Raw genomic sequence first — 110,542 nt, 5'->3', positions numbered from 1 at the left:
AGGCCTACTGCAAGTTTAAAATAGCCTACTGCAGCATTTTAAGAAAACATTAGCCTGTAAGTCCATTCAATGTTATTACACTTTTTAAAAAATACTGTATTAATATGAACATCATCAGTTTAGCATAGTGAGTATCTATTATTTTTAACCTTCCCTATGAAATAGGCTTATTTGTGTTCATGTTTTGGTGGCTGGTGAGTGAAATGCATTTTTAATGTGTATAAATCTATTTGATTCAATTGCAACAATACACGATATCAAGTAAACATGTGTTTGTTGTAGTTCCTAATATTCACCACATGTCGGCAGGCATGTACTTCTCGGCCATAGTAAGACGTCATTCTTAAGTCTCAGATATTCGCTACCACTAATCAATGCAACTTGTATATTTTTTAAGGATACACTTAGGACAGAACAAGTTCTGGGAACATAGGATTGTCATTAGGCTATATTGGCTATTGTGTTATGGGTGCACGTTGAGGGCTGCATACTCAAAATGTGTCTTTTTTAGGACAACACAGGTTGTGATTGCACATTTCAAGTAATTGGCCTACATTACGTATGTGTTTTCAGCTTTTCATTTTCCATGGATATATTTATAAACTAACTAATATGTATCTAAATCTACGGTTAGGCGTCACAGTCCATAGGCTATATTATGAAACCCTCTGTCCTTATCATGTAGCCTAGTCTGAACTTTATAGTCTGCAGGTTCACACTACACAATTTGTTTCAATATCTGTCCAGATACTCTCGGGCAATGCGATTTCACCAGATTCACGGTGCTATAAAGCCAGATTAAGCCCATCAAAAGCTGTGCATTTTGGTGAACTGGTCTATTTCAGATTCGTTTCTTGCTGTGAGAAACCAAACAGCCAAAATATATGAGTTGGCAATGGAGTGACAGAGTCATTATTTACCACACTCTCCTTTTTTCACACACACACACACACACACACACACACACACACACACACACACACACACACACACACACACACACACGGGGCATTTTTGCACAAAAATTAAATGCCACATGATGTAATCTGTTTCAGATAATGTGCTGCATATAATAATAAATTAATTAGTTGGTGGCTATGTGGCCCGTATTCTGTGACTGTGTTAAAGGGCACGGAAAGAACTTTGATCGAGTGAGTGACGGCATGCTCTGTTGTCCAGGAGAGGACGGCGATGCACAGACAACTAGGCTACCTGCTGTAGGCCTAATAAAAATATAGTCATTGAGGCCATATTATATCCAGTTCTTCCTCAACATTTCGTTTTAAAGCAACGCAGCGAGCGAGCTCCTGTACCAGGTGTGTCATTGACAGAAGTTTGATTGATTATTTGTGCCGCTAATGGTCCCCTCTTGCCGTGTCAGTGATAGTGTGAGTCAGCGTGGACCATGGCGTGGACGCGTGTGCTGCGTGAGCGCGTGTGTTGAACAGGTCAGACAGATGCTTTGCCAGTAATTTCCTCTGTGTCCCGATGCGCTCATTGGTGCGTCCCTCCAACGTGTCACCAGTTTTGGGGGATTACCGCAGATATCTTAACCATCATGAGGACGAAACGCCACTCATTTCTCTCAAATCCTGTCTCCACGGTGTCCAGCTGCCAACTAGGACCTCTGACAACATTTGGGAAACTTGTGACTTTCATAGTACAACTCGGGGAAAGGGATTTGAAGATCTTTATTTGTTATTTTACGCACGAAGACCAAAGAAGAAAAACATGTATTTATCCTCTCCAGAATCGAGTAGGACGCTGTCTTTTGCATTCCGAGCGTCTTTGTTTTTAGCTCCCTTGTTGATGAAGAGTCTCTGTGTCAGCGGCTCTCCGGCCTGCGCGTCCTGTGGCTCGCCGGCGATGGACAAAGACGCACAAAACAAGCTGATGACAGAATTCGCCATGCAGCAACTTTTGGACAAATTGCACCTGAAAGAGAGACCAAACATCACTCAGACGGTGCCCAGGGCGACGCTTCTCACTGCGCTGCGCAAACTGCACTCGGGGCGCGTCAGACAAGATGGTACTCTTGAACTAGAAAACAGTTTACCCATCAAAGATCAAGGCTATGAAGTAGTGAGCTTTGCAGATATAGGTAAGTTTTTTAACCTTTACACTCTAAAGCAGTTTTCCATCTTGTGACATTAAAACACATGTGCGCATCTCTGGGTGCGCTTTACGCACGACAGTGCGTAAAATACACACGTTGACGCTGGGTTTCTGTGTTTGTTATACTGTTTATTAAATATTGTTTGAAGTAAGTTCAGGATTGTATTATCTTTCAACAGTTTTTAGATTTAATTATAATTATAATATGTCTGCAGGGCTCATTGCGAGCCTATATTCTGGGTCAACCAACATACTAAACAAGTTGACATAGATTGACTTTAGTTTCACATGAATCTGCAGCTTTACAAGCATGCTTTAAAATGACTTCCCCTGCATGTGTGTGTGTGGCAGTTTCTTAAATGACTAAAATAGTAACAGTCTGTGTTGTTCTTCAACTCTCATTGATCCATAGATGCTTCAGAGCGTAGTGACACGTCCAGCCTCAGTCTTACCTTCCAGTTTGTGCAGGAACGTGGCCAGAGCCTTCAGGTCCTCCAGTCTTCACTGTGGATCTACGCCCGCTCCACGGCAGACGCCTCCAGAGACGCCCGCATCCCTGCCCGGGTTTACCTCTCTGCAGATGGGGACGTGTCAGGGTCTAACGGCACCCTGGTGATAGAGAAAATGCTGGAGGTCCGAGAGGGAAACTGGCACACCTTCCCCATCAGCCGCACCCTGCAGAGCTTCCTGGATGGGGGCCGGCACCAGCTTCACCTGGAGGTCAGCTGTGATGAGGACGGCAAGAACCTTTGCTCGCTAGACGGCTCCTCTGACACCCCCTACCAGCCCTTCATGGTCAACCAGGTGCGTCTCCGCGAGGACCCCTCCAAACACTTGCTCAGGAAGCGCTCGTTGCGTTGTGGCGATGATGTGACAGTGTGCTGCAAGAGAGACTTCTACCTCAAGTTCAAGGATATCCAGTGGGACGACTGGATCATTGCACCCGAAGGCTACCACATGAACTACTGCATGGGCATGTGTCCCCAGCACCTGGCTGGCTCCCCGGGTATAGCGTCCTCGTTCCACGCCACCGTCTTCAGCCAGCTGAAAGTCAACGGCGTGAACACGGCCGCATCTTCGTGCTGCGTTCCCACCGAGCGCCGGCCACTCTCCATGGTCTACTTCGACCCTCAACACAACATTATCAAATCGGACGTCCCTGATATGATAGTGGAGTCCTGTGGGTGCACATGAAGGGCCCCGTATGAAAGACATGTTATATTTAAAATAGATCTGTTTTAAAAACAGAAAACTTCCTAGAATTATGTGGGTATTCTATATACTCTAAAGACTTTTATACTATTTACTTTTAATACTATTTCACAGAATTGTTCTATTTTCACTATTTTCTATGTTGCCATTTCAAAGCAAGGCTTTTAACCAATGAAAGAGATCCTTGAATAGGAGAGTGCCTTCTTCATTATCGTGATAAGAAAGTGCAACTTATACGTTTGGCATCAAGCCATATTGTTCTGAATACCAAAGAGAATCCATTGAGTAGATCACTAGTTTATTTTCAAATGACTTACTAATGCAGTCTTTTTTTTACATGTGCCTTTGACACAATATTAAAATGGATTTAAATTTGTATTCTGATGATAACACATCCACATATAGGTTTTTATCAGAGTGCAAGAAAAGACTGACCATTAAACAGTTTGAAAAGGCTAATTCTGTTTCAAATACAGCCGATGCTGAATGCAGGTTGCATTATGCTTCATCAGCATCATTCTCCACTGTATTATTTACACAAGTCGGGCTAATCAGTTGGGCAATATGGCTCTGGCAGCATATGAACCCAAGGTCATTTCTCAGCGTGAGCAAACATTTAGCTATTGCTTCAGTGTCAGTAGATGTGAAGGTCTGTGAGGCAGGTGGGTCAATGAGCATGTGCTAATGCACGTTGGCATTTGAATAGTCTCAAAATGTCTGGGGTGAATTAAAAATGCTTTCGAGCCTGGTAATTGAGTAATTATTGAAGGGGGAGGGGGGGTGTTTGAAAAAATCCCTTACCAATAGCATAATGTATCATTCTTACTTTGTTTTGAGTACTTACGGCACTATGTCGCTACTGGGAAAATTACCACGTTAAGTTTATTTGAAATGCATCCATACTGAAACTAATTGATGGGCACTATTGTCCCTCAATGCAACACAATACAGAGGTCGTACTCAATGCATAGCACTAAACTCATGGAAAAACTTTTCATGAGGTTTTCAAATTTCGAAATTGGCAGCATTGTTGCCAAGTTAAAGACTAGCATATGTCAGCACAGGCCTTGTTTCATTTCATTTAAAAAATAATTATATAGTGCAATAACTTCTTACAGTATATACAATAACTTCTTATAAGTGTACCAACTACAAAAACATTACCATGCCAGTGCCAAAGACATCCAATGGTACAGATTTGAGCCGGCCATGTCTACGTCTTGCCTTTGTTCACTCAAACAGTGTAAAAGTTAAAATGTTGTTTATAATTTCTGGATGATGTCTCACTACGTTGGTGAACCGTGTGGCTGTAAGGACCCGTTTCACATTTTCTGGTCTAAAGATTATAAGAACAATTATTTTATTTTAATAACATTTTGGACATTTTTGTCCAAATAGCTCATGAACTTGTTTCACCTCACTCTGCAACTTCCTCTGTTTTATCTTTCTGAGTTCAAATGTGTGTTAAACCATTGTAATGCTCAAGGTGATTGTTTATTATTTTATTTTATTTACGTAAGCACCTCTTGTCACAAGACTCAGTGTGACATTGAGGTGCCACCGTGCCATGCACTTTATCACCCTACTGTATTTATAACAAATTTTGCTTGAGGATGTACTACTTGTAACTGTGCATTAGCTAGAACATACAAATAGGCCCAATGAAAGCAAATGTCAATGAGCATATTTTCTTAAGCTCTAGTTGTGTTTAAATGTATGTTATTGAGTGTGTTTGCAGAGCACACAGATCATAAAATAATTTCTGCATACTGTAACTGGTGGAAACAGAGCCAGGATTTGAATTTTGTGTCAATTTAAAGTTACAATGATTGTTTTATCATAATGTATTTTATACATTATGAATCATTTGTAATGGAAAATGAATTTAAAGTGGTTTGTCTTAATGTGCTAAAAAGATATGATTGCAGATAAAGTATATTTTTTTGAATGATTGAATAAATATTTTAAATCAACTAAGGTGTTTCCACAAAAAAAATGTAATCATTGTAATTCTGCTTTTCAGTCACAGTGAAAACGCACTGCACCTTAGAACAGAAAGGATGATATATATTTTATAAAATATTTAAATGACATAAACAGACCATAGAAGAAGAAAGAAAGTAAACACCAACACAGCTGTAAACATAAATTGTTCTTCCTTTCCATTTTCTCTTAAGGCAAGACACTGCAGGTGAATAGGGTAAACATTATAGCATCATGAAGCTTTGCCAGTTCATTCCATATGCAAAAAAAATACAATTTAAACATTTGTTTTGAATAAATGTCTATATTTGGCGCCTTCTAACTAATTAAGCACACATTTAATTATTTTTAAAAACCTATAATCTAGATGTTGGATAATTCCAGAGTTGAAATGTATTTCATTTTTACAGCATACAAGGGTCAGATTTTGAATGCAGCCTTTTTTTATATATGTATATATATAAATAATGTGCAGGTCATAAAAATTGATTTTCTGCATTTGTTTAAGAACAAAATGTATTATAAATCAGTTAACAAGACATTAACAAGTTAATCTGTTATAACCTTCAGAATTGTGCTAAGAATGATTATGGAAAGTTAAGTTGATTGTAGTGTAAGTGCTTAAGAGGTTTAAAGTTAGTGAGTATTGAAAAACATGCTAATTAAAGATGGGAGAAATATACAGATGCAAAAAGACAAGGTTTAGTTAAATAAACAACTAAATGCACATTTTGGACTTTTTACTTATGCAAGTATGAGATGCAATGAGAGAGCAACATTACACTGTGGGCTGAGGATATGTACTCTGAATGTATGTGGAATAAGATCTAAAATAGAGACCCCTGACTTTATTGAAACCTGTAAAAAATATGATGTCCTCTGTTTCAGCGAGACAAAAACAGACGATATAGATTCACCTGACCTGCTTGAAAAATTTAAAGATATAGGTTTCCAAATGTTTATCAGCAACCGACATAGGTTGACAAACTGGCGGTCAGGAGGAGTGATACTTGCCGTGAGTAAGACAATTGCAAAAGCGTGTGTGCAAAAAACTATACAAAGTGATTTATGTGTATGCCTTAAAATAAATAGAAATTTGCTGGATTATGATAAAGACCTGTTTATCCTGTCAGTCTACATTCCTCCTTATAACACCAGATACTCCAATGTGGGAATGTTTGATGAATTAGCACAGATTATTCTTGACATCGGTATTGAAAATCACCACGTTCTAATCTGTGGTGATATGAATGCCCATACCCAAGAAAGAGATGATTTTGATGTATGCCCAATAGAGAGTGATGGCAAGAGTCCCGATGTAAATATTGGATGTGAATTAAGCACAGTGGAGCAATTAGAAATGTTTAATATACCACTAAAAAGAAAATCCCTTGATAAACATATAGATTTTGGCAATTATGGTAAAGCACTGCTAGAAATGTGTAAAAATCTTTCAATGTGTATATTAAATGGTAGATGTGGTGATGACAAACACATTGGTAATGCAACAACTGTTGACAATAGTGTAATTGATTACATGATAGGGGTGCCATTTGTTTTAAGCAAGGTAAAACAATTATGTGTACATTCTTTTGACCCCTTATTTTCTGATAAGCACTGCCTTGTCGAAGTTATCTTGGAGGTAAATCAGGGAGGGGAATATTGCAGGGCAAATACACCAGTAAGGGACCAGCCAAGGCTCACAGATACAATAGCTGAAAAAAGAATTGGTAAATGGGAGAAAGAAAAAGAAATTGAGTTTACAACAAACATAGACTTTGACAAGGTCAATAATCTGTTGTGTAATGTAGACAGCATGTCAGTAAATGAAATAACGAAGTGTGTTTGTGATATTATGACAAAAAGTGCGATGACTACATTCCCAAAAACACAAAAGCAGAAAAAAAACCTTAAACCTGGTAAAAAAGCAGCATGGTTTAACCGTGAGTGTAGAGAAAAAAGACAAGAATATAGGAAAGTTAAAAGAATGCTTGAGAAGCATAGAAGTGTGGCTAATGCTGAATGTTTAAGGGAAAAAAGTAAAGAGTATAGGAGAGTGTTGCACAAAGCTCAGAGGGCCCATAGGAAGAAACTCAGTGACGAGTTAATGAGCATGAAATCTGAGAATCCAAAGCTTTACTGGAAGAAGCTGAATGATTCTAGCAAAATCAAAAGCGTTTGTCCAATTTCAGCTGAGGAATTCCATGAGCACTTTAAAAACGTATCTGATGGGGATACACCTACAGATGAGCTCCAAGAACTTGAAAGTGACGGACATTTAATAGACAGTAGTGTTCTGAATGTGTCTTTCACAGAGCAAGAAATTAATGAGGCTATTCGAAAATTAAAACCAGGAAAAGCTGCAGGCATAGATACAGTGCTGAACGAATATATTAAAAGCACCTCAACTATTTTTATGCCTTTATATGTCCTCTTGTTTAATAAGATCTTGGACTCAGGTGTTATTCCCGAGGACTGGGTGCTTGGTCTAATCGTGCCCATATATAAAAAGAAAGGGGATATGGGCGTCTGTGATAATTATAGAGGAATCACACTTTTGAGTTGTCTAGGTAAATTATTTACAAATGTATTGAATGAAAGGCTATGTACATTTTGTGAAGAGAATTCTATCCTGAAGGAGAACCAGGCAGGATTCAGAAAGAACTACTCGACCGTTGATCATATATTTTTACTAAAACAAATTATTGATTTGTACTGCTTTAAAAAGAAAAGTTTATTTTGCTGTTTCATTGATTACAGTAAGGCATTTGACACAGTCTGGAGAGATGCACTCTGGCATAAGCTCTTACAAATAGGTATTCAGGGTAAATTCCTCAATGTACTTATCAATATGTATAAAAATATAAAATCATGTGTATATGTTAATGGTGCTAAATCTGAGTTTTTTGCAAGTTTAACAGGAGTTAGACAGGGTGAAAACTTATCACCACTGCTGTTTGCCCTCTTCATTAACGACTTAGAGGATTATCTATTACAAAAAGGTTGTGAGCCCATTACTTTTGATGATGCTGTGTTAGACAATTTTATACAACTAATGGCACTGATGTACGCTGACAATACTATTATCTTGTCTACAACTAAGAGAGGGTTACAGAAAGCTATAAATCATATGTGTGACTTCTGTGAGAAATGGAAACTAAAAGTTAATAGCGATAAAACTAAAGTTACAGTTTTTGGATTTAGGAGAGCGGATACTAGTAAACTACAGTTTGTGTGCAATGGTCAAAGTCTAGAGACTGTACATTGTTTTAGATATCTTGGTGTCATCATGAGTTACAATGGCTCATTTAAAACCGCTATTGAGGAACTGCATAAGCAAGCATTGCGCGCAATGTTTGCTTTACGCAACAAATGCAGAAAGCTTCAGCTTGCTGTAGATGTCACTCTGGACCTTTTTGACAAGTTGGTTACTCCAGTTATGTTGTATGCATGTGAAGTGTGGGGGTTTGAAAAACTACATCTGTTAGAAAAACTACATCTCAAATTTCTAAAGTACATCTTAAAAGTAAAAATGACAACCTGCAGTAATATGGTGTATGGGGAACTTGGACGGTACCCACTCTGTGTTACAGTTAAAAAAAGAATAATTGGTTATTGGGGGAGACTGTTAGAAAGTAAAGACAGTAAACTTAGTAAAATCATGTACAATCAGCTACACAGCCTGCATAGCAGCGGTGTGTATGCATCACCCTGGGTATCACAGGTGAAACAGATACTGGATGACTGCGGGTTGTCATACATCTGGATAACACAAAAGTACAACAACATTAACTGGCTGAAAAGAACTGTTGAGCGGAGGTTGAAAGATCAATTCATTCAGAAATGGCAGAGCGAGCTTACAAGCATGACTTCCTGTGACTTATACATAGAATTTAAACAAGAGTTAAAACTAGAAAAATATCTGTTGTATGAAAATCAAAAGTCCAGACAGGCTATCTGCAATTTTAGAACCAATAACACTCGCATACCTAAAGTCACAGGAAGATACAAAGGGCTGGAAAGAAATCAAAGAATATGCAACCTTTGTGATTCTAATTGTGTTGGAGATGAATACCATGTACTTTTTGAGTGTAAAAATGTGGATGTAATGTATTTTAGAAAAAAGTACCTGCCAAATTATTATGTTTATTTTCCATCCATGACCAAATTGATTTCGCTTTTGAGGGCAAGTAGGCCAGGGGTTATTGTTAAAACAGGTGCCTTTTTGAGAAATGTTTTGCCATTGTTTAAGTGCTGTTTTTGTTTTGTTTTGTTTTGTTTTTCCTTGCCGTGCACCATTGTTTTGTTTTGTAATGATTTCAGTTGAATTGTGTGCTCCATGCCATGTGCTATGGCCGTGAGCCGTAATAAATAAATGAATGAAATGAAAGAAGACATAATATGGGAGCGAAATTGGACAAACTTCTGTACATTTTCTAGTGTCAGCAGTGTCTCGCCTTATCAGCCGTTGCTGTATATATAAGGTATGACTGGTAATGGTTTGATTTTAAAAAAATCTTCCAAACCCGGCTTTTAACAAATGGATTGTGTATGAAGATCCATTGTACGGCCGGCTCTAAAAATCAGTTTTCCAATTGTACTTGTACGAGTTAACACCTTACAAGCTTTATTGAGGAACCTTATGTATCGTTTTATCTGTCGCTTGAATGACTCTAATAATGAAATCATAATGCTGCTGTCAAACCCAAGTTATAGCGCAGTACGCTACCAGTCATACCTTTGGAGGCATTGGTATAAGTGCCTTTTATAATTGGTCGGTATGTTTTTATTCTTATTTATGTGTGTGTTGTCTATTTCTTGTATTGTATGTTTTTAAATGGACCTTGAGACTAATAATAAAAGTTGATGATGTACAGAATGAGAATCAAGTTACCTGCAATGTAATGACATTGGCACTCCCAGTAAGGCAAAGGGCATGTTTGCTCATACAAATAGTGGAAGTGGCTTTATGGACTGTCTGTGTTTGAAGAGTAAACATTGTCACATTCTCTTGGCAGGTTGTCACTCATTTTCACATCATACATTTGCACCTCGCATTGATCGCAATCTACAGCTAAGACAATAATGTATAAGTAAATAATCGAATTGTCTAAGAATCAATAACATATGTTTCCTCTTGGTTTATTAACTGCAAAAAGGAACTAAATTTGAGAGGTGTGTTCTGTTGTTTCTTTATTTTTATTTCATTAAACTATATTAATACAGTATAGCACACAAGCACACACCATTAAATGGTGAACCATGATTGCACAATGACCCATAAAGGTTTCTATGCAGACAATATGAATACGATACACAAATTTGAGTTTACTTAAACCAAAGCTACACAATTTAAAACCATCTATCGGTGAATGTCCTCAATTGACAAAACCCCTGACTTGCACTTTCAAAAACTGCAGGTTATAACATAATGTCCCGTCCTGTCCTGCCAGAATTTGACAACTCCCCCTCCACAGCCAACAGCGGTGCTGATGTTACCCCCCACCCCCCCTCCCCCAAAATGGACTATGGTTATTCTGGCACAAAAAATGTTTTTTGAGGTTTTACAGGTTGTCTGTTTACAAATCCCTGGCCAATATTTCAAGGTTAGTGTTTGCTTAGATCGCTAAAACAGTAAAAAGACTCTAGGTTTATTCCATTGGTATGAATCACATAGGCTACAAGTCACCAATTTTCTTATCCATAAAATTACACCAAGTATGTGAAATAGTATTATTCAGGAGTCTTCAAAAGTGTGGAAATTGAAGTGGATCAATACCTTAACATCTTACATCTAGCAGAAACTCTTCTATAAGCAGAAGAATGGAGAAGCATGAATATATGAAGTGTAAACGTAGGTGTTAGGCGTATCATACTAGCGCCATGTGATTAGTTTGATATTAGGCTGTAATGAATTTTGCAGCCAAAAACTTCATCACAACTAATGGTTTAATATCGTAAGGGGACACTCTTACAAATGTACGCCATCTACATTAAAACATATTAACCTCTCTAGAGTATCCCTGCACTAAATCAAATGTCCCCAATGTCTACTCTCAGTTGCTCAAAGGATGAATTTGTTAAATAGTTAATGAAATTGAAAACCAGCACAATGAGCAGTACAATGCAACTTGCAGATTCATTGCAAAAAATATATATATCAATACAAATCATGCCCACCAAACAAAAGATCACACAGCTAGTTTTTACAATTTTGAACAGCAAATAATCCTCCACCGACCAGTATACATGAAGAAAAGAGGCCTTTTGTTCAAGGACACTGGTAAAGTAGTGAGTGCCTGCACTTGTAATGGTTTTAGACCATGGGAACAGTGTTCAGTGTTATCATGCAGGTGTGTACTCTTTGACACTAGTATGGTCCCATGCATGGAAAGCCGATAACTTACCTACTCTGTGAAAAAGAAAAGCATACTGACTCACTGATATACTGACACAGTGACCTGGAGACCCACTGTTTGCTGTGCGCCACCAAAACCCTAATCCTGCACTTCACTCACAATCGCATAAATCCCTTGGGGAGGTTTAAGGTGTCAGTCTGACTCGACCCCTGCGGTGTCATGACAGGAATGACAAGAGAACATTTCGTTGTCTACAATTCCATTGTACACTGTACAATGACAATAAAGGATTCTGATTCTGAACCTGGGGAGAAACTGTTCTCACACTCTCTTCTTTCCACCTCCCGTCCTTAGGTAACAAAAGTGTTAAGTCGGGTTGTTAAGATCGGTGCACACATGGAGACAGGACTATCTGCCAGATAGTATTCATTCTGTGACAATATTTTCAAAAATGTGTGTTATAAATGTGTACAGCAAATGGGGGGAATTTCTTGAAAGGTCAGCTTGGTTTTAATTGCAAAAGTAACTTCAGATTCAGTCTCAAATCCTTGGGCCAAGTGATTTATTCAATTTAGTTTGCTAAGATGTAGCCTTTGCACTCCAACTAAGTGAACTAGCACAACACTGTACAGGAAATAATGTGTCTAGATGACCGCTGGTATATTTTCAAGATATCTCTATGACGGTCTGAAATATGAGAGTTTTTGGTGTTATTTAACTTGAAATGATATGCTGTAATGTTTATCGAAAAAGGAAATGCTAAATGTATATATTCTAAAGTAACACAACTTATACTTGAGGCCATGTGTCCACCCTGTAAAAGGGTCACAGAAAACATAATACAAATAATGTGAAAATGGTATTAAGTAGTTTTAATTAAGAAATCCCACATTATGCCAATATTAATTTGGTTGACCTCACTCATACATTAAGTATCACAAAGAGCATTGTCTACATTCTTGTTCAGACGTGGCACTTTAAATAACTTTTAAATCCACATGATGATCCCATTACGACAGACTTACTTACCTACTATAACGCTGAATGTTACATCAAAGGTACCTTGTAAGTTAACAGAACAACAGCCAACATATTTAATGTGAACTCAACTAGAGTTCTACTTATGATTTGGTGTCCTCTTCTCAAGAGGTCATTTAATTTAAATAGTATTCTCTCAGTCAATTGAGTTAAAAAAAGAAGAACATTCAATTTTCTATGAATAATTATGATAATGGGAGTCAACTTGCATATATACTGTATACCTTACACTGTCCAATATCAGCTACATGTTTTTCAGTTCTTGCCCCATCCGTTCTAAGATGATCAGTAAAGAAAAACATGTAAATACAGTAGCGACTGCAGTAAGGATTATTTACAGTTTGGTCAGCAGAGGGCACTAGACTGACTGTTTGGATGTATACATCAGAGAAAAATGACAACAATAAAGCTGAAGATGACAGCTACAGTTGTGGACATGAAGGTCCACACAATATCAAACGGCTGTGTATGATTTGTATACGTTTTGTAATGCAGTGGTAGGATGGCCTAGAGGAAAGAGGGAACGACCAATAACCATGAGGTTGCTGGTTCGATGGGTTCGAGGGTTCATGGGAGTTAGTCGTAGAACTAGTGGTGGCTGGTATTACATCTACAGTGCCCATCATCTCTACATTGCTTCCTTGAGCAAGGCACTTAACCCCAGGGGGTAAGTTCTAACTCCAGGGGCTACATGGCTGACCCTAAGCGAGGACCCCCTCTGGAGTGTGGTGTCTTGAGACGGGTATGCGAAAAGACACATTTCTATGTAGCCTTACAAGTAAGCTATTATGGGAGGCTGAAGACCTGGGCTTAAGTCTAAAGATGCTGTGGCTCACTAAAAATCTTATTTTCCTTGGTCATAAAGGTCTCAACAATCCAGCTTCCAATGGGAGTGGTTGGATCAAGCAATTGCATTTCTAGAAGTGACAGATTTTGGAATACTAAAATCTCAACATCACAAATTCCGAATACCAAGAATCATTGGTGAATGCTGAAGTCAAGTCAAAGTGGGCACTGGAGTCTTTTGAATAAACATATCAAAACGTACACATAATTTAAAATACCTACCATTTATTCTATACAAATAGTCCCGGACTTTGAAATTGTTTGCTGGGATGTTAATCCTTCCTTTGGACCTTGCCGTTTTCAAAGCCAATTATCTTTAAATACAGGTGGGTTGTGAAAAAGTGTTTCAATAAGAACAGAGGCAGCTGGATTTAAGTAGTTCAGCAGGAACTTGCATCCACAATGCCCAGGGAATTAAAGTCACAGCCCCTGTTGTTCCATTAACCCTCACACAGGTCTTACCTCACACAATTTCCTGTGGGGAACCTAATTCTGTCAAGGAAGACTAAACAGAATCCATCCAGTCAGGTTAATGCACATCACTTTACAGATGTATTACGCTGCCACCTTTTAATGTGTATGATTGAATGACTTTATTGTTTACTGACTTAACTTTAATACAGTTATGGATATGTATTTAGCCTGCATGATCTAATTAGCACTATCATTATCATTATCAATAATACAATGCTGCATGTTTAAAGATTTTGATGTGGGTAAAAGTTCATCTTGTCAACTGAGAAACGTGTACAACAATGTATATAGCATAAAGGAAGGACCTCCTTATTCATTTTATTTTATTGATGAACTTGCATTATGTATGTGATGCAGCCACTCATACTCTGGGTTCGGGCCAAGATGGGAAGACCACAATATACTTTATTTATTTCAACAGTCGGTCAAAAGAAATATATAACTTATTAATATTTTGTTGAATATGTAACCAAACCAGGACACAAGGAGTTATGCAATACGCCTCTCCTTTGACATTTAACAGTGTTTGCTGAAAGGATGTGGAGTCTTTCCAACCGATGGACGTGGCAGGTCTGCAACGGCCGTCTGATTATGTAAGTAATATGTACAAATGAGCAAACAAAACATTTTGACATTTGGCTCAACAATTATTGATATCCAGTGGAATATGTATGCAGGATACTATACAGTATATTCATAAAAATATGAAGTATGTTTCAATGTGTATATTCTAAATACCATGATATATGTTGACCTGAGAAATAACATCAGTATCTGTATTAAAACAGCTTTCCTTCTCAACCTTCTCATGGTGTTTTTGGCTGTCCTGTTTTCAGTCTTGTATTATGCTGCCCTCTGGTGGTTGTGACTCCAAAAAACATGTATAAAGCATGAAGCAACATTTACATTATCAATTGCACTGCCAATCAGAACATAATGTTGTCAAGCATATCGATTGCATGTCATTATAATGCATTGTACATAACAATAGAGACAAAAAGATAAAATAAATAAATAAAATAAATAAGTGCTTAGACTTAAATATGTTGCTCTGCTTTAAATCGTTACAATTTTATTTATATTACATTTGAAAAAATAAAAATTCATGTTTAAATCATTTAGAAGAAAAAAATGGCATAGAGGAAAATACCCGTACCTTGTTTAAATCGTCTTAGTAACAGGCTAGAGTACATAATCCATTCAAAACAGTAACGTGGAATACAGTGACTAGTGAGCAGCCAGTGCGTAGTACTACTACATGATGCTTTAAAACATTGAACACTTTCACTTCACATTTCACACTCCACATTACCAGATATAGAAGAAGTGTTCACTGTCTAGACACCTGACAATGTACAGAGAACCTGAAGAATCTGCTCATTTTCAATTAGATCTAGGTTATTTCCAATAAAATAAACAGTAATATAACATGACTAACCTCTCTAATATACAATATGTATTCTCCAATTTCAGTTAATTTAAATAGAATGGCATGGCATGTAAATTAATTAAAAGTGCAAAATATAGGGTGCAAATATGTCTCTTTTTCTTGTATTACTTTGATGCAAAAGTAGGATACACATCACACCTACTCTACATAGTGCAACTATCACAGTGCCATACTAGGGAATACCTTTTAATTGGTGCATTGTATTCCTTAATAAACTACAATAAGGTCAGATAAGATCATGCAACTCTTACCTGTCCATGCTGCAGCATTCATAAAGACCTGCTCATAGTGTATTGCCTTCCCATGACGTCTCTGCTCTAAAGTTCCCTCTCTTCAGTGTGCACAGCCTGAGGTGAAACCCAGTGAATGCAGACAGCACCCTTATATGTAGAACCTGCAGCTCTGTGTAAGCCTACATGTGCCAAGGACCATCTGCAATGGAAAAACAAATCCTGTAAAAGATTTTGTGGATTTTGCAGCATGGGGGAATGGTGTCCAGCTGCCCTGAGTCTTAGTGACAGATGCTTTCTCTGTCCCTCCCACTTGGCTAGAATATAGTAACTCTGTATCCTCCAGTGGCCTTCAGTACTCTAAACCTGGATGCTCCTCAACCCACTTTCAAACACTTTCTTTAACTTTAAATAGAGAGTGAATTGTGCTTTTTTCTTGCTTTTTTGCAAGGCGATTAAGTAAAAGTTATGTTTGTAAGTGCAAGCGGTCACCCATATGGTTCCTACTGATTAAGGGAATTTGAAAAGTTTTAGGAAAACATGCTTAAAGAAACTCACTTGAGCTGAATGGCATGGCCAAAAGCTTTTGCTGATTTACTTACACCTTGTCTCTAAATCCGTCTATGACTGTAAGCCCTCTATGAGCTTTCTAAGTAGACATCTGGAACTTTTATTTCTGTCCCATTTACTTTTACTTTCTAGGCTTCATTGACACACGCATTCTGTCTTTTTTGTAATAAAAGCATAGCATAGAAAATACAGCAATCTAGAGCTATCTATCATTGCTAACGTTGCTGCTAGATTTTGCATTAGATTACGTTTGGCAAAATCTAAACGTAATAAGCGTAGTATGAAATGATTGCCTCATAATGACAAACAGCTGCAGTTATCTTCAGTCCTGCAGAGACACTCTATTTCTGATATTTTTTGGGGTTTCCAGGTGTTATGCCAACACCTGTTACCTTATAAGGAATGTCAGCTATAAACAAGGTAAATGTTTTTATCAAACATTTTCTTACAGCTTTTACCAAATGTGGTGCCTCAATAGAATGTAGGTAGCCATTTCAATTCATGAAAAAGACCAATGGGTCGGATATTAGTGACAGGTGTGTTGTTGGCACTCTCCACACAGACCTGGCCCAAACTGGTATCTGGCATGCAGCAGACAGCTGCTTTCTGCAAACTAAGCTGTAGTTAAATGACTGTACATCACCTGACAAGCAACTAAACAACAGAAGGACAAAGTCAGCAGCTTAAATGAGTGTGAGAATTGAATATACATGTATCAGGTGGACAGCTAATTGACTGAATGCTTCTGTTGCTCTGAGGCTGCTGGATGTGAAGAGGCAACAGGTAGCCAAATAAAAAAGTTGTGTTTTCAACTTGTTGCTGCCCCCAAGTGGCCAAAGTTATAAGTAAAGCAAAGTTATGAATGCACCTTTCAGACAAGAGCTTTACATGTTAATATAAAAGAAAAACGTGGCTATGTTGTTAAATAATGTCCTTTACTCTAAGGTACTTAAAATACTAATGGTCATTAAAAAGGAAATTCAAGTTTTTTCAACTTTTTTGATCATAATAATAATTGTGTATTGCTTGAATTGCTTAAATGTGATTGCAAAACATATCAGTCAAATGATGATTATTTGGAAATACAAAAAATACATGTCTTAATGATCCAGTTAGAACAGCTTTACTTGGACCTTTAATCCCATCTTGTTGATTATCTCGAGTGAAGCCTGTATTGGTTTCTCGCGGCAGTCGGATGAAGCATATGGCTCCAGCATCTGTCAGATTTACATCCAAGAATACGCTACTTGGCTGCTGCAGCAGCAGCTATATCAGGAATGAAGCCCAGGACCCTCATTGACAAAATACGGTTTATCCACTGGCCGTATGTTCTCAATGAAATCTTGCCTTGGTTTATGTCACCGGCTATTCACACCTTGAGTCATTCTTTATTGTTGCTTTAAAGAGAAACTTTCATATATTGTTTTGGTTTGTTATAGGCTACATTGTTTTCTTACCTGTCTTCGTGCCGACTTGGTTTGCTTATGCTACTTGCTTACCAGTTTATGCTACTACTGTATACCACTTTTATCAATACTTAATATTTTTAAATGTTTAACTTGCATTTTTCTCATGATCAGCACTGTTGTATCAACTTACAATTATTGCAGCAATATGTTTTTTTTCCAATGTATGACTAACAAAACATGTTTTTTCAACATGCAAAACTGCTGCTAAAGGAGGGTGCTGGTTTTTTTCAAACTTTATCGACATAGACATTGACATACAGTAGGAAAACTACATCCTCTGTTCAAGCCAAGGACTGCGCTTGTGTTGAAGAGTTAGAAGCGCAAGCTGTAAGTTACATTTTATCAGTGTCTTATACCTGTGTTTATTTTGGGTTCTGACTGAGTACAGTGTCAGTGTATAAATGGAGCTTAAAGGGACACTGTGTAACATTTCAAGTAATGTATTAGCTAAAATCAATATCCTCATTCATAAATATGTCCTCATTGGTGTAAAATCACCTCTGCCAATAATCTGAATTATCCTCCTGAGCGGAGAATTACAAATATTAATGTTACATTTTGTCCATTGAGCGGGGAAGTCGTATGGAGGCATCCATGTTTTTGGAATGTCATCAGGTGCATTGTTTAGAATTAAGATTTGTTCTTGTCCTTGAAGGCCACTGTAGCTTCTGTTATTATTCAAAAGGGGTGGGGTTACCCAGAGAGCGCTGCATTCTAGAACTTTCTAGAACTTTCTTGATGATGTCACATTACACAGTGTCCCTTTAAACCTGCAGTGTGTAGAATTTTGGGTTTTATTTCCTAGCAGACTTTGTAGAACATAATTATAATATCCATAAGTATGTTTAATTTAGTGCATAATAGCTGAAAAAAATGTTTAGAATAATTTTTTTCCTCCTTAGAAAGGGTCTCATATATGTCCATATTTCTCCATACCTTGGACCAAGGCATTGGCGCCGCCATGTTGGAAGCGTCATGGTTGGAATGTCATCAGGTGCATTGTTTAGAATTTAGAATTGTTCTTGTCCTTGAAGGCCACTGTAGCTTCTGTTATTATTCAAAAGGGGTGGGGTTACCCAGGGAGCGTTGCATTCTAGAACTTTCTAGAATTTTCTAGAACTTTCTTGATGATGTCATATTACACACTGCACCTTTAAGTTTCCAATCAAGCTGTGGCGTTAGGCAACCCTTTCATAAGTCTTCTGGATGGTGACCAATCACAACAGAGTGATGGAGGGACCTACACAGACCGTTTTGAGAGAAGGCTGAAAATGCTCTGTAGGAATCCAACATCAAAAACAAAGACCTGAAAATTAGCATTATGTCTAAGATTAGGAAAATCCTTTAGCAGGTCAGCTATAAAAACACATATTTTTATATTTATTAGGCTATCTATGGTAGGCTATGCGCTGCAGCTACTTTTACAGCATATGTCAAGATTTCGAGATATTCATCTGCTTGTGCTTCCGAACAAATTGTCCCTATTAAAACTGTTGTGGATTATTCAGTAAATACAATCATGCACCAAAAAGTGTGCTCCGAGGACCACAAATGTGATTCCAGATGTGTCAGGAGTAGATGTGTCAAACTTTCAACACATAAAAACCAAACTATATGCATAGCATCTATGTAATTATAGATTAGAAGACTGGCTCACTCTCTCTGTAGCAGGGCATCCGTTCAACATCAGTTCAGCACATAGTAAGGTCAGCTGGTGGCATCAAAAAGCTGCATTCGCCTGGTAACCACTCAAACACTTACACGCTCGAATGTGCAAAAGTTGCAGACGCTATAATAGTGGAACTTTTCAAACTGTGCGTTCACCACAACTTGTTATGACACATTCACATTTCGTCATGAGGAGTTTTGCCTGATTACATCCATATTATAGAGACCACAATATCAAAAGAACACAGCCTGCTAATGTCTTAAACCACATTCAACCCCAGTCTTTAAGCCTAAAACTCAGTATGAGCCATTGCTTTTTATAACATAATATTATGTAATTATAACACATAAGAAAAACACAAAATAAGCTTGAATGGGAGTTATCTTGTCAAACACATTTTATCAGTCAAGAGGAACCAAACATTTAAGAGGGCAATAATTCATTGACCTATTGACCCACTGTAGGAACAGCGGGGTCTGGCACACGTGATAATGTGGGACGGATCCTCTGCAAACAGACATAACGCCAAGCACCAAGGAGGAAAAAAAATTCACGAAGAGACGGGCTGTTATTGATCTCTACTGCTGGCAAAGGGATTGAAACCACATTGAGGGGTCACGGTGAAGTCACATTTTTAAAGCCAAAATCCAAACAGAAACACTTGTTGGAGGGGAGTGACTGTGAACACTTTGGTGCACTTCAGCGACTGTGTGTGGACAGACTAGAAGGGCTATTCTTATGAGCAGAAATCTTATTTGGGAAATATAAAATCATCAGCTCAGCCGAATTTTAAAACGAAAAACTGAGAAAATACAAACAAATTCCTGTTCACAAGTGTTAAGCTTTCCACATGTTATAAGAACTAAGACATGGATGGACTACGACAAGCATGGTGGAATTAACCTGTCAGTAGGGGTACAAACCTTACGGTGTTTCCACATATACTGTAGTTCTCTTTAAAATGTTATTATTTATCATTATATTATACGTTTTCCTTCTGAAGCCCAAAGTTTCATTTTAACTGAAAATTGGAGCTAAACCTTAGCGTTTCTGTGCGTTGTAAACAGTTGCCGTTTGATGTGTTTCGAATGATGTGCTGCAATGGCAAAATGCAAAACAAACCTGGAGCGTGTTCCGTGTTGTGTTCACAATGCACATCCGAACCGCAACGCATGACTTGAAGCGAACAGAACTCAGACCACCTTCCAAAGGGGTCTGAGTCCCTTTGGAGTGTTCACATGTGCAAAAAATAAAATGCTGACAATAGGTCTGAGTTCTTTTGGAGGGCTGAAATGGACCAAGTGTGAAAACACCCTTATTGGCCCTTCCATCTGCCACCTCCAGACAGTATATGTGCACTGTTGCTTCAACGTTCTCCTGAGGCACAGAGGACGCAGCAGGCCACACATGGAAGTGTCATTATATACACAGAGACTGGGAAACCAATTAATACTCCATGGCTGGATTAATATTAACCGGTCCCCATTCTCTATGTATGTGTCAAATAGTTTGTTTAAACACAAATGTACTTGGGAATATGGACCACACAGTGTGAGAACTAGAGGGCCACATTACAAGACGCCACACGATTGGGCGTTGCAAATGAAAGATCTGCTTCAGTTGATATTGATTTACAAAAAGCTCTCCCATGCCTAACTACTCCGAAAATCTGAAAAATAATAATACAATAAAATAAATAAATTAATAAATAATAATAATGTTATACATATCCCGATATAGAATGTTATTTACTGTATATGCATGAACATAAATCAAAACATTAAAGAAATTAGAAACGATAACAAATAGTTTGAAGATAATTAGAGCTGGATCTCTTAAAGGAAACAAAGGAAAGTTTCTGCATGTATTTGCATGAATGTACGTCCACAGATACAGTAAATCAAATGTTGCAAACCTCTTGGCACTGGTCCTGGAACTGCATGCTGAACTCCAGTCCAGGTTTTCTGGTGGATTTCACTGGTGGCGAGGCGCAGCAAAGCAATCTGCAGCATCCCCACACGTAGCAAGCCACACACGCTGCCGGAGAAGCTGCTATGGAGTTACACCATTAATGTAAACACAAACATTTATAGAAATATTATCCCAATTCCTATATATGCACGTACTCTATTGAGACGCAGCCATGGTCATACCAGTGCAGTGTTTAACAAAGATATGCGTGCTCTAAAATGTATTTATATAACTTAACCATATCGCTTTGAATGCATTTGTTTTTAAAAAACAAAGTAAAAGCGCAAGAAAAAGTAACAATTTCATCTTGTGTCGGACAATGTGCAGCGCATGTTAAAACTGAAGCAACGTGGTTCTTTTTTTTTCTTTTTTTTTAAGAAAAACAAAAAGTGAACTTCCTGTTTCGGGGTGGTCCACACAGACTCTGGAGAAAGGGAGGGAGGAAGAGAAGGGGGTGCGCATTCCCACATTGGCTGTGTGTGCAACAAACTCCTGGGCGCTTTGCGGGACTACTACAGCCGAACATGGGGTTCAATTTTGTCACCGTTCGCGTAAAGGGACTCTGAAGGTGGACTCTGGTGGGGGAGACTAAAAAGCGATGGAGAAGCACTAGTGAAACACGGGGATAAAAGTGTCGCTTTATTTCTGTGAACAATCCGGTCATCTCCATCCGAGTGCGTCTGCCAGAAAAGTGGGGAGAACGAGAGAGGAGGGAGGCTTTTTACTGGAAACGCAGACGTCCACACAGTCCTTCCCTTGGACGGCTCCGAGCTCCCTCCGCGGACTCTGGGAACCGAGTCAAAAAGTTTCATGCTGATTTCTCCTGCGTTAACCTGAGGTAAGTCAGTGGTGCTGATGAATCCGCCGTCGCTTTTTGAAAATCACAGACGAGCACTGATAACATACAACAACAACAAAAATACAAGTCTGTTTGAAACCTGTGTTTAATTGTTATGCTCTATAATAATTACTTGTATGCACTTTATGGATTGCCATGATTGTGGACTAAGTAATCTGTTGTTTTGATTTGTTTTCTCTTCGGTTGATTGTGCGTAACGTTTATGCATTGGAATCTATCAATGGCTTTAAGTAGTTTGGCTGTTTCAGTAATTGAGTTTGCATAGTATTTCCACTAAAACCGACCAAAACGTGTAATGCTTCAGTTTTTGTTATTCACTTTGTTCCTCCTCAAAGTATACAAAGTGCAAAGTTGTGTCGGTCCTGGTCCCTGTCTTTTCTATCCATGTGAAAAAATATGCTGGCACCAACTAAACTTTGTCAGTGTCGAAACATCATCAAAATGAAGTTTTCTTGCCTTGAGACGTTCACCTTTTTAATTCAGGAGGCGCTTGTTTTAGGGGCCCTGACTTGCAGGCGCAGTCATCTGGCACAGCAGAGGGTCGCAGGGCCACCCGGCAACAGCTGTTTCTTGTAACCTGGAATTCTTGAGGTGCCAATATCTTTTCCAAATGTGAGTTTGTGTCAGGACACCCACAAAAAATAACAGCAGCCCCATCCCTGAGCTTTCAGGAAGCAGTGGGGGGACACAAACTATATAACTTGCTGTTTGACGTAGCCATTGGTTCCCTGACATGTGCCACACTGTCTTTGTTTTTTGGCTAAAAGAACGTGCTCCATAATCTATCTCTAATCTGAGATAGATTATTGAATGTAATCTAATTATCTCTGTGTGAGAGAGAGGGGGACTGTAGCTGTTAATGTGGGAAGATTAGGCTGCTGGTCTTCATGTAGTGGCCCTGGACTGAAGAGCGTCAACACTGGACTCAATAGAAGAGCCAAACACTTATTTATTCCAAAGTGACAGTGAGAAGTGCTCGGCACACAAACTCACAACCTCCCTAAACGGTATTTGCTCAGACACTCTCACATAAACACACACACATAGAGAGAGTGTATTTGTAAGTCACAAGGGGCCTTTACTGGAATACATGAGAGGGAAAGACAATGATTTATTCAATGAATATTTGGATTATCAACAAAACAATAGATGGATTTTTTTTATTGTTTGGACACAAGGCATGATGTTTTGTTAAGTCCATTCTCTTAGTTTTTCGGTATTTAGAACGAGGTGAAAACAAGCGTGCTGTGAACGCTTCAGACATTTTGATTAAAGGAAAACAGATAATACAATCAAGTGAACCATCCAGTGCAGTGCGGATTCAGCTTTTTAAAAATGTAATCCATTAAATAAAAAGCACTGGCACAACATTCTTCTCAAGGTTGAGACTTGGTGGGGGGGGGGGGAGGGGGGGGTTCGAAGGGAGGAAAGTGCACTTGTCCTTTGGCCACGTGTGAAAAGCTCCGCAGGGGTGCTTCCTCGCCCTCCCTGGTCTTTATCAAGTGTGTTAAGGCCAAAAGGCTCCTTAATGGGAATGCTTCTTAAACAAATAGACCATACAGGAAGCGACTGTCCTCCTATCCAGCCAATGGAGAGAGAGAGAGGACTGATCTGGTTTATCACAGCCATATCAGAGAGGGGCGCTGATAAGCCTCTATCAGGCCGAATACAATTGAATTTAGTGGATTGAATTCCTTCTGTCATTAGGCCGCTGTAAACAAAGGTGAAGGATGTTTAAGGTGGGTTGTATGTTGAGTCTGTGTCCTTTATGTATCTACACTTAATATGAGCGATGACAGTTGGTCCATTGAGTTGGAATATCTCAACATGGACAACATGGTAGCTCTCTGGTAGCATTAATGGTGTGTTGACAACAGCGTGTTTAATTTCTGTGTTGGCACCACTAGCCGCCAGTTATATGACACACTCACACTTGCACACACACTCACACACACACACACATACACACACACACACACACACACACACACACACACACACACACACACACACACACACACACACACACACACACACACACGGACACGGACACATGGGTACCCAGAGGCAGGCAGCAACAAGTGGTGTGTTTTTGTCCAGATTCCATTTTGGTCCGCTCAGCAAGAAACATGCGTCACGTGACGCCTGCAATCCCCCCCTACAATCCTCCCCCTCCTCCTCTTCCTCCCCACCTTCCAGTGAGAGGGAGGTGAGGGGGAGAGAGAGAGACCACCCTCACTGGGATCACAGCCCCTCAATCAGGCCCTTTCACACCCTGTGAACCTGAAACAATCACGGTTTAATAGCAGCTGTCTGTCTGTGCCGGCCTTCGCTAAAAACCATGTAGGCTCACAGTGCCGAGCCGATTGGAGAGAGAGCAGACAGGCCTGGGGATGCTCCAAAGGACACATACGCAAAGACACACACACACACACACACACACACCCTTTCTGTCTTTATCCTCTTTTCTCTCCCCATCTTCTAGTTTTACTGCCGTACTTCAAGGCTTATGAAAAGACGGCCCGCTCCCTCAGATCACCCATGTCAGGGTCTGGTATTTGAAGGTTATTTTGGTTCATCGGATTGAGATTGTGGTGTTTTCAAACTGCTGCAAGGCTCAATTCCTCTTGTTTGTCGTCATTCATTGCTTATTTGAGACTACAGGGAGCTGATTTTTCATTGTGCTTGTTTTTTTAGTTATCTTTAAGCCAAATTATATTCCAATCAAAGCCATCTTAACATCAGATGAAGACACAAAAAACACATTCACTCACTGTCAATTTTTTTTAACTTGAGTTTGGATTGCATTAATGTCTTCACTGAGTTTCCTGTAGGGAGTCCCTCTTCCTAGGAATGTGACATTGAACACATCAAATGATGCTGAAATGAGCAATGGAAATGAATGGATGACACCGGAGGGTAAAGGCATTATGCGCTGAAGAAGGTTTGAAATGCATTAGCCAAAAGGGCAACACATAAAAGAGAGAGGAAGTGTTGCAGTCATGGGAAATGTTCTGAAAATCATTGTCCATGGTCACTTGGAGCTTACCCAGCCATTAGCGAGCCTATCAGACAAATTGAGGGAGCGGAGATAAATCTGCAGAGCCAATTAGTTCAAAGCAATAGGGAAGTGAGGGGTCGGCTATATTAGATGCAATTATATTAATGGATGAAGAATGGGAGGTTTAAACCAAAGACAGTACGTTTACATGATGTTAGAGAACATTGTTTTATTGTGTTAGTCCGACTGAAATTGGACTTTTAAAATACATGTCAACATGAAAGGGTCACTAAAATCGTACTGAATTGGAGTTATCATACTCGAGCAAACATTCAGATAATGCCATTGGAAGACGATGTATAGGGTAAATCGGACCGTAACATGTGTGGGTGCTCTGTGTGTAAATTTGAACTGTGTTATGCTGTTTCCCCCTAGGGGCTTTGACCCGTAAGCTGAATTGCATTCAATGCTAACAAGAACAACAAAAATGGTCCAATATTAATGAGCTGAAAGGGGGTGTATCGCCACCTATTGTAGCGAAGCGAAACATACTGTACATATGGTCAATAAATCGATTCCCCTCCCTGTGCTTGTACTGGGACGAGGACACATGTCTGATTAAATGACCTAGTCAAGCTTTAAGCGTAGCTCCACTTAATTGTGCATTTAAACATACTGACTGTTATTGACTAGACAATTGATGATCAGGAGATCCCATAAAACAACCCTATGGCCAAAGAAAGCATTGATGTGTTTATTGCAAATCAGCTGTAGCTAACATGTTCAACACTCTCACTTCTTACCTACATACATCCTGCATTGACACTGAACTTTTCCACACATTGAAAATCACGATCCGCAGATTCGTAAATTTTTCTGAGGTTACCGGGTTTCATATGAGTCTGTGAGCACAACAGACAATGAAACAATGGAGGGCCATCCCATCAAGGCCCTGCTAAACCTAATAAAATGAAAAATAAAAAATAAATCATCTAGGGCCGACCAGTCGTCCTGTCTATTAGGGCGGGCCTGGTCCCTAATGTGGGAATGCTCCGGTTCAGCTCACTACCCTAATACCTTAGACTATTCTAGACATGAAAGGTCAAGTCACATGTAGAGCAGCAGGCGGCATTAACAGGGGTCCTGGTTGTGTTTGACATCATATGCAGCATTTATACACATGAGCCCAACGTGCCTGAGGGAATGTGTCTACGTGTGTGATATATGTAAGCATGCTGCTGACTGTAAGAGGCGGAGTCCATCCCTTCACCATCGACCCTCCTCCTTCTTTGAATGAGGGTGGCGGTTTTTGATACGTTTGTGTGTGTGTGTGTGTGTGTGTGTGTGTGTGTGTGTGTGTGTGTGTGTGTTTGAGCGTGTGTGTGTGTGTGTGTTTGAGCGTGTGTGTGTGTGTGTTTGTGTGTGTGTGTGTTTGTGTGTGTTTGTGAGCGTGTGTGTGTGTGTGTGTGTGTGTGTGTGTGTGTGTGTGTAAAAGCAGTTAGGCACTCTGACTGCTCGCTATCGTCTCATGTGGTTGATATTAGAAATCAAACTGGTGCTAATAGGATCCAGGTGAGATTGTGAATGGCTTTCATATGCACAAACAACCCACGCTTACTCATTTACCACTGTTACATCATCTCGGTGTGTGTGACAATGGGCTTGTGGTTTTGTCCTTCTTTCTTTGAGCGGCTGTGTGGATGACACAAAGGCGAAACACTAGCAGCGAAAATTGAATCTTGGGATCTTTTGCGGGCAGAGATCCAACTGTTTGATCAGGTTGACATAAGTGAATGAAACTGTTGCAGGTTCAATCTTAGTGCGAGGGATAACTGAGTGAATTTGTTGTTTTGGGTCTGAGTTTGTGCATGCGGGTTTCATTCGTAGAGTCGTTATATTCTTGCAAGATGTTATATGTACGTGTGTGTGTGTGTGTGTGTGTACACGTGTGAGTGTGTGTGTGTGTGTGTGTGTGTGTGTGTGCGTGTGTGGTTCTGTCTTTGGCTGCGTGCGGCTTTCAATGTGTGTGTTCTTGGCCGCCGATGACTCATTGCGCGTCAGGCAGAAAGTGAAGAGGAGGCGGTGTTTGTTATTTCACCAGGTTGCCATGGCCACCGTGCATTCGGTTGCTGTCATCATCGGTGCAATTACAACGTAGTGTCTTGAAAATCGCCCCTCCACACTGCCTGCATCTCTCTGACGTCTATACCTAAAAGATTAAAAGAAAAACTTTTTCAGATAGCCGAGGAGGGTCATCCTGGTGATATGGGTTTTGAGTTCATCAACACAAAAGAACACAGAACATCTGGGAGACAATTAAAATGCTTTCTTGTTTTTCTTTTTTTTTTTTTGCAACAAAACTAAAAACCTCTGTTGTTAACTTTAAGTGGAGAGGTCGGATCACTCCTCATTAGCAGTTTGTCACTATGTTCGCAGCATTGTTTTATTTGGCTGTTACATTTTTTACTGAGGGAACAATTATTTCCGACTTCCACAAAGCAAGAGAGACAGAGAGGGAGACAGCATGAGAGATTCCAGAGGAAAATCCATGTTGCGTGTGTTTATGATGAGCCTTCTGGACAACAACTCTGTTATCTGAGATGAGATAACGACCCAAGATCCTCGGCGTTGGCAGATGTTCTCGGGCAACTCGCAGCTCCACATACCGCACATTCTCCTTAATGTATACAGCAAGTATCTAGATGTGAATCTATAAAGAAACACGGACATTTGTGCTTACCTACTCATGCATCCGCATGCAGCATGTTGCATGGTCAGATGCACAGATGCTACAAGATATAGCTAGACACCTCAATCATTATATCGGGGCCTATGAGATCCCTGAGTTTTTGCAAATACATACTTTTTTTAATAACTTTATTGTTTTAAGTCTTACACTTTTGTCTCTTTTAACAAATGATGTCAAATGATTGTATGTTGCCTAAACAGAATTTAATTCTATTTAGATCAGAAAAATATCTGGTAAAAGAAAAGTATGAGTACGAATTCTACATTGCAGTGGAGGGTCAATGGCTGCTCATTCATAAGGCAAATGAATAAGGCAATCCTAACCCTTCATTTTCAGTATAAAAAGTGCTTGAGATTATTTCTCAGTATAAAAAGAATGTCCACAAGATCTGTGTGAAAAGGCCTTAACATCCCCCACTTGTATACTGTATATCTTTACAAAAATGAATAACAAGTCAATATGTTCCAGGTTTATAGAGAGAAAAACCTACATTTTAAACAATGGATGACCCAAACCACATTGTCATTGTTGCTTCGGGCTGCATATTTATGAGAAAGGAACCGTGTGGTCAGCCTTCTAAGACCTCAAAAAAAATTGAATGTCTCTATTTGTAACTTCTCTTCCAAATGTTTCCCGCTCTGTATAAATCTCCCTCCTCTGCCTTGTCGTTTTTCTCAACATGCTCAGCCTCTTAAGTCTCATTCTATTCCCGTTTCCCTGCTCTGTAAGTAAAGTGACAGTTGTGGGAATCCACAGTGGCCTGTTTGATGCCACGTTTACCAGATCAGATGCCATAACAGGATGTCCGGCCACATGCATGGACGTATAGCGCAGTGACACCACGCACAGGACATACTACCGCTGCAAGCCAAATGCAGGCCGCAACCGTCACCGATACACTGTCATGAATCTCCTGTGGGTCAGAGGTAGACGCGCCCTCAGTCTAACTGCCTCATATTTACTACAACATATTTGACATGACACTCGGGGACTGAAGAGTGCGTCGATTTGATTTCGTATTGGCCTCTGTGTGGAAAGTCACAGGCAGCACCTTTCATTTTAATTTACAAGTAACATCTGTTGATTGTTTTTGCAGCAAAAAAAAACGATAAATCCTTCTTCAAAGAGAGGCAACAGAAAGGTTCTCATTCAGGCTGAAGAGCTGCCCAGCACGTGATTAACAAAAAAGCGATGTGGCGCGCTTGTTTTGTTGTTTTTTTGCGATAGCCTAAACTAAAGCGAACTGACTGGATGTTTTCCTCTGCTGCATCAAATATTGTTTACAGTTAGGTTCGCTGACGTCCAGTGCCATAAAACATACATGGAAACTAGCAGTCTACTTACTTTGTGGACCAGAGCTGCTATTGAGAAAATAATTCCCCCCTCAAGGAAACAACAAACTATCGGGAATAGGTTGTCTTTTGTGAGATGTAATTAACTTTGTTTCAACAAAGCCTTTGCCGTGGTCTACTTTACAGTATAGTGAAGCCATGGTAACACAGAAGACTACAGTTCCTGTGCATTTAGCTGCATATTTAGCAAACTTAATTAAGCGGTTAGAAAAATAATATTATTGGCACGCGCCGAGAAAAAAAGTTTTCCATTTTCATTAACAGTGGAATTTGTTGGAAAGGGAAGAAGGGCAAGAGAGAGTAAAAGGGGTGAAGGAGAGAAACATTTCATAGTGAGTGTGGAGGAGTGAGAGAGAGAGAGAGAGGGAGAGAGAGAGAGAGATGCAGATTGTTTTAAATCCGCAGCGAGTCAGGCTCTCAAATTTATGCCCATGGGCTGCTTCTTGGGTGGGCTGCAGGGAGGGCGGTGCGCTTGCTGGAGAAGGGGAAAGTTGCCGACTCCAGACTGCTCGCCTTGCTCTGAAGCTTGGCTTTTTCCTGCTGGAACACATTTACAACTCAACCGTCCTGACTGGCTGACTGACTGCCTGGCCCTGCCCCGCCTGACTTAACTACACGGACACGCTTTTTATTTTTTTTCTCTTCTTTATTGAGCAACCAAGGCTAACAGTGTTTACGATGGTGAATATCATTTTTAACGTTGGTTTTCTTGTCATTGACACTGCAACGTTACTGGAAGCCACAACATACAGTGACTGTTGTGAGCACATAGAAGTGGTCATGGGAGAATTATTATCATGTTTTTCTTTGTCTTTTTTTTAAACGTTTTTGTTATTTTTCTAAATTACACGTTAGGTTACATTTGAAGACATTTCAGGCCAAAACACAGATTTCCTCCAAGAAGTAGTCTGAACCAAAGAAACAACCGGGTCAATTCATGTCTTTCTACCCAAGCACTTGGATCAGATAAGGCCTAATTCTGGCTGCTCTGTATTTCATGCCAGCAATGGCTGTTTGTTTTGCTCAGCATGAGAAAGATCCGGGCCCTCATCTAGCCTTTTTTTTTTTTCGAATAGATTTCCCTGATATTTAGGAGGAAGGAGAGTATCTCACTCAACAACCAGCTATCAGGTTCTTTCTTTCAAAATGGAGATTCGTGGCTGAATATGAGCCCGATCATACTGGTGTCAGCTTAACATTACTTTCTATAAAAAAGTCAAGTGTAGAATTTTATACAAAATTCAAGGACCTCTTACTCAAAATATAACAGAGTTGACCTGCTAAAACACCCTATTGATAAATAAATAGGTCAGTTTGAGTCATTTCTCACATAGTGTTGTGCTTAAACACCGAAAGGCCTGTTCAGTGCTTAGTTTCTCAAACTTTTGAAACTGGGGAGGGTTTTCTTTCTGCCTCGGTAACAGCGAGGGGATGACATTAGCAGCATGTAAATCAGCTGGCAGCCCAAACAATAATCTAAACTTCACAATTTAGAGCCTGGCTGCGGTCGGTTCACCACGATAGCATGCTGACACACACACACACACACACACACACACACACACACACACACACACACACACACACACACACACACACACACACACACACACACACACACACACACACAGACACACTACAACAATAATAGGCCAGAAGGAAGTAGCGGTTGCTTTTAGAATGAACAGGGATCATTTATCTTCAAATTCAAGAGGCTTTTAATCAAAACATTTTAAAGAACACACCCACGTTATCATTTGAAGTTTAAAACATAAAAAAAACTCTGCTTCTGAGAAGCAAAGAAAACGCACGTGGGCGTATTTCTTCTTCCCAGCGTTCTGGGTTCTCTCTCTCTCTCCCTTCCTGTGTGCGTCTGGCTGCTTTGTGAGCTAATTCGCTCTGAAGGTATTACGGTTATTGGAAGGCTTGTAAACCATTAAGTCTTTATTTACAAGAGAAAGAAAAGAGGGGCCTGGATGACTGCGTGGGGGCGAGCTATAGGTCTCGGTACGGGCGCTGACCCCACTGTAAGTCAGAACGACTGAATCCACTCAACCTGCGGGACATCTGGTCCTATTTGGAGCGAGTTGCAGACCACTCCTCAATTACATAATTGTGCCCATTAATTACCATGAGGAGGGCCTTCATTTCCTGGTAGCCAATAACTTACAGAAAGAGAGCTAGTAAAGAAACACACATGATTATAGTGTGTTGGGCGAAACGTGAAACATGGCCTTCCATGTGTAAAGAGCAGCCCAAGGTTAAAAAGCCACATAGTAGGTTGTATTTCCAGCGTCCGTGAAGCTTGATTTCATTGGTTAGAATCGTGTTTCAGAGTAAAGCAGGAGTGGAGTGACGTGGCGACACAGCTGTTAATTTAACACAGTTCTTGATGTTTAAAATCTTCACAGACGTTGTTGTTTCTTTAGCATCAGTAGCTACTGTTTTCGGCCACACACAAAGCCTCTCGCTCTTCCTGAAGAAGACCCTTACAAATGGGTCACCTAAATACTGTGACTTAGTGGGTGCAGGTGTGATAGCCGTGGTGGCTTTTCACACCATTTGAGTGAAATGTATGGTTACCTCAAACATTCAGTGCAATTGGAGATAATGTAAATTCCGGTTTCAAAATCATCCGTGTCCCTGCAATACTGGGTCGAGGCCCTTTTTGGTTTCCAAATGCACTGTTTTTTTTGTTTGTTCCGCACTCACGTAAAGGGCATGTTCACTTTTTTCCAGTGTTAAAAAATGTCTGCACGGTGATCCTTTCACAATTTCCTCTAATGTACTGTCAGTGACAAAAGTGTTGGGCTGCAGCCATTGATTGTTTTCATCATTTGTATTTGTATTTTATTGGGATCTCCATTAGCTGAGGCCATAGCCAAAGCTATTCTTCCTGGAGTCCACACAACACCTTTGCATCTATACACTGCAGTGCATAATTACATTAAATAATGATCACCATGACAAAACAGTGACAACGGAAATGGTAACAAAAGTAATAAAAATAACTCTACAACAGTCAAAATTAAATTAAATAAAAATAATACAAAATTAACAAAACACAGGACCTAAATTATTCACAGAAACATAGAGATAAACTTATATAAACATGACAGGTGTAATTGATGGTCAGACCAGACAAAAACATATATAAACAGAAACAATTAATGATGATTATACTGATGGGAGTGGCATCATTGGTTAGATATTAGCCACTGCAGAGAGCTGCTCGACTAGTAGATGTTTTTTAAGTAATAGTTTGAATCGATTTTTGCAATTTTCTTGAATAATATGTCCAGGCATGGTGTTCCATTTACTCATGGCTCTATATAATGCTGTACTCTTCGCTCTGTTTGTTTTCACCTTAGGTAGTGTGAATCTTCCTTCCATCGCATGCCTGGTGTTATAATTGTGTTTATCAGAACTGAAACTTAAACATTTATACAATACCCTCGGCAATTTAGTCACTGAAATTTTCCTCGTAAAATTAAGCAAAGAGGCAGTAAATCTATTCTTAACACTTAACCAGGATAGAAAGTTGTGCATTATTTTCACATTACTCCTATAGGAACACCTTAATAAACAGCGTGCAGCCTTATTCTGAGCAATTTGCAATTTTTTTATATGTGACATGGCAGCTCCTGACCAAACCTCTGAGCAATAGTCCAGATGAGCTAAGACAATTGTTTTAATGACATTTCCCATTATATTCTTTGGTAAAAAATGTGAACATCTCCGTATAACTGAGAGACCTCTGCCCATTTTAACTACCACCTTACCAATGTGTTGAGCCCAGGATAAATTACTGTCTACAATTATGCCAAGAAGTTTGGTCTTTTGAACTTGTTCAACTGCCATACCCTTAATGTACAAATTCAACTTGGGATCATTTGATAACAGATGTTTTGTCCCAAATACAAGGCTTTTTGTTTTAGAAACATTAAGAACTAGTTTGTTATGTGTTACCCAGTCCAATACTAACTGCAATTCATTGTTCAAGACATTATTAAGCATTTCAATTGTGGACTCTGACACATATATTGTTGAATCATCAGCATACATCGCTATTTTTGCATTTGTTACAGTTAAAGGTAGTTCATTTGTAAATACAGAAAATAGCAGTGGTCCCAGGCAACTTCCTTGTGGAATTCCACAGTTTAATGATTTGAGCTCAGAGAAATGTCCGTTGAAGTACACTGTCTGTTTCCTATTAGCTAAGTAATTTCCTAGCCAGAGTATTGCAGTTGAATTGAAACCATATCCTTTAAGTTTTTGCAATAGCAGATTGTGATCAATTATATCAAAAGCTGCACTGAAATCTAACAGTACAGCACCTACTAAATTCTTGTTATTGATTTCTCTATGCCAATCATCAGTCATTTGAATAAGGGCTGTGCTAGTGGAATGCCCGCCTCTATAAGCATGTTGAAAGTCTGTATTTAAATCATTAGCTGAAAAATAGCATTGTATTTGTTCAAAGGCAATTTTTTCCATGATCTTACTCATAGCAGGCAGCAAACTAATTGGTCGACTATTAGGGCCACTGAATGGTACAGTGGCATTCTTTGGTAGTGGAACAATCTTTGCAATTTTCCATGCTTGTGGGAAAACACATTTTTCAAAACTTAGATTCAACATATGACAAACTGGAGTGGCAATCATTCCTAAATCAATTGAGTGTATTGTCTATTAAATTCCACAAAATAGGGTTAGGTTGGGTTGTAAGATGTCACCTTGGGCTTCCACAACCAATTGCCTAATCGTCGCAGCCCTAAACAATATTCAACCTGTCCTTTTGAGCCGACGATGCAAAACGGTGTCACTTCTGTGGTTCCCATGCCGTGAACTGACCTGCCGCTGCACTCCGCATGAAACAAATGTTGGAATGACAATGCGGCTGTGAGTCACAGCTGTTGTTTTTTCAGGTCCATAGCTGTTGTTCTCCTTCTTCTTCTTCTGTACTTCTTTCTCCTGATGCTCCTCATGATGTCATCGCTGTCTCTATGCCAGGGGGTGCAAAGCGTGATCAACCTCAGTGTTGCCAGGTCCGCTTTTTAGAAGTGACTTTAGGCTTGTTTTTTTTGTAAAGTAGCTTACAAATATTGGCTGTTGCAGGTTGTGGTTTTCGGGCTTGCTCTTAAGTGCAGTCGCTTATTTGGGCTTGCTGCTCATGCATTAAATAAAAGTTAAGTTTCTTTCTTGTTATTTTACTACGTAAGCCTACTTGTAAGTGATGAAAACATATTTAACAATCAAAACAAAGGAGGCTTAGTATTTTGGTATTTATGATGATGACGATTTTTGTTGATGAAGTGGTTGCAAAAAAAATCCCTCATTATTATTGGACATAATGAACTTCATTATACTGTAGGATGTGTATGACATGGATGTATATACTGTAGGTTATTTTCAATTGCTGAAGAAATGGTCGCTTCTTTTGGGCTCATTTGTATAGGCCGGCTTGCTTGTTTTTTGTTCACGAGATCTGGCAAAACTGATGAGCCTTTAGGATAGGGGCAGCACCTGCTAGAAAGACCTTTGAGGAGAGTGCGGGACAACGGAAAAGTGACTGGCGGGGGGAGACATAAACTGTCTTTCTATGAGTGTGGTAGAGAGACATAGAGAGAGAGGGCAGGACACAGTGAAAGGAAGAGGCTGTGAGAGTGAGAGTTTCTTGGTCTTTACATGGCGGGGAGGATGGAGGTACCACGCTGGGGCATTTATGCCGGGGCTTATGGGACCAGACTCGGCTGAATACACAGAGGGTCAACAGGGATCCACGCTCACTTTTCTTTTCACACAGTAGTACAGCCTTGTGTGTTTCCCACCGTGATAGACCGGCGACCTGTGTAGAGCGGCTTCCCCCTAGCTTTGGCCCAGTGCATGCTGGGAAAAGGCTTCAGCTCCCCCTCCCCTCTGCCCAAACCCTAAGAAACAGTAGGGAATGTAAAGATGAATGAATGAAAAACTGCAAAATATTTCCCTATAACAATCCCTGTATTTGAAACAAACTGTGGCATTACACTTTTATAATATAGTTATGTGATGTTTCCTGGGGTAGCACAGACGGAAACATACATTTTTGAACTAACTTTTTTTGTTTGGGATAATTAATCGGTTTTTTTTAACATAGAGGTTCTAAAGCCAAAACATTTGGAAACCACTGCACACATACAGTTTATGTTGTATTCTGCCAGTCTGCTGACAGTTTTAGGGTCTAGATCTGCAGTTGTTAAGGTTATGTGTAAGGTGTTGTTGGTATTTACCATGACCTGCCATACAATCTCCCTTCACTTTCTCCTCATGTGCTGACTCCGCAGCAGGTTGTGACTTTGTCGGACTTTTTGAACTGCTGTTGATTTCCCCAGCAGTCAAACCGACTTGTCCATCACTCTATTCCCATTCTTTCTATTCAGGACGGGAAAGACAGTTGCTCTGCTGTGGCACATTTATTGGCCCTTATTAGCTCGCACCTGTAGTCCATTAACAGCCCTGGTTTATCTGGCGGACTGACCGATGCATACTGTCTTTTGAGTCTGTCGGTGTGGTGAGAGGTACATTCAGGATTTGAACCCGAAATTTGTTATGCTGTCGAGAACAATCGCTGGATGTTCAAAGTTTCAAACGTTGAAACCCAACAGGATCCCATTCAAAGGGTTGGTTATTTATCGCCTCTTGTCTTTGCGCGCAGCTGTGGAGCAGAAATGTGGTGAGCACTTGTGCGTGTCAATGTGTCTGTGTGAATGTTGAGCGTTGTGTGCATGTGCATGGGCGTACAGTGGGCGAAGGGTCCCAGATGTGGAGTTTGTGCAAGGACGGAAGTTGACGGTGATTAGCCAAACTTTGGAAAGCAAACTTTTGTCGTATAATCGTAAAGAACAAAAAAAAAATTACCTTCAAAAGAGTCCTGAAAAAGCTATTAAACAAAACCATTATTATGTTTGCTGAACATCTGCTGGGCATGCAATGATTCTGATTACAGTTGATCTAAAATGTAGTGGAACAGTAACAGAAAAGTCACAAACTTTCTCGGAAATGTCAGCTACAAAGTAACAGCCTTCAAAGTGTTGCGCAAGATTGCTTTTTATTGCTTATTAAAGCTACTAGACTTTTCATTTGAGCATAAACAAGTTATTTCTCCTTTCAAAAGTTACATAGTCTCACTTTAAATGACTTGACTTAAGTCTAAATGCCAATTGTCTGTTAACCATTATGGAATTACACCAGCTTTATAACATTAGGTTACTCACTCCACTAATTCCACCAAAAATTTGTCAGAATTATGTACTGGGGGAGGTAAGACTGTACAATAACAGTGCTTTACACAATAATACTGCATTAACATTTTAAGTTTTTAACCATTTTTATTTATTTATTATTAATTTGTTATGTACTGGACTATTTCTTGATTTGCATAGCCAAGAAATAGTTCAGCAAATAAGCCCTTATATTACTATGACTTGGCGTTTTTACACTTTGGATTTAGTACACATTAAATAAATGGAATATGTGTTTATTGGTGAACTTTGGATATGCTAATGGTAGGTGGAAATTGTTGCCTTTTAGATAGAGCTAGGCTAGCTGTTTCCCCTTGTGTGCAGGCTGTGTTCAAGTGCTAAGCTATTTTAGCCGGCTGCTGGTGGGAGCTTCATATTAACAGTACAGACGTCATAGTGTTATCTATCGTATCCAACACTGCAAAAAAAGGGAAAAAAGCATGTTCCCCCAAAAAATGTTAACTGTTCCTTTAAGACTCACTACAGCATCAATTGACATCCAAAAGACAGTCTGCAAGTCCAAAACTGGAGTTTGGAGTGGAAAAACAAACCCAAATCAAATGTTTTTTAAATGATACACGGTGTTGATGTCTTTCGGGCATCGTTTTCATGCAATCATAATTACAGTCGTTTAAAGTAACATGAGTAGCACAAGCAAATCACTGTGTAATTACAAATAAACCGATCAGAGAGTGATCAGATCTCTTTTTCGCGTGTAGTTCCAGTTGGTGCTGAGTTGAGTCTTTGTGGCTGCTCTCCCCCCCTCCCTCCCTCCCTCCATCCCCCCCTCCCTTCTCCTCCCTCGTCTTGTGTGTCCCGAGTCCCGACTCACACTCCAGCTTCCTGTGGGATAGAAGTCGGGCCTCGGGGCAGGGGGATGTCTGTTTCCAACCAACCAGCTCTGTCACACATGCTCCGGCTTGTCAGACTGACTTTGCGTGAGGGTGAATGGGTGTCAGAGTCAGCGTATGCATGTGAGTGCCTATACTAGTGTGTCTGTGTGTGTGTGTCTCCTTGTGGCCATCTTCCATGTGTGTGAGTGTGTGTGTGTGTGTTGAGATTTTCTAGAGGATAAGGATGCTTTCTCTATGTGGGCGGAGGTGGACTGTCTAGGACATGATGAAAAAATTCAATTAGTCGGGGTTGACTGCGGCCCAGGTTCATCTCAGGTTTGCCTAAACACGACTTTGTCTCAGCGAAGTCTCCTGGGACAGCAGCAGCGGTAGATCTCTGAAATTTAAAGGCCCCCTGTAAAACATTTACCGTCTCTTGTTCCAATGGAAAATAAATAGGATGTACATTAGTGTTCAACTGTTAATTCTCTTGATGTAAACACATGAAAAGTTCACAGAGTTCACAAATCTGCCTTCTTCTGGGAACAGTAGATTAGAGATGTCATAAATAGTATTTAATTGCAGCTGAACAAATTGAGCACAAGTTGGCACTAAATTGCCTAATTTACTTTTATATAACAAGAGATTTTGCCAGTAAAAATGTGGACTTTATTTGCACAGTTTAAATTTAACAGTCTAAAGTTTTCCTTGAGATTATTTTAATAGGGCTGCAAAAAAAACAATTGTTGTCATTACCAATTAATCTGCAAGTGATTTTCTTAATTAACTGATTACTCATCTGTATATAAGATGTCATGAAATAGTGAAAAATGCCTGAAAACATACACGGACCCTCCAACAGCCCAAGTTGATTTCTTCATTGCTTATTTTCTTCATTCTGTAGAGTTACTCACGATTGCAGTCATGATTTTTATATAGTAACTTTTGGCTTCTTATTCAGACATGAGATGGACATGTTAAATTGTCATCACATTAACATAAAAGATATGTGCTGTCTGAATGGAGTTTAAGTTTACAACCTTATAATTTGATATGATTAAAAAAAATAGGGTTTTTGTGGGACATTTAAGAACCAGAATTTAATATATGCATCATGAGTAAACACATGCTATTCACACACACACACTGTTCCTGATACAACCTCTAATCCACCCACAGGTCAACAAGGGAGTTGTTTTAACCTCAGCCAAGTTAAGTGGGCTTTTGGGAGTTAAGTTGGACTGGAAATTTGATGTCTTCAAAACCCCCAAAATCATCGCAATATAAAATGTGCACAACTGAGATGCTGTGACCAGGGAAGGTTTAATATTTTAGCTTTTAAATATGACTTTAGAAATAATCAATTATAAAAAAAAGTTGTTTCAATTCTAATATGACACAATACTCCACAATACCATTTCCAGTATTTGTTTTTCATCCTTTGTATGCGAGTGAATTTAATGATGAATCTGTTGCATAATGCATTCTAAATTAAAACAAAAGTTGTCAATCACATTTTATGCACTCTGTCTTTTAAACTAATTCTTTAGGTTTTTTTTCTTGAAACCAAACTGTTCAGTCCTACAAATTCCCACAGTCAGTCAGGGTTCCAGCATGTTTATGTGGTTCCGTGTCATGCCTGATCTCTCACAGGCAGTATGTTAGGAGACAGTCTGCGGTGTACAAACATCAACTGGATCTGTGTGTATTTCTCTCTAAGCAAAGCTCTGTGTGTCTTTTAAGTTGGACCATTATACACACACACACACACACACACACGCACACACACGCACAGTCACACACACACACACACACACACACACACACACACACACACACACACACACACACGCACAGTGGCTTTCTCTTTACCTCAGCACTTCTTCCCCTGCTGGTTGGCCTTCAGAGCAGACTGGTGGTGTGCCTGAGGTGTGTGGCTAACCACCATGTCATTGCCTGGAGGGTTCTCGCTGACTGTTGTCACCTTTGCACACAAACACACACACAGATGTTGTGTTGTACTGTATGTCTGAAAGGAGTCTAAGTTTACAACCTAATCATTTGGCATATTCAGTATATATTGGCTATCTCTTGGGATGTGATTTGATTTTTTGGGATTTGTATGAACCAGAGCTGAGGAACTAAAAATATTCGCATCATGTGTGTAAACACAAACTATTCAAGCACTCACTGTTCCTGATACGACCTCTAATCCACCCACAGGTCAACAAGAGAGTTGTTTTAACCTCAGCCAAGTGGGCTTTGGGTAGTTTAAGGGGCCAGGATATTAGCAAGTATTCAGCCCAATATGGATATATTATTTACATAGCTTAGTTTCTTCATTCAACACCCCAAAACCTCTAAATCATCAAGGAATGGACTATGTACAATTGAGATGCCCTGGCCAGGGACTGCTTAGAATTGTTCCTGCAATACCCATAGATTCTGAGCATCGGACCCTTTCAACAGAGAGCCGGTTCCAGTACCACCAGAAAAGAGGAATAAACTCGGGGATCGGCAGACTTCTAATTAACCCACGGGTCAACAAGGGAGTTGTTTTATCCTCAGCCAATTAGCAAGTAGAAGATAATTCACCAGTCCATCCTCTCTCCTTTCCTCTCCTCTTGGTAAACACATTGAAGAGCAAACGATTTTAACTTGGAGTGCTAGCGCCAGAGCTCTTCTGCTAACTGACCCGGGGCTCTGAAGAGCTGCACATAACAGGCGCCCACATTGGCTTTTGTGTGCAGGAGGGTCTTTACATAACCCACGTAACCAAGCACATTGTCTAGCAACCAGGCAGCCACTGAAGGGCCTTGTAAATGGAGGAGGGGGTCTGCTTGAGTGGAGGCCAGTAGCCGGGTTGAGAGGCTAGTGGGAGCTAAGCTAGGTCATGACTAAAGGCTAGTTTGTTAGCCTAAATAATGCCCTGAGGGGTACCGAGGCAATGAACTTCCCTAAGCAACAAAAGGGTCTACTAAAGAAGCATCTCTTGTCGCAGAAATAGTTCTAGGACAAATTGTGCTTGTTTGTTCCCAAAGTTGTCATTTTTCTAAAGGTGTCTGTAAAGTCTTGCGTTAATTTTTTTTTAAATATATTTTTTTTAAAAGTCACATTTTTGCCAATGTAAATCATCTCCTAGTTGCCTAACGCCCCTCTCTGGGCTCCCTACCCCATCCCTCCACAAAGCCCGGCCTTCTTCACCCTGTTTCCAGTGTTTTGGGTCTGAGCCAGAATTCCCTCGGAGCTGCCCCAGGATGTTGAGGTATATTTTTCCTCCCTGCCCCCGACGATATAGTTTTTTCAAAATGTTTTCTTTTGGCAGAAGAAAAAACATTTGCATGTCTCTCTCTCTCTCTCTCTCTCTCTCTCTCTCTCTCTCTCTCTCTCTCTCTGCGCCGTCCCGATCACACCCAAAAAGACCGGAGAGATCTTGAGACGTAGAAAGCTGTCTGGAGTCAGTATTGAATATTTGCGTGTTGGGTCTTGTTAACTGGAAGGAAAGTAACTAACACGATGACTGTAATTACTAAGAGCTCGTGTCTGGTTACATGTTTAAACAGGCATCACTCGATAAAGCATGATGTAGTAACGTTATGTTGTCATAATTGTGGCTAATTAATTCCCATTATCCAGGTACTACAGTGTCCAAAAACCCTATTTATCCCTGAGGAAACTTTAACTAACACCAATTGTCCTCAAAACGCTTGCGACGGTCATTTGAATGGGCTGAACAACAGGGCGCTCGCTGGTGACTGTGATTTTGACGCAAGGACTCATTATGAGCCCCACACTTCACCTCAGATCAGATGATAATTACCCATTTATCACCGACACTTGATGTGCCTGTCATTCTTCACAGCTCCCTGCCAGCACAGAGGAAGCTTTTACTGATGTTCCGGAGATGTGGCCATTGTCTCCCAATACACAAAGACAAGGTGTCCTGATGGCCCCTGATGGCCCTTGCGTGAGTTTCTGGACGGCCCCTACAGTTGCAACCACAGAGGTTTTTTTTTTTTTTCTCGCTATTGTCAAGCCTGCGTGATTGCAGCCTGGGTGGGGGGAGGGAACTGGAGGTGGATGTGGCTTGTATGGGTGCTTTGAAAAGATGTGTGAAATAGGAGTATGGGTATTAAGGGTCTTGGCTCGGTTGGGGGTCTATTGTGCTGAAGGCTGAGCCCCCTACCAGCACCCATGATCTCTTCCATTGACACAGAGGCTTCTGCTGCGCTCCCTGTGTGTTTTTTCTCACTAGTCCATCTTGCTTTCTCTCACCCGCTTGCACCCGGTGTCTTTTTTTACCTCCCTTCTTCAATACAGAGTCACAGCCAAAGGATCTGGACAATCCTCTTCTCTCCTGTTTTGAGGTAGCAAATTCATACCAATGCATTTGGTCTAAACGGCGATATTGACAGGTAGTTATAGCGGTGTTTCACGGTGTCAACTGCTACTGTATAGGATATGATTTAGAAGCCATGTAAGACATTATACACAGTGTCTAGAAGTATATTAACCAGCAGCTTCCTAGCAGAATCCCACCATTGAACAACCATACGCTCTACCAAGTTTCTGAAAGTTTTTTTTTAACTTTTTAACTGTTCAGTTATTTTTCTATCAACCCAGATTAAGGTCTAATTGTTTTATAAAAGCCTTCTCTATGTGTATGTAATTATTGTGGAGAATATGACTGCAAATCCATTTTACTTATTTGAAGTCTTAGTATATGTGTCCGAAAATGTACAGCTTTAGGATATGTAGCCTACAAAACAATCTGAATAAGTCTTAAATAAATCCAACATCTGTAATATGTGTGTCTATTAGTTCCAGTTTAGGGGAACCTTAATTCTACAGGCTTATGATGAAACAGTTTGCAGGAAGCGTTTTCTTGTTTCAAACTGAAATAGACAAAGCATGGGACATATATAGAAAAGGTTTTCCGAGTTTATTGTGAGAAGAAATTCACTGGCCTGCCCTTCACAGAGCGCAGACCTCAACTCCACCCAACATCTTGAGGATGAACGGTAACTGTGAGCCAGTCAGGCCTGATCGCCTAATGTCATTTGAAAACCTCAATAATGCTATTGGAGCAAATCTCTCCTGCCAAAAATCTTATATTTATCCTTGCCAGGAGAGTGGAAGCTGTTATAGCAGCATAATGTGCCCATGTGTTGTTTGGGGGTTAATCTCTAATCTAACAGTCGGATGTCCAAACCTTGTGTGTGTGTGTGTATCATCAGATAGTCTTACGTTACGAATGTTCAACCTGACATACCTCCATACATTATTAATTTAACTTTTATAACCATTTGCATTGATATTAAGCATAGTCTTGTCTTTCAAAATGTTTCTTTTTCGGGCCCCCAGGTTGCGAGCGCGTTTCGGACAGATTTTGAATGTGTGTGTGTGTGTGTGTGTGTGTGTACATACACCTATTTGCACAGCGTTATCCAGCTTGTGTGAGGCCCACAGCAGCCGCGCGGTTGTCAATAGTAGAAGTCAATAAAAAGCCGTCATTGACAAAAAGAGAACAAACAGCCGCGGTTTGTTCAGGATTTCCTAACAAACACTCGACAAGAAGGGCCGTGGATAGTGGAGAGAGAGAGAGGGATTGTGAGAGAGAGGGAGAGAGAGAGAGAGAGAGAGAGAGAGGCAGTCGGTTCTAACTGTCTCGATGTAACACCAGATGAAACAGGGTGTTGTCTCACTCATCAGTTACGCTTCAGAAAGGAATTATTAAAGCGACTGGATGCTGATACAACCCTTCACATAAAAATGTAAACATGCATGGGTGACAGGAAATACCCAGATGCTTTACTCGAACACATTTAGCAAAGTTTACAGTAGTGTTGTACTTATTGAAACCTGGTTTTGCTGATGAATGCTGCCATTACTATGGGCACGCACTTAAACGTTTTTATTATTGCAGTATTTAGGCTTTGAGAATTGAGTGACACTTCAACTTACAAACCTCTCTGCAGATCATGCATGCTAGGATGTAAAAATATAAAAAATAAACTTTTATAAAAATACAACAAAAAACAAATCATTAAATAACTGAAGTAGATATAAATATTCTCAAATGTCATGCATACTGACAACTTACTTCATACGTAAGGCCAGACTTGACCCCTTAAAGTCAGTCCTACTGATGAACACACATTGTATAACCACAGAAATGTGGCATAGGAGTTTGTTGTTTTATGGAGCTTGTCACATAAGTAACTGCACTCGTGCTGAAATCATGATATCGCCATAAGAATCAAGAACTTGTCTGACCCCCTTGTAAATGTCTTCAGCTGGTGCGGACCAGTCAGATGGGGACAAATGTGCACAGGCCTGAACAACCGCCTGTGGCCTGATACTCTGTGGGACCTCGTAAAATGAAAAGCTACCGTTAAGTGTCCCCGTTTGGCTCGTCTGGAAGCCCCCGTGTGTTGGCTGTATTCTGGTCCCTTGCTCTTTGATTACTTCCTGTAACTTCTATACTTAACTACACCCACTCCTCTTATCATAATATGCTTTGACTCTCACTTTTTAAAGTTGCATTAACTGTAAAGCTTTGTAAAGCTATTCGTGTCAGGAGCACCTGCCAACAAATGTGAATGTGTAAAATGTTGAATGACAACGGTGTCCCTGGCTTGCACTGTCCCTCGGGGGTGAAGCCACCACAATGGGAGCACAACACTAGAGCCCTTACGCAAACAAAGTCTTCTCGAATGAAGGAGGCATTTAAAAATGATCGCTCTCTCCACAAACAAAATACGACCCTCCTCTCTCTGTCCTGCTCCCCCTCCCCCCCACACACACACAAACACACACTCCTCCTCCTCCCCTAAACTCCCTCTTTTTATCATTCTCACCTTCCCTCTCTCCCAAGTTCTCGTCTGTCCCCGCCGTGCCTGTTTAAAGACATTTGGCCCGTGCTAAACCTGGAGTGACAAATACTCCCTTCATAGTCACATAGCCATCAAAGGGGGCTATATCTGTGTCCTTGTTTTCAGGGAGCCTTTTGAGAGGGGGCCGATCGCTGGAGGAGTGGTAAGGAGAGAAGGTGCCGCAAGTGCTGGATATATGTTGGAGTACAGGGGGAATGAGTGGGCCCGCATGGGGAAAAGAGAGAGAGAGGGGGAGACAAATGAGGGGGTGACTGTGATCGGAGGTGGAGAGCGAGAGTGATTAAAATTCATCCCACGGTGCAAACAAAAGGAGGAATGAAAAAGGGGGAGAGTGCAGCAGCAGAGAAGAGAGAGAGAGAGAGAGAGTGAGTGTGTGTGTGTGGGGGGGGGGGGGGGTAAGTAAGATCCAGGGTGAAAGGAAGATTGTAAGCCTCAGCAGATCCCTGAACAGTCCCCCCCTCCCCTAACCCCTCTCTCTAAATGACTGCCTTTGACTCACAGCACAATTATCCTCTGAGACAACGGAAAACAAGGGGAAGGAAAGGTTGTGTGTGTGTGTGTGTGTGTGTGTGTGTGTGTGTGTGTGTGTGTGTGTGTGTGTGTGTGTGTGTGTGTGTGTGTGTGTGTGTGTGTGTGTGTGTGTGTGTGTGTGTGTGTGTGTGTGTGTGTGTGTGTGTGTGTGTGTGTGTGTGTGTGTGTGTGTGTTTGAGAGTTTGAGAGAGGGGTGGGGGGGTATGGGGGCAGTGAAGAGGAGGAGGAGATGGATAGATGAAGAGAAAGAGAGGAGAGAGGAAATTAATGATTCGGCAGGACCTTTCCTCCCCATGATTTGCAGAGGCAGGCTGAACAGAGGGGGTCAACAATTGACTCAATTACAAGACAAACTCTCCAAGGGCCCTACACCGCCACTCACCGCGGACCCCGCAGCTCTCGGGGGGAAGGCTGTTGATTTTTATTCCCCCCTCCCCCCCCCTCTTCCCCCATCTTTTCTTTGCCGGTAAATGTTTGGCCCTCTTCAGGTGCCCCTGGCAGACGCAGGAACTCCAACCCCTCGGCTAGACTTTAACCTTTTCAGCCCATCTGAGCGATTCATCCCCTTCTCTCTCTCTGTTCTCTCGGTGAAGAGCTGGAGGGAGTGAAGGAGGCAGAAGAAGGGCTAGAAAGCTTTCTCTTTATCGGCCTTTATTGCCGGTAATGAATAAGAAACGTCTGGTGTCCCAAGAGGAGAGGGTATAGTTTTTTTTCAGTACAGGTGGAATATTTTTCTTTCATTTTTGTAGGCCTTGAGTGACATGGACTCTTACAGGCACCAAAGGAATTCAAACTGATCCATCTTACATGTTACGTAATATTACATTAGCCCCAGCCACTGTTTATTGTCACTTGAGGTATTTTACAGTATAACATCCAGTTTGTTGGAGGTTCTACTAGTGGAACTATGTAAGTATCCTTTCGATGAGTACTTTTGTCCACAGACTAATTAGCCGAAATATTTATTATGATGAATAAAATCATCAAGCAAAAAATATACTTTTTTAGCGATTTAGTTAAACAAGACTTTTAGCTTTCTAGCATAAGTGCCAAAAACACTGGATCCTACATTTCCCATGATGCAACTCAATAGTTCCCTTCATCAGGCCTCCTAAATGTCCACGTCTTCTCAACCCTATTCATCTAATTTGTTACACACAATTAGTATGTGTACATGCACAGTTAAGTCAAGCTGCAGGTTAAACTTGACTAGGCCATGCAGGAGGTTAATCGATTTATTGACCCCAAAGTATTTTCCAAAACTACTGTGATAGGTGCCAATATGCCCCCTTTAAGCAACTTTCAGCCACTTTCAGCTCATTTGTGTTGGAATCTTTTTCCAGTTGACCCATAACGGCACAGACCAAGCCAGCGTCTTAACGGTTAGCTAGTGACATAATAGTACCATGTCGAGGGCTGATATGGAGGATTTTACAAAGCTAACCCCAATGAATTCACCACGGGTACTACAGTAAAACTTTTTGAAAGCTCACTCTAGAGCCAAACAAGATATCATACAATGGTTTCACAGGCTAAGCGGTGCTCATTATAACCCTATAATGATGCCTATTGAGAAGCAATGCATAATCCGCGAGTGTCATATCATTTTTCCTGGACTCCTCAAATGATTTACAGATCCGACACCTGTGTCTTCTGTTGGCCGCCCGGCACTGACACTGTGAACAAATGAGAACTTATGTGAGCGTCGGCCATTGTTCCTGGTGACCCTGCATTGATAAGGTCGGACAATACAGTGAGGAATGGGATTCCAACAATAGTGCTCCAGTCCCTCTCTCCTCAGTCAAAAGGACTGCTCAAGCATAGTGCCGCTTGACACTGCTTTCTCTCTCTCTCTCTCTCTCTTTTTTTTCTATTTCTCCTCTTCCATCAACTAGCTTTTTCTTCAGTTGCTTTGTCACTCATTTTATCCACCACCGTCTTTCTCTCTCTCTCTCTCTCTCTATCCCTTCTGATTCCCCCCATCCCTCCTTTTGTAACAGAGAAAGGAGAGCATGAATGCCACACACAGACTGCAAATCGTCCGGCGCTGCACATTACTGCCGCCAGATTTTTTCCATCTCAAGTGAATCACTCTACCTCCTTTTTTTTCTCTCTCTCTCTCTCTCTCTCTCTCTCTCTCTCTCTCTCTCTCTCTACAGGAAACAGTGGTAAATGTGTACTCTCCCTGCCTTCCTTTTATCTTTACATTTCCAAAAGCTCAATTTCTTTTTTAAATCATTTTAATGTAATGAGCCTTTTTATTTATTAAAATATGAATGGCATCGCATGATAGTATGGATACATGGGTTCTTAGGCAGGCTCCATGACAGTGGATTTATTCAAACTGTATTGTGTCTGTCTACTCATTAGCAGTGTAATAGACCCAGAACACGTTAATTACAATGATACTCAAATTCCACTCCAAATAATTAAAAAGGTGCCCTTAAAACCACATGAAGTCGTAAACACAGGACAGTTATGAAGAGTTATAGGATATAGGATACCACAGGATGACTGATTAATGGTTGGGAGATTGGTTGAGAACTAATTTGGACAAGAAAGTCCCACGGCACTTAAATAGATCCTACATGCCGCTGAGAAAAAAAGCTAAAGTTACGTAGACTCACTTTAAATCTTGCATAAATAACCTGTCTAATGGGATGTTCGTTTGTGTGTGTGTGTGTGTGTGTGTGTTTTTGTTTGTGCGTGTGTGTGTGTGTTTGTGCGTGCTGTCTTTAGTGAGCTATTCACAAGCTGCTGACGTACATTGTGCCCTTTCTTATTGTGTTCAACACCTCAGGTCTCTGGGTCATCCAGGCCAACCGCCACCCTCTCAATTCCGTGTGTGTGTGTGTGTGTGTTTGTCTGTTTGTTTATACGTATATGTGTACATCTGGGCCTGTGTTACGACATACATGTCTTCCCAGTGTCTGTGTGGCAGTTTTTTGTATACTTAAGTACGTTCTGTATACTGTTTGCCTTTATATGTTCGGGTCTGGGTTTGGGAGCGAGCGAGCGAGTGTTTACGTGTGTGTGTGTGTGTGTGTGTGTGTGTGTGTGTGTGTGTGTGTGTGTGTGTGTGTGTGTGTGTGTGTGTGTGTGTGTGTGTGTGTATGTATGTGTGTGTGTTGTGTGTGTGTGTGTGTTGTGTGTGTGTGTGTGTGTGTGTGTGTGTGTGTGTGTGTGTGTGTGTGTATGTATGTGTGTGTGTTGTGTGTGTGTGTGTGTTGTGTGTGTGTGTGTGTGTGTGTGTGTGTGTGTGTGTGTGTGTGTGTGTGTTGTGTGTGTGTGTGTGTGTTGTGTGTGTGTGTGTGTGTGTGTGCTCCCTGCGCATCACTGAGCACTGCATGGAGATACAGACTGGAATTTAGGGCTGAGACACAGTGAGAGGGAGCCCCTTCCTCATGCACGAGATAGGATCAGTGTTTACATGCACAAATAGCAGAAAGCTTCTGTGATTGCAAAACATCTCCTACACTTTTTTGGATCAAAACGGCAGCGTTCAGGCAAGCACTCAGAACTCATAATCTGGCCAGTTTTTAAATGTGAATGGAAACCAGTAACGCAGATTAATATTGGTTGTGTGTGGACATGCTTTGAGGCTTCCGAAACTGGTTATTTTTTGCTAGATAAAAAAAGGATATGCCAAGGGTCTGGTTCCACGGCTGAGAAGTGCAATTTTGCAGTGTCCTGCGAAAAGCTAGGAAAATACTATTCACCATTTTAAATTTAAAACAGAGTCCAGCTTAAAAGCCTTCTTTGTACCAGTAGATAAATCTGGCGTCTGATGCTCATTCTTAAACTTCACATTCAGTATTTCAAATCAAATGTACCCTTTTCCCATTGCAAACAAACCCAGTATATGTAAGGCCTATCAAACATGTCAAATGCAATAAATGAAACATTTGCTAATATATTTGGTAACGCTTTAAAACCAGTTGTTTATATTACGTGCGATAATTAATCACTTGTCAGTTGTGCACGATGCATAGGAATCAGATCAACACAAACACGCTTCAAACTAAAGCCCTGCAAAGACTGCTCGTCTCCAGTTCCCTGACTCAGCTCTTTTTTCACAGCCAGATTATGTTCTCCATCCTTTGAGTTTTTTTGTTAATGTGAAGAACAAGTGGTGGTTGACTTGTGTACACGGTAGCAACAAGTGGCTGCTCAGAGGAATCAAAAGAGAAAGGTTGAGTGACAGCTCTGTGGTCAGTCTGAAATCTTGTCACTGATTAAGGTGCGGTGCTCCCGTTTCTATAAGATATAATGCGTGAGAAAAAACTGCTGAGGACATTCTTTGTGTGTGTGTGTGGGGTCTTACCGCAACTACAAATTAGACCGTTCTTTAAAACATGTTCCCAACTTGAGGATTGATTTCACAATCAAGTGAAATGGACTGCGGTTTAGATTGTCGAAATTCCTCATATGTTTTTGATCTCTTAAGTTGGTGCCTCTGTTTATTTGAGAGCAAAACATTACATTTGGCTGAAATAAGAGTAATTTTATTTGTCTGAGAGACTGTGTGCAAGCAGCCATGATGTGCGTGTGTGTGTGTGTGTGTGTGTGTGTGTGTGTGTGTGTGTGTGTGTGTGTGTGTGTGTGTGTGTGTGTGTGTGTGTGTGTGTGTGTGTGTGTGTGTGTGTGTGTGTGTGTGTGTGTGTGTGTGTGTGTGTGTGTGTGTGTGTGTGTGTGTGCCTGTGTGTGTCCGTGTGTATGTTTGTGTGAGCTCCTTAGCCCGCTCCAATGCACAGCCACCTGATTAGCTGATTTGTTGCCTTTTAGTTATGTTAATGCCACTTAATTACAGCCCTGGTGGGAAACTCAAGGCTCTTTTTCTCTCTCGCTCACACAGTCACACTCTCACTCTCACTCACACACACACACACACACACATACACACACACACACACACACACACACACACACACACACACACACACACACACACCTCTTGCTTGTGTGGATGTGCTATCGTGACTAAGAGACATTGTTGCAGGAGCTTTCTGCCAGTCTAGTTCTCTAATCCTCACCCCCGCTAATTTGTGTCTGTCTGTATCTGTCTGTCTGTCTGTTCATACCTCTCTTGGGTAGTAGTATGCATATTTTTTCACACTAGAATAAGCTTGTCAGATATAATTGCTGCTACTTGGGATATCTATTCTTAAAGACATAACACTGTGTGTGTGTGTGTGTGTGTGTGTGTGTGTGTGTGTGTGTGTGTGTGTGTGTGTGTGTGTGTGTGTGTGTGTGTGTGTGTGTGTGTGTGTGTGTGTGTGTGTGTGTGTGTGTGTGTGTGTGTGTGTGTGTGTGTGTGTGTGTGTGTGTGTGTGTGTGTGCATGTGTGTGTGTGAGAGAGAGTTGTCTGTTTGTTTAGTTTTCTGGGCACTCTTCTGGACAGCCATGACTCGTCTCTTCCTTAGAGCATGTGAGCCTGCTGTGCTGTCAGACCCCAGCCTAGCCTTTCATTCGTTCAATGAAAGTGTGTGTGTGTGTATGTGTGTGTGCATGTGTCTGAGTGAGTCACATGCTAAGCCCCAAACATCAGCTTAGGGAACCCTGCCAATTAGAAGCCAATGCAGGCCCCGGATGCCTTGCCCTTACCAACATCTGGGTATTAAACTAAACGCCTGTGATGTATTAGTTATGAAGTCAGCAGCTCTGAGGAGGACCACACAAGAGAAGGGCACATCTTACTGTATATGTCAGAGTGAGAACCATACAAAATAGTTGCTCTGCCATTTGGCCACTGTGTAAATTGACAAGTTGTTGTTTTTTTCCAAGTTAATGGCATGCTGACTGAAAAAAAGAAGAGCGTCATTTTAATCCCTGTACTGTTTACATCAACAAACCTGTCTTCAGATGGCAGCCGTCATCAGTTCCCACATGAGATTTATAGTTCACTGCAGATTCCCAGTGGGCAAGCAATTGAGATGAGTTGTAGACTGAGACGAATCGGAGCACATTCTCCGTGGAGGAGAGCATGTGTTGTCTCCAATGTTAAAGTTATTGCAAATTTCACAAGAACACAGGGCAACAGGCGAGTGGAAAAACTGTGCAAAGGTTTAAGGAAGAGACGGTGGGAGTTGAAAAGATGGAGGTAAGAGGGATGGCAGGCAAGTGGAGGAAAAAAGCACAAGCGTGAAAGTGATGATACAATGGTGTATAATACAGTGACCCGGATCGCGGGGGTGTACAGGCGGACACACACACACACACACACACACTCAGGGGCGTGCACGTGAAGTCATACAACAGTGAGTTGATGAAGACATGTCTCCACATGTGTGTTCAGCTGCTGTGACAAGTTTAAACAAGGCCTACATGCTGGAGAGGGAAAGGGAGCTGAAAACAGAGAGAGATAGATATACTGGTTTCATATGTCAAACAATATAATTTACTTCTGATGTGAAGATAAAATAGATTCATAAGGGTTTTTGATTTAATATGATGTCTGCCATACACACATTTATACTGTCAGTCTGTGCAGTTAGACTTTAGTTTGTTGCAGCTCAGGTTTGTTTTGCACACGGTCAGCCCTAATTGGCAGCAAGAGGTCACTATTGAAACATGGACTTGCAAACTGCAACATCTGCCTATGCAAGATCAATCGGTTCAAAATGGAGTGATAAAGGTACAAGTTTCCAGGTTCACCTGATTTGAGAGCAGCTGCTTGCTCTTGTATTGTATTGTTTTTTGGCCATCGTGATGGACCCAGATTATGCCTTAGCCTCTGTTGCGCATTCTCTCGCAGAAGCTGTTCCCGTAATCTCGGGCAACTTCATGGCATCATCAAACTCTGTCTTTTCTTGTTGTATTGAACGTGAGCCCCCCTAGCTGTGGAACATGACACACCTTTGCGTTTAAAACATGGCCACTTTGAATTTGCATTATATGTAGGCCTAAACTTTGATTGGTCATACATATACATTGATCTTTCTGAGGTTGACCCTGCCTTTTACATCTACACATTACAACAATATCTTGCTTCCTATCTATTCCTATTACTGTTCTCTTTGTTCACATGCACAGCCACAAAGACTTTTCAGACCCTGATACAAAAGCCCAGTAATCAGAAATTAGCCGTCCAAAATATTCAAGTGGCCCCTTCCCTCCCATTTAATCCTGTGCCTGTTCCAATTCATGGTTATGTCGCCTGTGTCATATTTCTCCCTGTGTCTCCGCTGTGCGAGGTTCTCAGTGCTGTGGTTGCTGCGCTCGTCTGGTGGCCCTGAAGGCCTTGTCTGCTGCTGCTGCCGTCCTCTGTGGGGATTGCGCAGCGGTTTTCTCCCACACACACAGAACACAAACACACGCGCACACACACACACATAAACTTAACACAATTTTTTTTTTAAACAGCCTCATGTAGTGCACTCTTTGCCTATGTCTCTCTCTCTGCCATTCTTTGTCTGGTTTGCTCTCAGCGCCACACACACACACACACACACACATGCGTCAGGTATCCGCCCCCACACTCTCTCTCTCTCTCTCTCTCTCTCTCTCTCTCTCTCTCTCTCTCTCCCTACATACCCCAGAGCCCCTCAGTCTCTCTCTCTCTCCTCTGTCTCTTTTTCCTCACAAGTTTTTTCCACCTCCTCTGTCTCCTCCCTCACTTCCAGCTGTGTTATACAGCTAAGGAATATAAGTAGCAGCAGGCCCGCTATAAATATCGCCTGCCCACCCAAGACTGTTAGGATTATTATTTTTCTTATAATCACTGCGGTCTTTCTATAAACCCAACAGATTATTATCTGGTTTTTGTTCCCCCTGCATGGTGGTGAGGGTCCCCGATTGCCGTGTGCAGCCGCCGGCTTCGTCGAATTTCATCTACTGAGGACATTTTTCCTTTTGTAGGTGTCGGGGAGATGATTGACCGGAGAAGATTTGTAATACAACTGTGACAGTGTAGCCTACTAGACAGTGACGAGTAGAGTGGGGGAATAAATGAGAGCAAAATGACGTAGAGCTGGTTGAAAGGATGGGAGCAAAAGAGCAACGGGTGTGATGTCCGGGAGTGTTGTAGAAACTGGTTACAATGACAAAACTACTTTTTTTCATCTTTCTTTTTTTAAATGGGGGTTGGGCTCCTAGTTGTTTATAGATGGAGCACTTCTGCACACCGCCTCAGTCTACAGCTGGAAGCCAGCTGTGTGTGTGAATCAACCTCTCCTCATCTGCTTTATCCATCCATCCTCCTCTCTCTCTCTCTCTCTCTCTCTCTCTCTTTCTATTTTTTCTTCTCTCTCTCCCCCACCCCCGGTTTCCTCCACTTCTCCTCCTTAAAAGGAGTTCAAAGAAATAGTTGTGGTCGGGGCATTACTACCTACCTGATACACACACACACTACTGGAAGTAGTAAAAGAAGAAGAAGGGAAAGACAAGACGATAGGCGTTCAATACAGCATGGTAGACATAAAGGGGAGGGAAGGTGTGTGTGTGTGTGCGTCTGCGTGCATGCGTGTGTGTGTGTGTCTGTCTGTGTGTGTGTGTGAGGTAAGGAGAGAGGAGCGGAGTGGAGCAGGGTAGGCCTACAGGAAACCACAGGTATGTGCAGTAAGGCGGGTGGGTGGCCGCGGCCTGGAGTAGAAAGAGGACCGAGAGAAAAGTGGGGATTGTGGAGCCTTGTGTGATAGAATATTAGGTTATTCGGGAGGGGGGGGGGGGCTAAATTAGGAAGGGGACACTCTCACACACTTTGGCAGCACCACTGTGTCTGTCCTCTCCGTAAAAAAAGATGTCGGTTGAAATCCCCCGAAGTGACAAAATGTTAAACATCTGCTGCAAGTGAAGCTGCTCAGCTACCGAGCGGCCGTACAAAACGCTGCTTGTGCAGGCGAAATGAAAACAAGGAGAGGTGAACCACTCCTATAATCTTAAAACAAACACCATCAAGCCACTGACTGATCAAGCCAGCTGTTACAAAAGCGGTAAAACAGTAATCATAGCTGAGCAGCAGAGGCGGTGTGTTGCTCTACATGTGGCTACAAAAGAAGCTGGTGTACATTTTGGAGATTTTCTGTACTGTGTATTTCATTTGTCAGTGTATTTTGCTAGTACCTTATACCTTCCTTGCTCTTCTCCAATCTTCATTCATGATAGTAGAGCGTGTACATCTTTTTATATGCTACTGCTGTTTAGAGCATAACTTCATGTTGAATTAAGAATATTGCATTGGCTTTCAGCAGATTGTCTAAACTGGGAAGAAAAAAAATTCAATGTAGGCTCAATCGGGAGCTGTTTTCTGCTCTGTTTGCGCTTGTCTTCCCTACTGTGCTCGGTTGGCCCGCTCCCACTGTCTGTCTGTCTGTCTGTCTAACATGTTGAGCTGCACCTCTCGTGCCCCCATACGTCTGTCATCAGTCACTCCGGCTGTGTAGCAACAAGGGATCAGCGTTTCATTCTGCCATTTTCGACAAGGTGAGAAGCCCAGCAGTGAGACATCAGCACCACAGCTTTCCTCAGCCCACAGTTTACAGTGGAGGGATACGCGAGGTGTGAATCGGTGGGGGTAAAAGTCCCGGGCTATGGTGTTGACTGTATTAAACCACGCAGCCATGTCTGGTAAACATTAGTTTAGGGCTTCAGGGGATTCTTCTTTCTCAAACATAGCTGCCAAATGTGCTCTTCTCCCCTTTGAACACATACTCATTAGTAGTAGTTTTGTTATGTCACTCAAATCAGCATGCCTTTTACTTTGATGGAAACATTATCAAGGGGGTTAATATGACACTACCATTTAGCTAATCTGTTTGACGTTTTATTATTAGTTCGATTTTGATTACATTGCATTAATAACAAGTTTACTGATATATTTAATGTATTTGTTCCCCTCTTATATGAAATACTATATCCACAATATGAGGCTAGATTATATGTGTGGAATTTGTATATTTATATAAAACATGATATGGCAAAAATTACGTATGTTTGTGAAACCATCAAACGGACAGATTGTGGTTCCATCAATGTAATGACCTATGGCTCCACTTTTTTGCTTTGCATTAGACCAATCTTTTCAAAATTCGGCCATGGACCCTCCTAGTGCAAAGGTTAATGATAGTGTAAAGATTGCAAAACACAGTTGATACTCAAGATCAATTGATGAGGTAAAAAGTATAGGCTCCCAAAAATGAAGTACGATCCACAAACATAACTTTTATTGTACTGTGCGGTATAGTTCAGATGCCAACGTAAATACTGCTTCACGATGATGCTTCATTTTGTAAGGTATTCTGAGAAATCTGTTTTGTCTGGACGGGAATTAAAGCAGGTCGAATCCAACTCAAAGTAGATATGACATTAATCTTCCCTGCAGCAGGTCAGCGAGTAAGGGCTTATCGTACATTACAGCGATGTCTCCAGCCCTGTGGCCTTTCGCTGGTCACACCATTGGCCCCCATCACATTACGGCAGCTGTGAGGAATTCACAGAGTCTGGGTAAAAGGGGTAAAAAACATGGGGGGGGTTAGTGGGGTGTGAGGGGGGGGGGGGGGGGGCAAAGCAGCTAAAGGAGGAGAGTCTGCGTTGGGTGGTGGAGGGGTTACAAAAACAAAGGCCAAATTTTAAAAACAAAGTTTACCACCGAAGGAAAACAACAGGGTGGGTGGGTGTGTGTAGAGAGAGAGAGAGAGAGAGAGAAAGAGAGAGAGAAAGAAAGGAGGAAGAAATAAAAAACAAAATGAGGTAGAATCTGGACTGTGGTTGGCTGAGGGCCCAGGAGCCCCGCCTTCATCTCCCCCCCCCCTTCCCTCACTCGCTCCGTCTCCAGCCCTAACACAACAGAATCCCCCACAAGCCCAGCCACATCAGGAACGGCTGGCTACATTATAGCTGCCATTATCGTCTCTCAAGTCATAACAGCCAGAGAACACCCACCTCGACTCCTTTAGCTCCGCCAAGGCGGGGGGAGGGGCGAGGGAGAGGTCGCAAGAGCAGGAATGAGAGAGAGAGAGAGGGAATGAGGGAGAGGGTGGAGGCAGCGGGGGAGAAGAGAGAGAGAGAGCAGGAGATAGTTGGAGATAGAGACGCAGAGAAAATGGAAAAGAGGAGTAGAATGGGAGGAGGAAAGTAAGGGGGGCGGGGAGGGGACAAAATAATCTCAGATGGGTGTTGTTTACACTGCAGGACATGTTCCAAAAGACGTGTGTTAAGTTTAATTTAGGCCAGTTTTGTCTAAGTAATAACTTTATTCAGTGAACATACAAGCTAGAAAACACACACATACTGCAGACTGGACTGCATCTACTCACATTCCCATCTGAGACCAGCAGAGAAATGAGGTTAAGAGGAGAGGGGTTGACATTAAATGCCGGTTGCTACATTGGCCGGGGAGGGGGGGTGCATGTGTGAGCCCCAGTTTAGAGTTACTCCCAAGAGTAGAGGAGCGTAAGAAGCAGGGCCCGGATCAGGTCTTTTGTCTGACACAACCAGTGACCTGTGGAAATGTCTGTCCCCCCTCTGGAGACTTCCAAGGAGGGAGGAGGACTGTCGCTTTATGGGAATGTCACAAATGGCCAAACCGCGCACAGCTAAACAAGGTTTCTCTTTGTGTACCGCAAATAAAAAAAACTATCACCTGAGAACTTAAGGTTTGTGGGACAAACGCTCACCAAAGGTCATTAGAAAAAAAAAAGGCCACTTAAGGCCTTTTTAGTCTCCTAAGTAGACTACTGCATTTGTGAAGCTTATGGTGTCGATTTTGCTTGAGTCAAAGCTCAGATTATATTTCACTCTAATGTCATTAGAAAATCACTAAAACTAAATTAACATTCTCAGCGAGCCACGTTTCTGTCAAGGTTGAAATTAAATCTACAAGTGGTTTGGATTCTCAAAGCGAGACTGTTTCACTTTTTAAAAGAGTAAGAACATAGTATTCCTCTTAACGTCGGAAAGCTGAGGTCATAAGCAATAAATCACAACTCAGCTTAATTCAATACACTTGCAGACGTACTTGGTCTGGTATAACCAGCAACTTAGAGTGGCTAACGTTGGCTAGTGTTACCACCAATTAAACTTTGGTTTGATTGGATGGATTTTGCTGTATATGGTCACTGACTTATGGACTCTTTACTACTTGTGCTTTTGTAACAATGTGTTTTTAGCATTTCTATTGTCCAGTAGGCTTACTTTAAGTGAGGTAAAGTAACATACCTTTATCACAGAATATTTACAAAAACTGTTGAGCGAGTGATTTAAGTAAGGGGGTAATTTATTGCTTTAATCCGACATCTAATTTGTTAGAGGAATCTCCATGGAGTTTGTATCAGCATTTTCTGGTTGGGTCTTTGCAGCGCAGCGGTTGATTGTTTCTGACAGTACATGAGTAATAGCTCACTATAGGAAGAATCATATTTTATGTTTGGTGGTAAGCTGTGTTGGTAGGGTGAGTAAGTAGGTAAGACGGAAAAAAGGAAAATGTATTAGGCTAGACCACAGTATAGGACTTCCTGGGCTTGTTTAAAAATATCCAGTTATTGAGCTCAGCTAATATCATCCATCCAGGATACCATCCAACGTAATGAGATTTTCTCTTTGGGGAAAATAGAGCAGTCCCTCACAGGTATGCTCAACATATGGAAGTTGTCTTCTATTGATGACATTATAAAGGTCACTTAAGAATCCTCATACACATACAGGATGTGATCCTACTGGTGATTTCATTTTATTTTTTATTTTTTCAAAAACTGACATAATTAGTTGTCTAATATATTTTTCAGTCAATTCAATTAGGAGTTAAGACATTACTTTTTAGACTGATCGATTGGTCCATTTATTTAAAAATCATGGATTAATCAATAATGAAAATATTCCTTAGCTGCAAATCCAAAAAACATGCAACTCAATTGAGACCTTCCCCATCTTTATCTGTTGCCTAAAACACATAGTACACTCATTTATATGAAAAGGAACGGGGTCGGATTTCTCAGTGAAAGAATCCAAAGGATGTGATGTTTCTGCACAGAGGAAGAAGAAGCTCAACCGGCTAGCCACAACAGCTAGAGAAGTTGTGTCAGAATCATGACGTTTGTCAAACTAAAATAAACAAACGGGTCAACAAAACTTACCTCATCTATCATAAGGACTGGTATATCGCACCGTTTCCGTCTCGTGTATCACTGTTTTGGCCAGTGCTCGCTTGTGCTGACGTCATGAGAACACGCATCGCTAGAGCTGCAACGATTAATCGACGAATCGATTATTAATCGACAACTATTTTGATAATCGATTAATCGTTTAGAGTAATTTTTTAATACATTTTTTCCAAATTCTCTGATTTCAGCTTCTCAAATGTGAATATTTTCTGGTTTCTTTAATCCTATTATGACAGTAAACTGAAATATCAGTGTGTTTTGGACATATCAATACATTAGAGGACGTCAACATGGGCTTTGGAAAATGTATCAACATTTTTCACCATTTTCTGACATTTTACGGACCAAAACACTAATCGAATAATAATCGATTAATCAAGAAAATAATCGACAGATTAATCGATTATCAAAATAATCGTTAGTTGCAGCCCTACGCATCGCTGAAGCTCACTTTACCGACACTGGAGCTGCTATTCACAAGGAATTTGAAAAAGTTCCATAGTGCCCCTTTAACAGTGGTATTCATTCAGTACTGCTGTTACTGCCATACACTATAGTATCTCAATGGGTTCATCATATGTTTGGTTGATGATTGTTGAGGACAAAGTAATTGTGTGGGATTAAGTTGTGGTACTCATGTGGAGTGGTGATGTTGCAGTGCTGTGAACCTGGAGTAGTTGAATGAGGAGGTTTTGGGTGTAGAAAGTGGTTGTACATCCTGTCCTCATCCTTAGCCTCTCGGTTCCCGCAGTAGAGCTGACTTGTTTAGTTAGGCGTTTGATTCATGGCCTTGGGGTTTTTAATATGCTTCTCCTGCGCCATCCCTCTAAAACCCAGCTCCACAAAATTACACCGGGGAGCGAAACTCCCTGAGAGTTTCTCACAAAATATTGAACTTAAATAGAACAATGCCACAACACCTGTGTCAGCACTGTGTGTATATGGAATCATCATGCTGCACAGATGCACATTACTGTATATACATTCATGTAGGAATATGGTAGATGTATGTTTTTTAGCCATTCCATACATGGGATTTGTTAATGTTTTCTTGGCGGTCATCAGTAAGAATAAGACAAAATATCAAATATGTATTGCACAATAGTAATAATTATAAAGATATTCAAAGATGTGGAATTATGTGAAGATAATCTTGTTTCCACTATATGTTTTCCATTTGTAGTGTGCAAATACCTTCTGCAAGAAATGTATCCATGCATTTATTGTTATCACTTGCAAAATTGTATCCGCAGTGAAGGAATTCCTACGTCTCTGTATAGCAGCCAAAGTAATACGGATATGGTTAAGGTTAGGGAAAAATCCAGGTATTGATTGAATGTCAGGAAAGTTAAGGCATGTCTCGTTTTTTGAGTAGCGAATGTTTTGGAACTTAAGGAAAGTTTCCTCATTACGTACATAATTTTTTTTTAATATAATTTATCATTTTTAGAAGACTGGGATTCTCAGACTTTGCAAACACTTATTCGGTTGATTTATTCTATGTTTGCATCTACTTTACAGTAATTTACTGGATTTGAGCAGAAGCTATGTATCATGCAAATGTATCACACAACACACAGTTGAGTGTGTGCTCTTGGAGCTCCAACAGAAGCACTCACACACTCGCTCGCTGCCTCATTCCCTGGAGAAACACTCGCAAACATATTTTTCCAAAGATTCCAGCCAGCGTATGCGCAGGTGGTCTCATACATTATTCACTTTTATTCCAAGATACACCACTATTTATCATGTCACACCCTCTCTGACACACACACAACACACACACACAGACACACAAACACACACACACACACTGCAAATACACTTGTCTCCCAAAAGTCCCTTCTAATGCACCTGCCACTGGGACAGTACAAACTGCTTGGGTATATTAGGTCACACTCACTCTTTCACACACGCACACACACACACACACACACACACACACACACACACACACACACACACACACACACACACACAGACGCATTTTTGTAGACATGGTGGCCAGTGGATTATTATGCTACCCCCTGGCGAGACTGACAGGTGTGTCACTATGTGTGAGTGTGTGTGTGTCAGTCAGTCTCTGTGGCGACCCCCTTCTTGGTATTTATTGGTTCTGGACAGCTGAGGCGCTGGGCGAGATCTCTATTTAGCGCTTCCGGCTCATTATCATACACACATCCCAGGGCAGCTCTGTGTGTGTGCAATTAGCCCCGGACCGCCCTCATCATTTAGCCACTCGCTAACTTTGCGTTCCAAATCCCCCTGGTGGCTTGTGGGCTTAAATAGGTCCCCACTGCCCTTTTAACACTTGCGCTACTACATAACAGGCCTGGCAACCTGTCACACTCAAACCGCAGAGCTTTCATCTGCAGCAGCTTTACCAGTTTGGGTTGTGAACACTTGTCACATGAACAGCAAAGCAATGTGATGTTTTGATTTAACTTGCACGACTAGGATTAAAGTGCAGAGTGAACAGAAAACGGTGCCAGGCAGTCAGATGTGTTAATTGTTTTTTTTTCTTTTTCATCAATTGGTACAAATAATGTTGCTGTTTTTTTAAAATATGGCTTCGGAAATTCCATATTCAAAATAATGAAAACACAAGAATAGAGACACATTAACACAGGCATGGCTAAGAATAACGGGTTGTGAAAAAGTTTGTTGACAAATTTTTCAACATTATAAACAAATATCAAAAGACTTATATGAAAGCATTTTGGTGATTTTCTCCGCTTGTGGTAGCTATGACATCAGCGTGTACAGTAATGTGTTGGTCCTAATTACCTCGGTAACCATGTTAAGTCCCGGCTATTAGTACCTGCACTGATGTGGTTGGATGTAATGAGCAGGTGCTTCATCCTAAGATCTCTCAGCTAGAATTACCTGACACACATTAACTCTTGTTGAAAGATACCACCTCAATGTGTGTCGTACAAAACGCTTCTTTGTTCTACTTTCATTTTCCTCTGTTTGTGTTGCAAACATCTCTAAACTATTTGTATTTTAAACCCCAGATTTTTCTTTTTATGTCTATCTTTCCCTTGTTGATGGCTATATTTACCGGGATGGGAAGGTGCTTCAGATTCTCTGTCAGCATGGGTTTGAGGTGCACGACTCTGTTTATAGAAGAGAGATTATGGCCAAGTTCACTGTTTTTGCCACAGGGCTTTTTGTCTAATTTGTAGTGTGTATTAGTAAGTATTTTTAAGTTACGTTTACGAGTCCAGATTCCAGAGCAGAAATGTATCCATTTGGGAATAATACTAATGGATGTTGTGCTGTATTTAACCATTGAGCGTTAAGGTTTCTCTGCTCCAATTCAAATTTAAAATCTGAATTCACGACAAGTTGCAGTTCACTTGTATACTGTATCTCATATTGTAATGCAATGTTTTACATTCTAGTTAAATTGTAATTACAGTACACTTTTGTTTTTCTTTCCAAATGATTTCAATGTTATGAGACTTCAAATTTTTCAAATACAATTTGATTGACTAAAGCAGGTGTAGAACCTTCTTTAATAATATGAATCCCTGTATGCTTTAACACCATTAACATTGGTGCTTCTGCTTTTGATGCTTTACAAAATGTTTAAATAACGGAAGTATCATTTTAAATGCAGGACTTTTACTGGTGAATTTTTATTATTGTATTTCGTCTGTGGTTTAAACATTTCTTCTTTTATGTAAATAATGGATTCAAGTGCTGTCATAGCAGCTATGTTGTATGACTCAAACTTTTCAGAGTAAGAGTGCTTATTTTGCGCTTGAACTGTTTTGCTTGTTTTGTTTTATTCTGTTATTCAAGTCCTATATTATTATTTTTTTCTCCTCCAACCCCAATTGTTTTTGTCTATTTGTCTTTGCTCTTTGGTTTAGTTTAGTTTGGTTTGAGTTTATTTGGTTTATCTCTCTTCACCCCTAACCGTGTCCTTGTCTGTGTGTGTGTTTCAGGTCCAGGGTGTAAGGGGGAGCAGTAGGTCTCTGCGCTCCAATGCCAGTGGACATGCAGCCGCACCAGGGGCTGTATCACTACGAGACCTCACCCAGCCAGCCCTCCAGAGGGTAAGACAGACAGCAGTTAGCATGTGCTACTACGTCCTCACTCATTACTCTGCGGCTGCAAAGAATGCCTCTGTCCACACTTTAGAAATAGTCCGACCAACAATTGTAAGCTGACATGCTCTATACTAATTATTTTATTTAGTTAATTTTTTGTTTGTTTGACATATATACAAGAACACAACCGTAGAACTGTAGAATCTCAGGGGGGAGTTAAGTGTTGAGCCTGTGTACATTCGACTTTTTATTTTTAAGATCCATTTGAATTTTTGACAACGAACTGCGACCGAGATACAGACGTACAAAGTTGGACATTTCACAGTTGTCAAATGCTTTATGGAAGACAAACTATTTCATGGTGACTGTAACATTATATCTGTGAAAACAAATATCGCTCAATATATATATGAGCCCAGCACATAAACGCAGGCCGACATGTTGGAGCTATTTTTTGACAAACAACAGTTCATCTGTCAGCCCATCGTCTCTATTGCGTGGGTTGACAGATATGTTCCTTGCCAAGAAATAGCTCCGGCACAAACCATTAGCAACCCCCTTGTAAAAAATACCAAATAGCTGTTCTCTCTTTCTGTAAAGGGATGACATCGTGTCAATAATACGGCTTCATTAAAAAAATTTAAAGTGAGACACGGCAGGTGAATAGGGTAATATTTTTAACTTATAGATTTCTTCATAAAACGTTGACAGTTGATAACTTAGCCTACATTAAAAACCATTATATTTTATTTTACAATTTTTTCATTAATGTTTAAATAAATATGCAAATTTGGCAATATCTAACTAATTATGCGTAACTTGCATCTTTTTAAAAAACAACAATCTAAATGTTGGATGAAGCCAGTTTTAAAATCTTTTTAAAAATGTTTACAACATACAAGTTTTTACAGAATAGATTTTGGATATAGCCTATTTCAATTTTATAAATAAAAAAATACAAAGCACAGAAAAAATATATAGAAATCTGCATATTTTTTAAAACAAAATGTATCATAAATCAGACCATTAACAACATAAGAACAAATCCTTATGTAATAACCTTCAGAATAGTGCTAAGAATTACTATGGAAAGTCAAGTTGATGTTATTCCTTTAGAAGTTGAGATTTGTAGTTCAGAGTATTGTAATAACTAATGTTGAGATAAGGTCTTTAAAGATGGTTGTATAGGAGAAATATAGCTACATACGCAAACAGACAAGGTTTAGCAAAATAAACACCTAAATGTACATTTTGGACCTTATATTCAAACTAGGATAAAAGAAGATATGTTACGGAAGCAAAACAGCAAAAATCTCTAAACTGACCAGTACTTAACCAAACCTTAGCCAACTGTTTTCCCCTCCAGTCTTAATGCTGAGATTCATATTACATTTTCATTTTACTCTTCGACAGCAAATACGTGTATTTAAATTATATCTTCAAATTCTGGACACTTGTTTTGTAACGTTTTTCTGCTCTGCAACCACAGCTACTCCTCTCCCCTTAATGTTTTTTTATGGCCATTTTAGTAACAAACAACCACATAATCCCAACAGTCCTTATTTATCAAGTTGAAATAATACTATTGTAATGTTGGAGGCTCAGAAAAAGTTCCTATTTTAAAATCACACACACACACACACACACACACACACACACACACACACACACACACACACACACACACACACACACACAAACACACAGATATTCCGACAAGGGTTACAGAAGCCCCAGGTCCCGCAGTCACTGCAATTGTTATGGACACACAGTACTATAGCTCGGCCCCTCACTCCTCCCCCCTTCCCTCCCTCCCTTTCCCCATGCCACCCAGGTTGCGGCTGGACTCGGCCTCTCTCTGACAGCTGCTAATTACAGGCTGACCAGGCCCCGCTGCGCTCTGCATGACTGCCTCGCGCCCTGCTCAGGTTACCCAGGGAGGAGTGAGGGAGAGACGGAGAGAGATGGAGAGAAAGGTGGCCTGGCAGGACAGAGAAAGACAGAGGAAGAGGAGATTGAAAGTGAGAGAGAGAGAGAGAGAGAGAGGGGAGAGAAGAGAGAGAGAAGTAGAACAGAAGGGATGAATGGGAGAAGAGAATGGGAGGTAGATTCAGGACTAGGGGAGGGGGCGGGGGGGACGGGACCAGCACAGTGGATTAGAGTGGACAGATTAAGCTCCTGTGTGGAATACACGTCGTGGTGAAAGAATTAAAGATCTGAAAGGACGATTTAGGAGTAGAAGGTGGATGGATGAAGTCTGCCCCCTTTTTGTTTAATAGGAGAGGGGCGAGAGGGACAGAGAGAGGTAGAGAGAGAGAAAAAAAGAACAGGGGGAGAGATAGATTTTGAATATACCAGTGAGACCGAAGAAAGGTCAGAGAAAAATGTGTTGAGGGCTGGAAAGTTTTCCAGTGGAGCTTTCCTTCTCCTGTAGTTTGGTTGGTCGGGGGAAAACCCAGATGAGTTCAGATTCCAAAATGTTCAGAGCAAGATAAGAGCCATACCCCATCTAGTGTTGAGAAAGAGACATCACAAGAATAAAGTTAGTGGAGCTTTCTTTCTCTAGTTTGGTTGGTAGGGGTTACTATAAATGCGTTAACTTATAGATGATAAGATGGTATTTATAGAAAATGTCATTAGCATGACCTTATTTGGGACAAAAAGTGACACAGGAAACACAAAATAAGATAGTATTATTTGTTTATTTATTTTCAAATTTCATCATGCTCAGTTATTTTCTTAAATGTATTTCTTGCGTCATCTACTGCCACTGAATAAGTCATTCAGTGGCGGACCCCCGCTCCACTTAAAATCTCTCTCTTTCAAGTCCAAATTGGTTCCTCATTAGGAGCAGGGGATCTTAAGAGTCATTGAGAGGCAGTAATCATAACAACAGACTCCCCCATGACTTTTAATTGAAGAAATGATTTTCTATCATCCATAACCATGTTTTTTTTAATATTTTTGCAGACACGGCCCGTCAGACCAGTCTCCCTATAGTGATGCGTCCTCGATGCGTGCCCCGCTCCTCACCGGCCCTCCCCAGGACTGCCGCTCCATGTATAATCCCATATCCCCCGGTATGAGTCACGGCTCAGGCCCGGGACAGGGGCTCAGCCACTGCATGGATCAATACATGAGGCCCCCCCAGGCCCCACCGCCACACAGTATGATGGCCCACCGGGGTATGCAGCACAGCGAGAGTGAGTCACAGTATCTCTTACGTCTTCTTGAGCTCACAGCTGCTACTGATTTGGGGCTTAGAGATACCTGAGAGACTGAGTCAGAAACAAACAGAGGACTACCTTGATTTTTCTACAATAGGAAAGATCAACAGAAGGCCGGTTGTAGTGCTGAGATACCAACATGTGTGCAGCAGCTTGCCTTGGACTCATCTAAATTACCTCAGTTAACCACCTGGAATCTGTTCAGTATTCATGTTAAGATTCACTAATTTAATATTTTATGTTTGCAGGACCTCTTGTTTAATCTGTAGTTCAAATTAAGTTGAAATCATAGTTAAAATTATAATAATACATTTTATTTGTTAGTAATCCAAGGAAACTTTACATGCACAGATAACATATAAACAACGTTAATACGCAAAAGAAGAATAACAATAAGAACTTTCAAAGCATAAAATAAAAAAGTGTGGCTTTTACTTTCGAACCTCCCTGAATGGTTAACAATTTTTCAGAAATGCTATGTTTCATTTAAAACTTCCATCGACATGATTGTTGTGTGGTCAACCCCAATGCAAGTAGCTGTCAATTCTTGCCCAACTAAATCAGCAGTTATTTAGATGATGTGTAGCTTATATTTTAAAACATGGCCACACTGTAAATTAGAGTGACCCATAACTCCTTTCTCTGCCTCACTTAAGTTAATGTGGACCCTTGCATTGAGCGCTATGTTTCAGTGTTTCTGTCTGGCTTTACTATCTAACAGGTGGCAACAGCACCCCCTACTGTAGCCAGAACAACATGATGTCCTCTCATCACAACTTCAACCAGATGCAGCATGGCTCAGATCAGATTGGCTCAGGAGATGGTAAGGTTAACGTAACACTCCCCAACATTTTCTTTATGTATAAATCTTGTCTCTTAAAAATGTTTTTTTAATATCATCAATTTCTTCCCACAGGTTCGAGGTTTGCCACCCCTCGTTCCATCCTGAAGCTGAGTAAGAAGAGAGCTCTGTCCATCTCTCCTCTGTCTGATGCCAGTGTGGACCTGCAGACAGTCATCCGGACGTCACCCAACTCCCTGGTGGCCTTTGTCAACGCTCGCTGTAACCCCAACGGAGCCAGTTCTTATGGCCACCTGTCTGTGAGCGCCATGAGGTAAGACATTCATCAAAAAAAATATTTAAATTCAGCAATAGAGCATATCTATTTACCTTAAACTTATTAAGTCTAACATTTAAGGTTTTGCATTTTAAGTATCTGCTGTACATTCTCTTGTTTTAAAATAGCCCCACAATAGTTTTTACAACGTTTTAATTTAAGGCAAAAAAGGTTGTTGTTTCTCTTCCCTCATTTGGCCACATTGTTGGCCACAATAATAATAATCACCCACCATTCATCTTCTTCTTCAAAAACAAACAAAAAACAGTCAGTCTGAATGTGAGGTGATTGCATTCCTGAATCCACCACTGACAGCAAATGCAGGTGAACTGCAATAAGATATTAAAGAATACATCAAAATGTTGGAGAAATTCACCAGTTCAACTGTGCTTGTTTTCCCAACTTGGTAGCTGTAAGCTTTCCAGCCAATTACTCAGCAAATAGGGTGAATGGGTATTTACACATATGAACACACACACACACTAGGCAAATAATAAGAAAGTTTCATATTCCATATTGAAAGGAATCAATCTGAACATGTGTTTCCGGGCCTTTGATAAATATTTTTTTTTTTTACATATTTTAAAATTTCAGCAAATTGCCCATGGGTTGTATTCTTTTTTTTTAATTATTTGAATATGGCACCAGTTCCATCTGTTTGTATTGTCCTATAATTGTCATATTATTGTTTCTACTATTACTCCACAGTCCTCACCTGGGCTATTCCAGCAATATAAACTGTCAGTCCAGGCAACAAGGTTCCATGTACGGAGGAGGCGGGGGGACGCCTCTTGGTTCCTGCCAAGCTTCAAGATTACCCCCCCACAATCCTCGGCTCCACGCTGCACCCAAACATGGACATGTAAAACGGCTATTTCTCACTCACTTTACAAAGAAGTTATAAACAATTCACTGTCAGAATTTAAATCAGCTAAATAAAAACTGGGTTGATATGATGTGTGTTATTGTTTTGTAGATGAAAACAGAGCCCGGGCTGGGAGGTGTGATGGATGGCATGAACATGAATATGAATATGAAGAGTCTGGAGGAGAGATCGGAGGGAGACGTGGCCAGTCCTTCTTCCACTGGCACACAGGTAATGCAACGGCCTCATTCTGATGAGAGGTTTTCACTTTTACTCGTTTTCATTTTAGTTTGGGCTTCAGTCGTCAAATAGGAATTTTAAAGCATTTGACTGTGTCATATGTCAAACTGTAATGGAGTCAAGATAAGAACACTGAGTTGACATCAAACAAACTTATCTTGTTAAACATGTTTGACAATGAATATGCGCAATACTGAATATTTGCCACCAGTCACAGCATGCAAAAAAAGAACAGTTTTGCAGATTTCTTGGTCTGTTTGTATGTAGTTGATTACATCAGATATAACTTGATCCATGAACTTCTGGTGTGTACATTTTATGTTTCTTCAGGACCCTCTCATGGGTCTGCTGGATGGCAGAGATGACTTGGACAAGGATGATGGGAAGCAGGAACTAGAGGCCATCTATGAAACCAACTGCCACTGGGAGAGCTGCGACAAGGAATTTGACACACAAGAACAGCTGGTTCACGTAAGAGATACATAATCCCATAGATATAGATATTGTAGAATGGAGATACAAATAAATAGCAGGGGAAACAATACAGGATGCCACTTGAATGTTAAGGAATCACCCTATGTATTTACTCAACAGCACATCAACAATGAGCACATCCACGGAGAAAAGAAGGAGTTTGTGTGTCACTGGCAGGAGTGCTCTCGAGAACAGAGGCCTTTCAAAGCCCAGTACATGCTGGTGGTTCATATGCGCAGACACACAGGAGAGAAGCCACACAAGTGCACTGTGAGTGTATCTTTAGTCTCTGTCTATGTACATTGTTATATTTACATGTATCATCCTGTCTCACCAGAACTTTCTTCAGCAAAAATGACTTGTAAATTCAATTTGATTTAAAAAAAAAAAGTAGTTTTGTTTAGTGAGACATTTAAATAACATTATGTCATTTTTCTGTTCCAGTTTGAAGGCTGTAATAAGGCCTACTCTCGCCTGGAGAATTTGAAGACCCACCTGCGCTCTCACACTGGAGAGAAACCTTATGTGTGTGAACATGAAGGTTGCAACAAGGCCTTCTCCAACGCCTCAGATCGGGCCAAGCACCAGAACAGAACTCACTCCAATGAGGTACTGTAGAATATACACCACTGGAAAATGATCTAGTTTAAACAATAGCTTGACAATTTAATTAATTTGCTGGCTTGTCTTTTTACATTACTAACAGTGATAACTGACTAAAACATACTTTTTCTATTTATTTATTTTATTTTGGATTTCCATAATGTCAGGTATAGAAATCAAGAAAAGTACACTGACATTGTTTTGTATTGGGGCAAGAACTTCAAAGAACTTCATATGAGAGACTACACACACAAACAAGATCATGTTTATTGACAGATGCCTTTTCTCTTTTACAGAAACCTTATGTATGTAAAATCCCCGGCTGCACTAAGCGCTACACAGATCCAAGCTCTTTGCGTAAACATGTGAAGACAGTGCACGGCCCTGAAGCCCACATCACCAAGAAACACCGTGGAGACACAGGCCCTCGACCCCCTGGTTCAGCCATGACCCCTGGAGGCTCTGAACTGCTGCTGGAGAAAGAGGAGACGCGCAGGGAGGACTGCAAACTGCTGGCTCCAGAGAATGTAATGGTGAGTTACAGTATACATTTTATGTATGGCCTTCGAGTTACATTTTAAGGTGGAGTCAGTGATTCTAGAGAAAGCTTGTTTTCAAAATTACTTTTTGTCAAAAATCAGTGAATATCTCCTCATGATCCGCTACCTGTCCTCAACTGTGTGCCTAGGCTCTGTAAACTAGCATGTTGCTAGCTTAGACGGGACCCCTCTGTTTGCATACCCTTTGTTTACATACTAATTTACAGAGCTGTGGCTGTGTATTAACACCAGATCCATACTGTTCAGCACACAAACAGTATGGACAGGTAGATAGTGAGAAGATATTTGCTGATTTTGACAAAAAAGTAATTTTGACATCAAGCGCTCTCCAGAATCGCTCACTGCACCTTTTTAAATATGAAAATAAGAAAATAAACATGGCCTTGATGTTAAAAGCATCACATCTGTAGTATTTTTATCCCATTGGGTACAAATTACATATAATATTTCTGCCATTTCAATAGGGTTGTCTGTAGTTTGAAGAATACCTGACATCGCATTACATAACTCTTTCTTGCAGAAGTCCCAGCCAAGCCCCGGTGGTCAATCATCCTGCAGTAGCGAACGTTCTCCACTGGGGAGCGCCAACAACAACGACAGTGGTGTGGAGATGAACCTGAACGCAGCAGGCAGTCTGGAGGATCTCACGGTGTTGGAGGATGGAGTAGCAGGCGGAGGAGGAGGAGGGGAGTCGGGAGGTTTAGGATGTACAATAGGAATGTCTGCACAGGCTTTGAAGAGGCTGGAGAACCTGAAGATTGACAAGCTCAAGCAAATCCGTAGGCCAACCCCACCTGGCCGCTGTGCCAGCAACAAGCTACCTGCTCTTCCTGGTATGTTTCTTTAATGAAATTTGGACAATTAACAACAATATGAACTAATCCATCTGTTATAACCTTCAGAATAGTGCTAAGATTGATGATGGAAAGTTTAGTTGATGTAAGTGCTCTTGAAGTTGAGATTTATTGATACAGAATATTGAAAGAAAAGTTTGTTGTATAGAAGAAAAAATATACAGACGCAAACAGACAGCATTAACTATGATATACTTATAAAGTACACTTTGGACCTTTTATTCATATGAAAGAAGACATTTTATTGAAGCATAATAGTCAAAAATATTTAAAACAATTATTTGTGCTTGAATATACTGTGTGAACATATATACGTATATACAGTATGTATATTAATAATTGATTCCAGGCTTGTTTCAATGGGACATGGAATACCATTGTATTGACAAACTGCTTCTAAGCTGTTTCCTCCTTCTGGATGTTAATTTTCAGGTCCAGGGGAGAGTATGGGAATGTGTGCACCGTCTCCACTCCTCTCCAATCGACGAGTCATGGAGCTGTCTAATCACGAGTTAGGGGGTGGCACGTCGCTAGGCTGCTCTTCCAATGACAGGAGAGGGAGCGGCACCAGCAGCCTGAGCTCTGCGTATACAGTCAGCCGTCGATCCTCCATGGTGTCTCCCTACCTGTCCAGCCGGCGCTCCAGTGACGTCTCACAGATGGGAGGAACCGGAGGGGGAGGGTGTCACCTGATTGGCCCAGAGCAGAGTGCAGGAGACCCCCTCTCTCCGGAGACCAATCGCAGAGGAGCTCCGTGTCCTGTAGGAGGAGGAGGAGGGTTGCCAGGTCTTCCTAACTTAACTCCTGCCCAGCAATACAGCCTTAAGGCCAAATATGCTGCAGCGACTGGTGGACCGCCACCTACTCCTTTGCCCAATATGGAGCAGACGGGTACTCCAGGTAGAAGAGGTGGTATTTTGAGTGAGTACCAGGGGCAGCCTCTACCTCCTTTCCTCCAACAAGGTGGTCCGCGTAGGCACAGTGCCAACACAGAGTACGGCACCGGTGTCATCTACCCTCACCAAGCTCCTGGTAACCACAGCAGGCGAGCCAGTGACCCGGTACGATCGGCAGCAGACCCACAAGCAGTTCTCTCCAAGCGCTTCAACAGCCTTAACAATGTGGCCATGATGGGCCGAAGGAATGCACTGCAACACCGCGGTTCTGACACCAGTCTTTCCCGCCACTTGTACTCCCCTCGGCCCCCTAGCATCACAGAGAACGTCATGATGGAGGCTATGGGCATGGAGCCCCACCTCTCCCCGGTCGAGGCAAGGGATCGTTCTATGATGATGCCCCCCGGAGAGAGAGCCTTCATGGGATATCAGCAACAGCATCAAACTCATGGAGGTGGAGGTTCTCTTTCAAACCAATTATCTCCAAGCCACGACTCTATGAGCTGCCCAGACCAGGGTTACATGCAGGGGCACTACCAGAACCAGGGAGGAGGGGTCCCTTCCAGAGTTGGTGGGAATCCAATGAGCCAATCAAGGCCTATTCACTCAGAGGGCATTTCTAATACACTTCTACAACAAGCAGAGTACAGCATGAGCACCTGCCAGCTCAGCCCCTCGGGCCCCAATTACCCAAGCATAGGCCAGGGCGGTGATTCTGGAGGCGCTTGGAGTGACCCCCACGGCCAAATCCAAACGTCCAGCCATCCTCGAGGAATGCAGTATTCAGATCCAAGCCTGCAGCCTCAACAGACCCACTTCAATGCTCAGACTGGCCTCTACAACAGTCCTGATGGAACCCACAAGATGGTCATCAAGCCCGAGCAGCAGTTCCACCCCGGGATGGGAAGCGGAGATGCCTGTCAAAGTGCTAAGCTCCAACAGCAGCGGATGCTCCTCCAGCAGGCTCAGGGTTACCCTCAGCAGACGGGCCAGGCCATGATGAGGAACTCTAACAATCCCAGTTGTGACTTCCAAGCGCAGAACCAGAGCTCCTTCCCCAGCGGAGGGGGCTTGAGCTTGGGCTGTGCTGGAACGGCACTAACCGACGGGCAGAGGTCTGAAACCCCCATGATGCAGGTGAAAGAGATGATGGTGAGGAACTATGTGCAGTCCCAGCAAGCGCTCATGTGGGAGCAGCAACAAGAACAGCCAAGTGGAATAAAAGCTCCTCCTCTATCTGATAATATGGATATTACTGCCCAGACGGCAATGATGCAGCACAGTCCACAGCACCAAAACCAGAATCTTTACACCAGCCAGCCCTATCCAACCTATCCCAACCAGAACATGGCCATGAGCCCTCCTGCCCACAGCAGGGCGCCCAGCTCTGTGACCCCTAAAGAGCAGCAGCTGACGGGTCTCCAAGGCTCTTGTTATAGCCAGGAGATGGGGGTGCCCAGGCCTCCTCAGGGACGTAAACCTCTCAGCCGCCAGAACAGTCTGTCCCAGGTAGGAGGAGTCTACCTGGGCAGCCCAACCCAACTCAGCCCCGTCCACTCCAACACCAGCCCCAGGCGAGGGGTCCGACTTCCTCCAGTCCAGCATCCACAGCACCTGCAAAACGAGATGTTCTCTCCTTCCAATAACAACAACATGTACTACTCGGGTCAGATTAACATGGAACCCCAGAACGGACCTTGTCTCAACACTATGGGCATGGACCCAACAGTTGGCAATAAGCCTGCCCCAATGGTTCCCTATCCCGAATCTGGCCCCATCTCCAATGCCTTAGAAAACCTAGACCTGGACAATGCTCGCATAGACTTCACCTCTATCATCGATGATGCTGATTCTTCCTCGTTCAGCCCAATCAACAATCCCCTTCAGGGGCAACCGGGGTCTTCCTCCCAGGCCTCATCCCGCCTCACAACCCCCCAGACTATCAGCCTAGCTGCAGGCTCAGGCATTAACAACATGGCGGTCGGCGACATGACGTCCATGCTCACCTCGCTGGCTGGGGAGAATAAATATCTGAACACACTATCGTAGAAGAAGACGATTTCCGGGGTATCTTTATCCACCGTTACCTTCGCGTATAGAGGCCTTGGCCAGTTCTTAATGTTCCAGTTGAGATCCCGAATGGAAATGTATGTAGCCCAGTATCAGAAGGTACCCAGCCCAGCATCTAAAACACATAAGTCCTGTCGCTTGTTTTGATTCTCCCTGGTACATTGCAAGAAAGCCCAATTGGGGTAAGGTAGAAGAAACCTTTGAATAGATCATTGTAATGGATCATAATTGGTCTGGGCTGGTCTATACATCCCCATTAGCGTCGATATGTAAACCTAACACATTAACCCTTGTTTGAGCCAGGATCCTGAACTGGCTAGGGGCTATTGTTACTGGATACGCATGTAACAGGAACGATATGTTGTAATGTGTTTTGGTTGCACGTAAAGTCTAAGCTACTAATGTGATCCCATCACAGGTTTCAAAATGATAAGAATCCCCTTCCCTAAACCTTAAAACCAAAGGTGCCTGATCAACCTCCCTCGCTGTATTGTTCTTTTGCTGCCTTGGTACTTGGTATTTTTTTCCGTGCCTTACTACAAGACACAGAGCTAATATGCCTGATATGAAACGGATACTGAACTTTTTTCCAAACAGGCATTCCAGTCAAGTAGGGCTGTGGCAACAGTGGAGCAGAGAAGGATGCATGTAAATAAGTTTTATATACATTTATATATGTTGTGTACATGACAATGAGACAGCGGACAAATCCTCACCTGTCTTGTGATAGACTGCATGGATTCTGAAGGCCAAGGTTCAGGAGTTGGTAAGATGGTTGTTCGAAAGAGCGGAGTGAAGACTAAAGATGTGCTTTGAGTGATTGAGAAAACGACTTCTTGGTGCTACTAAATATTAATCTGTATTGCTAGGGATTTTTTCCTCGTCACAAACAACACACTCTTTTATAGTGGCATATCAGTATTCCCACACATGCACAAATGGAGACACACAGACATAGCCTACACACAAACACTCAGGACTTGTTGGTGTTTGAATCGTTGGTGTTCATATTACATGTATGTTGTAAATTGCCTTTCCAGACAGAGAGTTTGCACTCCACATGTTTACTGTAAGTGTACCTTAAGCAGCTGTGTACTTTTTTTTGTTCTTTCAGTGGTGTTTGTAACTGAAACAGAAGAGGGCCTTTCTCTTTCCAAGGTACATACATGGGGAATAATGAGTTAAGCTCAAATGTAATATGTGCGCATCAATCCGGTCTACTTTATAGTATGTCCTATATGTATTCAAACATAATGCCTTTGCTTTCAAACCTTTAACCTACGAGTCACAAATGATTCAACTGAGGATGGCTCTAATCCCAAAGAGGGTTTATTTGGAAAATTCTGCATCATTATTCTGGATAGGGGATCAAAAAGCGGGGATTTTATCAAAGGCCACCACTGTAGTAAAATACATATTGTTATATGTACACTGAGGTACTTTTGCGTGACTATTGAGCTGTATCATACGAAGATGGCTGCAGCTTTTTGGTAGGAGAACTAACTTTACACTGTGGCTTTGCACTGACTACAGCACTGTGTGGAAAGGTCTTTGTCTCTTAGGACTATTCACATGAACCTCATTTTGATAGCGATAAAGAATCATCAGTATTTTCTTAAATAGTCATTCAAGAACACATCTGAGCATACACGGCTTGACTAAACAAGGCCACATTTAAGTATTGCTGAAGCATTTCATGTGACTTTTACAGAATAAAATAGTGGCATCACTTCAGAGTTTACTAAGCATTAGCGGGAATGAACATTTCTTCATTTTGGAAAAAGTGTACAACCTACCAAAGACACCTTAAAACGACTGAGAAAAAAAGATGCACAGATAGTCTATTTTAACACAACACTAACACTAGCAATAAGGGCATGGACATTGACTGATAGTGCTGTTCCTTAGAATGTATGAGATGTTTTGTACAAAATTATCTTTTTATATTAATGAACTTTATGGACGTTGCCTTTTATGTGTGTGCGTGTGTGTTTTTGTTTTTTTTATAACGGTCATCCTTCATTCTGACTTTTTTGCTGGCAAAAGAATATCACCTTTAGCAACAGAAAGCTATAATAGTAGCATTAACTACAATAGACAAAAGCCAAGTGTTATATTTTGTGTACAATTTTCTACATTTTTATACAAATGTGCTATATTTTACCAGTTTATGAATAAACATGTTCAGTGGGATGGATGCAGGATGTTTGTCAGACTTTTATTTTCATGGTTTAATTTTTAAATGACCAATAAGTAATAAGTAACCCATCTGTACATTTTAAATGTCAACGAGGTTTGTTTAAGGCCCATGTTATATTGTAACTGTAGGATGCATAGTCAAATATCCACAAAATACGTTTTATGTAAGGAAATGGGTCTTATCTGCTGGTTGACAATTCTTTCTGTACCTGGTGCTATGCAATGACTAAGTTCCTCCAATAGAGTGCAGCACAGCCTGAGAACCAGCACTGATAGCCAACAGTATTCCTATTCTCTTCAAATGATCGCACCCATGGCATACCATTAATGCTGCAAACTCCCTCTACATAGTCTTACAAGTATTTAAGCAGTTCAACTATATTCTGCATAATTCCGAAACAACACCATTTTACCCTTAAAATATAAAAGCCTAACAAACTGACCAAGCAGAGGTTATTGATATTGTAAATCATCCTCTCTTTTTGCCCATCCTCCTTATAAAAGAAAAAAAAACCTTGCCAATGAATATGATTTAGTCATGCCTGTCTCGGCAGCCTATTATGAGCTATAGTGATCTGCTTGGCTGCTATAGTAAGTAAGTGGATTATCATTAAAAATGGCTTCTCTGGTGACATCAGTGCCTGGACGGCCTCTTTGTGGTGAGTGGGGACTGGCACTGTGGGCTGCAGAATGCTGTAAGAAAGAAAAACTACACAAATCTTGCTTGTTAAATACTATCAACATGACATCCAGGCTTTTTAAAAGCCGTCAAATAAAAAAAGTGATAGGAAATTCATACCCATGATACTGTTTCATAGGACTCTGGCCAAAAGTGGTTCCCAATCTCTTTGGCCTGTGACTCTTCAGAATGAAGTCATGTCTATTTGTGACCTAGGCATCACGGGATCTGGTAGTGAGGAAGTACATTGTGAGCAGTGCAACTACAGTGATGTTTCTCCTCACGTTCTGACACTGTAGCATAATTTGTGATAATTAACCTAAAATAAACATCTCTCTCGCGCTCTCTCTCTCTCTCTCTTTTCCATCTCTTTAATTAGGCTACTTTGTTGCTCTAACGATTTATCATGGGACCCAACATTGAAGTATCCCTCTGACTGGTGGAGAACTGACTTTGATTGACGTACAGACTAACTTGAACTACATGACATAAAGTAAATAAGCCTATATGGATGGTCTAATTATAAATAATTAAAATTATAAAAAATTACTAAAACAATGGCTGCAATTAAAATCAAACAAAACCTAGTTCCTGTTAAAAAAGTGAGTAGCCATATAGCAACAGTGCCTAACTCTTACTTTCAACAAACAAAACCATGAGTTAAACTGACTACAATAATACTTCCAAAACCTCCTCACGATTCTGACAGCCTTATGTAGCCTAAGTGAGAATACACCCATTAGTAAACCTTTATCAGCGTTTAATATGACAGTAAAAAACTAAACAGACTTCACCATTTTTCGTTATTTTTGGCACCTTGTTGACACACCTCCTCGCCGTCATTTATTAGGTCCATGGCATTTACACTGCTGTGTTTGATCTTATAAAGATGATTTTAAAGTCGCTTTTTTTATAATGTGATAGTTTAAAAATAGCGTCACCACCATTACTTTTTACAGTGTCGGCTCATTTTGGTTGAGGGGCCCCAGTGTGCTTAGACTATATTGGCATTGTGGTGTTGTGGCATGGCACAGTAGACTCACGGCAGCCACTACAGCCTGGCACTGATGCTGAAGTTGACTCATTTGCTCCAAGGAAAAGGGGAAGTTCTCCTGACGGACTACTGATTTGTAATCTGGCATATCCAGTTTTGTGATTTCAAACAATGGCTGAATCTCCACAGCAGGGTCAAGTAGCGGCTTTGCATGGAGGGCAGCTGATGGGACAAGAGAGGATAAAGGAATACAATTTTACAATTCACAATGTTAAGGCTACATGTTGAATACACACATCTATGGAAATATTCATGTAAGAAACACCTTGGTGCACTTGAAGAATGCACCTTGTTTTTGAATAGGTAGGCTACGTCACAAATGTGAACAAACCATCAACATGATAATATTGAATATGCTGTAACTTAACTCTTTATACATTTCCAATCTACAGCACAGTGAACTTCCCTGATTTCTTTCCCCAAAATGGACATTTTGGAAACATTGTCTCTTCTCCAACGGCCAAAGGGTTTGTTATGCAAAGTGACCAGAGCTTATTTTTATTTTGTGTGTGTGTGTGTGTGTGTGTGTGTGTGTGTGTGTGTGCGCGTGTGTGCGCACGTGCGTGTGTGTTTTTGTACTATATTCTTGAACAGGTTTGAGTTCGACTCTAATGTAAAAAGTCAGCTGCTCAGATGGTGTTGTGGACTCTGCAGTGTGACCTCCTCTTTTCTTGTAGAGTTACAAATGGAAAGGCCAAAATAAGAACTGAGTTTTTCAAATGCAAAGAAGTGGGCAGCATAATGACTTTTCTCTTTTCTTGTCTTGCCATTCAGAGGGAGGCTTTTCTTTCCCTTTTGTCACTAAGGTTGGCATATAATTAACTCCTGCTTAATATGCTGTTTAAGGGCTCTCCTCCCCATGCAAGAAGCTTTGAACCCATAGACCACAGTCAGGGACAAAACCCCAGTGGGACTGCTTCCTCCATGCTCCTCCTTGTGTGTGTGTGAGTGTGTGTGTGTGTGTGTGTGTGTGTGTGTGTGTGTGTGTGTGTGTGTGTGTGTGTGTGTGTGTGTGTGTGTGTGTGTGTGTGTGTGTGTGTGTGTGTGTGTGTGTGTGTGTGTGTGTGTGTGTGTGTGTGTGTGTGTGTGTGTGTGTGTGTGTGTGTGTGTGTGTGTGTGTGTGTGTGTTTGGAAATGTAGTTGTTTTAACAAGACAGTAGAAGGCTATATCGCCGCAGCATTGCTGTGTACTTATTCTACACCGCACAGCTATTCAACCAACAACAAGAAAAAGACTGTGCACAAACATTCAATTTACCCGTCTCAGTCAAAGTCTATCAGTAATCAAATGCATAAACATTTGAAATGGTGCATAATTAGGGTTGCATTCATTAGATTACAGTAAGTGCACAATTTTCAAGAAAAACTACGAAGGCCTCGCTGTGGTTTATTCATTTTTTATCTTTGATTGGTTGGGCCCATCAAAAGAAGAAAAGCTTGGCAAGTCTTATTAAAGTCGAAATAAACAATGAAATCCATAGCGTAGGAGTTCAGGTAGCACGTAAGAAGCTACAATTTTACTAAACCGTTCAAGAAATCAGGCCTTTCGGAGTCAGAAGTTTGTAATTTGATTAAATTCAATTGAAATTCTGACTGAGAAACATTTCCATGTAGCTCAAAGCACCTATGAAGACATATGAACATTAGAAAAAAAGAAAAATCAGCTCCCAGGACCTCTGAAGCACCTCTGCACCTCTGTGACCCTCATCTGTAGCAAAGTTTATTGCCCCCTCCGCATCCACCTCCTCTCCTCCCTCTTTCTCTCTTTCTCCCTCTCTTCTAACCGTCCCACCACAAAGAGCTCCGCTGACCCTGCTGTCCCCCCCCCCCCCCCCCCCCCCTGCTCCCCTCCCCACCTTTACGGTGCTTTCTCTCTGCTAGAATCTATTAAGACACAAACCCCCCATAGCAGTCACCACGGGCAAAGGAATGGAGGGGGGGATGAATTTAGTTATTTTCTGCCTTGTGTTGATGATCTATAGAGAAAGAAAATGTGACCTTGAGCTCTTGTGGTGTTAGAAAAAAGTAACAAGGTTTAGGTAGTCGTGTTGTTACTTTTGCCGAAAGGGTAAAAGCTATCTTCTAAATTAGTTTATTCTATCCAATGCTATAATTATCACGTCAAGACTTGGGATTTCAATAGTTTGTGTCGGCCGTATAGGAATGATTGAATGAATGAATATTTTATCTCCTTTTTGTGTTTGGTCATTTACCCATCCCACATGGAATTATAGAGACATATTAACTGACAACAAACCAAATCTTCCATTGTGTCAACTGATTCTCATCCAACAAAACAATACATCCACATCAACCAAAAGTACATTGGTCTAATCAGAAACATCATCAAAGCAGAAAAAAGACTTCCAACAATAATGCTTACACATTACAAAATACCACAGATAAACAAACACACAAATAAATACTTCCCCCTAAATATAAGAAACAATACAATAATCCAAAAAAGACACACAAATAAATATAAACACAATTATGCATATTGTGCGAGCTCTTGCTTCTTGTATCCCTAGCAAATCATTTGCAGTGACTGTTTTATATATTTTGGTATGGCAGTGTTCTGTACTGTATGTGATGATTCTTAATTGTTTATATTCACTGATATAGTGTAAAATCACCTAAAATCACCTTTTTTACTAGAATTAATTCTAATTTGGGCTATTTGGGTTTTCACTTGGTCCCATGCAGGTAATCTGTATTTTACTTTTAACTAATCCGTCTCGCTGTGTTAGATCCCAGTTTGTTTACTGCGCGCAGACTGTAGCCTATACAGCGGCAGCAGGACACATGATGGGCACGAGAAAAAGCCAAGGTGGGGGTCCTGAACGCCGTGTTAGAGTTTTATTTCGGATGTTTTTTTCAGTTGCAAAACAGATTACGGCCCAGGTTGCAACACAAAGGACCGTCAATGCACCACTTCCTACAGCCATCCAGCGGTGAATGGGGGCGCAGGACGGGGTCCACTACGGGGGACTAGAGCGCAGGTGCGACGTGCAAAAGAGTCAAGCCATTAGGCCCATATAACATGACGGGGAGGGGGGGGGGGGATGCGCGCATACCTGTTCTCGTTAACCTGTATGTAGTAGGCCATTATCTGCTCGTGTGAAAAATGTAGCAAGATGAGGAGTTAACAGCCTAATTTGCACCTCGTTGAAAAGCATGCAGATTCAAGTTAAGACGCAGGGCCCACTAAAGGCTCTGAGATGCAGATTCACAAGTTAGCGATGTGCTTGGTTACAGTATCCAAATGACACGACTAACGGGGGGGGACTTGGTGTTGTCAAATCCAGTGTCATCCAGATCAAAATCCTCTGACTGTTCTTACAATTTCTTCTTAACAGATTCAACTGTAGTTACCCACACACAATAACTTATAATCATACCTGCATTCGCTTTAAGGCTACGTGATGCATAGGGAAAGTTATTGCATCGCCACGCTTAGATGGAGAACACCAGAACATGCCGATAGCCTACACCGACGCTCAAGAGGAGGTGCAGTGAAGCGAGATCGGGACCATTTTATATCAAAGTATAACCTAACGGCTGTTATTATAACCGGTAGCCTTGAGTCTCTACATGTGTAAGTTCTAAACCACCACGGATTTCTTTCGTAAAGGAGGAAGGTGTATAGTGTGCGCTTTTACGCTTACGATGCCAAGAAAGACTGACCTCAGGTCCAACCTCTGCTGCTGACATCACTCCGCCTCACGGCTCGTCGCCTCTGCTTGGAGTCCCATCAAGGTCTCAGTCTCCCGCTGTGACCGAAGGCGATGCCTCATCACCACCATTCATTGCACTCGGGCAGCAGGCACTCAGGACAAACACGCGCTAAACACAATAACCGCTCACTGGACAACTTTTTTTGAGACGAAATAACGCGAGGTGGTAGTGGTGGTGATGATGACAGAAGAAAGCAGGGGCAAACGGAGGAAACAAGCCAACCCCAGGAGGAACCGAGGTAAGAAAACGTGCCGGAAAGTTTGAATAAGTTGGTAAACGATGCGGGCAGATGTTGCTGCTGCAGCGCAGTTTGAAATTCTAAAACATTGTATTGTCATTGTGTAGCCTAATTTTGGATACATTCATGTTTCACACACAGGCTTGTGCGTCCATGTCTTAATTGTCATGCCTTGCGGCGTAATTTGCAGGGATGAGCAGTTAACTTTCGTCAGGTTGGCAGCCTACTGGTATGGGGCTATTCTAGCTGTAGGATACGCACAGCTACCTGCGTACAACTTTAAGGTGCGAGGTAATTTGTAAAATTCCTGGATCGTTGTAGTAGCCTACATTTTATACCTTAGATAACCCCTTTTCTGAATTGAATCAATGGTAAATCATTAACGACTTGAAAGCATTCCCACACTTAACCCATTTTGGATTCAAAATCAGACCTGATGTGATTATTTAGCTAAGATATTTTAAAAATATGTTTTCAGAAAGGCTTGTTACAGTGCTGTAATTGCATCTTCCATGCGCATGTTCTGTAGGCTTGTGTAGCTGTTAACACAAAGTTTAACTTGCACTGCGACGACTGAAACTTTCTGTGATCTTGTCCCCTTATTATCTGTATTTTCTGTTCCCTCCTGCCAGCGTGTTTTGACATTTAACATTCAGTTTTTGTGAGTTTGACACTGTTTTTATCTTAAATATCTTTCTTAAATAGAAATTGAACCGAACAGGAATCTATAAAAAGAATATGAAGCTTTGGTTGGGATTTCCATCTGATCTACAGCTGAGGCTTTTCTTGAAGCACAGTTTCTTTAATAAATAGTACATAGTCTGTTAAATATATATAAACACTTATAACCTATTATGTCTCTCTAATTTTTCTAATATTACAATTTTAAAATGTGATGCATTTATTTAAAGAAGCCTATAGCATGAGCACATGGAGTTAATTCCACTTTGAAGTTTGAATTTTTTTAGTTTTTCAGTTATTACATGACTATCAATCACCTTATCAAGAATAAGTAGAACGCCTTGGTCCTCCATAAAAGTTTTAGATGATGTCAGTCGTCACTCCCTACAGCAGTGCTGAGGGGAACTTCTGCATGCTGTACTCAATAGACACTTTGTTGAGGCTTCGCTCTTCACGCATCAGGTAGTGCTATGTTTGTGTGTGTGGCTCTCAACTCACAAACAGTAAGGATACACACACCTGTGCATGCGTGTAAACATTTGTTCTTCTACCCTTGCATTTATGTTTGACTCAAACACTACAGCCCTCCCTCAACACACACACACACACACACACACACACACACACACACACACACACACACACACACACACACACACACAGCAATGATCAACAACATTGAATCCTTCTCTAACACTAAATGCCACTTGCACCCTCTTTCAAAATAAGTCAAATGTAAACCATACCCAAACCGTTTTCTAAATTATTTTTAAAACAAATTAATTTATGGGAGATGCATTCGAGCTTGTGTCTTGCTGCTTGCTCTGAAAAGTTTGTTGTTGATGCACAGACAGTCACGAAATATTAAAAAAAGAAATAAAATACTCATACCCACGTTTACCCAGAAACAACACAGAAGTTGGTCACTTGTGTTTTTTTGTCATCTTGCACTGAGAGGATATTTTGTGGTACACACAGACAGACAGACAGACACACAGACAGACACACACACACACACACACACACACACACACACACACACACACACACACACACACACACAGTAATATTGCTGGCTTAATCCTTAACTCTCTTGAGGTTTAAGAAATCTATCGCAAACCAAGCTGCATGTTTGTTTGTCCCTGATCTGACACGTACCCGTCCTAAACCTATTTATTGAGTCTGTTTACTTATACAGTTTATTAGTTTGCTGTAAGTGTTTCCTCATTTGGTGTGAAGCTCAGCGGAGTGTCACCAGGGTGAGATGCCTTCTGGCTGCTATAGCGATAACGGCTACTTGTGTGTTTATGCGGACACACACACACAAACACACACACACACACACACTCACACACATACTCTCACCTTTGACTGTCAAGTAGCAGTTTGTCGACCAACTGTACCCTTTTTCACAAATCAGCACCATCACACTATACCGTGAAAGTGAGCAAGAAATGCACACTTACTGACAAGGACCTGTCGCTTATCAGCCTACACCAGCAAAAAAGAAATACAGGAACCTTTGAGGAGAGATAAGCATCACCTCTTGGTCAATTTTTGTTTTACCAGTGAAGGCATTTTTAATAGTGCATGTAATGAAAAAAGAACGTGATAATAAACTGATATTTAAACATAACAATTTAATCTTTAAATGAAAACTGTTATGTCATGTTTAAGGTAGTTATATTCTACACCATTGTATCAGTTAAAACATAACTTGGCACTGTTTTTCCCCCCATTGTTAGTGTATCTATATGCAAGGCCTGCATTGATGCCATGCCTATACATAGCATATGTGTATGTCCCACATGCGTCAGTGCTTGTGAGAAAAAAGTCTGCTGTGGGTACATCCTCAAGTCCGTGTAGAAATGTGTGCATTAAAGCTCTGAGTAGGATTTGGAATGTGCTGTGCTAGGCTGGCGGCAGCGGCGGCGGCGGGCGTCTGTGTGAGAAGGGAGTTAAAGGTCCTTGATAAAACCAAATGAATTTGGCAGACCCGGCTCATAAGACAGCGATTCGGGGATCTCTTCCAAACCAGAAGAAAGGGGAAAAACATAGGCTGGCTTTTTCTTCTCCCTCCAAGGCGCCTATTGATTATGTCTCTGTCTCCACCAATAAAACTGCCAATGTTCACCAATCTTAGGCAACGTGAGGAAATTACTACGCTCCATTCCTGGCAGATTGAAAACAGTCCTGGGACAATGGAAGGAAACATATCCATTTGAAACGATTACCCCTATGTTTCTAGCTATGAGTGAACCATTTGAGTTTCAAAGGGTGTCGTGTGAATTTGCTGGAGTTGGAGTGCATAACCTGGACATGCATGCCTGTTGTACACAGTCAGATAAACCAATGATTGCTCACGCCATTTGTATTTTTTTTTCCATATTGGGAGAGATGATAGTGTAATCCAACCCATAAATCTTTTAATTATACAACCGTTAGTTCCGACCGAGTAATTTGATTGGACGAGAGACATTCCATGAGTGCTGATATGGAGCACAACACAACTGGGACTGTTAACCAATTGTATATTTTACTCATCAAACCAGTGTTTTCCTCAACTGTACTTAGACCGTTATGTATAAAAGCCAAAAGTCTTTTAGAGATACTGGATAGTCTTTAAACAACAGGGGGAGATGACATGTCCATTTTGCTCGGCATGCCGTGATTGATGAAAATGAACAAAATGTTTAGGCTATTTCAGCTGTAGAGGAAGACAACTTTAATACAGCAACCCTATGATTTTGCCAAGGCCACCACAACAACATTCAGATTCAAGTCTTCTCCCCGTGTAACGTTCGAGCTTGTCCCCTTTCCCTCAAACTCAGCAGGCCTCTTCGCCAGAATGACATCCACACGAGCGGTCAAACCCAGTCAAACTCTCGCCCTTGAATCAGCGTTTCGTGAGCACCCTCCCAAAACATATTTAGTCCTGTTGCCATGTGCGTTATGTTTCTACTCCGTGAAAAACATCAATCTGTTGTTGAGTTGATGTGCTTTTTTAAGACGGAGCGCTTTCTCTCTCTCTCTCTTTCCCTGTTTCTCTCTCTCTCTCTCTCTCATTTTTCTCCTTTTTTCAAGTGCCAATTTATTTAAACTCCTTTCCCCTTTTCTTCTTTCTCCTTCATTGATTTCCAAACCCCAGTCTTTGTATGCAGCTGGGGCCCAGCTGTGTGTCTGTGACTCTGTGTGTGTGCATACGCTTGTGTGTGTGTGTACGTGTGTGTGTGTGTGTTTGTGTGGGTTTTTCTGGCACAGTGCTGCCACAGTAAGCATAGCACACTGTACACAAAGGACTTGAGAGGCAAGAAAGAGAGGGAAAAAGGAGAAAGAGACACAGAATAGGGGGGAAAAAACATTTGAACGTTATACTTGTACTGTACAGAGCGGATGGGGGCCGGGCCTTTCTTTTTTGGAACGGACCCCACTTTAACGGCAGATGTATCAGCGCTCTGGGATACAGGGGTGGAGAGAGAGAGAGAGAGAGAGAGAGAGAGAGAGCTAGACAGCAATGAAGAGCCCAGGCACCACGGTTTATTACCAGGGACTCTTCAAGGGGCTCAGCTCGGGCGTCAGAACAACCGATGGGGTTGGGAGGGGCCGAGCGATGAAGAAAGGAGAGAGAGAGGAGGATGGCAGCAGAGGTGGGGAGCTGATGGGGTTGACAGGACTGGAGACAGTGAAAAAAACACCTCTCTCTCTCTCTCTCTCTCTCTCTCTCTCTCTCTCTCTCTCTCTCTCACTCTCTCTCTCTCTCTCTCTCTCTGGGCGTGAGAAGACAAGACACGGAGAGGGTGTGTGTGTGTGTGGGGTACAGAGAGACACAGAAGAAAAAACTCCTAAAAGAAAATCTTTAAGTGTTTCCTCATTTGTTTCTCAACGTTTTCCCACAGCTTTATATACCAAGTGTCACACATCTCTCCCATGATCTTGCACTGCAGTAAACTGGGGAATCCCTTGATTGAGTCCCTCTGGCATTTGTCACATGTTTATTCGATTATGGCATGGTTTTCTGATGGTTTCAGATGTAGCCAAGGCATGTCCCATGTATTGGTGTGTACACATTCCTGGCCGCGTGCATGGCTGCCACGCTGCTGGTGATCCACTCCAGGAGGAATCATTTGGAAAGTTTTGCGGTGCCATTGCGAGATTGATACACACGGAGCGGAGGGGTTTTCCTGCAATATTAGCCCCATGCACATGACTGTTTGGAGTTGTAGGATCTCTTTTTGCCAAGATTTTTTCCCTTTCTGCACGTTGCAACAAAATATATATAATTTGTCTTTTAAATCCATGTAAATTGCTCGCACAAATTGAACTTTTATTCAAACAATCACGACATGATCTCTGAGATGATAGGTCAAATCCTGTTTAGACTTCCGGAACAGTTCGTTCAGTTGCCCTGATACATAGGAATTGTACAAGTTGCGAACACATGCCTTCATTAGAAACTTGAGAGCTGAAAAGTATGTCTAAGGATCACACTCCTTCAAAGTGTAAGATCACGCTAATAGCCACAGAGCACATGAGGTGTGTGCATGTGTGTCCCGTGTGTGTGTGTGTGTGTGTGTGTGTGTGTGTGTGTGTGTGTGTGTGTGTGTGTGTGTGTGTGTGTGTGTGTGTGTGTGTGTGTAGGTGTGTGTGTGTGTGTGTGTGTGTGTGTGTGTGTGTGTGTGTGTGTGTGTGTGTGTGTGTGTGTGTGTGTGTGTGTGTGTGTATAGGTGCTTGTGAAGGCACTTTTCACACGTTTAACACTATCTGTATTCTTGTGCGGCTTCTCACTCATATACAGTCACTTCTATTTTCAACATCGACGCCCTTTTATCTGATGAAGAAGCTTTTACAGCCGGTACAGTTTGATGTTGCAAATTGATCCCCTTTTCATTCTCGACATATTCCATTTTGCGGTGCCTGCCATTATTGCATTCTTTGTCAATGCTTTGGCAACACTCCACTCCATTAAGTCTATTTGAGGATCTTCCTTTTGTGCCGACAGCCCGGGTATTATATGTTTGATACGCTGCACATGTTCTGTTCGACAGAAGAAAGAGCTTAAAAACTATACAGATAGGCAGGCGCTCTGCACACAATTTATAGATATGTGCCGTTTTATCACACCTCAAATTAAATTTGGAAATCCTGCTTCAGCTGTCATGTATTACAAGGCCCAGATGGGTGGCAGAGAGAGAAAGAGAGAGAGAGAAAGATACAGAAGAAGAGACAGTGAGGCAAAAGCCCTCAATTGGCTGAGAGTGTGCCCGTATTTGCCAGCGAAGAAACTAGATATAGCGGAGCAGTAGCGTGAAAGAGGAACAGTTTGCTATGTGGTGTGTATTAGCACAGACAGGCGTGATGTGCTATTTGTTTCAGGATCTGCCCTTAATCACCTTATGAGGACAGAGAAACCTCACACTCGCTGGTTCAAGAAAGGAAGCAGAAGTTTCATCTGTTTAACACCTATCTTATTTTGTACTTGCTTCTCATCCCTATTCTGTATTTATCTATAGTCCAAGATCATTTCCCCTATTGTTTTAATGTTTTCAAGCCGACTATTAACCTGTGTTTGACTTGGTCTCATCTGTCCTTCATCCACCTTCCACTTGGGTTCACTGCAGGTGAATAGGGTTAACTATTTGACTTATGGATTTCTTTAATTAAAACAAATATTTTTGTATCACAATTTTTTTCAGAAATGTTTGAAAATATGCAAATTTTGCAATATCTAACTTATTATACGTACATTTGCACCTCTTTAAAACAACAAAAATGCAGGTGTTGGATAAAGCCAGAGCTCAAATCTTTATTTCATTTTTTACAACATACAGTATTAGAGTCCAAAGTATTTACAGAAAAGATTTTAGAATCAGCCTTTCTTCATTGTATAAATCGAAAATTGAATGTCTCTTGTTTTTAAGAACAAAATGCATTATAAATCAGACAATTAACTACATATTAAAGGTGAAGTAAGCGGTTTATTTATGTTAATATAAGTGTTAAATCTCTCTTTATTAATACAGTGAACACTTACATAATGTGCGTGTTTCATAAAGCCGATCTATCAGTCAGCTGCTTTGCATGTAATCGGCAAATAAACTTATTGGAGTATCCCGAAATTTTTATCCAATCAGAAGAGAGAATTCTACAAACCGATACTCGTCTCACTCATACATGTTATATACACTCCATGGTCTCACTGCCGGTGCATGCCAGAGCAACAGATGGGTGAATGTGTATGCGCCTGCAATGGCGGAGCAGGTAAAAATCCTTCAGAATGTCTGTTTTGATGGTTTTTATTATGTTTTATCACACTTATGGATCTGAGATGATGCTAGATAACTTGCTGCTTGAAGACCGCAATGCATTAATGTGGTGAAGTTGGGACGAGGGAGGGGACTGCTAACTGCAGTAACTGACAGGATGTTAGCTAAAAGAACCATTCCGCTTACAGCACCTTTAACAAATCCTTCTGTAATAACCTTCAGAATACTAGAATGAAAGAAAAGACATGTTTTGGAGGCAAAAAAAAACAAAAATGACCATGGTCTGAGATGCACTAGACATGTACGAATAATAAACTTGATATTGCAAATATTTTTTTAAACATTTCTGAAAAAAAATGCAATACAAAAAATGTACAGTTTTAATGTAAGAAATCAACTGGCAAAGATTAATTATTATATCCACAAATTAATATGTGTACCCTTTGCACCTACAGTATCTCACCTTAAAGGGTTAGTTCAGTATTTTTTAAGTGGGGTTGTATGTGACATATTTAGTATGTTACCTTATGGAGATGGCAATCAGGGCAGTCAAGAAGGAGTTTGGGGAACTTAAACCTAAATATCCATTCAATTGTACGCCAAACTGAGTGTGTTTTCCACAGCTTTAGTTTGCCGCCAGACATTGTTTATTTTTAATATCACTCCGCCAATCGGCTGCTCGACTCAGAGCTACTGCAGATTATTAAAGAGACACGAGAAAACATAAAAAAAAACAGCAAACAAAAGCTGACAAAAAAATCTCAGTTTAGTGTGCAATTGAATAGATATGTATGTTTTAGGTTAGCATTTATATTTGTGGAGAAAAAAAGTTTAGTTTCCGGCCCTGTCTGCAACAGTACAATGCTGACTTCTACTACAGCGATCAGATCACCATCTCCATAAGGTAACAGACTAACTAGTAACCTCATACAACCCCACTTCAAAAATACTGATCTATCCCTTTAAAAGGCCTGTCCAACACCGTGAAGTCTATTTGCAAACCAGGGTGAGACATTCTATCAGTCCAGGTGAGGAGGAAAGAAGTCAAAGTTGGACTGAAAACAAGAAAGGCAAGAATTGGTTGGGTCAGCCAGGCAGCTCTCCATCTCTCCCTCTGCCTCCCTGTACCTGTGTTCACCTGGCACCACCTTCATCTGACCTGCTCATCCCACTCTCTAACGCACACACACACACACACACACACACACACATGCGCACATACTCACAAACACGCACACACATAGTTACCTGGTAGGGAGTAAACGCATTCCATCATGCAGCAAACACGCTTGACTGATTTTTTTAGCTCCACCTGTGACAGTCAAGGATTTAAGTTTTTTTCATTTTACACACTTCCCTATCTATTTAACTCCCTTTCTTTTACTCCCTCATTCTCTCTCTCTCTCTCTTTCTCCCTCTGTTTCTTTTGCTGGCAGCATATCATTTTAGCACACTGTCCAACACACTTGTATTGGGAAAACTTTTGTTCATTCATTCATTCAGTCATATTAGTGGTGTTACAAAAAAGAAGCACCCCTAATGAAATACTCCCAATTTTGTGTATGCATTTAAACATATTCTTTTTGGGGTCTGATGACCACAAAACACAAAGGTCAAACTCTCACTTTGTTTCACAGACAGATACAAAGGGTTGGTGTTTGCTAGCATTAATTAAAGTAACTAGATAAATCTAAAATGTATCTTTTGGAAGCTCAGGTATATGATAAAGAACAGGATCCATACACCGGAAGTATTTCTTGCTAGAGAGGAAGCATGCATATGAGCTATCAGTATGCACGGGTCCAGGTCGTCATTTATCACCGTGTAACAATCTAGTCAGCAGTCTTATCTCATCTTTCTTTAAAGAATTTCTCATGGTATGTAGTGATGTTTTTTTTGTTGGTTTTGCAAAATTTACAAAAAACTTGAAAGGTCAGTCAATCATGAAAGAAAAATGAAAAGACGAAGAGGAAAACATTCTGAGGTTGTACACAATCATTTTTTCTTTTCCTCTCTTGCGGTGCGGTCGTCTCTGGTACATCGGGGGGGGAAACAGTGTATAGTTATGATTATACAGTGCATGTGTCCAGCACTGCAGCCGGCCGGGGATGGAAGGAAGGGGGGAAGTGAGGCAGCCTGGCAGCATATCAGAGGGAGCTAACGTCATCTAAATGATACAAGTAATAGGTAGGTGTGAATGTGTCCAGGCCTGATATTGGGACAGTGCTCTGGAAGGTTGACTTCATTGTCACATCTCTCTTTTTTCTCTCTCTCTCTCTCTCTCTCTCTCTCTCTCTCTGCTCTTCAGATTAGCAGATTTGCAGCATTTCATGGCTTTCATCTGTTGCATTTCTTTCCTTTCGTGTGGGTCCTTCTTTCTTTTTAGTCTCAGTATTTTTAGTATTATTAGGCAATTTAGTGTTTTATAGTTTTCCTCTCATTCTCCTTTGTCTTTATCATCCCCTTTGATTCCATGTTATCTCCTCTTTCACTGTATATTTTTTTTCTTCATTTCTACACACTCCTTCCTTCTCCTGTTTCTTCTACCCTTCCTTCCTTCCATCTATCCATCCTCAGCTCCTCCCTCCCAGCCCTGTACGGTGGCCATAGTGCCCCCCGCCCCCCTCTTATCCCTCCGCGCGCGCCACCACCACCCCTCTCCCCGAGCGAGCGCCTCCCCTGTCCCACTGACACCACACACTGCTCCCATCCCCCGAAAACCACTTCAAACAGCCAGCGCCATCAAAGACCACAGTCAGTCAGCCAGGCAGCCAGTCAGCCAGCCAGCCAGTCAGCCAGCCAGCCTGCCTTCTGCTTCGACTTAAAATTACTGTCGTCCCAGTCGCAAAGGCTGCTTTCCTCTTCTGATACACATCAAAGATCCTCTTTAAACTCCCCAAAGTTTGCTTTTTAAACCTTTCTTCTTGTTTGAGTCTTTTTTTATATACATTATTTCACTGGTTGAGGTTTTACTTTCCCCCTCTCTCTTTCTCTTTCTCTCTCTGTCTTCTTGCCATCCTTTTTTCTTTCTCCCAACCGGGCCAGGTCAGTAATGACATGCACACACTCTCTTGTGCGGTTCTGCTTGCCTTTGCATTTTTTTTTTCTTCTCCGTAACTTTAATTAGTTTCTTTTTCAAGGCGTTGGTTCAAACTTCTCATGCACAAAGCGAACACGTTCTCTTTCTCTTTCTCTCTCTCTTTCTCTCTCTCTCTATCTCTCTCTCTCTCTAACACACACACACACACACACACACACACACACACACACACACACACACACACACACACACACACACACACAATTACATCAAGCTGTAACTAACGAACATACAGATGTGTGTGTAAATTAATATGCAATATGACTCATACAGCTCCCAGATCAAAACTGCGCAACCACAAAAAGACCAGTTGAGTGTGTGTGTGTGTGTGTGTGTGTTCCTTTTGTTCCTGCCTGTACTTCTTTATATGTGCGTACTTAAAAGGCAGTAAAAGTGACGAAAGAAAGCAGATTTAGGGACAGAGAGAGAGAGAAGGAGAGGAGATGGTGTTTGCAGACGTGAGCAAACGGCCGAGAGAAAGACAAAGAAAAACACAAAGCAGTGTGACACATTAGAAAGGCATCTTTTTTCTATTGTTCGAAAGCCTCAGAGGTCACATGTGGTCACTACCAAATGCTTTGGTGTGTCATTGTCTCTCGACTAGAGGATGTAATGTACATATATGCCAGAGGATGGCGCCCCAGCTGTATTTAAACCAGGCAGGAACTTGACTGCCAAGCCTCATCCATACTACAGGCTGTGTCGATTAAAACAGCATTTATCATGATATAACAAAGTACATTCAGATGCACTTAATCCTATGCTTTCTCATGTGACTGGATGCCTTGTTGTGAGGCCAGCAGCAGCGGCATTGGATAAATGTCTGTTGTCTTTTCATTTTCTTTTTTTGCTAACTCTCAGAGCATCCCTACTTGTCAAAGTCTTTATTTTTTACTTTTAGCGGTTGAAAGTGAAGAGGAATAACAGGGCAGGATTATTATTACCGTCAGTTGTAGTGGCAGCCAGAGCTATAATAATGGTTGGAAGGATGTTGCCGTAATTGCATGTGTAGAGTGAATACCTTCACATGGTGTGCTCTGATCTTTTATATCTTAATGTGGGTTCCTGCATGAATTCTAGTATCTTGCGTCCCCAATCAGTTTTTAGTGGTTAGATTGAGACATTTGGGGCTTTTTAATGGAGCAAATTGTCCTTTTTTTTCCGAGAACACCACATCACAAAAAGACACCTCAAAACAGATCTTAGGCCTATATGTATAAATATGTTTGAGGTAGACAAAGGCAAGTGGGATACCAGGCGTATTTGTTCCACCCTCAAAACAAATGTCCCGTAGAAAAAGTAACCCAAAGTTGCAGCTTGAGCAGAACTAACCACCAGAATCCCACATTGTATAGCTGTTAAGCTCAAAGAGAAGTTTTATTTAGCGTGCAGCCCTATTAAAAAAAGAAAAAAAAAAAAAACTTCAGAACCCTTTTGTGTGCTCCGTCAGAGAATGTTTTAATATTCAAAAGGAGCCACTATTGTGTGGTTTTCTTGCGCCAACGTACAAAATAAAGAGCCACATCACAAAGCTTGGAACGGTCCCTGAGCATTTTCATGTGTAAAAAAAAAATAAGGGGAAAACAAATTTGGAGGGGGGAGAACAGGGGGGTATTTATAGAGTGGTGTGTGAGAGTTCTCTGCAATGACAGGAGCCTAATGAAGTAGAGTTTGGGTTTTTGATTCACAGTGCGGTGAGTGCGTGGGTCCCTTTCTGTGACCGTTACTGCATTCCAGCACCGAATCCCTCGCTACACGTTAAAAAAGCAAGAGCGCGGGCCACAGGAGGAGGAGGACCAGGGCCAACTCCAAAATAACGTGTTCCTCAAACCGAGCTAACCTTTCTCACCAACATCAAGTCCTGCTGCCTTTTAAAGTGCAACAGATGCAAATAGGGCACGTAGGCACCGAGACACACAGAGCTCAAACCTGGTGACAAAGCTTTGTATGCATATGTACAAGAGCCCTATATATCCAAGAGTTAAGTCAATGTGTCACTGCTGGTGAGTCATTGACACAGCAGATGAGTCAAATAAGACAATGCAGCATGACAAAGTAGGGAAGTCCAGAATGATATCAACAGTGTTTCTTAATTTAAACTGTGATAGGTCATTGGAAACTGTATAGTGTGCAAGAGTTGATGTAATAAAGGAAGCAAGACAAACTCAGTGAATGACATAAGAGGCTGCAAGTCATCGCTATTGTAATGAACGGTGTGAATGTGCGCGGTGTTAAATGTCAGATTTGTTGCCCACTTCAGTATGTTTTTAGATAATCCAACTAAAATATGGTTATTTGGGATTTATTTTTATTTTTATTTTTATATACTGTATATATAAAATTGCTATATCCTTGCAAATTCTGATACCAGAACTAGTGAAATAGAATAGTTATCTGCAAAATAATTCTCTCCTCGTTACTGTGTTTGCTGTCAATTACACTGTGCTACTTTTGCAAAGCATACCACAAAGTTTGTTAAAAAAAAATGCCACTAAAGCAGAAAGCCACACGTAGGTCCATCCGCTTTGAAGGTAAAAGCCGTTGTACAACATGGTAATTGTTTTTTTGATAAATGTCACTGTGGTGGTCTGCAGGACAGGTAAACATGGTGGCAAACATGTAGCAGCAGCAGCAGCACAGGAAACCTCCAAAGGAAGAGCTCAGGCGACCACAGAGGCTCTTCTGCACACCTCTTCACTCACACCTTGGCCCATTTCTGCAAGGAGGAAAAACTGATTGTTGCATTTTTTATTCGCATACCAATCCATGAGTGGGTTTGGTAAACAGCTAAGAGTCTCAGGCGTTAGTCTTAAGTCTTTTCAGTAGTTTTTAGTTTTGTAAACTACAGTACAGTGTTAGCACACAGCAGCAATTGTATCTTGTGCAAAACATTTGAACCTTATCAGAATTGAAATGGGAAAACTTATTTTCACTTTCCTCCAACTCTTTTCTGCATATTCTGCAAACCAACCTTTTTTTTTAATAAACTGCATTTTTTTATATATTTTCTTTTGGTGACTTGAGTGTATTAAAAAGCATATACCTTATAGAAAGAAAGCCCCGTTATCCATTATAGAAGATAACAGTCATTATAATGATACAACAGCACAGTATCGTTGCCTCGTTTGTTCCAGCACTACCTGCGAGGAAATGTAAAGCTATTAATTTTCAAGTTCCTGTGGAGGCGGCTGTCAGTGAGCTTGGCGAAACCTTAACATCATTATAGGCTACGAAAATACCTCGTGGATGGTCGAGAGTTGACTGGCCACAATCTAAGAATACATAGCTCGGGTGGGAATCTACCAGAGGGGATGAAAGTATATACCCTGCCTGTGTGACTGTGTTCCTCCGCCTACATAGTATGTGTCTGTATCGGCCCGTGGTTCGGTGTACTGTATACCTCACAGCTTTCTCACTGTTTCACACAGCACGTATTGTATGCACCTTTTTCTGTGGTGTGATTACTGGTCTAAGCCACAAGTTATTTAGGACCCATTTCCTGTTCTCTGTATAGGCCTATACTCTGTATCTCTATCTGTAAATCTGTGTGTCACTTTATCTATCTCTGTCTGAAATTAGTCGACAAACACAAACATGGTAGTGTCTGTCATGCCATCTACGTTCTTCATTTGCCTTTTTTAATCTCAAACTACACGCAGAGTTCACCTATGTTTGGCAAATGAAGACAAATTTAGACAGAAATGAATTGTTTTAAAGTCGTCATTAGGCAGAATTCACACGCAGTCTGCTGTATTTTGAGAACGAAAAAAGCCAAGCAAAGATGTGCAGCACGCATGAGAAAAGTGCAAATATGAGTAGGAGGAAATTAGCCCTATCAGATGTTAAAAAAAATGTATATGGTTGAAGGTGAAAGATGAAGAAAATAGCAGAGAAGTTTTATCACAAATGTTGGTTAGCTTGCCCTTTAGCGTACGGAACTGTACGGTAAATTACTGCTTCCTTTGTTAACTATTTGTTTGGTGGTCTTGCTGGCTGTGTAGTATGAGTGTATTAGTTTGGCTTATTTGCTATTTGTCGGTTTAATCTGTTGGCCTTTTGAAGTCGCAGAAGGTTTCCACTAAGCAGATGCACTTCACTGCTCGGTGAGGTGAGGTGACTCGTAGATAAGAGAATGGCAGATCAGTTGGTACTACTGATCTCAATCGATTTTCAGATGCCTTTTCAAAGCGGGGCCCTCACAGCTGTACACAGCACCACAGCAGTATGTTGCAGTCTGTATATGCCTCGGGGGGGTGTGTGCTTTGATTCGCAGAGACTCCTCTGAAATCGTACCGAGAACTGTGTGTGTGAATAATGAAACTAACACCAGCTCCTCGTTGACGAATCAACGTTGTGAGTGGTATCAGCGAAATGGCTCAGTGTGGCTTTGAAGCTAATAAAAGGCCCGAAAAAAGGGATTCTGTTTTTGTGTGTCACAAAGGGCCCTAATTGTGCACAATCATTAAAAGCAACATCGAATGAACAAAGGCAAAATAGTTTCAATACGGGTGTTTATAGTGGATTTAAAGATCCCTGCGTAGGGTGCAGAATTTGGAGCGCTTTTGGTACGAGCTTCCGTCTTTACAAAGCCTTAATCAATGAGGAAATTAGCTGTGTGTTTATATAGTGATTGGATGGTTGTGTGTGTCTGCGTCCTTCAAAGTGCAGCTGTTGCCCCTCGGCCTAAATGCTCTGACAGGCTGCTGTCTCCTAATGAGCATGACTTCTGAAAGCGCCGTGCCTCCACTCTGCTGCTGGGGCACAGCGTGGGCTTCGACTCTATACTCTATTGCTGACTGCAGTTCAGATATCCATGGTGTACTGTGCAAACACACACACACACACACACACATACACACACACACACACACACACACACACACACACACACACACACACACACACACACACACACACAGAGTTATGTTTTTTTTTTGCTGTGTTTGATCATGCTGTAGTCCTCAGTAGCAGCAGGCGGGTCGTGCTCCCTATTGTTGCCCACAATACAAGTTGTGCTTGTTTGTTTTTCTGTATTTCTATGTAATTTGTGTGTGTGTATGTGTGTGTGTGTGTGTGTGTGTGTGTGTGTGTGTGTGTGTGTGTGTGTGTGTGTGTGTGTGTGTGTGTGTGTGTGTGTGTGTGTGTGTGTGTGTGTGTGTGTGTGTGTGTGTGTGTGTCTATGCGTTGAGGGAATTTCCCTCTGTAGCGTGTGTTTTTCACAGTTTGACATCGGTTGGAGGATTTGTGTCAGGGACCGTTTGACACTGTTGCGTTCTCAGTGTCTTCAGTGTCTCTCTCCTTCTCTTTTCTCTAATCCCCTGGCCTTTCTGATATTCTTTCTCCCTCTTCCTCCATCACTTGTTCTCTCTTTCTTTTTCTCTCTCAGTGAAATATATGCTCTGCACAGTATCCATGCACCCGTGTCCCTGCTAACTCTTGTCACCTTTTTTCTCCAACACACACACACACACACACCTCAACACTGTGTAACCCACTGCAACAGCAAGAATGCAAAATCACTAACTGTGCCACTCATCACATTTGAGCATCTCTTCCTCCGCACTAATATGACCTTTAAAATCCCCATTGCAGCGTCACAGTTTCACTCTCATTTTAGCTCTCTCGCCAGCAGCCATTTGCAAACACTTTTTCTGGCTCGCTGCCAACCGAGCCTCAGAAATGACTGTGATCAATTGAACTATAACTCGACTTGTGTGACTTCGCCTCTCATATCAATGTGTGTGTGTGTGTGTGTGGTTATTTTCACCATCATTAGACAAGAATGTTTGCATTTCCCCTCCTCTGGCCGCAGAAATGCAATAAAAAGCGCTGCAAAACATCACATTACCACCATTCCTATTGGTTAACATGTAATTTAGAGCATTTAATCCTCAATTTGCTGTCAGCACTCATGACATGATCTGTAAAACATTTAGATGAATTGAAATTAAGAGTTAGCTTTGCAAAAACGAGGCAACCGCCAAGGGAGGAGGGGGGGGGGGGGGGATTCAGCACAGTTCAGTTTGCTGTAAGGTAAATTAAATCTATGATTTTGCAAAATTACACTATTTTGAAGTTATTTCTGCTCGTTTCAAATCTTTGTGTGTGTGTGTGTGTGTGTTTATGTATGTGTGTGCTTCCCTGTCTGCGTGTGCGTACATACGTGTGTGCTGTGTGTGTGTGTGTGTGTGTGTTGAGAAAATGACCAGGGAATGTGTGTCAGTTTGGTTAATTTGGTGCATGTGCAATAATAACACAGGTAGATATACTGAGATTGTCGTGTGGTCTTCAGTGTCATTTCTTCCCTTCTGCAAGTTGTTAAGGCAGGTCAAACCAAACCAAACTAAACCAGACCAGGCCAAGGTGCTAAAGTCAGAAGCAACCATTGCCTCTAGAGACAGAGAGAGTGTGTGTGTGCTGCTGCTCAGATGAAGGAGATGGGGTGGGAGGTGTTTGTTGTTGGTTGCGGTCCTCCCCTGACTCATCGTATGACTGTCAGGCAGCAGGTATGAATAGGAGCGCTGCCACAGTGAGAGTTTTTCAATTGACAGATTTGATTTCTTCGATATATTTTAAGGTAGGCCATCGCTTGTCGAAACATGATCGCACTCTGCAAATGAATATGGATTTAACTCGTCTGTGAACAGCTCCCATAGGTACTGTAAAAGATGACAATACACACGTCTTCCTGCACTATTTGTTTAGCGAGTGGGCGTTCATGACCTTCATGTGGTTATTTATTGCGTTCAGAATAGCAAGGGTAGAGTTTCTTTCGACACCTGTAAAACCGGCACAGTTTGAACGGCATGGTAGATGCATTATTTCATGCACTGACTGAAACCTAATGTTTTCAAAATAGGGATTAATATGCAGTTTTGATCTCAAAAGGACTTCTTTCACAGAAAAATACAAGGTATCAGACAGTTTTTATTTATGCCGTAGTGTATTCCCTTGAATGTATCCATCTGCTTGCTTCTGACAGTTTTACCATCTACATTTTGTACTGTATAAAAAAAAGTATAAAAAGCGCATGAGCACAATATGTCATATGAAGAGCGACTGGTTTTAATTTATTCTGGTTAGCAGGATAACTTCTAAAGATGTTGGCTCAAAATGTAATTTAATACAAAACTTTTCAAAAGAGAAGAATCAATGAAAGGGAAAAGCGATAACCGAAAAAGTGGAAAATTGTATTTAAATTCTAATCTTAATTTAAAAACATAAAAATATATACTGTACTTGATTTAATTCCTACGGTATATTGTTTTAATAGTATGTGTTAAGTTGTTCGAGGGTATATCACAACAACAACTCAACTTAATAATGGAGTTGAGAACTACTTTTAGATACTTGTTGGGCTCATTTAGGGTGAAAATAACAAAATGTCTTCAACTGAAACTAAACAGTGTTTTATTAGGTTGTTATTATTCATATGAAAGCAAAGGAAACCATTAAAAAGCATTGATAATATTGCGTTACCCTTATTGTGGCTTTTATGTTAAAAATCTTGAATTGTAAAAAAAAAATCAGCAGAACGGCAATGCTTACGCAGTGCGGTAAATTGGGCCTGGCCTTGTTTGTTGCCATTTAAAACCAAGAGAAACAAACAAGGTAATTCCTAGGTAATTATTGCGTGCTTACCATTTAGCCACATAATTACTAAGTCAATAGCAGATCACATATGTGCATCGTAAAATAAACTGCAGCTTAGCGTGTTGCTGTACAGTAGATGCCCTCTGGGATATAAACACTGGAGAAATAGACACTGGCCCTGAAAACCTTCTGTGTGCAGTTGTTGCGAGCCGGAGCAAAAAGACATGCTGAGATGATTTTTGCTTTTTTCTTCTTTATCTTATGTGACTTTTTTCTCTCGTTCTGGTTTGTGTTCTTATGTGGTTGTGTAAAAAAAAAATATTCTCCCTTTGCGTGTGACACACATGTGTGCCTTTGAATGCATTCGGGCCGTTATCCGTCTCTGTCTGGCTATAGAGTATAGACAATGGAAATAGTGAAGAACTACAGTTTTTGTAGGCTTCACATCCTATTCAAGATGGATCACAAGAAGCCCCCCAGTATAACAAAAATACTGATATTCTCTCTCATGATCTAATTCTGCATTTCTGACTGATGTCCCTAGCTGCAAAAAGAGTTATTTTCTGGCTTGCTGACCAATATAGTAAAGTGAGTTAGTCAAATTAGTGCTGCAAGTGTTTGATCTGAACCCACTGTTGTTGTCATACTATCAGAAAGTGTCCCCAAAAGACCAAGTGATCGACATTTGTCAAGCATGATGCAGCACAGATCGCTTAGCACTCTCTGGATATGACTCAAGTTCTTCCCACACACACACACACACACACACACACACACACACACACACACACACACACACACCACACACACACACACACACACACACACTAGTATGGTGTACATGCACAATAGCAGAGGACTGTTTTTTATACAGTGTTGTTTCTGTGTGTTATTTTGTCTTCGGCTTCTTCTAACACATTTCACATTCTTTAAAAAGTCTCGCACATTGCATGAATTCATCACGCTTCAAGTCCTTTGTACCTTGACACAAAGCTCTTCTCTCAGGCAATCCCAAAAACCTCCTGGGCTGTTCAAAGCTTTTGTTGTCCTGTTCCAACACACAAAAAGAACAATTTGAAGGATGCTCTCGCTATCCAAATAAATAAATCAACGGGCCTGATAATGAAAGCCATTCCGGCGCGCTGCTGCTTTAATGACAGCGCATACGGGCTCAGTGTCACTCACTGTCATGGGAGAGAAAATTAGAGACAATTGAATGCTAATCCGGAGCAGATTTAGCTGTTTTTGGGCCCGGCGTGTATGTCCTATCCTCCTAAAAAAAACAAAAAAAAATCCTGCAGGGCTGATGGGCCGACTACATCATGTAACTTCATAGCTGATGTCTGCTGTAGGGAAACACTTCTGATGACCAATTTCACCGCCCATAAGAGCAAGTCATTCCTCCCCATGTTAGTAGAGCAGCCCCGCAAGGACCTCGGGCTCGAATGAATCAGAGTTTTGCATTACCAGGACAGTCAACTTGCTTGATGCAAACAGATACACACGTAGGTGTTACATTTTGAGATTAGCTCATATGCTCAACAGGAGAATGTGTTTGTAAATTGTATCGCTGCACTCGCAAGTGATTAAATGGCGTTTATGCCTGCGGGGCGCCCCCTTAGCAGCACTGGCCCCCTTTGTCACTCTTTCAGTAACAGTCTGTGTGTGTGTGTGTGTGTGTGTGTGTGTGTGTGTGTGTGTGTGTGTGTGTGTGTGTGTGTGTGTGTGTGTGTGTGTGTGTGTCAGTGTGTGTGTCAGTGTGTGTGTGTGTGTGTGTGTGTGTGTGTGTGTGTGTGTCGTCTGCATGCTTTTGTGTCTTCTAGATGTAAAGTTGATGACGTAGATTTGCTAAAATGTCTCCCCAAGGTTCCGGTATATGGCCTTTGTCACCGTGAGCCGTAGGGCGTTAATGAGTGTGTGTGGAGTTGAAAAGCAGAATGTCAATTGTAGTGTCGCCAGCCGGTGATGGTGTGTTTGGAAGGGTTCAAACAAAAATGAAAATCTTTTTAAGAATGACTGAGAGCTGTTTTGACAGCTTTATGAACACACTTTGTATGTGTTATGTGAAATTTAATGAGATGTGAAACTTTTATTTCCACCCTGATCTGATGAAAAAGAAACACAAGACTCTCAGGGCCAGAGAGGAGCGTTTGTTTGAACTAATAAGAAGTATAGGACTATTTGTAATTCAACCTTCTTAGGTTACTGATCAGGAAGTTTATTTTCAAAACAACACAAAAAGAAGAATTTGCATTCTGCATGTAGGTCCATGTTCCCCGTCTTGACAATGGTTTGGCTTCCTCCGATGGCACATTTTCAAAGGCTCTGGCATCGAGAGCATTTGTGTTCTTAAATGGTCATTACTTGCTTGTGATTAGATATTGCCAATCAGTGAGAGGAAAACAGAGTGTCCTCAAAAAGAGCCTTGGAAATAAGAGCCTACAGCTGAAATCCCGGGCATGTGTTTGTGATTGTCATTTATTGTCTTTGCCATGGGAAAAAGTTGTGCGTCTTTTCCACTTTTGTTGCAGTCTGGGCACGGAGGGTACACTATTTAACATGACAATATGTTATTTATCTTTTCTTTTTCGTACATGCCGAGCTATATATCCCGGCCACATCACAAGACACAGGCAGTACATGTGCTAAATGCGGGTATCTAATAATTAGACAACAGGTTTTTTTCCACCGTCGCATAAATTGTGAGCGCAATTACACATAAACGCATAAAAGCTTCAGTTCAAAATGTAATTTATACCATTCTATACAAACAATATTTGAAGAGATACATTTTTAAAACCACTCATCTTTTTTTGACTACAAAGTTTGATCTTTTAAATGCTTTCTATTTATGACCTGACCTAAATTAGATACATTTATGTTTATGTAATTGATTTAAATGAAAAACACTTACCGTCAGAGTAAAACCATAGTTTTGGAAATTACACTGATGATCAGAAATGACTATGAATACTGGATATTTATGTGTCTGCAGTTTTACATTGTGAAAAAAGGTCTGTGAATTTTTCGAGAAAAAACGCCATTCTTGTAGGGACCTCAATGTGCGTATCACATATGTTTATGTTGCATGGCTGAGTCTGTTCGTATTGATCATAATCCACAAAGCAGACCACACAAAACCCCATAAAAACATATCGTACAATATGAAAATCATTCTTCAAATGGAGACAGTTAATTTCCTCTTTCATAGAGAGGAACAATAGTAAAATACAAATTGATAATAAAACCGTTTCTTTTTTTTTCAAACATCTTCAAACATGTTTGAGTTTCTGGTTGTGCTTTTCTTCTGTTTTTGTTTCAGTTCCTGACATATTATCAAAAATGTTGTAGCCCTGTGTCTGGTTTTGTTTTGATCAGTATCTACAGTTCCACAAAGTAATTGCCTATCAGTGCACTACTATTGCATTTAAAATCTTGTCTACAAACTATATATATTTATTACTTAACTTTTTTTTATCCTTTGTACTTTTTCCGATTCCTCTGTATATCTGGCACATATTGCAGAATTGACAATAAAGTTGACTTGATACATATATTTAAATAAACTGCATATAGGCCTATATATATTTATTGTTTTATTTTTTTTATCTGCACAATACTTTTTAATTCTCAAAAACACATTCATCATACTTTTATTTTATTTTTATAAATACAGCAATACAGCAAATATAGTATTGAAAAATCATACATCCCTAATCCGTACTACCTGTTTGCTGCATACCGTTTAACCAGGGCTTGTCTTTTCTCATTCCTCCCTCCGTCTAGTGGATGCTGAGCAGGTGACTTCCCTGGGCTCTGAGGGGGAGGATGAGGTGGGCGTGTGGAGCCTGGAGCCCCAGGACTTCCAGGAGAATCTGGACAAGACCAGCCTGACCCTGAGTGAGGGCACGGAGGGCACAGAGGGCACGGAGGAGACGGGTAGCCCCCCTCCCTCCACAACACAGACACACAGCCTCAGCCCCGCAGGCAGGAACTACTGGGGACAGGTAGAGCAGCAGGCCACAACCACCACTGTGTCTGCCACTGACAGAGAGGGAGACCAGGATCCACTGAGGATGTACTGTAAGTTCTCCTTTGTTTTGTTCTGTTTTTATTTGAATGTTTTGTGCTCCATACCATGTCACTATGGTCACCAGCCGTAAATGAATAAATAAAATGAAATTAAACCAGGGTAGCCGCGGGCGCGGGGTCTTACAATCATTGAAAAAAACATCGCATTTAATATTCTCAAAATACATACTTGGAGAGGGGTCGTTATGTGACTAATAAGCACTTTTTAATTGTATTACTAAGAGTATACACACACTTCACACATCTATTGTTATATATAGTGCAGTATATCAATGTGAGTATATAAATGTGAGTTTATAATAAATGTATGACCTTGACTTAATTTTAAGTGGCATTAAAAAAATAATAAAAAGCATTGAATTTAACTTGGATATCCATGGGGGGAGTAACCTGTAAAACAGAAAAAAGTACAGCATTGTCTTGTTACATAAGACAGTAAACCTGGCCAAGAAAGTAGCAAAGCTATGCCAAATGTAATGTAAACGGCCTGAGTCTGCTGTGTGTGACACTAATGTGTGTGTGTAAACAAGTTTACTCTGTTTTTCTGACGCAAGAAGCCTCCAGTCTCATGATGCTTCTCGGAGCCCTCTAGAAACACCTTCATATCAGCTTCTTATGAAACCATGCCTTCCCTACGCGCTCATTCTCTTTTTTTCACTCGTCTCTTTGAAAAAGGCAGCCTTCTGAAAGCATGACAAAAGAACTCATCCCACACAATGTCACAATATTTCCATGCATCAAAGAGGTGACGTTACGGTACTGAAATCAGCACTGCGCGACGTGAGGCTTTCCCTTTTATTTAGGAGAGATCAAAGGGCCCCGCGCGGCTTGCCTACTAACAATCACTTAGCTCCCTCGCCTCGTGTGATTTGGCCGTGCCTGATGAAGGCAAAGCTGAGTTTTTACAACACTCGACCGCACAGGCTCTTCCCTTCACCACATAAAAAAACAGCTCAAAATATGCCAACATCTGCAAACATTTGAAAAATCCTCCTCAAAGTCGCTGTAAGCTGACCGGCTTGATTCATGATATGAGGCGCCCTCTCTTCTTCACGTGGCTCTCTCTATCCGCCGGCCTGCCTGTCACTTCAGTCAAGGGATCGAAATGAAAAAATCTAGTTTCATATCTGGCCAACGAGTTCCCAGAATATATTGTTTCATCTGTCGCTCATCAAGTAAACAATTCAGCTTCATTAGATTTAGTTGCTTAGTGTCATTTTACAGTTTATCCCCACTCCCTCTGTGTGCGCACACACACACACACACACACACACACACACACACACACACACACACACACACACACACACACACACACACACACACACACACACACACATGCATTAATATATGAACAAGACAAGCATGTTCACATAAAGTCGGAGGGTAAGCCCTCTCTCAAGAGATTCATTTGAACATGAAAATGTACATGAAAATGTAACAGCAGCAGTGGTTCAGCCGCACTGATGCACTCACTGACAAAAACGCTGTGCAAATGAAAGGTAACTTACAAATGCAATATGTCAATCTTCAATTCTGCAAAATAACTATTTAACCTCTATTGTATTCATTGTCACACCAGGATTTGTATTTCAGTGAGACTTTCATCCCATTAAAGGTGGAGTCAGCGATTCTGGAGAATGCTTGTTGTAAACTAATTTTTCCCGTTAAAAGGTTTTTTGCTGGGCGTTCTTGGGGTCTTAAGGCAGAGGGTGTCATCTTGTGTACGAATTGTTACACTCACTGACTCAAATTGCTATTTGTGATATGGATGATATATAAATAAAAAACTGATTTGATTTGATTTGATTTTATGTTCCCAGGTAAGAACTCAGACTCCCAGAATACCTTGGAGGACCTGGCCCACTATGAGTTTCTGACCCAGTTGAGGAAGGCCTCTACCCCATCCAGTCTCTTGGACCATCTGAACACCAATGGCTCGGCTGCTTACCACCCGGGCAGCAGGCACGACGAGCTGCCACCCGCCATCTGGTCACCAGGAGCTCAGCACTGTTCACCTGAGGGAGCAGGTAGGCGGATACAGCTGCAATGATACCGAAGAGAACTATCTAATCTAAAAAAGCTGTATTTGAGCCAGGCACTGTGTTGTTAGTAAAGATGAGCTGCAGGCTGACAGTGAATAGTGATGGTACAACAGATTGTATATGCTAAGCTTTTTCTGCCTACAACTTTAGCGCTTTGGATCTTCTCAAATCGAGTTAAACTCTGTAGACAACTTTATATGAGGCTGTGTTAGTCTGAGAAAATGGAAAGGAAGACAGAGGCTTGCCCTGCATGTTGCTCAGTGCATGCTGGGATAGGCTTCCGCTCCCCACAGCCTAGAACAGGATAAGCAGCTTGTGTGTGTAAATGGATGAATGGAGGGATACTGAATCTCCATGGTCTTTTTAAAATGTCACCTCTCTTTGGACTCCAGATGCAGAGAGGAGCCAGGGGGCCTGTCCATTCTGCCACAGGACATATCAGCGAGGAGCCTCTTTGAGGGACCACATCAAGTACTGTCAGGACAGGGAGGGGGGCCACATGGCCTGTCCGCTCTGTGGATACACCGCCACCCATAGGGCACAGATGGAGCGGCACCTGGCACTTCATAACCAATTGCAGGACAAGGTAACTACACACAGACAGCAGGAGAAATGTCTGTACTATTTGATATACTTAGTTAATGTTACAAGTTTATTTATTTATAACTTTGAGTTGATAGATATGACAATTATATTCCTTCACTCCCTCAAATTTGTTTCCTCAAATGAGTTTTCTATTGTAAAAACTAATGACTATGTCTAATCATCCTAGAATGCCATCACTTTGGATCAAACCATAGAGACAAGGAAGTTCAAATGTCTGCAGTGTGGGAAAGCCTTCAAGTACAAACACCACCTCAAAGAGCATCTCCGCATCCACAGTGGTGAGTCAAAATGACACTTTAAAACGCTCGCACTCACCCATCAATTTGCTATTGTTTCCACTGCATCACTAACCCTTACTTACCGTGTTATATGGTATAAAATTATACACCTCCTTTGATTTGTTGACTGAGAATGAGTGAAAATAATTAATGACGTGACATAAAAATAAAAATAAATTGAAAGTATCACACCCAAGATGAAGGTATTTTTAACCAACTCTCCGCATCTTTTGACTAACATACCCTGTCTCTCTGTCGTCCCTTTAGGTGAGAAACCTTACGAGTGCTCCAACTGCAAGAAGCGCTTCTCCCACTCTGGTTCCTACAGCTCCCACTTGAGCAGTAAAAAGTGCCTGAGCGGTGGAGGAGGAAACAACGGAGGAGCCGGCGGTGCATTTAACGGGCACGGCCAAAGCTCCTACCACCTCCACTCATATCCAACGTCTCCTTCCGCCGGCGGGGGGAGAAACGGCAGTGACAAGGGCTCTCCCATGGCTTCACAGAGCCAAGACAACAGCAGAACTCTGGGTCAAAGAGGAGGGGCAGCTGCAGCAGAGGAGCCCAACCACCATAGTCCCACGGGCTATCCTGGAGGTCTAGACCTGGCACGGCTTTGGGAGCACTCAGCCGAACTCTCTCTGAGGGCCAGTATTCTAAAAGGGACCACCCTGTTGCCTTATCTTCACTCTGGGACCAAGTTCGAGCAGATGCTGCAGGAGATGCTTCACAGGGAGGCCAAGAAAGATGGAGAGGATATGGACAGGATGGACAGAGGAGGAGGTGCAATGGAGGAAAGGGAAAGGAGGGCGATTAACAATGGAGGAGGGCCTGACAGGACTGCATCGCCTGACAGAAGGAGAGAGTTAGTGAGGTCGGGTGATGAGCGAGGTGTGACGTGTCGATGGTGCTCCCAGCTTTTCCCCAACGTGGCCGTGCGTCTGCAGCACGAGCGCTACCTGTGTAAGATGAACCGAGAGGCCATGGAGGTGCCTGAGGGTCTTCACGGCAAAGAACACCTCTCACCAACGTTATTCTTCCCCAGATCGGCTCTACAACAGGAGAACGGCAAAGAAGCGGCTAACGGCCTCTCTGAAAACAAATCGCCATCGCAGAAGCCCAGCTGGCACTCGGTACCGCAGCAGCTTTTGGTGGCGATGCACTCTCCCCCGCAGCCCCGTCATCACCAAGACGCCCTGGCCTCAAGAGCTTATTGGTCCGGCCAGGAGAAGGGAAGTCCCAGACAGCCAATCAACCATTCCCTAGACGTGTCATCACCTCGAGTTAGACGGAGGGTTCCCTCTTCCAGATTCGGTTCTCCGATCGCCCTCGAGATCACCAGCTGTCCCCCTGAGCTGTCCTCCCCCAAGAACCAAAATGGCAGCCCCTGGTCTGCACAGAATGAACCTCTGGACCTCTCACTGCCCAAGCAGCTCACAGACCAAGAGAGGAGGAACAAAACTGTAAACGGCAACAACTCAGCCAGAGGAGAGAAGAGAGAGCTCAGGAGACAGAGTCCGACTTCAAATAATATGCCACTTCACCATCATCACCACCCGGTCTACAGCGGGGGGTTTCCAGGTGCCTTATACAACGGATTTCCTATCTTCAACCAGGCTGGGTTAGGCCTTCCAGGACATGAAGGCATGGCTGCCATTCCATTCAGCCAGCCAGCCAATAGCCCAGGGTTCCTCTCTCCTATAGCTTACATGATGGAGGCAGACGCAGAGGCAACGCTGAAGAAAATCCACCAGGAGAGGTTCATGGTGAGTGAACTTTCGCACGACTGCATGAAATACCTATACGATTGGAATGATATTGTAAAGTATTAGGGTTAGGCTTGTATTGCTGCAATTAGATAAGTCATTTTTAGTGGTCTAAACCTTAATGTGTTCTCCGTAGGGTGAGGTGTTAAGCCGCGGAGCTCTGGACTACCTGTCTCTCATGGATGAAGGCCTGGAGGGAGAAGGAGGGCCAGGGAGGAAGAGACTGAAGAAGACGGACGAGGGACTTTACGCGTGTGACATTTGTGAAAAAACCTTTCAGAAGAGCAGCTCCCTGCTCCGACACAAATACGAGCACACAGGTTGGTGGCTTGTCTTCAGTCTGCAAAAATACTTACTTGTTGTGAACACTTCAGTTTTTCTACATATATTCATACCACTTATGACCTCTTATTGGGAGAGAAATCTGACGTGGGTTTTTGAACACAGGTTATTAAGAAAGGTAGAGGTGGAGGTTTTTTTTCTCATACTATGGTGTCTCTAGTCCCACTGGGAACCCATATTAATGTTAAAAGAAAACATGAAAAAGTGCATTTTGCTTATAGGTGACGTGACCTTTAAATGTCTTCATTACAGGCAAGCGTCCTCACGAGTGCAAGATCTGCAACAAGGCCTTCAAGCACAAGCACCACCTGATCGAGCACAGCCGGCTGCACTCGGGAGAGAAACCCTACCAATGTGACAAGTGTGGCAAACGCTTCTCTCACTCCGGCTCGTACTCCCAGCACATGAACCACCGCTACGCCTACTGCAGCAAAGACCAGGATCCAGACCAGGACCAGGATGACATGCCTCTCACCCCAGGGGCGGCCAGCAATCTGGAGGGCCGCCTGTCTGACGAGACCCCTCTGTCCATGGATGATACCCAAACCCCACACTCCTTCCTCAGTGACTCCAGTCTGGATGGAACTACAGAAACCCTTAAAGAGGAGGAGGAAGAGGAGGAGGGAGAGGAGGAAGATAAAGAGGGAGGAGCCAGTGATGGTCATGTGGAAGAGGCACACGGGAGTTTGCCACCAGAAGCAGAGGAGTTTGGTGGCGACCTCATCCAAGAGTCACCCATGGGGGAGAATGGAGTGCAAAATGAGAGAAACAGTTACGACGTGAGAAGCCATATTGACAATGCAGAGAGGCAATTCTGGAATGGAGAGGACCACAATGGAGACTTGGGCAAATGTGAACTGAGCCTGGATATAACAGATTTACCCAGAATAAAAACTTGAGGTTACTTTAACAAGCCAATTCAATGCATATGCTATATATATTAACATTTTTTATTGCATTTTTTTTTTTTACTTTCGCTCATACAGTATATATCGAACTCTTTTACAATATGAAGAAATGCACAGAACTGCCAAAGCTTAGATGGCCTTAAAAGGGATGAAGCCATACAAACAAAATATATATGATGATACTAATTACAGTATTTTATCGTGCAAAATAGCCTTGATGTACATGCAGTATTTGTTTGATTTGTTTTGTTCTTCTAATTTAAATTGAGTTTTTAACCTTTCAAATGAGGTCACTTTCAGAAAATGTCACTCATTGCTTGCCCACTGCCATCTGTTGCACAACCCTTTTTGTTTGATACATTTTGACTGTTCACTGTTCTGATGCCCAGCAATGAATGAGTTAAGAGAACAGGCCCAAAATGTTTGCAGGGTGGATTGCAGGACGGAAAGAAATGGACTGTTTCCTTTTACAAGTTAGAGATTCAATTTCACAGATGCAGCCATACGGTATTATTCATAATCACCTGATGCTCATTTTGTATATTTATGCTTCCTAGTAATTAATTTTACACTTTTAATATCCTGTGGAATTATTTCATTACCTCTATTTTAAGAGATGAGCAATACCTTGTCAATTGTATGCAAACACACACACACATGCAGCTATTACTTTGTCCCAAAGTAAGTGAGGGCTTGAGAGGGGAAGTATTCATTGTAAGAACATTTATCATTCATGCTGTGAATTCACAAGATTAAACCAACTGGTCTCTTCAGGTTATAACTATGGTGCTCAGTGCCTTCAACTAATCAGCAAAACATTTAGTACAGTAGTTTAGAGCAAGCAGTGAAAAGGAGAAGAACTGGAAGGACGTTGTGTATTTATTATTATTTTTAACAGAAAGCAGTGGACTGCACCTTTTTTATTGTATGCCTTATTAGGGAACAGTCATTTCTGCATTTTTTTGTATGGGAGGTTAAACGGGGCAAAAGATGAAGTAAGTTGGGTTGTCCTTTGAGGTAGTAAACTAAACTTGCACTGTCTCACTGCTTGTGTGATAATCACACACATCTGCTTTATATCTGTAAATGGCAACATATCTAGTATTTCTCGTAACCTTTCACACCTGCTACAGCCTTATTTTTTTTTAAAAACACCCGGAACTATAACGGTTCACGCGTTTTTAGGCTGTCTGTTGAGGTGCAGCAAGAGGGTCAAAACTCAGGACACACATTTCATCTTTTAACTTCCTCTTCCCCACTGCAGTGTAGTCAACGTGAAAAGTGCCTCAGAGGTTCTCAGACACTTTGAGTAATCCGACAACACCTTGACACAGAGAGATAAGACGGTGGTGCGTGAGGTGTGACTAAGCTTGTAGCACTCATGCATACCGTGTGCAAAAAGACACTTCTTGGTCATAATGTATGTATGTGTGTCTGTGTGTGTGTGTGTGTGTCTGTGTGTGTGTGTGTGTGTGTGTGTGTGTGTGTGTGTGTGTGTGTGTGTGTGTGTGTGTGTGTGTGTGTGTGTATATATTCACCAAAGATATGCATGTGAAACGCCAACTGCCACTCTACTCATGCATAGTTCCTTACCTGTTGCTTCTGGGTCAAAAATAGGTTAGGTAAAAAATGCTTTACTTTCACTCAATGTCTGCACCACACTTTTTTTGTATTAATATCAAGCAGTGTTTTGCATCTTTGTATCTTTAACTGGCACCCATGCAACTTTTGTACTCACTTTTTATATATCTTTTTTTGCATGTTTGTGGATATTTGTAATAAAAATTGTAAATACTTTGTAACCAGAATTGTGTATATTATTCATCATCATCAATAAGCCTTTTACTATTAGTACATTTAAAAACCTCTATGTGAGAAGACAATTATAAGCCTTACAAGCCAATGTTCCTCCTTTTGCAATGAACTAGGTCAAATCATTTTGTTATTTCCAACAAGGGGTCTTAATCAAATTTCAGATTTGACATGTCAGTTGAGTTCAAACACAGACATGTTT

The 110,542-nt window shown here is 41.4% G+C and overlaps 3 protein-coding genes across 4 annotated transcripts; all 3 read left to right on the top strand.

Moving 5' to 3' along the window:
- Positions 1 to 1,731: 1,731 nt before the first annotated feature.
- Positions 1,732 to 3,309, top strand: LOC307249268 (inhibin beta B chain; the record flags this gene model as incomplete). The annotated part of the gene is made up of 2 exons (XM_080025912.1): positions 1,732 to 2,101; positions 2,537 to 3,309. 2 exons carry the CDS (start codon positions 1,732 to 1,734, stop codon positions 3,307 to 3,309), a joined length of 1,143 nt encoding a protein of 380 aa, XP_079882038.1.
- Positions 3,310 to 21,940: 18,631 nt separating this feature from the next.
- On the top strand, positions 21,941 to 75,040 carry gli1 (GLI family zinc finger 1). Of its 2 annotated transcripts, none has more exons than XM_080026901.1 (13): positions 21,941 to 22,224; positions 61,938 to 62,048; positions 65,013 to 65,245; positions 65,991 to 66,092; positions 66,186 to 66,384; positions 67,096 to 67,249; positions 67,364 to 67,483; positions 67,823 to 67,963; positions 68,087 to 68,236; positions 68,411 to 68,575; positions 68,866 to 69,096; positions 69,650 to 69,962; positions 70,416 to 75,040. In XM_080026901.1, exons 2-13 carry the CDS (start codon positions 61,978 to 61,980, stop codon positions 72,926 to 72,928), a joined length of 4,392 nt encoding a protein of 1,463 aa, XP_079883027.1. In that variant the 5' UTR covers positions 21,941 to 22,224; positions 61,938 to 61,977; the 3' UTR covers positions 72,929 to 75,040. The 2 variants fall into 2 exon arrangements, with proteins under 2 accessions (XP_079883027.1, XP_079883026.1); XM_080026900.1 differs by having other exon boundaries at positions 68,866 to 69,102.
- A 5,626-nt stretch (positions 75,041 to 80,666) lies between these two features.
- On the top strand, positions 80,667 to 110,074 carry LOC307248851 (zinc finger E-box-binding homeobox 2). Its single transcript, XM_080025381.1, has 8 exons — positions 80,667 to 80,857; positions 102,281 to 102,577; positions 104,410 to 104,616; positions 105,024 to 105,217; positions 105,404 to 105,515; positions 105,783 to 107,278; positions 107,415 to 107,598; positions 107,873 to 110,074. The coding sequence occupies exons 1-8, from the start codon at positions 80,797 to 80,799 to the stop codon at positions 108,517 to 108,519; spliced, it is 3,198 nt and encodes a 1,065-aa protein (XP_079881507.1). The 5' UTR covers positions 80,667 to 80,796; the 3' UTR covers positions 108,520 to 110,074.
- The last annotated feature ends 468 nt before the right edge of the window (positions 110,075 to 110,542 follow it).

This window comes from Ammodytes marinus (genome assembly GCF_949987685.1).
Source record: "Ammodytes marinus genome assembly, chromosome: 4".
Classification (NCBI taxonomy): Eukaryota; Metazoa; Chordata; class Actinopteri; order Uranoscopiformes; family Ammodytidae; genus Ammodytes; species Ammodytes marinus.
This window is presented reverse-complemented; position numbering and strand designations above follow the sequence as displayed.

Coding starts and splice junctions, on each gene's coding strand:
- LOC307248851 (XM_080025381.1), top strand. CDS start 80,797: ATGATGACAGAAGAAAGCAGGGGCAAACGGAGGAAACAAGCCAACCCC. Junction 80,858..102,280: donor CAACCCCAGGAGGAACCGAG/GTAAGAAAACGT, acceptor CCCTCCGTCTAG/TGGATGCTGAGCAGGTGACT. Junction 105,218..105,403: donor ATAACCAATTGCAGGACAAG/GTAACTACACAC, acceptor TAATCATCCTAG/AATGCCATCACTTTGGATCA.
- gli1 (XM_080026900.1), top strand. CDS start 61,978: ATGCCAGTGGACATGCAGCCGCACCAGGGGCTGTATCACTACGAGACC. Junction 65,246..65,990: donor GGGTATGCAGCACAGCGAGA/GTGAGTCACAGT, acceptor ACTATCTAACAG/GTGGCAACAGCACCCCCTAC. Junction 68,237..68,410: donor AGAAGCCACACAAGTGCACT/GTGAGTGTATCT, acceptor TTTCTGTTCCAG/TTTGAAGGCTGTAATAAGGC.